Source organism: Hypanus sabinus, chromosome 29, assembly GCF_030144855.1.
Source record: "Hypanus sabinus isolate sHypSab1 chromosome 29, sHypSab1.hap1, whole genome shotgun sequence".
Lineage (NCBI taxonomy): Eukaryota > Metazoa > Chordata > Chondrichthyes > Myliobatiformes > Dasyatidae > Hypanus > Hypanus sabinus.
The window spans coordinates 1,078,389-1,212,500 of NC_082734.1; the positions used below are offsets into that span (position 1 = coordinate 1,078,389).

Consider the following 134,112-nt stretch of genomic DNA (forward strand, 5'->3'; position numbering starts at 1 on the left):
CTCACTCCCTCGCTACGTGTGACAATCACAAAGTCTCTCACTCCCTCGATACATGTGAGAATCACAAAGTCTCTCATTCCCTCGGCATGTGTAACAATCAAAAAGACTCTCACTCCCTCGGTATGTGTGACAATCACAGTGTCTCTCACCCCCTCGGAATGTTTAACAATCACAAAGTCTCTCCTCTCAGTCGGTACGTGTGACAATCACAATATCTCTAATTCCCTTTGAACGGATGACAATCAGAATGTCTCTCACTCCCTCGGTACGTGTGACAATCACAAAGTCTCTCTCTTCCTCAGTACGTGTGACAATCACAAAGTCTCTCCTCTCCGTCTGTACGTGTGACAATCACAAAGCCTGTCACTCCCTCGGTACATGTGATAATCACAAAGTAACTCACTCCCTCGGTACGTGTGACAATCACAAAGTTTCTCACTCCCTCGGTACGTGTGCCAATCACAAAGTCTCTCACTCCCTCGGTATGTGTGACAATCACAAAGTCTCTCGCTCCCTCGATATGTGTGACAATCACAAAGTCTCTCACTTCCTCAGTATGTGTGACAATCTCAAAGCCTGTCACTTCCTCAGTACGTGTGATAGTGACAAAGTCTCTTACTCCCTCGGTACGTATGACAATCCAAAGTCTCTCACTCCCTCAGTACATGACAATCACAGACAACGTCTCTCACTTCCTCAGTACGTGTGATAGTGACAAAGTCTCTTACTCCCTCGGTACGTATGACAATCCAAAGTCTCTCACTCCCTCGGTATGTGTAACAATCAAATAGACTCACTCCCTCGGTACGTGTGAGAATCACAAAGTCTCTCACTCCCTCGATACGTGTGAGTATCACAAAGTCTCTCACTCACTTCGTACGGATGACAATCACAAAGTCTCTCACTCCCTCGGTACGCGTGACAATCACAAAGCCTGTCACTCCCTCGGTACGTGTGACAATCACAAAGCCTGTCAATCCCTCGGTACGTGTGACAATCACAAAGCCTGTCACTCCGTCGGTACATGTGACAATCACAAAGTCTCTCATCTACGTCGGTACGTGTGACAATCACAAAGTCTCTTACTCTCGGTACGTGTGACAATCACAAAGTCTCTCGCTCCCTCAGTACGTGTCACAATCATAACGTCTCTCACTCCCTCGGTACATGTGATAATCACAAAGTAACTCACTCCCTCGGTACATGTGACAAGCACAGACAAAGTCTCTCACTCCCTCGGTTCCTGTGACAATGACAAAGTCTCTCACTCCCTCGGTACGTGTGCCAATCACAAAGTCTCTCACTCCCTCGATACGTGTGACAATCACAAAGTCTCTCATTTTCTCAGTACGTGTGATAGTCACAAAGTCTCTTACTCCCTCGGTACGCGTTACTATCACAAAGTCTCTCACTTCGGTATGTGTAACAATCACAAAGTCTGTCCTCTCAGTTGGTACGTATGACAATAACAATATCTCAAATTCCCTTTGAACGGATGACAATCAGATTGTCTCTAACTCCCTTGGTACGAGTGACAATCACAGACAAAGTCTCTCACTCCCTCGGTAAGTGTGACAATCACAAAGTCTCTCACTCACTCGGTACGTACGACAATCAAAAAGTCTCTCACTGCCTCGGTACGTGTGATAATCACAAAGTCTCTCATACCCTCAGTACATGTGACAATCACAAAGTCTCTCAGTCGCTCGGTACGTGTGCCAATCACAAAGTCTCTCATTCCCTCGGTACGTGTGATAGTCACAAAGTCTCTCACTCCCTCGGCATGTGTAACAATCAAAAAGACTCTCACTCCCTCGGTACGTATGAAAATCACAGACAAAGTCTCTCACTCCCTCGGTACGTGTGACACTCACAGACAAAGTCTCTCACTCCCTCGGTACGTGTGCGAATCACAAAGTCTCTTACTCCCTCGGTATGTATGACAATTACAAAGTCTCTCACTCCCTCGATACGTTTGACAATCACAAAGTCTCTCACTTCCTCAGTACGTGTGATAGTCACAAAGTCTCTCACTCCCTTGGTACGTGTGACAACCACAAAGTCTCATACTCCCTCGGTACGTGTTACAATCACAAAGTCTCTCACTCCCTCGGCATGTGTAACAATCAGAAAGTCTCCCCTCTCAGTCGGTACGTGTGACAATCATGATATCTCTAATTCCCTTTGAATGGATGACAATCAGTTTGTCTCTAACTCCCTTGGTACGAGTGACAATCACAAAGTCTCTCACTCCCTCGATACATGTGACAATCACAAAGTCTCTCAGACTCTCGGTACATGTGACAATCACAGACAAAGTCTCTCATTCCCTCGGAACCAGTGACAATCACAAAGTCTCTCATTCCCTCGGTACGTGTGATAGTCCCAAAGTCTCTCACTCCCTCGGTACGTGTGACAATCAAAAAGTCTCTCACTCGCTCGGTACGTGTGACAACCACAAAGTCGCTCACTCACTCCGTATGTGTGCCAATGACAAAGTCTCTCACTCCCTCGATACGTGTGACAATCACAAAGTCTCTCATTTCCTCAGTACGTGTGATAGTCACAAAGTCTCTTACTCCCTCGGTACGCGTTACTATCACAAAGTCTCTCACTTCCTCGGTATGTGTAACAATCACAAAGTCTGTCCTCTCAGTTGGTACGTATGACAATAACAATATCTCAAATTCCCTTTGAACGGATGACAATCAGTTTGTCTCTAACTCCCTTGGTACAAGTGACAATCACAGACAAAGTCTCTCACTCCCTCGCTACGTGTGACAATCACAAAGTCTCTCACTCCCTCGCTATGTGTGACAATCACAAAGTCTCTCACTCCCTCGATACATGTGACAATCACAAAGTCTCTCAGACTCTCGGTACATGTGACAATCACAGACAAAGTCTCTCATTCCCTCGGAACCAGTGACAATCACAAAGTCTCTCATTCCCTCGGTATGTGTGATAGTCCCAAAGTCTCTCACTCCCTTGGTACGTGTGACAATCACAAAGTCTCTCAGTCCCTCGGCATGTGTAACAATCAAAAAGACTCTCACTCCCTCGGTATGTGTGACAATCACAGAGTCTCTCACTCCCTCGGAATGTTTAACAATCACAAAGTCTCTCCTCTCAGTCGGTATGTGTGACAATAACAATGTCTCTAACTCCCTCGGTACGCGTTACTATCACAAAGTCTCTCACTTCCTCGGTATGTGTAACAATCACAAAGTCTGTCCTCTCAGTCGGTACGTGTGACAATAACAATGTCTCTAACTCCCTCGGTACGCGTTACTATCACAAAGTCTCTCACTTCCTCGGTATGTGTAACAATCACAAAGTCTGTCCTCTCAGTTGGTACGTATGACAATAACAATATCTCAAATTCCCTTTGAACGGATGACAATCAGATTGTCTCTAACTCCCTTGGTACGAGTGACAATCACAGACAAAGTCTCTCACTCCCTCGGTAAGTGTGACAATCACAAAGTCTCTCACTCACTCGGTACGTATGACAATCAAAAAGTCTCTCACTGCCTCGGTACGTGTGATAATCACAAAGTCTCTCAAACCCTCAGTACGTGTGACAATCACAAAGTCTCTCAGTCGCTCGGTACGTGTGCCAATCACAAAGTCTCTCATTCCCTCGGTACGTGTGATAGTCACAAAGTCTCTCACTCCCTCGGTATGTGTAACAATCAAAAAGACTCTCACTCCCTCGGTACGTGTGACAATCACAGACAAAGTCTCTCACTCCCTCGGTATGTGTGCGAATCACAAAGTCTCTCACTCCCTCGATACGTTTGACAATCACAAAGTCTCTCACTCCCTCGATACGTTTGACAATCACAAAGTCTCTCACTTCCTCAGTACGTGTGATAGCCACAAAGTCTCTCACTCCCTCGCTACGTGTGACAATCACAAAGTCTCTCACTCCCTCGATACATGTGACAATCACAAAGTCTCTCAGACTCTCGGTACATGTGACAATCACAGACAAAGTCTCTCATTCCCTCGGAACCAGTGACAATCACAAAGTCTCTCATTCCCTCGGCATGTGTAACAATCAAAAATACTCTCACTCCCTCGGTATGTGTGACAATCACAGTGTCTCTCACCCCCTCGGAATGTTTAACAATCACAAAGTCTCTCCTCTCAGTCGGTACGTGTGACAATCACAATATCTCTAATTCCCTTTGAACGGATGACAATCAGAATGTCTCTCACTCCCTCGGTACGTGTGACAATCACAAAGTCTCTCTCTTCCTCAGTACGTGTGACAATTACAAAGCCTGTTACTCCCTCGGTACGTGTGACAATCACAAAGTCTCTCCTCTCCGTCTGTACGTGTGACAATCACAAAGCCTGTCACTCCCTCGGTACATGTGATAATCACAAAGTAACTCACTCCCTCGGTACGTGTGACAATCACAAAGTTTCTCACTCCCTCGGTACGTGTGCCAATCACAAAGTCTCTCACTCCCTCGGTATGTGTGACAATCACAAAGTCTCTCGCTCCCTCGATACGTGTGACAATCACAAAGTCTCTCACTTCCTCAGTATGTGTGACAATCTCAAAGCCTGTCACTCCCTCGGTACGTGTGACAATCACAAAGACTCTTACTCCCTCGGTACATGTGACAATCACAGACAACGTCTCTCACTTCCTCAGTATGTGTGATAGTGACAAAGTCTCTTACTCCCTCGGTACGTATGACAATCCAAAGTCTCTCACTCCCTCGGTATGTGTAACAATCAAATAGACTCACTCCCTCGGTACGTGTGAGAATCACAAAGTCTCTCACTCCCTCGATACGTGTGAGTATCACAAAGTCTCTCACTCACTTCGTACGGATGACAATCACAAAGTCTCTCACTCCCTTGGTACGTGTGACAATCACAAAGCCTGTCACTCCCTCGGTACGTGTGACAATCACAAAGCCTGTCACTCCGTCGGTACATGTGACAATAACAAAGTCTCTCATCTACGTCGGTACGTGTGACAATCACAAAGTCTCTTACTCTCGGTACGTGTGACAATCACAAAGTCTCTCGCTCCCTCAGTACGTGTCACAATCATAACGTCTCTCACTCCCTCGGTACATGTGATAATCACAAAGTAACTCACTCCCTCGGTACATGTGACAAGCACAGACAAAGTCTCTCACTCCCTCGGTACCTGTGACAATGACAAAGTCTCTCACTCCCTCGGTACGTGTGCCAATCACAAAGTCTCTCATTCCCTCGGTACGTGTGACAGTCACAAAGTCTCTCACTCCGTCTGTACGTGTGACAATCACAAACTCTCTCACTCCCTCGGTACGTGTGTCAATCACAAAGTCTCTCACCCTCGGTACGGATGACAATCACAAAGTCTCTCACTCCCTCAGCCTGCTTTCAGTCACAAAGTCTCTCACTCCCTTGGTACGTGTGACAGTCACAAAGTCTCTCACTCCATCGGTACGTGTGACAATCACAAAGCCTGTCACTCCCTCGGTACGTGTGATAATCACAAGGCCTGTCACTCCCTCGGTACGTGTGACAATCACAAAGTCTCTCAACTCCGTCTGTACGTGTGACAATCACAAAGTCTCTCATTCACTCAGTACGTGTGACAATCACAAACATATTTACGCTAGCCCAATTGATATTGGTTCTCTCCTTGATCTGTTTCCTTTGTAATCTTATAAACCTCTATCAGGTATTTCCTCACTCTCCTCAGTTTTGTGTTTCCTCAGTCAATTAGTAACTGGTTTAGTGTTGTCATTATAACTGAATTACAATACATGTCTATTTGTGTGCCATTCAAAGGTGACTTTATTGTCAGTTGCGCAGGTCCATGTGTATGTAGACTAATGATACCATCCAGCACACAGCCAAAGATACACAATGCTCTCACTCACCAGCTACACCTCCAGATGCATTTTCTTGTGGGCATTTACAGGAAAAAAGAAATACTTTAGTTTTATGAAAACTATACAAAATGGACAAAAAAGTCAAACAACTAGTGTGTAGAGTTGACAAACTGCAAATAAAAATGTGAAGAACACGAATTATAAAGTGTCCCTCAAAGTGAGTCTGTTAGTTGCAGAATCAGTTTAGAATAACAGCAATTGAAGTTATCCACACCAGTTCAGAAGTCTGATGGGTTTGGGTAATAACTGTTCCTGACCGTGGTGGTGTGGGATCTGAGGTTCCTCCATCTCTTGCCTGCTGGTTGTTGTGAGGAGGATCAGAATCAGGTTTAACGTCACTGGCATACTGACAGCAATGGAATTTGTTTTCTTTGCAGCAGCCGCATAATATTAGAGAAAAAGTGAATTACAGTAACTATGTACGTCAATATATATTGAATAGGTAAATGGACAGTAGAAAAATAGAAATAAAAAAGTAGTGAAGTAATCTTCATGGGTCCATTGTCCATTCAGAAATCAGATTGTAAAGGGAAGAAGCTGTTCCTGAAACACTGAGTGTGTGCCTTCAGGCTTCTGTACCCTCGACCTGATGGTAACAGTGAGAAGAGGGCATGTCCTGGATGCTGGAGGTCCTGAATGATGGATGCCACCTTTTTGAGGCATCACTCCTTGAAGTTGTCCTGGATACTATGGATGGGAGTGCCTATGATGGAGCTGAGTTTACAATTCCACAGCTTACTTTGTCCCTGTATAGTAGCCCCACACCCCACCATACCAGACGGTGATGCAGCCAGTTAGAATGCTCTCCATGGTTCATGATTCTCTGGTGACATGCCAAATCTCCTAATGGAACATAGCCACTGTTTTGCCTTCTTTGCAGCTGCATCGATACGTTGGGTACAGGATGAATCTCCAGGAATCTGCTCACTCTCTCCACTTCTAATCCCTCAATGAGGATTGGTGTGTGTCCCTTTCTTAAGTCCACAATCAGTTCTTTGGTCTTACTAACGTTGAGTGCAAGGTTGTGCTGCGATACCACTCAACTGGTTGACATACCTTGCTCCTGTCCGTCCATTGTCACCACCTGAAATTCCGCCAACAATAGTCATATCATCAACAAATTTATAGGTGGCATTTGAGCTGTGCTAAGCCACACAGTCATGGGTGTAGGGGTCACACAGGATACAGGGTGCGGGAGCCAACTGGATATAGAATTGGCTCAGTGGGGGTAGAGGGAGGTAGATGGTGGAGGATTTTTATTCAGATCGGAGGCTTGTGATAAATGGTCACAGCGATCAGGTCAGGTTCCCTGTTGTCTGCCCTCTGTATTAACAATTCGGTTGACAATGTGGTTATTGGGTTTTCAGACGACACTAACTCTGCTGGTGTGGACAGGGAGACCACACCAACTCTGCTGGTGTGGACTGGGAGACCATCCTAATTCTTCTGGTGTGGACTGGGAGACCACACTAACTCTTCTGGTGTGGACTGGGAGACCATACTAACTCTGCTGGTGTGGACTGGGAGACCACACCAACTCTGCTGGTGTGGACTGGGAGACCATCCTAATTCTTCTGGTGTGGACTGGGAGACCACACTAACTCTTCTGGTGTGGACTGGGAGACCATACTAACTCTGCTGGTGTGGACTGGGAGACCACACTAACTCTGCTGGTGTGGACTGGGAGACCATCCTAACTCTTCTGGTGTGGACTGGGAGACCACACTAACTCTTCTGGTGTGGACTGGGAGACCACACTAACTCTGCTGGTGTGGACTGGGAGACCATCCTAACTCTTCTGGTGTGGACTGGGAGACCACACTAACTCTGCTGGTGTGGACTGGGAGACCACACTAACTCTGCTGGTGTGGACTGGGAGACCATACTAACTCTGCTGGTGTGGACTGGGAGACCATACTAAATCTGCTGGTGTGGACAGGGAGACCACACCAACTCTGCTGGTGTAGTAGACAGGGAGGAAGCTTGTCTCAGAATTTATTGTTGGATGGGGGAGGATCTTATGGATGGTTGTTTCTTTCTACTGGCAGCGCTCCAGGTATATCTGCTCAGAGCTGGCTGTGACCAGTTTCTGTCTGCTCTTCCATTCCTGGGTATTAGTGTTTCCACACCAGGCTGTGCAGCAACCACTCAGGATATGCTCCACTGTGCATCTGCAGAAGTTTGTCAAAGCTTGTGGTGACTTGCTGAATTTACATAAACGTCTCAGAAAGTAGAGACGCTTTCTTTACAATGGAACTTGCAAGCTGGTTCCAGAACAGATTGTCTGATATGACATTCACAGGAAAAACATCATCAATTATGAAGAGTGAGAGGGGAGTGGGAGGGAGAGGCAAAGGGAGAAAAGGTGAGGAGGGAGGGAAGGAAAGAGAAAACTCAAAGTCAGAGGTTTCTTGTCAGATGTTTATGTCCATGTGTACAGAGTGTGAGTGACACAACATTCAGACACAAGTTGTCAGTGACACAATATTGACAGAACACAATTTCATTGTCACAATATTCACGACAGAATGTCAGTGACACAATATTCGCAGACACAGTGCACAGGGAAGGAGCTGGTGTGGGGATGAGAGTGTATGGGAGAGGGTTAGGGGATGGGTGAGGATGGGAGAGCGGAGGGGTGAGAGTTGGAGAGGGTGAGGGATGAGAGAGGGTTAGGGGGTTGGGTGAGGATGGGAGAGCGGAGGGGTGAGAGTTGGAGAGGGTTAGGGGGTTGGGTGAGGATGGGAGAGGGTGAGGGATGAGAGAGGGTTAGGGGGTTGGGTGAGGATGGGAGAGCGGAGGGGTGAGAGTTGGAGAGGGTTAGGGGGTTGGGTGAGGATGGGAGAGGGTGAGGGATGAGAGAGGGTTAAGGGGAGGGGTGAGAATTGGAGAGGGTTAGGGGGATGGCTAGGGATGGGAGAGGGTGAGGGATGAGAGAGGGTTAGGGGGTTGGGTGAGGATGGGAGAGCGGAGGGGTGAGAGTTGGAGAGGGTTAGGGGGTTGGGTGAGGATGGGAGAGGGTGAGGGATGAGAGAGGGTTAAGGGGAGGGGTGAGAATTGGAGAGGGTTAGGGGGATGGGTGAGGATGGGAGAGGGTGAGGGATGAGAGAGGGTTAAGGGGAGGGGTGAGAATTGGAGAGGGTTAGGGGGATGGCTAGGGATGGGAGAGGGTGAGGGGGGATGCCTGAGGAGGGACAGTGTCAGTGAAGAGAGAGTTGGAGTGGACAGGACACTCACTGGACATTGATAGGAATGTCAGCGAGGTCAGTGGGGATGGACAGAGAAGGAAACAACAGTAACTGAAGCATGGGTTTAACAGGAGAGACGAGGCCTGTGGTTCTACTCCAGGGACATGGGCTGGAAAAGCAGCCTGGTGGGCAGCACCTCTGCAGGAATGATCCCATCATGGGAGGGGGCGGAGTATGGGAAGTGTGGAAGCTCTGAAAATGGAGTTTATTGTCAGATGCACATGTCCATGCATGCACAGATAAAGCAGTATCCACAGGAATTAAATAGAAATTATACACAATGTTTACAGGAATTAATACAATTAGAATAAAAAACTGTCTGATATATCACAAAGCGGTCACTGTGCTTCTGGATGGAGATAGTGATTTCGACTGTGCTGGTTGGTTCAACAACTAAATGGCTGAAGAGAAGTCGCTGTTTCAGAATTTGGCCGAGTGGGACTTCAGTCCAACGGGAGATGCGAGAAGGTGGCATGGCTCGGATGGTTGGGGATCTTTGATGGAGGATTTTCCATTACACAAACAGTACATTGTTTAGATTCTACCCACGTGTACTGGGCTGAATCCACTACTGTCTGCCACTTCTTATGCATTCCTGTTCCTGTGCTTTTAAATTGCTCTACCAGACTGTAATGTACAGAGCACAGTGATATTCAGAGTACGGTGAGGCACAGAGTTTTTTGATGAATGGAATGCAGTGATATGCATGGTACAGTGATGAGCACTGTAGTGACGTGCTCAGTACAGGGACATGTAGAGTACAGTGATGTGTACAGTACAGGGACATGTAGAGTACAGTGACGTGCAGAGTATCATGACGTTTAGAGTACAGTGATGTGCACAGTACAGGGACATGTAGAGAACACTGAAGTGCACAGTACAGGGATGTGCACAGCACAGGGACATGCACAGTACAGGGACGTGTAGAATACAGGGATGTGCACAGTGCAGGGACATGTAGAGTACAGGGACGTGTACAGAACAAGGACGTGTAGAGTACAGGGACGTGTAGAGTACAGTAACGTGCACAGTACAGGGATGTGTAGAGTACAGTAACGTGCTCAGTACAGGGACATGTAGAGTACAGTAACGTGCACAGTACAGTGACGTGTAGAGTACAGTAACGTGCACAGTACAGGGATGTGTAGAGTACAGTAACGTGCTCAGTACAGGGACATGTAGAGTACAGTGACGTGCTCAGTACAGGGACATGTAGAGTACAGTAACGTGCACAGTACAGTGACGTGTAGAGTACAGTAACATGCACAGTACAGTGACGTGTAGAGTACAGTAACGTGCACAGTACAGTGACGTGTAGAGTACAGTGACGTGCTCAGTACAGGGACATGTAGAGTACAGGGACGTGCTCAGTACAGGGACGTGTAGAGTACAGTGACGTGCTCAGTACAGGGACATGTAGAGTACAGTGACGTGCTCAGTACAGGGACGTGTAGAGTACAGTGACGTGCTCAGTACAGGGACGTGTAGAGTACAGTGACGTGCTCAGTACAGGGACATGTAGAGTACAGTGACGTGCTCAGTACAGGGACATGTAGAGTACAGTGACGTGCTCAGTATAGTGACATGTAGAGTACAGGGACGTGCTCAGTACAGGGACATGTAGAGTACAGTGACGTGCTCAGTACAGGGACATGTAGAGTACAGGGATGTGCACAGTACAGTGACGTGCTCAGTACAGGGACGTGTTGAGTACAGTGACATGCACAGTACAGGGACGTGTAGAGTACAGGGACGTGCACAGTACAGGGACATGTAGAGTACAGGGACGTGCACAGTACAGTGACGTGTAGAGTACAGTGACGTGCTCAGTACAGGGACATGTAGAGTACAGGGACGTGCACAGTACAGTGACGTGTAGAGTACAGTGACGTGCTCAGTACAGGGACGTGTTGAGTACAGTGACGTGTACAGTACAGGGATGTGCACAGTACAGGGACGTGTAGAGTACAGTGGTGACATTATTCCATAGACTGTAGAAGACTGGGGTGTATAAGCCAATAGGGTGATGGTGCACAGTCTTCTTCCCCAGATTTGGGCAATCAAGAACCAGACGGAACAGGTTTAAGGTGAGAGGGGAGAGATTTTCACGCAGAGGTTGATCTGTAAATAGAATGAGCTGCCAGAATTCTCCAGATACTCAGTAAATCTGCAGTATTCACTGGAACACCATAAACCCCTAAAATCTCCAGATACCCAAACAAATCTTTCAAGGTTCAAGTAAAGTTACTATCAAAGTACATATACGTCACCATATACAACCCTGAGGTTCACTCTCTTGCAGGCATACTCAATAAATCCATAATAGAATAATAACCATTAGAGAATCAGTGAAAGTCCGCACCAGAATGCAAAAGACAACAAATTGTGCACATTCAAAAAGAAATAATAATAATTAATACATAAGCAATAAGTATCAAGAATATGAGATGAAAAGCCCTTGAAAGTGTGTCCATTAGTTGTGGGAACAGTTCTGTGATGGGGCAAATGAAGTTGAGAGAAGTTGGTTCAAGAGCCTGATGGCTGAGGGGCAATAATTTTTCCCAAACCTGGTGGTGGAGTCCTGAGCCTCCTGCACCTTCTACCTGAGATCAGCAGCAAGGAAAGAGCATGTCCTAGGTAATGGGGCCCCCGATGATGGATACTGCTTTCCTGTGACAGTGTATCATGTAGATGTGCTCAATGGTGGGGCAGGCTTCACCCATGATGGACTGGGTCGTATCCACTGCTTTTTGTAGGATTTTCCATTCAAGAACTTTGGTGTTTCCACACCAGACTGTGATGCAGCCAGTCAATATGTTCTCCACTACACATCTATCAAATTTCTCTAAGTTTTAGATGTTATGCCGAATCTTCGCAAACTGAAGGAAGTAGAGCGATTTCTTTGTAATTGCACTTGCATGCTGGGCTCAGGACAGATCCTCTGAAATAATCACACTGAGGAATTTAAAGTTGCTGATCCTCTGATGAGGACTGACTCATGGACCTCTGCTTTCCTCCTCTGGCAGTCAATAATCAGTTCCTCGGTTTTGCTGACATTGAGTGAGAGGTTGTTGTTATGGGGCCACTCAGCCAGATTTTCAGTCTCCCTCCTGAATGCTGATTTGTCATCACCTTTGATTCAGCCCACACCAGTGGTGTCATCAGCAAACTTGAATATTGCATTCTTTGGAGCTGTGCTTAGCCACACAGTCATAGGTGTAAAGCAGGTGGAACAGGGGGCTTAGTGCACAGCCTTGCAGTGCTCCTGTGCTGATGGAGATTATGGAGGAGATGTTGTTGCCAATCCAAACTGACTGTTCTGCAAATGAGGAAACTGAGGATGCAATTGCACAAGGAGGTATTGAGGCCAAGGTCCAAAAGCTTATTGATTAGTTTTGGGAGTGATGGTTTTAAAGGCTGAGTTGTAGTTGATAAAAGGCATATTGATGTATGCATCTTTGTTGTCCAGATGTCCCAGAGTTGAGCGAAGAGCCATTGAAATGGGATCTGCTGTGGACTTTTTGCTCCGGTAGGCAAACAGCAGTGTATCCAAGTCACTTCTCAGGCAGGAGTTGATCTGTTTCATCACAAAACTCTTCATCACTGTGGACATAACTGAGCAATAGTCATTCAGATCAGTCAGATTTATTATCACTGACATATGTTGTGAAATTTGTTGTTTTGCAGTAGTAGAAGAGTGCAATACAAAAAATAATTACGATAGGTTCTAACTGGGTACATTACTGTCTGGTATGCACAAGGTCGAAATAAGCTGCAGAAGATTGTAAACTTAGCTCCATCATGGGCACTAGCCTCTGTAATATCTAGGACATCTTCAGGGAGCAGTGCCTGAAAAAGACGGTGTCCATTATTAAGGACCCATCACCCAGGACATGTCTTGTTATCACTGCTACCATCAGAAAGGAAGTACAGGAGCCTGAAGACACACACTCAATGATTCAGGAACAGCTTTTTCCACTCTGCCATCAGATTTCTGAATGGACATTGCTCCCATGAACACTTCTTCACTATTTCTGTATTTCTATTTTGCACTACTTGTTTCACTATTTATTATGTATATTCAAACTGTACTTCAGATTTCTCTCTATTATGCATTGCAATTATTTGCTGCCACAAAACAACAAATTTCACAACATATACCGATGATATTAATCCCGATTCTGAAGTTACAACAAGAAACAGAAAAATCTGCAAAATGAGAGGGATAGCAGTGTTTATAGGTTCAGAAATCTGACAGTGGAGGACAAAAGGAGAAAACATTGAGACGTACAAAAAAGCTGGATGAACTCAGCAGGTCGGGCAGCATCCGTTGAAAGAAGCTGTTTCGGGTCGAGACCCTTCATCAGGACTAAAGAAGGAGGGGACAAGGGCCCTATAAAGAAGGTGGGGGGAGGGTGGAAAACCAATCAGAGGAAAGATCAAGGGGTGGGGGGAGGGGAAGCAGGGAGGGGTTAGGCAGGAGAGGTGAAGAAGGAATCTAAGGGGAAAGCACTATGGGTAGTAGAAGAAGGCAGAGTCATGAGAGGTGATAGGCAGCTAGAAGAGGAGACAGAGTAGAGGTGGGATGGGGGAAGGGAGAGGGAGGGAATTACCGGAAGTTGGAGAATTCGATGTTCATACCAAGGGGCTGGAGACTACCCAGACGGTATATGAGATGTTGTTCCTCCAGCCGAAGTTTGGTCTCATCATGGCAGTAGAGGAGACCATGTGTGGACATATCTGAATGGGAATGAGAGGCAGAGTTGAAGTGAGTGGCAACCGGGAGATCCTGTCTGCTGTGATGGACGGAGCGTAGGTGCTCGATGAAGCGGTCCCCCAATCTGCATCGGGTCTCGCCGATGTAGAGGAGGCCGCACCGGATGCAATAGATGACCCCCAACAGACTCACGAGAAGTGTTGCCTCACCTGGAAGGACTGTTTGGGGCCCTGAATGGTGGTAAGAGATGAGGTGTAGGGACAGGTGTAGCACTTATGCTTGCAGGGATAAGTGCCAGGTGGGAGATCTGTGGGGAGGGACGTGTGGACCAGGCAGTTGTGGAGGGAACGATCCTTGCGAAAAGCAGAGAAAGGTAGAGAGGGAAAGATGTCCTTAGTGGTGGGGACCTGTTGAAGGTGGCAGAAGTTGTGGAGGATAACATGCTGGATCTGGAGGCTGGTGGGGTGATAGGTGAGGACAAGGGGATCACGGTCCCTGTTGTGGTGATGGGAGGATGGGGTGAGGGCTGAAGTACAGGAAATGGAGGAGATACGGGTGAGGGCATCATTGATGATGGCAGAAGGAAAACCATGATTCTTAAAGAAAGAGGACATTTGGGATGTCCTGGAATGGAAAGCCTCATCCTGGGAGCAGATGTGGTGGAGACGGAGGAACTGGGAATAGGGAATAGAATTTTTGCATTTGGCAGGGTGGGAGGAGCTATAATCAAGGTAGATATGGAAGTCAGTGGGTTTATAGAAGATGTCCGTGGACAATCTATCTCCAGAGATGGAGACTGAGAGATCGAGAAAGGGGAAAGAAGTGTCTGAGATGGACCAAGTGAATTTGAGGGCTGGGTGAAAGAGAAAACATCAAGGGTTGGTCTTCAGGCTCGTGCACTATCTCCCTGACGGCAGTAATGAGAAGAGAGCATCTCCACATGGTGAACTGAACTGACTTTAATTCTTACATCCTTCATATACAGGAGAGTAAAAATCTTCATGTCACGTCTCCATCTAAATGTGCAATGTGCAATTTATAGTAATTTCTAATAAATTGTAAGTACAACAGGATAGTCAATATAACAAAGAAATACAGTTGTGTCAGCGTGAATTAATCAGTCTGACGGCCTGGTGGAAGAAGCTGACCTGCAGCCTGTTGGTCCTGGCTTTTATGCTGCGGTATCGTTTCCGGATGGTAGCAGCTAGAACAGCTTGTGGTTGGGGTCACTCGATTCTTCAATGATCCTTCAGGCCCTTTTTACGCACCTGTCCTTATAAATGTCCAGAATCATAGGAAGTTCATGGGTTGTCCTCACTACTCTCTGCAGAGTCCTGCGATGTGAGGGAAGTCCTTAATGCTGGATGCTGCCTTCCTGTATTCTCAAGATGTTATTGATAATGGGGATGATTTTGTGGGAGGTGGAGCTGGCTGAGCCTGCAGACTCACATAATCCTGTGCATTGGCGCCTCCGTACGGACACTGATGGAATCAGTCAGCATGCTCTCTGCAGTAAATGTGGGGATTTGCTGGAGTGTTTGGTGACTTACACAGGCACAACGTTTGCTGTGCCTCCTTCCTGTGCATCAATGTGCTGGGCCTGGGTGAGATCATAGAACATAGACATCTACAGCACATTTTGGCCCTTTGGCCCACTGTGTTGTGCCGACCTCGTAACCTACTCTAGAAACTGCCTAGAATTTCACTAGCACATAGCCCTCTATTTTTTAAGCTCTGTGTACCTATCTAAGAGTCTCTTAAAAGACCCTATCGTATCTACCTCCACCACCATCGCTGGCAGCCCGTTCCAAACGCTCATCACACTCTGTGTGTAAAACTTACCTCTGACTTCCCCTCTGTACCAATTTCTAAGCACTTTAAAACTGCGTCTCCTCACGTTAGCCATTTCAGCCCTGGGAAAAAGCCTCTGACTATCCACACGATCAATGCCTCTCATTATCTTAACACCTCCATCAGGTCACCTCTCATCCTCTGTTGCTCCAAGGAGAAAAGGCCAAGTTCATTCAATTTATTCTCATTCTTATTTCCAATCCAGGCAACATCCTTGTAAATCTCCTCTGCATTCTCTCTATAGCATCCACATCCTTCCTGTGGAGAGGTGACCAGAACTGAACACAGTACTCTAAGTGGGGTCTGACCAAGGTCTTACATAGCTGTAACATTACTTCACAGCACCTTAACTCAATCCTACGTTTATGAAGACCAACACACCATACACTTTCTTAACAAGCTGTCAACCTGTGCAGCAGCTTTGAGTGTCCTATGGACACGGACCCCAAGATTTCTCAGATCCTCACACTGCCAAGAGTCATACCATTTATATTCTGTCTTCAAATTTGACCTACCAAAATGAACCACTTAACTGGGTTGAACTCCATCTGGCACTTCTCAGCCCAGTTCTGCATCCTATCGATGTCCCACAGTAACATCTGATAACTCTCCAGACTATCCACAACATCACCAACCTTTGTGTCATCAGCAAATTTATTAACCTTCCCTTCTACTTCTTCATCCAGGTCATTCATAAAAATCACAAAGAGGAAGGGTCCCTGTGAAACACCACTGGTCACTGACATCCATGTAGAATACGAACCAACTATAACCACCCTTTACCTTCTGTTGGCAAGCCAGTTCTGGATCCACAAAGCAAAGTCTCCTTGAATCCGATGTCTCCTTCTCTAACAACTTGCCACCACTGAAGTAAGACTCACTGGTCTATAATTTCCTGGGTTATCTCTACTCCCTTCCTTGAACAAGGGAACAACATTTGCAACCTTCCAATTTTCTGGTACTTCTCCCATCCCTATTGATGATGCAAAGATCATCATCTTTGATGAGCAGGTTCAGCAATATCATCTCTCCCTTCCCACAGTAGCCTGGGGTATATCTCACCCGGTCCCAGTGGGTTATCTAACTTAGTGCTTTTCAAAAGCTTCAGCACATCCTCTTTCTTAATGTCTATATGCTCAAGCGTTTCAGTCCACTGTAAGTTAACCTCACAATTACCAAAGTCCTTTTCTGTAGTGGAAACTGAAGTAAAGTATTCAGTAAGAACCTCTGCTACCTCCTCCAACTCTGTGCCCACATTTCCATTATCACAGGTCCTATTCTCACAGGGCTCATCCTCTTGCTCTTCCCAAACTTGCAGAATGCCTTGGGGTTTTCTCTAATCCTGCTCAGCGACATCTTCTCATGGCCCCTTCTGGCTCTCCTAATTCCATTCTTAAGCTCCTTCCAAGCAGGCTTGTACTTTTTTAGAACTCTAATTGTACCCAGTTTCTTGAACCTTCCATAAGCTTTTCTTCTTAACTAGATTTTCTACATACTTTGCATACCATGGTTCTTTAACCCTACCACCCTTTCCCTGCCTCAATGGAACATACCTATGCAGAACTCCATGCAAATGTTCCTGATTCATGCTCCCAAATTCCTGCCTAATAGCATCATATTTCCCCCACCCCAATTAAATGTTTTCCCAAATTGTCTGCTCCTATCCCTCTCCAGTGCTATGGTGAAGCCAATAGAGTTGTGGTCACTACCTCCAAAATGCTCTCCCACTGAGAGATCTGACACCTGACCAGGTTCATTACCCAATATCAGATCAAGTACAGTCTCTCCTCTAGTTGGCTTATCTACATATTGCGTCAGGAAACCTTCCTGAACACACCTAACAAACTCCACCCCATCTAAACTCCTTGCTCGGAGGAGATGCCAGTCAATATTAGGAAAGTTAAAATCACCCATCACAACAACCCTATTATTATTGCACTGTTTCTAGAATCTGCCTCTCTATCTGGTCCTCGATATCCCTGTTACTATTGGGGAGTCTATAAAAACACCTAGTTGAGTAATTACCCCTTTCCTGTTTCTGATTTCCACCCACACTGATTTAGTAGACCATCCCTACATGGCTTCCTCCTTTTCTGCAACCTTCACACTAGCCCTAACAAACAATGCCACTCCCCAGCCTCTTTTGCCTCTCTCCCTGTCCTTTTTGGAATATCTAAAGGCCTGTGCACTCAGCAGCCATTCCTGCTCCCGAGACATCCAAGTCTCTGTAATGGCCACAATGTCATAGTTCCACGTATTGATCCACACTCATCCACCTTGTTTATGATACTCCTTGCATTAAAATAGACACATCTCAAATCATCAGGCCAAAGGCATCTTTCCTCTAACATCTGCCTATCCTTTCTCACAAACTCCCTACAAGCTGTCTCTACTTGTGCTCTAACATCCCCATCCTCTGCTTCTTCACTTCGATTCCCACCCACCTGCAAATCTAGTTTAAACACTCCCCAACAGCCTTAGCATACCTCCCCACCAGCATATTGGTCCCCCTTGGATTCAAGTGTAACCCGTCCTTTTTGTACAGGTCACATCTGCCCCAGGAGAGGTCCCAATGATCCAGAAATCTGAATTCCTGCCCTCTGCTCCAGTACTTCAGCCACACATTTATCCTCCACCTCATTCTATTCCTATACTCACTATCACGTGTCACAGGCAGCAATCCTGAGATTCTCAGCTTCCTTCCTAACTCCTCATATTCTGTTTTCAGGACCTCCCCCTTTTTCTTGCCTATGTTGGTACCAACATGTACCACGACCTCTGGCTGAAAGTCCACTTCAAGGTATCGTGGACGTGCTCAGAAACATCACGAACCCTGGTATCTGGGAGACAAGCTACCATCCTTGTTTCTTTCTTGCGTCCACAGAATTACCTGTCTGACCCCCTAACTATAGAGTCCCTTACTACCACTGACATCCTCTTCCTTTCCCTACCCTTCTGAGCCACAGAGCCAGACTCAGTGCCAGAGGCACGGCCACTGTTGCTTCCCCCAGGTAGGCTGTCCCTCCCAACAGTACTCAAAATGGAGTACTTCTTGTTAAGGGGTACTGCCACAGGGGTGCTCTCCACTACCTGACACCCTCCCTTCCCTCTCCTGACGGTCACCCACTTATCTGTCTCCTATGGCCCCTGGGTGACAACCTGCCTAGTTTCTGTCTATCACATCCTCACTCTCCCAAAGGTCATCGAGCTGCAGCTCCAGCTCTAAGGATCTGTAGCTCGATGCACCTGGTGCAGATGTGGCCATCATGGAGACTGGACATTCCACATCTGGCACTCATAACAGGAAACTGGCCTCACAGTCATACCCACTGGTCTTGTTAGGGGTGGGGGTGGGGCAAAGTAACTTACCTCGCCTCGGCCCATTCATGCCAAAGCCCTACTACTCTGACGTTCGCTCCTTCAACAACCGCACCACCAGACAATGTCTCTCTTTTATTTTGGAGCTTTCTCAGTGTCCTTGTGCGATGACGAGCTACTGTGTCAGTGCATTTCTCCCTGACCTGTGCAAAGCTCACTCTCTCTTCGAATTGACCGGCCTGCCACTAATGCGCCAAGCCCCATAAAATGCCCCTTTTTAAAACCCTTTTCCCCAACCTTTGTGAAGCTCGCTCTCTGATAAGCTCAAGAGCCTTCAAGGAACTTGGAGCTGCTCATCCTTTCCTCTGCTGACCCCTCGATGAGGACTGGTGTGTGTTCCCTCGACTTGCCCTTCCAGAAGTCCACAATCAGTTTCCTGGTCTGGCAGGCATTCAGTGCAAGGTTGTTGTTGCGATACCACTCTCCCAGTTGCATTATCTCACTCCTGCATGCCTCCTCATTAAAATATAAGTGACACTTATCAAGGTATATATGAGGGCAAACGAGACTGGCTCAGGAGGAAATTGGGCTGGCATCGAATAGATGGGCCGAGTATCTGTTTCCGTGCAATCTGGTTGGTGTGTCCTGTAGGAGAAAAACAGTCGAACACTGAGCGCCAAAGATCTCGTGGCAACGGGCTGGCAGAGGTGACCAGGCCGCAACAGTCTCCCCCGATCAGTGGATGGGTGAGTTTGGTCAACCTTGTCCAATCACCGAAGAGGGCAGGGTGGCCTTGTCCAATCACCGAAGAGGGCTGGGTGGCCATGTCCAATCACCGAAGAGGGCTGGGTGGTCTTGTCCAATCACTGAAGAGGGCTGGGTGGCCTTGTCCAATCGGCATATTGCCCACTAATCAGCAAATAATCCTTGGTCATCAATCGAGACTGATGTCTCCGCGCGCTTTTCACTCCGATGCCGGCTGTCAAGCAGGTGCGCATGCGTCCTCCCGCCGCGGTTGGCTCTAACTGCGCGTGCTCCCTGAGGTGTCGCGCCCACCCACCCCAAACTCCACAAGATTTCTCTCGCTTCAAAATGAGCGCCAGGAAAAGGCGACGACGTCGAGAGACTGTCGAAAATGAGGCGCAAAAGCGGTTCAGGAACTGATATGCCGTCACGGGGAAATATTGGGTGGGAGAGGGCACTTGACGTCACTGCGATAGGTTGAATGAGGGGCTGATGTCACGTGCAACAGTTCGGAGGGCGGTGTCACAGAGTAATTTGGACGCGATTACGTCATCGTAGCCTAGGGAATGCGACTTCGAATACGTCATTGTCTCCTCTGGTCACGAAGCAGGGATGCGGTCGCCTTGACGTCACGTGGAGCAGGTGGTTCTGATGTCATCAGGTGAGCCGTTTGCAGCGGCGGGGCAATCGACGTCATCCAGGCAGGAGCGGGTGAGGAAAAGCCTCGGCCACACGGCTCCCCCGGGTGGGGTCTGACCGTTGAAAGCCGCCCCCACCCCGGCAACCATGACGCTGTCACAGGGCTGCCCAGAGCGGTTCGGGTCGAGCCAGGACCTGGATGGCGATGAGGCCCTCCTGCATCTCTGTGCCCGGCGTGGCAGCCGGCGGCAGATGGAGAGGCTGCTGGCTCAAGGTATTCGCGTCCTGACGGGCTTTCAGCATCCCTCACCCTCACCCTGCCCTCTGCTGACTCGGGCACTGAACTCTTCCCAACCCCTGACCCTGGTCACTGGTTTCCCCCACCTCCCCCTGAGCCCAGGCACTGACCTCCCCTTCCCTGATCCCTGAACTATGACACCAACTTCACCCCCACCTCCCCCTGAGCCCAGGCACTGACCATTCCCCTTCCCTGATCCCTGAACTATCACCAACTTCACCCCCACCTCCCCCTGAGCCCAGGCGCGGACCTCCCCTTCCCTAATCCCTGAACTATGACACCAACTTCACCCCCACCTCCCCCTGAGCCCAGGCACTGACCTCCCCTTCCCTGATCCCTGAACTATGACACCAACTTCACCCCCACCTCCCCCTGAGACCAGGCACTGACCTCCCCTTCCCTGATCCCTGAACTATCACCAACTTCACCCCCACCTCCCCCTGAGCCCAGGCACTGACCTCCCCTTCCCTGATCCCTGAACTATGACACCAACTTCACCCCCACCTCCCCCTGAGCCCAGGCGCGGACCTCCCCTTCCCTGATCCCTGAACTATCACCGACTTCACCCCCACCTCCCCCTGACCACTGACCATTCCCCACCCCTGATCCCTGAACTATCACACCGATTTCACCCCCACCTCCCCCTGACCACTGACCTCCCCTTCCCTGATCCCTGAACTATCACCGACTTCACCCCCACCTGCCCCTGAGCCCAGGCACTGACCTCCCCTTCCCTGATCCCTGAACTATGACACCAACTTCACCCCCACCTCCCCCTGAGCCCAGGCACTGACCATTCCCCTTCCCTGATCCCTGAACTATCACCAACTTCACCCCCACCTCCCCCTGAGCCCAGGCGCGGACCTCCCCTTCCCTGATCCCTGAACTATCACCGACTTCACCCCCACCTCCCCCTGACCACTGACCATTCCCCACCCCTGATCCCTGAACTATCACACCGATTTCACCCCCACCTCCCCCTGACCACTGACCTCCCCTTCCCTGATCCCTGAACTATCACACCGACTTCACCCCCACTTCCCCCTGAGCCCAGGCACTGACCATTCACCTTCCCTGATCCCTGAACTATCACACCGACTTCACCCGCACCTCCCCCTGAGCCCAGGAGCTGACCTCCCCTTCCCTGATCCCTGAACTATCACATCGACTTCACCCCCACTTCCTCCACCCCTGATCCCTGAACTATCACACTGACTTCACCCCCACTTCCCCCTGAGCCCAGGCACTGACCATTCCCCTTCCCTGATCCCTGAACTATCACCGACTTCACCCCCACTTCCCCCACCCCTGATCCCTGAACTATCACACCGACTTCACCCCCACTTCCCCCTGAGCCCAGGCACTGACCTCCCCTTCCCTGATCCCTGAACAATCTCACCGACTTCACCCCCACTTCCCCCACCCCTGATCCCTGAACTATCACACCGACTTCACCCCCCACTTCTCCCTGAGCCCAGGTACTGACCTCCCCTTCCCTGATCCCTGAACTATCACACTGACTTCACCCCCACTTCCCCCACCCCTGATCTCTGAACTATCACACCAACTTCACCCCCACCTCCCCCTGACCACTGACCATTCCCCACCCCTGATCCCTGAACTATCACCAACTTCACCCCTACCTCCCCCTGACCACTGACCTCCCCTTCCCTGATCCCTGAACTATCACACCGACTTCACCCCCGGTTACCCTAGCCCAGGCACTGACCATTCCCCTTCCCTGATCCCTGAACTATCACCGACTTCACCCCCACCTCCCCCTGACCCAGGCCACTGACCTCCCCCACCTCTGATCCCTGAACTATCACACCGACTTCACCCCCACTTCCCCCTAATCCTGGCAACTGACCTCACCCACCTCTGATCCCTGAACTATCTCACCGACTTCACCCCCACTTCCACCGATCCCAGGCAGTGATCCCTCTCCTTGACCCAGGACAGTGACAGTGACCTTTTCCCACCTCCTGATCCCAGGGACTGATCTCGCTCCTCTCATTGACCCCTGACCTAGGGCACTGATCTCTCCCCTCACCTGGTGACTGAATGCTCTGGTGTTGCAGGTTGTCCACCGGATGTGAGGAACAGCGCCGGTGAATCCCCCCTCTACGTCGCTGCCACTCGGGGGCATTCGGACCTGGTCCATCTGCTGCTGAGTAGTGGGGCCAATCCCAACCTGTGAGTGGCCTCGCTCTGCTGGAGCTGCGTGTTGTCTTGAGGCAAATTAGGGTGGATAAATCCCCAGGGCCTGATGAGGTGTTCGATGGGAGTAGACGAAGACCAGGTTGGAATGGACTAGATGGGTGAAGGGCCTGTTGCTGTGGGAGGCAAGTCCTGCTGCAGGAGTGCCAGTGGAGATATTTAAATTGTCCTGAGCTACAAGACAGAGATATTCTAAGGGACTGGTTATGTTTATAAATATTTGGATGGACAAAGACTGGTTAGGGATTGTCAACATGGCTTTGTGTGTGGTAGATTGTGTCTAACCAATCTTACAGAGTTCTTTGAGGAAGTTACCATGAATGGTGACGAAGGCAAGGCAGTGGATGCTTCCACATGGACTTTAGCTCAGCATTTGACAAGGGAGGCTGCTCAGGAAGGTTCAGTCACTTGGCAGTAGTAAACTGGATTAGTCATTGGGTTTGCGGAAGAAGCCGGAGAGCGTTGCCTCTCTGACTGGACACCTACAACTAGTGGAGTGCCGCAGGGTTGGTGGGGTGGGATACGTTGTTTGTCATTTATATCACCGATCTGGATAATAATGTGGTGAACTGGATCAGTAAATTTGTGGATGACTCCAAGACTGGGGGTGTAGTGAACAGCGAGGAAAACTATCGTGGCTTACAGAGGGATCTGTATCAGCTGGAAAAATAGCAGATGGAATTTAATGCAGACAAGTGTGAGGTTTAGCACCTTGGTAGGACCAACCAACGTAGGTCTTGCAGGTTGGGCACTGAGGAGTGTAGTGGAAGCAAGGAATCAGGGAATACAGGCACATAATTCATAATTCATAGGCTGGCTGGTGGCGTAGTGGTATCAGTGCTGGACTTCAGAGTGAAGGCTCCCGAGTTCGAATCCAGCCGGCTCCAGAAAACCTGGAGAGGGATGGGCTCTGCCAGGTTTCAGATGCCGGAGGTGCGCCGTACGATGAGCAATCACCGAAAAGATCGGTGCAAAAAGCTTGTCATGAAGGCGCCCCAACGACTCCACCAGGAGTTAAGGGTACGCGCGGACACACACACACACACACACACACACACACACACACACACACACACACACACACACACACACACACACACACACACACACAATCATTGAAAGTTGCATCACAGATAGACAGGGTCATAAGGAAAGCTTTTGTCACATTGGCTTTCATAAATCCATGTACTGAGTACACGAGATGGGATGTTGTGTTGAAGTTCTATAAGATAGTGGGACCACATTTGGAGGATTGTATGCAGTCCTGGTTACTGACTTAGAAGAAGATTGAAAGAATGCAGAGAAAATGTACAAGGACGTTGCTGGAACTTGACAACCTGAGCTAGGCAAAAGTTTAATAGAATAAGGTTATTCCCTGAAGCATAGGAGATAGACAGAGATTAGATAAAAGTAAACAAAATTATGAGAGAGATAGATTAGGTAAATATATAAAGGCTCTTTTCATTGATGTTGGGTGAGATTAGAACATAATGTTTAAGGGGAATCTTCGTCAGTCAGAGGGTACTGAGAGTATGGAACAAGCTACCAGCAGAAATACTGGGTGTGAGCTTGATTAAGAGAAGTTTGAATAGGGACATGGATGGGAGGGGTAATGGAGGCTGTGGTCCGGGTGTAGGTCAATGGGAATAGGCAGAAGACTGGGTTGGAATGGACTAGATGGGCTGAAGGGCCTGTTGCTTTCTATGACTATATTGCGTAGGTAGAAAGAACTACTTCAGGTGGAATATCAGTTGGTTCATCATTGTCACAGGTACCAAGGTACTCATTGTTCAGATAGACCAGATCGTTACACAGTGCATTGAGGTAGAACAGAGTAAAACGGTAATAGAATTCAGAGTGAAATGTTACATTTACAGAGAAAGGGCAGTGCAGGCAGACAGTAATGTACATGGGCCATGACGAGGTAGATGGTGAGATCTAGGGAACGGGTGAAGCTGTCCTTGAACCTGATGGTATGTTTTTTCAGGCTTTTGCGTTCTCTGCCAGATTGAAGTGGGGAGAAGAGAGAATGTTGGGTGGGTGAGGGTCTTTGCTGCTTTACTGAGGCAGTGTGAAGTGTAGACAGAGTCCATGGAGGGTCAGGTAGATTCTATGACGTGCTGAGCCATGTCCACAACTCTGCGGTTTCTTGCGGTCATAGAAAGAGCAGCTGCCGGACTGAACTGGGGCACTGATAAAAACGAAGGAAGGCCGACTGGGATGAGCTGCCTGAGTAAGTAGAGGCTTTCTTGTCTGTGGTTGGACCAGGACCAGGACAGGCTATGGCTGATGCTCACATTTAAACTCGCAGTTTAGCACAGCGTGCTGGATTTGTGTTTGGTGGCGTGGGTGGGTGCTCTTAACGCGTGTCCCGCTGACCTGTTTCCCCTCCCGCACTACAGTCGCTGCCACAGCGGGAGCACGCCTGTCCACGCTGCGACCTTCTCCTGCCTCCCTGACGCATTGGCCACTCTCCTGGACACTGGAGGGGATCTCCGGTTACATGACAGCCTGGGGCGATCACCCGAGGACTGGGCTCGTGCCGCTGGCTCTCCGAAAAACCGCAAGGTAGGGTGAGGGAGTGAGGAAGGAATGGAGTGTCGCATCCCTGAACACCTGACCCATCTGTGTCCCCCATTGCTTCACACTCCCATGGACTCTTCACCTCATCTGCCACTCACTCTTGCCCCTCTCTCCCCTCTGCACTCCTCACTCTCTCCATTCCCTCTCTGACCCTCCCAATCCCTCACTGATCTCCACTCTTTTTTTGCATAGTAGGGGAATTAAGGATTATGGGGAAAAGGCAGGGAGTTGGAGCTGAGTCCATGGCCAGATCAGCTATGATCTTAATGAATGGCGGAGCAGATTCGAAAGGCCAGATGGCCGACCCCTGCTTCTATTTCTTATGTTCTATCTATCTCTCATCCTATCTCTCTGAATCCACCTCTCTCTATCCCTTACTGTTTCTGTCACGCACTGGTTTTCTCTATACCTACCCCCTCTCCCCCTTTCTGTTTCCTCAAACTCAATTCCTCTACCCCTCTCCACCCACCCTCCTACCCCTACTGACTCCTCCCCTACCCCCTCCCCATCCAGAACACCCCTCTCCATTACAAACCTTCCCCTCCCCATCCGGACCACCTCCTACCCTCCAGATCCCCCTATCCGTCCTCTTCCCTCTTACCTGTCCCCTCCCCCTACCAGTCCTCCCTAACCCCCCTGACCCTCCCTCTACCTCCCATAGTTAGTGCAGGCTGCCACTCAAACTGACTGTCCCTTCTCTCCCCCCCCCCCCCCCAGGTGCTGGAGCTACTGAGCCGGTACCGGGCGCGAATGAGTCGGCTGATACGACAGAGTGAGTCGGTCAGGGGACCGACACTGCTACGCTCCTGCAGTTCAGCTCCTCTCCTCCAGTACCCCAGCTGCCCACGGCTGCCTCTGCCCCATCTCAGGTAGGTTCACACCGGCCTCTGTTTACCTTTGGCCCATATCCCTCCAGAGCTTTCCTATCCTTCAAAAGTACCTGCCTCAACTGCTTCTGGCAGTTCATTCCATATACAGACCATCTTCTGGGGAAGAAAAGTTTTTTTTTGGGGTTCCTCTTAAATCTCTCCCCTCTCAACTTAACCCTGTGCGCTCTGGGTCTTGATTCCCCACTCCTGGGGTAAAAAACTCTGCGCACTCACCCTATCTGTGCCCCTTGTGGGTTTATAGATGTCTGTAAGGTCACCCCTCAGTCTCCTTTGCTCCAGGGAATGAAGTCCCAACCAGTCCACCCTCTCTCCATAATTCATTCCATACATAGACCACTCTCCAGGTGGAAAATAGCCTCTAAATATCTTCCCTTGTGTAAAACTATGCCTTCTAGTCCTTGCTTCTGGTGTTAGTGCCCCCACCTGGGAACACAGCCTGCACACCACCATCTTCAGTGTTCCCTGTTGTTTGAGAACCATTCTCCCTGCAAGCCAATTACCACAGTTCAAGTCCATTTCTAGCCCCTCCCCTTGTGGTATTCCATTCCCCCCCACCCATTCAGTAATTAGCCCTTGCACCTCATCCAGTCCATGCCAGCCAGATTTCTATCTGAGCTAGTCTTAATTACTCACGTTTGGCCCATATCCCTCCCAACCTTTCCCATCCTTGTACCTGTCCGAGTCTCTTTTAACTATTTTTAAAGTCTCTGCCTGCCTCAACCACTATCATTGGCAGCCTGGTCTGTAAATTAACCAAACTCTGGTGGAAAAAGTTGACCTGTGGGTCCCCTGTAAATTTTTCCCATCTCACCTTAAACCTGTGTCTTTTTGTTGTAGAATCTACTCTGGGGAAAAAAATGTAACCACTCACCTTATTTAGCCCTCATGATGTTTTAAAACTCTGCAAGGTCCCCTTCAGCCTCCCACAGTCCATAGAAAACTGTCCCAGTCTCCTTATAACTCGAGCCCTCCAATCCCAGCAACATTCCTCTGAATCTTTTCTGCATCCTTTCCAGCTGAATCACATCCTTCCTATAGCAGGGCGACCGGAACTGAATACAGTACTCCAAGTGTGACCTTACCAACGTCTTGTACAACAGCATCATAATGTCCCAACTCCTGTACTCAGTCTCCTGACTGATGAAAGCAACATGCCAAATGTCTTCTTCACCACCCAGTCTACTTGCGATTCTACTTTCAGAGAACAATGTACCCCTCTACAACACAGCTACAAACTCCTGCCCTGATTTGACTCCCTAACCTGCATTACTTCACCGTTCTCTGGGTTCAATTTCCTCTGTGTTTCTTGCCCATTATCCCCAAATAATCCAGGTCCTGTTGTAACCTTATGTTAGGGTCTCCATCAGGGAGGAGATACAGGAGCCTGAAGACCCACACTCTGATTTAGGAACAGCTTCTTCCCCTCTGCCATCAGATTTCTGAATGGCAAATGAACACATGACCACAGTCTTGCTATTCCTCTTTTGTAGTACCTATCTGTCTCGTTATTGTAACTAACCGTTGTGTCTTGCACTATACTGCTGCCTTGAAACAACAAATTTCACAAAATATGACAGTGATATTGAACTTGATTCTGAGACAACTTTCCAACCCTGTCCACCACACCAGCAGAGTTAGTGTGGTCTCCCTGTCCACCACACCGGCAGAGTTAGCGCGGTCTCCCTGTCCACACCGGCAGAGTTAGCGCGGTCTCCCTGTCCACCGCACCAGCAGAGTTAGCGCGGTCTCCCTGTCCACCGCACCAGCAGAGTTAGCGCGGTCTCCCTGTCCACACCGGCAGAGTTAGCGCGGTCTTCCTGTCCACTGCACCGGCAGAGTTAGCGCGGTCTCCCTGTCCACCGCACCAGCAGAGTTAGCGCGGTCTCCCTGTCCACACCGGCAGAGTTAGCGCGGTCTCCCTGTCCACCGCACCAGCAGAGTTAGCGCGGTCTCCCTGTCCACCGCACCGGCAGAGTTAGCGCGGTCTCCCTGTCCACACCGGCAGAGTTAGCGCGGTCTCCCTGTCCACACCGGCAGAGTTAGCGCGGTCTCCCTGTCCACTACACCGGCAGAGTTAGCGCGGTCTCCCTGTCCACCACACCTGCAGAGTTAGCGCGGTCTCCCTGTCCACCACACCGGCAGAGTTAGCGCGGTCTCCCTGTCCACACCGGCAGAGTCAGCGCGGTCTCCCTGTCCACCGCACCAGCGGAGTTAGCGGGGTCTCCCTGTCCACCACACCGGCGGAGTTAGCAGGGTCTCCCTGTCCACCACACCGGCAGAGTTAGCGCGGTCTCCCTGTCCACACCGGCAGAGTTAGCGCGGTCTCCCTGTCCACACCGGCAGAGTTAGCGCGGTCTCCCTGTCCACACCGGCAGAGTTAGCGCGGTCTCCCTGTCCACACCGGCAGAGTTAGCGCGGTCTCCCTGTCCACACCGGCAGAGTTAGCGCGGTCTCCCTGTCCACACCGGCAGAGTTAGCGCGGTCCCCCTGTCCACCGCACCGGCAGAGTTAGCGCGGTCTCCCTGTCCACCGCACCAGCAGAGTTAGCGCGGTCTCCCTGTCCACCGCACCGGCAGAGTTGGCGCGGTCTCCCTGTCCGCACCGGCAGAGATAGCAGGGTCTCCCTGTCCGCACCGGCAGAGTTAGCGCGGTCTCCCTGTCCACCACACCGGCAGAGTTAGCGCGGTCTCCCTGTCCACACCGGCAGAGATAGCAGGGTCTCCCTGTCCACCGCACCAGCAGAGTTAGCGCGGTCTCCCTGTCCACACCGGGAGAGTTAGCGGGGTCTCCCTGTCCACACCGGCAGAGTTAGCGCGGTCCCCCTGTCCATACCGGCAGAGTTAGCGCGGTCTCCCTGTCCACCGCACCAGCAGAGTTAGCGCGGTCTCCCTGTCCACACCGGCAGAGTTAGCAGGGTCTCCCTGTCCACCGCACCAGCAGAGTTAGCGCGGTCTCCCTGTCCACACCGGGAGAGTTAGCGGGGTCTCCCTGTCCACACCGGGAGAGTTAGCGGGGTATCCCTGTCCACACCGGCAGAGTTAGCGCGGTCTCCCTGTCCACCGCACCGGCAGAGTTAGCGCGGTCTCCCTGTCCACCGCACCGGCAGAGTTAGCGCGGTCTCCCTGTCCACAACACCAGCAGAGATAGCGCGGTCTCCCTGTCCACACCGGCAGAGTTAGCGCGGTCTCCCTGTCCACCGCACCGGCAGAGTTAGCGCGGTCTCCCTGTCCACCGCACCGGCAGAGTTAGCGCGGTCTCCCTGTCCACACCGGCAGAGTTAGCGCGGTCTCCCTGTCCACACCGGCAGAGTTAGCGCGGTCTCCCTGTCCACACCGGCAGAGTTAGCGCGGTCTCCCTGTCCACACCGGCAGATTTAGCGCGGTCTCCCTGTCCACACCGGCAGAGTTAGCGCGGTCTCCCTGTCCACACCGGCAGAGTTAGTGCGGTCCCCTTGTCCACCGCACCGGCAGAGTTAGCGCGGTCTCCCTGTCCACACCGGCAGAGTTAGCGCGGTCTCCCTGTCCACCACACCGGCAGAGTTAGCGCGGTCTCCCTGTCCACTACACCGGCAGAGTTAGCGCGGTCTCCCTGTCCACTACACCGGCAGAGTTAGCGCGGTCTCCCTGTCCACCACACCGGCAGAGTTAGCGCGGTCTCCCTGTCCACACCGGCAGAGTTAGCGCGGTCTCCCTGTCCACACCGGCAGAGTTAGCGCGGTCTCCCTGTCCACACCGGCAGAGTTAGCGCGGTCTCCCTGTCCACCACACCGGCAGAGTTAGCGGGGTCTCCCTGTCCACACCGGCAGAGTTAGCAGGGTCCCCCTGTCCACCGCACCAGCAGAGTTAGCGGGGTCTACCTGTCCACACCGGGAAAGTTAGCAGGGTCTCCCTGTCCACACCGGCAGAGTTAGCGCGGTCTCCCTGTCCACCGCACCGGCAGAGTTAGCAGGGTCTCCCTGTCCACCGCACCAGCAGAGTTAGCGCGGTCTCCCTGTCCACACCGGGAGAGTTAGCGCGGTCTCCCTGTCCACCGCACCGGCAGAGTTAGCAGGGTCTCCCTGTCCACCGCACCAGCAGAGTTAGCGCGGTCTCCCTGTCCACACCGGGAGAGTTAGCGCGGTCTCCCTGTCCACCGCACCGGCAGAGTTAGTGCGGTCTCCCTGTCCACACCGGCAGAGTTAGCGCGGTCTCCCTGTCCACCGCACCAGCAGCGTTAGCGCGGTCTCCCTGTCCGCACCGGCAGAGTTAGCGCGGTCTCCCTGTCCACACCGGCAGAGTTAGCGCGGTCTCCCTGTCCACACCGGCAGAGTTAGCAGGGTCTCCCTGTCCACCACACCGGCAGAGTTAGCGCGGTCTCCCTGTCCACACCGGCAGAGTTAGCGCGGTCTCCCTGTCCACACCGGCAGAGTTAGCAGGGTCTCCCTGTCCACCACACCGGCAGAGTTAGCGCGGTCTCCCTGTCCACCACACCGGCAGAGTTAGCGCGGTCTCCCTGTCCGCACCGGCAGAGTTAGCGCGGTCTCCCTGTCCGCACCGGCAGAGTTAGCGCGGTTTCCCTGTCCACTGCACCGGCAGAGTTAGCGCGGTCTCCCTGTCCACACCGGCAGAGTTAGCGCGGTCTCCCTGTCCGCACCGGCAGAGTTAGCGCGGTCTCCCTGTCCACCACACCGGCAGAGTTAGCGCGGTCTCCCTGTCCACCACACCGGCAGAGTTAGCGCGGTCTCCCTGTCCACCACACCGGCAGAGTTAGCGCGGTCTCCCTGTCCACACCGGCAGAGATAGCAGGGTCTCCCTGTCCACACCGGCAGAGTTAGCGCGGTCTCCCTGTCCACACCGGCAGAGTTAGCGCGGTCTCCCTGTCCACACCGGCAGAGTTAGCGCGGTCTCCCTGTCCACACCGGCAGAGTTAGCGCGGTCTCCCTGTCCACACCGGCAGAGTTAGCGCGGTCTCCCTGTCCACACCGGCAGAGTTAGCGCGGTCTCCCTGTCCACACCGGCAGAGTTAGCGCGGTCTCCCTGTCCACACCGGCAGAGTTAGCGCGGTCTCCCTGTCCACACCGGCAGAGTTAGCGCGGTCCCCCTGTCCACCGCACCGGCAGAGTTAGCGCGGGTTCCCTGTCCACACCGGCAGAGTTAGCGCGGTCTCCCTGTCCACCACACCGGCAGAGTTAGCAGGGTCTCCCTGTCCACACCGGCAGAGTTAGCGCGGTCTCCCTGTCCACACCGGCAGAGTTAGCGCGGTCTCCCTGTCCACACCGGCAGAGTTAGCGCGGTCTCCCTGTCCACACCGGCAGAGTTAGCGCAGTCTCCCTGTCCACCAAACCGGCAGAGTTAGCGCGGTCTCCCTGTCCACATCGGCAGAGTTAGCGCGGTCTCCCTGTCCACACCGGCAGAGTTAGTGTGGTCCCCCTGTCCACCGCACCGGCAGAGTTAGCGCGGGTTCCCTGTCCACACCGGCAGAGTTAGCGCGGTCTCCCTGTCCACTACACCGGCAGAGTTAGCGCGGTCTCCCTGTCCACCACACCTGCAGAGTTAGCGCGGTCTCCCTGTCCACCACACCGGCAGAGTTAGCGCGGTCTCCCTGTCCACACCGGCAGAGTCAGCGCGGTCTCCCTGTCCACCGCACCAGCGGAGTCAGCGGGGTCTCCCTGTCCACCACACCGGCGGAGTTAGCAGGGTCTCCCTGTCCACCACACCGGCAGAGTTAGCGCGGTCTCCCTGTCCACACCGGCAGAGTTAGCGCGGTCTCCCTGTCCACACCGGCAGAGTTAGCGCGGTCTCCCTGTCCACACCGGCAGAGTTAGCGCGGTCTCCCTGTCCACACCGGCAGAGTTAGCGCGGTCTCCCTGTCCACACCGGCAGAGTTAGCGCGGTCTCCCTGTCCACACCGGCAGAGTTAGCGCGGTCCCCCTGTCCACCGCACCGGCAGAGTTAGCGCGGTCTCCCTGTCCACCGCACCGGCAGAGTTAGCGCGGTCTCCCTGTCCACCGCACCGGCAGAGTTGGCGCGGTCTCCCTGTCCGCACCGGCAGAGATAGCAGGGTCTCCCTGTCCGCACCGGCAGAGTTAGCGCGGTCTCCCTGTCCACCACACCGGCAGAGTTAGCGCGGTCTCCCTGTCCACACCGGCAGAGATAGCAGGGTCTCCCTGTCCACCGCACCAGCAGAGTTAGCGCGGTCTCCCTGTCCACACCGGGAGAGTTAGCGGGGTCTCCCTGTCCACACCGGCAGAGTTAGCGCGGTCCCCCTGTCCATACCAGCAGAGTTAGCGCGGTCTCCCTGTCCACCGCACCAGCAGAGTTAGCGCGGTCTCCCTGTCCACACCGGCAGAGTTAGCAGGGTCTCCCTGTCCACCGCACCAGCAGAGTTAGCGCGGTCTCCCTGTCCACACCGGGAGAGTTAGCGGGGTCTCCCTGTCCACACCGGGAGAGTTAGCGGGGTATCCCTGTCCACACCGGCAGAGTTAGCGCGGTCTCCCTGTCCACCGCACCGGCAGAGTTAGCGCGGTCTCCCTGTCCACAACACCAGCAGAGATAGCGCGGTCTCCCTGTCCACACCGGCAGAGTTAGCGCGGTCTCCCTGTCCACCGCACCGGCAGAGTTAGCGCGGTCTCCCTGTCCACCGCACCGGCAGAGTTAGCGCGGTCTCCCTGTCCACCGCACCGGCAGAGTTGGCGCGGTCTCCCTGTCCACACCGGCAGAGTTAGCGCGGTCTCCCTGTCTACCGCACCGGCAGAGTTAGCGCGGTCTCCCTGTCCACCGCACCGGCAGAGTTGGCGCGGTCTCCCTGTCCACCGCACCGGCAGAGTTGGCGCGGTCTCCCTGTCCACACCGGGAGAGTTAGCGCGGTCTCCCTGTCCACACCGGGAGAGTTAGCGCGGTCTCCCTGTCCACACCGGCAGAGTTAGCGCGGTCTTCCTGTCCACACCGGCAGAGTTAGCGGGGTCTCCCTGTCCACACCGGCAGAGTTAACGGGGTCTCCCTGTCCACCACACCGGCAGAGTTAGCGCGGTCTCCCTGTCCACCGCACCGGCAGAGTTAGCGCGGTCTCCCTGTCCACCGCATCGGCAGAGTTAGCGCGGTCTCCCTGTCCACCGCACCGGCAGAGTTAGCGCGGTCTCCCTGTCCACCGCACCGGCAGAGTTTGCGCGGTCTCCCTGTCCACACCGGCAGAGTTAGCGCGGTCTTCCTGTCCACACCGGCAGAGTTAGCGGGGTCTTCCTGTCCACACCGGCAGAGTTAACGGGGTCTCCCTCTCCACCACACCGGCAGAGTTAGCGCCGTCTCCCTGTCCACACCGGCAGAGTTAGCGCGGTCTCCCTGTCCACACCGGCAGAGTTAGCGCGGTCTCCCTGTCCACACCGGCAGAGTTAGCGCGGTCTCCCTGTCCACACCGGCAGAGTTAGCGCGGTCTCCCTGTCCACACCGGCAGATTTAGCGCGGTCTCCCTGTCCACACCGGCAGAGTTAGCGCGGTCTCCCTGTCCACACCGGCAGAGTTAGTGCGGTCCCCTTGTCCACCGCACCGGCAGAGTTAGCGCGGTCTCCCTGTCCACACCGGCAGAGTTAGCGCGGTCTCCCTGTCCACCACACCGGCAGAGTTAGCGCGGTCTCACTGTCCACTACACCGGCAGAGTTAGCGCGGTCTCCCTGTCCACTACACCGGCAGAGTTAGCGCGGTCTCCCTGTCCACCACACCGGCAGAGTTAGCGCGGTCTCCCTGTCCACCACACCGGCAGAGTTAGCGCGGTCTCCCTGTCCACACCGGCAGAGTTAGCGCGGTCTCCCTGTCCACACCGGCAGAGTTAGCGCGGTCTCCCTGTCCACACTGGCAGAGTTAGCGCGGTCTCCCTGTCCACACCGGCAGAGTTAGCGCGGACTCCCTGTCCACCACACCGGCAGAGTTAGCGCAGTCTCCCTGTCCACCACACCGGCAGAGTTAGCGCGGTCTCCCTGTCCACACCGGCAGAGTTAGCGCGGTCTCCCTGTCCACACCGGCAGAGTTAGCGCGGTCTCCCTGTCCACACCGGCAGAGTTAGCGCGGTCTCCCTGTCCACACTGGCAGAGTTAGCGCGGTCTCCCTGTCCACACCGGCAGAGTTAGCGCGGACTCCCTGTCCACCACACCGGCAGAGTTAGCGCAGTCTCCCTGTCCACCACACCGGCAGAGTTAGCGCGGTCTCCCTGTCCACCGCACCGGCAGAGTTAGCGCGGTCTCCCTGTCCACCGCACCGGCAGAGTTGGCGCGGTCTCCCTGTCCGCACCGGCAGAGATAGCAGGGTCTCCCTGTCGACACCGGCAGAGTTAGCGCGGTCTCCCTGTCCACCACACCGGCAGAGTTAGCGCGGTCTCCCTGTCCACACCGGCAGAGATAGCAGGGTCTCCCTGTCCACCGCACCAGCAGAGTTAGCGCGGTCTCCCTGTCCACAACGGGAGAGTTAGCGGGGTCTCCCTGTCCACACCGGCAGAGTTAGCGCGGTCCCCCTGTCCACACCGGCAGAGTTAGCGCGGTCTCCCTGTCCACCGCACCAGCAGAGTTAGCGCGGTCTCCCTGTCCACACCGGCAGAGTTAGCAGGGTCTCCCTGTCCACCGCACCAGCAGAGTTAGCGCGGTCTCCCTGTCCACACCGGCAGAGTTAGCGCGGTCTTCCTGTCCACACCGGCAGAGTTAGCGGGGTCTCCCTGTCCACACCGGCAGAGTTAACGGGGTCTCCCTCTCCACCACACCGGCAGAGTTAGCGCCGTCTCCCTGTCCACACCGGCAGAGTTAGCGCGGTCTCCCTGTCCACACCGGCAGAGTTAGCGCGGTCTCCCTGTCCACACCGGCAGAGTTAGCGCGGTCTCCCTGTCCACACCGGCAGATTTAGCGCGGTCTCCCTGTCCACACCGGCAGAGTTAGCGCGGTCTCCCTGTCCACACCGGCAGAGTTAGTGCGGTCCCCCTGTCCACCGCACCGGCAGAGTTAGCGCGGTCTCCCTGTCCACACCGGCAGAGTTAGCGCGGTCTCCCTGTCCACCACACCGGCAGAGTTAGCGCGGTCTCCCTGTCCACCACACCGGCAGAGTTAGCGCGGTCTCCCTGTCCACCACACCGGCAGAGTTAGCGCGGTCTCCCTGTCCACACCGGCAGAGTTAGCGCGGTCTCCCTGTCCACACCGGCAGAGTTAGCGCGGTCTCCCTGTCCACACCGGCAGAGTTAGCGCAGTCTCCCTGTCCACACCGGCAGAGTTAGCGCGGTCTCCCTGTCCACACCGGCAGAGTTAGCGCGGACTCCCTGTCCACCACACCGGCAGAGTTAGCGCAGTCTCCATGTCCACCGCACCGGCAGAGTTAGCGCGGTCTCCCTGTCCACCGCACCGGCAGAGTTAGCGCGGTCTCCCTGTCCACCGCACCGGCAGAGTTGGCGCGGTCTCCCTGTCCGCACCGGCAGAGATAGCAGGGTCTCCCTGTCCACACCGGCAGAGTTAGCGCGGTCTCCCTGTCCACACCGGCAGAGTTAGCGCGGTCTCCCTGTCCACACCGGCAGAGTTAGCGCGGTCTCCCTGTCCACCACACCTGCAGAGTTAGCGCGGTCTCCCTGTCCACCACACCTGCAGAGTTAGCGCGGTCTCCCTGTCCACACCGGCAGAGTCAGCGCGGTCTCCCTGTCCACCGCACCAGCGGAGTTAGCGGGGTCTCCCTGTCCACCACACCGGCAGAGTTAGCGCGGTCTCCCTGTCCACCGCACCGGCAGAGTTAGCGCGGTCTCCCTGTCCACCACACCGGCAGAGTTAGCGCGGTCTCCCTGTCCACACTGGCAGAGTTAGCGCGGTCTCCCTGTCCACCGCACCGGCAGAGTTAGCGCGGTCTCCCTGTCCACCGCAACAGCAGAGTTAGCGCGGTCTCCCTGTCCACCGCACCGGCAGAGTTGGCGCGGTCTCCCTGTCCACACCGGCAGAGTCAGCGCGGTCTCCCTGTCCACCGCACCAGCGGAGTTAGCGGGGTCTCCCTGTCCACCGCACCGGCAGAGTTAGCGCGGTCTCCCTGTCCACCGCACCGGCAGAGTTAGCGCGGTCTCCCTGTCCACCGCACCGGCAGAGTTAGCGCGGTCTCCCTGTCCACACTGGCAGAGTTAGCGCGGTCTCCCTGTCCACCGCACCGGCAGAGTTAGCGCGGTCTCCCTGTCCACCGCAACAGCAGAGTTAGCGCGGTCTCCCTGTCCACCGCACCGGCAGAGTTGGCGCGGTCTCCCTGTCCACCGCACCAGCAGAGTTAGCGCGGTCTCCCTGTCCACACCGGGAGAGTTAGCGCGGTCTCCCTGTCCACCGCACCGGCAGAGTTAGTGCAGTCTCCCTGTCCACACCGGCAGAGTTAGCGCGGTCTCCCTGTCCACCGCACCAGCAGCGTTAGCGCGGTCTCCCTGTCCGCACCGGCAGAGTTAGCGCGGTCTCCCTGTCCACACCGGCAGAGTTAGCGCGGTCTCCCTGTCCACACCGGCAGAGTTAGCAGGGTCTCCCTGTCCACCACACCGGCAGAGTTAGCGCGGTCTCCCTGTCCACACCGGCAGAGTTAGCGCGGTCTCCCTGTCCACACCGGTAGAGTTAGCAGGGTCTCCCTGTCCACCACACCGGCAGAGTTAGCGCGGTCTCCCTGTCCACCACACCGGCAGAGTTAGCGCGGTCTCCCTGTCCGCACCGGCAGAGTTAGCGCGGTCTCCCTGTCCGCACCGGCAGAGTTAGCGCGGTCTCCCTGTCCACTGCACCGGCAGAGTTAGCGCGGACTCCCTGTCCACACCGGCAGAGTTAGCGCGGTCTCCCTGTCCGCACCGGCAGAGTTAGCGCGGTCTCCCTGTCCACCACACCGGCAGAGTTAGCGCGGTCTCCCTGTCCACCACACCGGCAGAGTTAGCGCGGTCTCCCTGTCCACACCGGCAGAGATAGCAGGGTCTCCCTGTCCACACCGGCAGAGTTAGCGCGGTCTCCCTGTCCACACCGGCAGAGTTAGCGCGGTCTCCCTGTCCACACCGGCAGAGTTAGCGCGGTCTCCCTGTCCACACCGGCAGAGTTAGCGCGGTCTCCCTGTCCACACCGGCAGAGTTAGCGCGGTCTCCCTGTCCACACCGGCAGAGTTAGCGCGGTCTCCCTGTCCACACCGGCAGAGTTAGCGCGGTCTCCCTGTCCACACCGGCAGAGTTAGCGCGGTCTCCCTGTCCACACCGGCAGAGTTAGCGCGGTCCCCCTGTCCACCGCACCGGCAGAGTTAGCGCGGGTTCCCTGTCCACACCGGCAGAGTTAGCGCGGTCTCCCTGTCCACCACACCGGCAGAGTTAGCAGGGTCTCCCTGTCCACACCGGCAGAGTTAGCGCGGTCTCCCTGTCCACACCGGCAGAGTTAGCGCGGTCTCCCTGTCCACACCGGCAGAGTTAGCGCGGTCTCCCTGTCCACCAAACCGGCAGAGTTAGCGCGGTCTCCCTGTCCACATCGGCAGAGTTAGCGCGGTCTCCCTGTCCACACCGGCAGAGTTAGTGTGGTCCCCCTGTCCACCGCACCGGCAGAGTTAGCGCGGGTTCCCTGTCCACACCGGCAGAGTTAGCGCGGTCTCCCTGTCCACCACACCGGCAGAGTTAGCGCGGTCTCCCTGTCCACCACACCTGCAGAGTTAGCGCGGTCTCCCTGTCCACCACACCGGCAGAGTTAGCGCGGTCTCCCTGTCCACACCGGCAGAGTCAGCGCGGTCTCCCTGTCCACCGCACCAGCGGAGTTAGCGGGGTCTCCCTGTCCACCACACCGGCGGAGTTAGCATGGTCTCCCTGTCCACCACACCGGCAGAGTTAGCGCGGTCTCCCTGTCCACACCGGCAGAGTTAGCGCGGTCTCCCTGTCCACACCGGCAGAGTTAGCGCGGTCTCCCTGTCCACACCGGCAGAGTTAGCGCGGTCTCCCTGTCCACACCGGCAGAGTTAGCGCGGTCTCCCTGTCCACACCGGCAGAGTTAGCGCGGTCCCCCTGTCCACACCGGCAGAGTTAGCGCGGTCCCCCTGTCCACCGCACCGGCAGTGTTAGCGCGGTCTCCCTGTCCACCGCACCGGCAGAGTTAGCGCGGTCTCCCTGTCCACCGCACCGGCAGAGTTGGCGCGGTCTCCCTGTCCACACCGGCAGAGATAGCAGGGTCTCCCTGTCCGCACCGGCAGAGTTAGCGCGGTCTCCCTGTCCACCACACCGGCAGAGTTAGCGCGGTCTCCCTGTCCACACCGGCAGAGATAGCAGGGTCTCCCTGTCCACCGCACCAGCAGAGTTAGCGCGGTCTCCCTGTCCACACCGGGAGAGTTAGCGGGGTCTCCCTGTCCACACCGGCAGAGTTAGCGCGGTCCCCCTGTCCATACCGGCAGAGTTAGCGCGGTCTCCCTGTCCACCGCACCAGCAGAGTTAGCGCGGTCTCCCTGTCCACACCGGCAGAGTTAGCAGGGTCTCCCTGTCCACCGCACCAGCAGAGTTAGCGCGGTCTCCCTGTCCACACCGGGAGAGTTAGCGGGGTCTCCCTGTCCACACCGGGAGAGTTAGCGGGGTATCCCTGTCCACACCGGCAGAGTTAGCGCGGTCTCCCTGTCCACCGCACCGGCAGAGTTAGCGCGGTCTCCCTGTCCACCGCACCGGCAGAGTTAGCGCGGTCTCCCTGTCCACAACACCAGCAGAGATAGCGCGGTCTCCCTGTCCACACCGGCAGAGTTAGCGCGGTCTCCCTGTCCACCGCACCGGCAGAGTTAGCGCGGTCTCCCTGTCCACCGCACCGGCAGAGTTAGCGCGGTCTCCCTGTCCACCGCACCGGCAGAGTTGGCGCGGTCTCCCTGTCCACACCGGCAGAGTTAGCGCGGTCTCCCTGTCTACCGCACCGGCAGAGTTAGCGCGGTCTCCCTGTCCACCGCACCGGCAGAGTTGGCGCGGTCTCCCTGTCCACCGCACCGGCAGAGTTGGCGCGGTCTCCCTGTCCACCGCACCGGCAGAGTTGGCGCGGTCTCCCTGTCCACACCGGGAGAGTTAGCGCGGTCTCCCTGTCCACACCGGGAGAGTTAGCGCGGTCTCCCTGTCCACACCGGCAGAGTTAGCGCGGTCTTCCTGTCCACACCGGCAGAGTTAGCGGGGTCTCCCTGTCCACACCGGCAGAGTTAACGGGGTCTCCCTGTCCACCACACCGGCAGAGTTAGCGCGGTCTCCCTGTCCACCGCACCGGCAGAGTTAGCGCGGTCTCCCTGTCCACCGCATCGGCAGAGTTAGCGCGGTCTCCCTGTCCACCGCACCGGCAGAGTTAGCGCGGTCTCCCTGTCCACCGCACCGGCAGAGTTTGCGCGGTCTCACTGTCCACACCGGCAGAGTTAGCGCGGTCTTCCTGTCCACACCGGCAGAGTTAGCGGGGTCTCCCTGTCCACACCGGCAGAGTTAACGGGGTCTCCCTCTCCACCACACCGGCAGAGTTAGCGCCGTCTCCCTGTCCACACCGGCAGAGTTAGCGCGGTCTCCCTGTCCACACCGGCAGAGTTAGCGCGGTCTCCCTGTCCACACCGGCAGAGTTAGCGCGGTCTCCCTGTCCACACCGGCAGATTTAGCGCGGTCTCCCTGTCCACACCGGCAGAGTTAGCGCGGTCTCCCTGTCCACACCGGCAGAGTTAGTGCGGTCCCCTTGTCCACCGCACCGGCAGAGTTAGCGCGGTCTCCCTGTCCACACCGGCAGAGTTAGCGCGGTCTCCCTGTCCACCACACCGGCAGAGTTAGCGCGGTCTCCCTGTCCACACCGGCAGAGTTAGCGCGGTCTCCCTGTCCACACCGGCAGAGTTAGCGCGGTCTCCCTGTCCACACCGGCAGAGTTAGCGCGGTCTCCCTGTCCACACCGGCAGAGTTAGCGCGGTCTCCCTGTCCACACCGGCAGAGTTAGCGCGGTCCCCCTGTCCACCGCACCGGCAGAGTTAGCGCGGTCTCCCTGTCCACTACACCGGCAGAGTTAGCGCGGTCTCCCTGTCCACACCGGCAGAGTTAGCAGGGTCTCCCTGTCCACACCGGCAGAGTTAACGGGGTCTCCCTCTCCACCACACCGGCAGAGTTAGCGCCGTCTCCCTGTCCACACCGGCAGAGTTAGCGCGGTCTCCCTGTCCACTACACCGGCAGAGTTAGCGCGGTCTCCCTGTCCACCACACCTGCAGAGTTAGCGCGGTCTCCCTGTCCACCACACCGGCAGAGTTAGCGCGGTCTCCCTGTCCACACCGGCAGAGTTAGCGCGGTCTCCCTGTCCACACCGGCAGAGTTAGCGCGGTCTCCCTGTCCACACCGGCAGAGTTAGCGCGGTCTCCCTGTCCACACCGGCAGAGTTAGCGCGGTCTCCCTGTCCACACCGGCAGAGTTAGCGCGGTCCCCCTGTCCACCGCACCGGCAGAGTTAGCGCGGTCTCCCTGTCCACCGCACCGGCAGAGTTAGCGCGGTCTCCCTGTCCACCGCACCGGCAGAGTTGGCGCGGTCTCCCTGTCCGCACCGGCAGAGATAGCAGGGTCTCCCTGTCCGCACCGGCAGAGTTAGCGCGGTCTCCCTGTCCACCACACCGGCAGAGTTAGCGCGGTCTCCCTGTCCACACCGGCAGAGATAGCAGGGTCTCCCTGTCCACCGCACCAGCAGAGTTAGCGCGGTCTCCCTGTCCACACCGGGAGAGTTAGCGGGGTCTCCCTGTCCACACCGGCAGAGTTAGCGCGGTCCCCCTGTCCATACCGGCAGAGTTAGCGCGGTCTCCCTGTCCACCGCACCTGCAGAGTTAGCGCGGTCTCCCTGTCCACACCGGGAGAGTTAGCGCGGTCTCCCTGTCCACACCGGGAGAGTTAGCGCGGTCTCCCTGTCCACACCGGCAGAGTTAGCGGGGTCTCCCTGTCCACACCGGCAGAGTTAACGGGGTCTCCCTGTCCACCACACCGGCAGAGTTAGCGCGGTCTCCCTGTCCACCGCACCGGCAGAGTTAGCGCGGTCTCCCTGTCCACCGCATCGGCAGAGTTAGAGCGGTCTCCCTGTCCACCGCACCGGCAGAGTTAGCGCGGTCTCCCTGTCCACCGCACCGGCAGAGTTTGCGCGGTCTCCCTGTCCACACCGGCAGAGTTAGCGCGGTCTTCCTGTCCACACCGGCAGAGTTAGCGGGGTCTCCCTGTCCACACCGGCAGAGTTAACGGGGTCTCCCTCTCCACCACACCGGCAGAGTTAGCGCCGTCTCCCTGTCCACACCGGCAGAGTTAGCGCGGTCTCCCTGTCCACACCGGCAGAGTTAGCGCGGTCTCCCTGTCCACACCGGCAGAGTTAGCGCGGTCTCCCTGTCCACACCGGCAGATTTAGCGCGGTCTCCCTGTCCACACCGGCAGAGTTAGCGCGGTCTCCCTGTCCACACCGGCAGAGTTAGTGCGGTCCCCTTGTCCACCGCACCGGCAGAGTTAGCGCGGTCTCCCTGTCCACACCGGCAGAGTTAGCGCGGTCTCCCTGTCCACCACACCGGCAGAGTTAGCGCGGTCTCCCTGTCCACTACACCGGCAGAGTTAGCGCGGTCTCCCTGTCCACTACACCGGCAGAGTTAGCGCGGTCTCCCTGTCCACCACACCGGCAGAGTTAGCGCGGTCTCCCTGTCCACACCGGCAGAGTTAGCGCGGTCTCCCTGTCCACACCGGCAGAGTTAGCGCGGTCTCCCTGTCCACACCGGCAGAGTTAGCGCGGTCTCCCTGTCCACACTGGCAGAGTTAGCGCGGCCTCCCTGTCCACACCGGCAGAGTTAGCGCGGACTCCCTGTCCACCACACCGGCAGAGTTAGCGCGGTCTCCCTGTCCACCACACCGGCAGAGTTAGCGCGGTCTCCCTGTCCACACCGGCAGAGTTAGCGCGGTCTCCCTGTCCACACCGGCAGAGTTAGCGCGGTCTCCCTGTCCACACCGGCAGAGTTAGCGCGGTCTCCCTGTCCACACTGGCAGAGTTAGCGCGGTCTCCCTGTCCACACCGGCAGAGTTAGCGCGGACTCCCTGTCCACCACACCGGCAGAGTTAGCGCAGTCTCCCTGTCCACCACACCGGCAGAGTTAGCGCGGTCTCCCTGTCCACCGCACCGGCAGAGTTAGCGCGGTCTCCCTGTCCACCGCACCGGCAGAGTTGGCGCGGTCTCCCTGTCCGCACCGGCAGAGATAGCAGGGTCTCCCTTTCGACACCGGCAGAGTTAGCGCGGTCTCCCTGTCCACCGCAACGGCAGAGTTAGCGCGGTCTCCCTGTCCACACCGGCAGATTTAGCGCGGTCTCCCTGTCCACACCGGCAGAGTTAGCGCGGTCTCCCTGTCCACACCGGCAGAGTTAGTGCGGTCCCCTTGTCCACCGCACCGGCAGAGTTAGCGCGGTCTCCCTGTCCACACCGGCAGAGTTAGCGCGGTCTCCCTGTCCACCACACCGGCAGAGTTAGCGCGGTCTCCCTGTCCACTACACCGGCAGAGTTAGCGCGGTCTCCCTGTCCACTACACCGGCAGAGTTAGCGCGGTCTCCCTGTCCACCACACCGGCAGAGTTAGCGCGGTCTCCCTGTCCACACCGGCAGAGTTAGCGCGGTCTCCCTGTCCACACCGGCAGAGTTAGCGCGGTCTCCCTGTCCACACCGGCAGAGTTAGCGCGGTCTCCCTGTCCACACTGGCAGAGTTAGCGCGGCCTCCCTGTCCACACCGGCAGAGTTAGCGCGGACTCCCTGTCCACCACACCGGCAGAGTTAGCGCGGTCTCCCTGTCCACCACACCGGCAGAGTTAGCGCGGTCTCCCTGTCCACACCGGCAGAGTTAGCGCGGTCTCCCTGTCCACACCGGCAGAGTTAGCGCGGTCTCCCTGTCCACACCGGCAGAGTTAGCGCGGTCTCCCTGTCCACACTGGCAGAGTTAGCGCGGTCTCCCTGTCCACACCGGCAGAGTTAGCGCGGACTCCCTGTCCACCACACCGGCAGAGTTAGCGCAGTCTCCCTGTCCACCACACCGGCAGAGTTAGCGCGGTCTCCCTGTCCACCGCACCGGCAGAGTTAGCGCGGTCTCCCTGTCCACCGCACCGGCAGAGTTGGCGCGGTCTCCCTGTCCGCACCGGCAGAGATAGCAGGGTCTCCCTGTCGACACCGGCAGAGTTAGCGCGGTCTCCCTGTCCACCACACCGGCAGAGTTAGCGCGGTCTCCCTGTCCACACCGGCAGAGATAGCAGGGTCTCCCTGTCCACCGCACCAGCAGAGTTAGCGCGGTCTCCCTGTCCACAACGGGAGAGTTAGCGGGGTCTCCCTGTCCACACCGGCAGAGTTAGCGCGGTCCCCCTGTCCACACCGGCAGAGTTAGCGCGGTCTCCCTGTCCACCGCACCAGCAGAGTTAGCGCGGTCTCCCTGTCCACACCGGCAGAGTTAGCAGGGTCTCCCTGTCCACCGCACCAGCAGAGTTAGCGCGGTCTCCCTGTCCACACCGGCAGAGTTAGCGCGGTCTTCCTGTCCACACCGGCAGAGTTAGCGGGGTCTCCCTGTCCACACCGGCAGAGTTAACGGGGTCTCCCTCTCCACCACACCGGCAGAGTTAGCGCCGTCTCCCTGTCCACACCGGCAGAGTTAGCGCGGTCTCCCTGTCCACACCGGCAGAGTTAGCGCGGTCTCCCTGTCCACACCGGCAGAGTTAGCGCGGTCTCCCTGTCCACACCGGCAGATTTAGCGCGGTCTCCCTGTCCACACCGGCAGAGTTAGCGCGGTCTCCCTGTCCACACCGGCAGAGTTAGTGCGGTCCCCTTGTCCACCGCACCGGCAGAGTTATCGCGGTCTCCGTGTCCACACCGGCAGAGTTAGCGCGGTCTCCCTGTCCACCACACCGGCAGAGTTAGCGCGGTCTCCCTGTCCACTACACCGGCAGAGTTAGCGCGGTCTCCCTGTCCACCACACCGGCAGAGTTAGCGCGGTCTCCCTGTCCACACCGGCAGAGTTAGCGCGGTCTCCCTGTCCACACCGGCAGAGTTAGCGCGGTCTCCCTGTCCACACCGGCAGAGTTAGCGCGGTCTCCCTGTCCACACCGGCAGAGTTAGCGCGGTCTCTCTGTCCACACCGGCAGAGTTAGCGCGGACTCCCTGTCCACCACACCGGCAGAGTTAGCGCAGTCTCCCTGTCCACCGCACCGGCAGAGTTAGCGCGGTCTCCCTGTCCACACCGGCAGAGTTAGTGCGGTCTCCCTGTCCACCACACCGGCAGAGTTAGCGCGGTCTCCCTGTCCACACCGGCAGAGTTAGCGCGGTCTCCTAGTCCACCGCACTGGCAGAGTTTGCGCGGTCTCCCTGTCCAACGCACCGGCAGAGTTAGCGCGGTCTCCCTGTCCACCGCACCGGCAGAGTTAGCGCGGTCTCCCTGTCCACACCGGCAGAGTTAGCGTGGTCCCCCTGTCCACCGCACCGGCAGAGTTAGCGCGGTCTCCCTGTCCACACCGGCAGAGTTAGCGCGGTCTCCCTGTCCACCACACCGGCAGAGTTAGCGCGGTCTCCCTGTCCACTACACCGGCAGAGTTAGCGCGGTCTCCCTGTCACACCGGCAGAGTTAGCGCGGTCTCCCTGTCCACACCGGCAGAGTTAGCGCGGTCTCCCTGTCCACCACACCGGCAGAGTTAGCGCGGTCTCCCTGTCCACCAGACCGGCAGAGTTAGCTCGGTCTCCCTGTCCACACTGGCAGAGTTAGCGCGGCCTCCCTGTCCACACCGGCAGAGTTAGCGCGGTCTCCCTGTCCACCGCACCGGCAGAGTTAGCGCGGTCTCCCTGTCCACCGCACCGGCAGAGTTGGCGCGGTCTCCCTGTCCACACCGGCAGAGTTAGCGCAGTCTCCCTGTCCACCACACCGGCAGAGTTAGCGCGGTCTCCCTGTCCACTACACCGGCAGAGTTAGCGCGGTCTCCCTGTCACACCGGCAGAGTTAGCGCGGTCTCCCTGTCCACCACTCCGGCAGAGTTAGCGCGGTCTCCCTGTCCACCAGACCGGCAGAGTTAGCGCGGTCTCCCTGTCCACACTGGCAGAGTTAGCGCGGTCTCCCTGTCCACACCGGCAGAGTTAGCGCGGTCTCCCTGTCCACCGCACCGGCAGAGTTAGCGCGGTCTCCCTGTCCACCGCACCGGCAGAGTTGGCGCGGTCTCCCTGTCCACACCGGCAGAGTTAGCGCGGTCTCCCTGTCCACCGCACCGGCAGAGTTAGCGCGGTCTCCCTGTCCACCGCACCGGCAGAGTTAGCGCGGTCTCCCTGTCCACCGCACCGGCAGAGACTGCGCGGTCTCCCTGTCCACCGCACCGGCAGAGTTAGCGCGGTCTCCCTGTCCACCGCACCGGCAGAGTTAGCGCGGTCTCCCTGTCCACCGCACTGGCAGAGTTAGCGCGGTCTCCCTGTCCACCGCACCGGCAGAGTTAGCGCGGTCTCCCTGTCCACCGCACCGGCAGAGTTAGCGCGGTCTCCCTGTCCACCGCACCAGCAGAGTTAGCGCGGTCTCCCTGTCCACACCGGCAGAGTTAGTGCGGTCTCCCTGTCCACCGCACCGGCAGAGTTACCGCGGTCTCCCTGTCACACCGGCAGAGTTAGCGCGGTCTCCCTGTCCACCGCACCGGCAGAGTTAGCGCGGTCTCCCTGTCCACCGCACCGGCAGAGTTAGCGCAGTCTCCCTGTCCACCGCACCGGCAGAGTTGGCGCGGTCTCCCTGTCCACACCGGCAGAGTTAGCGCGGTCTCCCTGTCCACCGCACCGGCAGAGTTGGCGCGGTCTCCCTGTCCACACCGGCAGAGTTAGCGCGGTCTCCCTGTCCACCGCACCGGCAGAGTTAGCGCGGTCTCCCTGTCCACCGCACCGGCAGAGTTAGCGCGGTCTCCCTGTCCACCGCACCGGCAGAGTTGGCGCGGTCTCCCTGTCCACCTCACCGGCAGAGTTGGCGCGGTCTCCCTGTCCACCGCACCGGCAGAGTTGGCGCGGTCTCCCTGTCCACACCGGGAGAGTTAGCGCGGTCTCCCTGTCCACACCGGCAGAGTTAGCGCGGTCTTCCTGTCCACACCGGCAGAGTTAGCGGGGTCTCCCTGTCCACACCGGCAGAGTTAACGGGGTCTCCCTGTCCACCACACCGGCAGAGTTAGCGCGGTCTCCCTGTCCACCGCACCGGCAGAGTTAGCGCGGTCTCCCTGTCCACCGCATCGGCAGAGTTAGCGCGGTCTCCCTGTCCACCGCACCGGCAGAGTTAGCGCGGTCTCCCTGTCCACCGCACCGGCAGAGTTTGCGCGGTCTCCCTGTCCACACCGGCAGAGTTTGCGCGGTCTTCCTGTCCACACCGGCAGAGTTAGCGGGGTCTCCCTGTCCACACCGGCAGAGTTAGCGCGGTCTCCCTGTCCACACCGGCAGAGTTAGCGCGGACTCCCTGTCCACCACACCGGCAGAGTTAGCGCATTCTCCCTGTCCACCACACCGGCAGAGTTAGCGCGGTCTCCCTGTCCACCGCACCGGCAGAGTTAGCGCGGTCTCCCTGTCCACCGCACCGGCAGAGTTAGCGCGGTCTCCCTGTCCACCGCACCGGCAGAGTTGGCGCGGTCTCCCTGTCCGCACCGGCAGAGATAGCAGGGTCTCCCTGTCCACACCGGCAGAGTTAGCGCGGTCTCCCTGTCCACCACACCGGCAGAGTTAGCGCGGTCTCCCTGTCCACACCGGCAGAGATAGCAGGGTCTCCCTGTCCACCGCACCAGCAGAGTTAGCGCGGTCTCCCTGTCCACTCCGGGAGAGTTAGCGGGGTCTCCCTGTCCACACCGGCAGAGTTAGCGCGGTCCCCCTGTCCACACCGGCAGAGTTAGCGCGGTCTCCCTGTCCACCGCACCAGCAGAGTTAGCGCGGTCTCCCTGTCCACACCGGCAGAGTTAGCAGGGTCTCCCTGTCCACCGCACCAGCAGAGTTAGCGCGGTCTCCCTGTCCACACCGGCAGAGTTAGCGCGGTCTTCCTGTCCACACCGGCAGAGTTAGCGGGGTCTCCCTGTCCACACCGGCAGAGTTAACGGGGTCTCCCTCTCCACCACACCGGCAGAGTTAGCGCCGTCTCCCTGTCCACACCGGCAGAGTTAGCGCGGTCTCCCTGTCCACACCGGCAGAGTTAGCGCGGTCTCCCTGTCGACACCGGCAGAGTTAGCGCGGTCTCCCTGTCCACACCGGCAGATTTAGCGCGGTCTCCCTGTACACACCGGCAGAGTTAGCGCGGTCTCCCTGTCCACACCGGCAGAGTTAGCGCGGTCTCCCTGTCCACCGCATCGGCAGAGTTAGCGCGGTCTCCCTGTCCACCGCACCGGCAGAGTTGTCGCGGTCTCCCTGTCCACCGCACCGGCAGAGTTTGCGCGGTCTCCCTGTCCACACCGGCAGAGTTAGCGCGGTCTTCCTGTCCACACCGGCAGAGTTAGCGGGGTCTCCCTGTCCACACCGGCAGAGTTAACGGGGTCTCCCTCTCCACCACACCGGCAGAGTTAGCGCCGTCTCCCTGTCCACACCGGCAGAGTTAGCGCGTTCTCCCTGTCCACACCGGCAGAGTTAGCGCGGTCTCCCTGTCCACACCGGCAGAGTTAGCGCGGTCTCCCTGTCCACACCGGCAGAGTTAGCGCGGTCTCCCTGTCCACACCGGCAGATTTAGCGCGGTCTCCCTGTCCACACCGGCAGAGTTAGCGCGGTCTCCCTGTCCACACCGGCAGAGTTAGCGCGGTCTCCCTGTCCACACCGGCAGAGTTAGCGCGGTCTCCCTGTCCACACCGGCAGAGTTAGCGCGGTCTCCCTGTCCACTACACCGGCAGAGTTAGCGCGGTCTCCCTGTCCACCACACCGGCAGAGTTAGCGCAGTCTCCCTGTCCACCACACCGGCAGAGTTAGCGCGGTCTCCCTGTCCACACCGGCAGAGTTAGCGCGGTCTCCCTGTCCACCGCACCGGCAGAGTTAGCGCGGTCTCCCTGTCCACCACACCGGCAGAGTTAGCGCGGTCTCCCTGTCCACCGCACCGGCAGAGTTAGCGCGGTCTCCCTGTCCACCGCACCGGCAGAGTTAGCGCGGTCTCCCTGTCCACACCGGCAGAGTTAGCGCGGTCTCCCTGTCCACACCGGCAGAGTTAGCGCGGTCTCCCTGTCCACACCAGCAGAGTTAGCGCGGTCTCCCTGTCCACACCGGCAGAGTTAGCAGGGTCTCCCTGTCCACCGCACCAGCAGAGTTAGCGCGGTCTCCCTGTCCACACCGGGAGAGTTAGCAGGGTCTCCCTGTCCACCGCACCAGCAGAGTTAGCGCGGTCTCCCTGTCCACACCGGGAGAATTAGCGGGGTCTCCCTGTCCACACCGGCAGAGTTAGCGCGGTCTCCCTGTCCACCGCACCGGCAGAGTTAGCGCGGTCTCCCTGTCCACCACACCAGCAGAGTTAGCGCGGTCTCCCTGTCACACCGGCAGAGTTAGCGCGGTCTCCCTATCAACCGCACCGGCAGAGTTAGCGCGGTCTCCCTGTCGACCGCACCGGCAGAGTTAGCGCGGTCTCCCTGTCCACCGCACCGGCAGAGTTGGCGCGGTCTCCCTGTCCACACCGGCAGAGTTAGCGCGGTCTCCCTGTCCACCGCACCGGCAGAGTTAGCGCGGTCTCCCTGTCCACCGCACCGGCAGAGTTAGCGCGGTCTCCCTGTCCACCGCACCGGCAGAGTTGGCGCGGTCTCCCTGTCCACCGCACCGGCAGAGTTGGCGCGGTCTCCCTGTCCACCGCATCGGCAGAGTTGGCGCGGTCTCCCTGTCCACACCGGGAGAGTTAGCGCGGTCTCCCTGTCCACACCGGCAGAGTTAGCGCGGTCTTCCTGTCCACACCGGCAGAGTTAGCGGGTTCTCCCTGTCCACCACACCGGCAGAGTTAGCGCGGTCTCCCTGTCCACCACACCGGCAGAGTTAGCAGGGTCTCCCTGTCCACACCGGCAGAGTTAGCGCGGTCTCCCTGTCCACACCGGCAGAGTTAGCGCGGTCTCCCTGTCCACACCGGCAGAGTTAGCGCGGTCTCCCTGTCCACACCGGCAGAGTTAGCGCGGACTCCCTGTCCACCACACCGGCAGAGTTAGCGCAGTCTCCCTGTCCACCACACCGGCAGAGTTAGCGCGGTCTCCCTGTCCACCGCACCGGCAGAGTTAGCGTTGTCTCCCTGTCCACCACACCGGCAGAGTTAGCGCGGTCTCCCTGTCCACCGCACCGGCAGTGTTAGCGCGGTCTCCCTGTCCACACCGGCAGAGTTAGTGCGGTCTCCCTGTCCACCACACCAGCAGAGTTAGCGCGGTCTCCCTGTCCACACCGGCAGAGTTAGCGCGGTCTCCCTGTCCACCGCACCGGCAGAGTTAGCGCGGTCTCCCTGTCCACCGCACCGGCAGAGTTAGCGCGGTCTCCCTGTCCACCGCACCGGCAGAGTTAGCGCGGTCTTCCTGTCCACACCGGCAGAGTTGGCGCGGTCTCCCTGTCCACACCGGGAGAGTTAGCGCGGTCTCCCTGTCCACACCGGCAGAGTTAGCGCGGTCTTCCTGTCCACACCGGCAGAGTTAGCGGGGTCTCCCTGTCCACACCGGCAGAGTTAACGGGGTCTCCCTGTCCACCACACCGGCAGAGTTAGCGCGGTCTCCCTGTCCACCGCACCGGCAGAGTTAGCGCGGTCTCCCTGTCCACCGCATCGGCAGAGTTAGCGCGGTCTCCCTGTCCACCGCACCGGCAGAGTTAGCGCGGTCTCCCTGTCCACCGCACCGGCAGAGTTTGCGCGGTCTCCCTGTCCACACCGGCAGAGTTTGCGCGGTCTTTCTGTCCACACCGGCAGAGTTAGCGGGGTCTCCCTGTCCACACCGGCAGAGTTAACGGGGTCTCCCTCTCCACCACACCGGCAGAGTTAGCGCCGTCTCCCTGTCCACACCGGCAGAGTTAGCGCCGTCTCCCTGTCCACACCGGCAGAGTTAGCGCGGTCTCCCTGTCCACACCGGCAGAGTTAACGCGGTCTCCCTGTCCACACCGGCAGATTTAGCGCGGTCTCCCTGTCCACACCGGCAGAGTTAGCGCGGTCTCCCTGTCCACACCGGCAGAGTTAGTGCGGTCCCCTTGTCCACCGCACCGGCAGAGTTAGCGCGGTCTCCCTGTCCACACCGGCAGAGTTAGCGCGGTCTCCCTGTCCACCACACCGGCAGAGTTAGCGCGGTCTCCCTGTCCACTACACCGGCAGAGTTAGCGCGGTCTCCCTGTCCACCACACCGGCAGAGTTAGCGCCGTCTCCCTGTCCACACCGGCAGAGTTAGCGCGGTCTCCCTGTCCACACCGGCAGAGTTAGCGCGGTCTCCCTGTCCACACCGGCAGAGTTAGCGCGGTCTCCCTGTCCACACCGGCAGAGTTAGCGCGGTCTCCCTGTCCACACCGGCAGAGTTAGCGCGGACTCCCTGTCCACCACACCGGCAGAGTTAGCGCAGTCTCCCTGTCCACCACACCGGCAGAGTTAGCGCGGTCTCCCTGTCCACCGCACCGGCAGAGTTAGCGCGGTCTCCCTGTCCACCGCACCGGCAGAGTTGGCGCGGTCTCCCTGTCCGCACCGGCAGAGATAGCAGGGTCTCCCTGTCCACACCGGCAGAGTTAGCGCGGTCTCCCTGTCCACACCGGCAGAGTTAGCAGGGTCTCCCTGTCCACCACACCGGCAGAGTTAGCGCGGTCTCCCTGTCCACCACACCGGCAGAGTTAGCGCGGTCTCCCTGTCCACACCGGCAGAGATAGCGGGGTCTCCCTGTCCACACCGGCAGAGTTAGCGCGGTCCCCCTGTCCACACCGGCAGAGTTAGCGCGGTCTCCCTGTCCACCGCACCAGCAGAGTTAGCGCGGTCTCCCTGTCCACACCGGCAGAGTTAGCAGGGTCTCCCTGTCCACCGCACCAGCAGAGTTAGCGCGGTCTCCCTGTCCACACCGGCAGAGTTAGCGCGGTCTTCCTGTCCACACCGGCAGAGTTAGCGGGGTCTCCCTGTCCACACCGGCAGAGTTAACGGGGTCTCCCTCTCCACCACACCGGCAGAGTTAGCGCCGTCTCCCTGTCCACACCGGCAGAGTTAGCGCGGTCTCCCTGTCCACACCGGCAGAGTTAGCGCGGTCTCCCTGTCCACACCGGCAGAGTTAGCGCGGTCTCCCTGTCCACACCGGCAGATTTAGCGCGGTCTCCCTGTCCACACCGGCAGAGTTAGCGCGGTCTCCCTGTCCACACCGGCAGAGTTAGTGCGGTCCCCTTGTCCACCGCACCGGCAGAGTTAGCGCGGTCTCCCTGTCCACACCGGCAGAGTTAGCGCGGTCTCCCTGTCCACCACACCGGCAGAGTTAGCGCGGTCTCCCTGTCCACCACACCGGCAGAGTTAGCGCGGTCTCCCTGTCCACCACACCGGCAGAGTTAGCGCGGTCTCCCTGTCCACACCGGCAGAGTTAGCGCGGTCTCCCTGTCCACACCGGCAGAGTTAGCGCGGTCTCCCTGTCCACACCGGCAGAGTTAGCGCGGTCTCCCTGTCCACACCGGCAGAGTTAGCGCGGTCTCCCTGTCCACACCGGCAGAGTTAGCGCGGACTCCCTGTCCACCACACCGGCAGAGTTAGCGCAGTCTCCCTGTCCACCACACTGGCAGAGTTAGCGCAGTCTCCCTGTCCACCGCACCGGCAGAGTTAGCGCGGTCTCCCTGTCCACCGCACCGGCAGAGTTGGCGCGGTCTCCCTGTCCGCACCGGCAGATATAGCAGGGTCTCCCTGTCCACACCGGCAGAGTTAGCGCGGTCTCCCTGTCCACCACACCGGCAGAGTTAGCGCGGTCTCCCTGTCCACACCGGCAGAGATAGCAGGGTCTCCCTGTCCACTGCACCAGCAGAGTTAGCGCGGTCTCCCTGTCCACACCGGCAGAGTTAGCGCGGTCTCCCTGTCCACCGCACCAGCAGAGTTAGCGCGGTCTCCCTGTCCACACCGGCAGAGTTAGCAGGGTCTCCCTGTCCACCGCACCAGCAGAGTTAGCGCGGTCTCCCTGTCCACACCGGGAGAGTTAGCGGGGTCTCCCTGTCCACACCGGCAGAGTTAGCGGGGTCTCCCTGTCCACACCGGCAGAGTTAGCGCGGTCTCCCTGTCCACACCGGCAGAGTTAGCGCGGTCTCCCTGTCCACAACACCAGCAGAGATAGCGCGGTCTCCCTGTCCACACCGGCAGAGTTAGCGCGGTCTCCCTGTCACACCGGCAGAGTTAGCGCGGTCTCCCTGTCCACCGCATCGGCAGAGTTAGCGCGGTCTCCCTGTCCACCGCACCGGCAGAGTTAGCGCGGTCTCCCTGTCCACCGCACCGGCAGAGTTTGCGCGGTCTCCCTGTCCACACCGGCAGAGTTAGCGCGGTCTTCCTGTCCACACCGGCAGAGTTAGCGGGGTCTCCCTGTCCACACCGGCAGAGTTAACGGGGTCTCCCTCTGCACCACACCGGCAGAGTTAGCGCCGTCACCCTGTCCACACCGGCAGAGTTAGCGCGGTCTCCCTGTCCACACCGGCAGAGTTAGCGCGGTCTCCCTGTCCACACCGGCAGAGTTAGCGCGGTCTCCCTGTCCACACCGGCAGATTTAGCGCGGTCTCCCTGTCCACACCGGCAGAGTTAGCGCGGTCTCCCTGTCCACACCGGCAGAGTTAGTGCGGTCTCCCTGTCCACACCGGCAGAGTTAGCGCGGTCTCCCTGTCCACACCGGCAGAGTTAGCGCGGTCTCCCTGTCCACTACACCGGCAGAGTTAGCGCGGTCTCCCTGTCCACTACACCGGCAGAGTTAGCGCGGTCTCCCTGTCCACCACACCGGCAGAGTTAGCGCGGTCTCCCTGTCCACTACACCGGCAGAGTTAGCGCGGTCTCCCTGTCCACCACACCGGCAGAGTTAGCGCAGTCTCCCTGTCCACCACACCGGCAGAGTTAGCGCGGTCTCCCTGTCCACCGCACCGGCAGAGTTAGCGCGGTCTCCCTGTCCACCGCACCGGCAGAGTTAGCGCGGTCTCCCTGTCCACACCGGCAGAGTTAGCGCGGTCTCCCTGTCCACACCGGCAGAGTTAGCGCGGTCTCCCTGTCCACACCGGCAGAGTTAGCGCGGTCTCCCTGTCCACACCGGCAGAGTTAGCAGGGTCTCCCTGTCCACCGCACCAGCAGAGTTAGCGCGGTCTCCCTGTCCACACCGGGAGAGTTAGCAGGGTCTCCCTGTCCACCGCACCAGCAGAGTTAGCGCGGTCTCCCTGTCCACACCGGGAGAATTAGCGGGGTCTCCCTGTCCACACCGGCAGAGTTAGCGCGGGTTCCCTGTCCACACCGGCAGAGTTAGCGCGGTCTCCCTGTTCACTACACCGGCAGAGTAAGCGCGGTCTCCCTGTCCACCGCACCGGCAGAGTTAGCGCGGTCTCCCTGTCCACCGCACCGGCAGAGTTGGCGCGGTCTCCCTGTCCACACCGGCAGAGTTAGCGCGGTCTCCCTGTCCACCGCACCGGCAGAGTTAGCGCGGTCTCCCTGTCCACCGCACCGGCAGAGACTGCGCGGTCTCCCTGTCCACCGCACCGGCAGAGACTGCGCGGTCTCCCTGTCCACCACTCCGGCAGATTTAGCGCGGTCTCCCTGTCCACCGCACCGGCAGTGTTAGCGCGGTCTCCCTGTCCACACCGGCAGAGTTAGTGCGGTCTCCCTGTCCACCACACCAGCAGAGTTAGCGCGGTCTCCCTGTCCACACCGGCAGAGTTAGCGCGGTCTCCCTGTCCACCGCACTGGCAGAGTTAGCGCGGTCTCCCTGTCCACCGCACCGGCAGAGTTAGCGCGGTCTCCCTGTCCACCGCACCGGCAGAGTTAGCGCGGTCTCCCTGTCCACACCGGCAGAGTTAGCGCGTTCTCCCTGTCCACCACACCGGCAGAGTTAGCGCGGTCTCCCTGTCCACACCGGCAGAGTTACCGCGGTCTCCCTGTCATACCGGCAGAGTTAGCGCGGTCTCCCTGTCCACCGCACCGGCAGAGTTAGCGCGGTCTCCCTGTCCACCGCACCGGCAGAGTTAGCGCAGTCTCCCTGTCCACCGCACCGGCAGAGTTGGCGCGGTCTCCCTGTCCACACCGGCAGAGTTAGCGCGGTCTCCCTGTCCACCGCACCGGCAGAGTTAGCGCGGTCTCCCTGTCCACCGCACCGGCAGAGTTAGCGCGGTCTCCCTGTCCACCGCACCGGCAGAGTTGGCGCGGTCTCCCTGTCCACCGCACCGGCAGAGTTGGCGCGGTCTCCCTGTCCACCGCACCGGCAGAGTTGGCGCGGTCTCCCTGTCCACACCGGGAGAGTTAGCGCGGTCTCCCTGTCCACACCGGCAGAGTTAGCGCGGTCTTCCTGTCCACACCGGCAGAGTTAGCGGGGTCTCCCTGTCCACACCGGCAGAGTTAACGGGGTCTCCCTGTCCACCACACCGGCAGAGTTAGCGCGGTCTCCCTGTCCACCGCACCGGCAGAGTTAGCGCGGTCTCCCTGTCCACCGCATCGGCAGAGTTAGCGCGGTCTCCCTGTCCACCGCACCGGCAGAGTTAGCGCGGTCTCCCTGTCCACCGCACCGGCAGAGTTTGCGCGGTCTCCCTGTCCACACCGGCAGAGTTTGCGCGGTCTTTCTGTCCACACCGGCAGAGTTAGCGGGGTCTCCCTGTCCACACCGGCAGAGTTAACGGGGTCTCCCTCTCCACCACACCGGCAGAGTTAGCGCCGTCTCCCTGTCCACACCGGCAGAGTTAGCGCCGTCTCCCTGTCCACACCGGCAGAGTTAGCGCGGTCTCCCTGTCCACACCGGCAGAGTTAACGCGGTCTCCCTGTCCACACCGGCAGATTTAGCGCGGTCTCCCTGTCCACACCGGCAGAGTTAGCGCGGTCTCCCTGTCCACACCGGCAGAGTTAGTGCGGTCCCCTTGTCCACCGCACCGGCAGAGTTAGCGCGGTCTCCCTGTCCACACCGGCAGAGTTAGCGCGGTCTCCCTGTCCACACCGGCAGAGTTAGCGCGGTCTCCCTGTCCACACCGGCAGAGTTAGCGCGGACTCCCTGTCCACCACACCGGCAGAGTTAGCGCAGTCTCCCTGTCCACCACACCGGCAGAGTTAGCGCGGTCTCCCTGTCCACCGCACCGGCAGAGTTAGCGCGGTCTCCCTGTCCACCGCACCGGCAGAGTTGGCGCGGTCTCCCTGTCCGCACCGGCAGAGATAGCAGGGTCTCCCTGTCCACACCGGCAGAGTTAGCGCGGTCTCCCTGTCCACACCGGCAGAGTTAGCGCGGTCCCCCTGTCCACACCGGCAGAGTTAGCGCGGTCTCCCTGTCCACCGCACCAGCAGAGTTAGCGCGGTCTCCCTGTCCACACCGGCAGAGTTAGCGCGGTCTTCCTGTCCACACCGGCAGAGTTAGCGGGGTCTCCCTGTCCACACCGGCAGAGTTAACGGGGTCTCCCTCTCCACCACACCGGCAGAGTTAGCGCCGTCTCCCTGTCCACACCGGCAGAGTTAGCGCGGTCTCCCTGTCCACACCGGCAGAGTTAGCGCGGTCTCCCTGTCCACACCGGCAGATTTAGCGCGGTCTCCCTGTCCACACCGGCAGAGTTAGCGCGGTCTCCCTGTCCACACCGGCAGAGTTAGTGCGGTCCCCTTGTCCACCGCACCGGCAGAGTTAGCGCGGTCTCCCTGTCCACACCGGCAGAGTTAGCGCGGTCTCCCTGTCCACCACACCGGCAGAGTTAGCGCGGTCTCCCTGTCCACCACACCGGCAGAGTTAGCGCGGTCTCCCTGTCCACCACACCGGCAGAGTTAGCGCGGTCTCCCTGTCCACACCGGCAGAGTTAGCGCGGTCTCCCTGTCCACACCGGCAGAGTTAGCGCGGTCTCCCTGTCCACACCGGCAGAGTTAGCGCGGTCTCCCTGTCCACACCGGCAGAGTTAGCGCGGTCTCCCTGTCCACACCGGCAGAGTTAGCGCGGACTCCCTGTCCACCACACCGGCAGAGTTAGCGCAGTCTCCCTGTCCACCACACTGGCAGAGTTAGCGCAGTCTCCCTGTCCACCGCACCGGCAGAGTTAGCGCGGTCTCCCTGTCCACCGCACCGGCAGAGTTGGCGCGGTCTCCCTGTCCGCACCGGCAGAGATAGCGCGGTCTCCCTGTCCACCACACCGGCAGAGTTAGCGCGGTCTCCCTGTCCACACCGGCAGAGATAGCAGGGTCTCCCTGTCCACTGCACCAGCAGAGTTAGCGCGGTCTCCCTGTCCACACCGGCAGAGTTAGCGTGGTCTCCCTGTCCACCGCACCAGCAGAGTTAGCGCGGTCTCCCTGTCCACACCGGCAGAGTTAGCAGGGTCTCCCTGTCCACCGCACCAGCAGAGTTAGCGCGGTCTCCCTGTCCACACCGGGAGAGTTAGCGGGGTCTCCCTGTCCACACCGGCAGAGTTAGCGGGGTCTCCCTGTCCACACCGGCAGAGTTAGCGCGGTCTCCCTGTCCACACCGGCAGAGTTAGCGCGGTCTCCCTGTCCACAACACCAGCAGAGATAGCGCGGTCTCCCTGTCCACACCGGCAGAGTTAGCGCGGTCTCCCTGTCACACCGGCAGAGTTAGCGCGGTCTCCCTGTCCACCGCATCGGCAGAGTTAGCGCGGTCTCCCTGTCCACCGCACCGGCAGAGTTAGCGCGGTCTCCCTGTCCACCGCACCGGCAGAGTTTGCGCGGTCTCCCTGTCCACACCGGCAGAGTTAGCGCGGTCTTCCTGTCCACACCGGCAGAGTTAGCGGGGTCTCCCTGTCCACACCGGCAGAGTTAACGGGGTCTCCCTCTGCACCACACCGGCAGAGTTAGCGCCGTCACCCTGTCCACACCGGCAGAGTTAGCGCGGTCTCCCTGTCCACACCGGCAGAGTTAGCGCGGTCTCCCTGTCCACACCGGCAGAGTTAGCGCGGTCTCCCTGTCCACACCGGCAGATTTAGCGCGGTCTCCCTGTCCACACCGGCAGAGTTAGCGCGGTCTCCCTGTCCACACCGGCAGAGTTAGTGCGGTCTCCCTGTCCACACCGGCAGAGTTAGCGCGGTCTCCCTGTCCACACCGGCAGAGTTAGCGCGGTCTCCCTGTCCACTACACCGGCAGAGTTAGCGCGGTCTCCCTGTCCACTACACCGGCAGAGTTAGCGCGGTCTCCCTGTCCACCACACCGGCAGAGTTAGCGCGGTCTCCCTGTCCACTACACCGGCAGAGTTAGCGCGGTCTCCCTGTCCACCACACCGGCAGAGTTAGCGCAGTCTCCCTGTCCACCACACCGGCAGAGTTAGCGCGGTCTCCCTGTCCACCGCACCGGCAGAGTTAGCGCGGTCTCCCTGTCCACCGCACCGGCAGAGTTAGCGCGGTCTCCCTGTCCACACCGGCAGAGTTAGCGCGGTCTCCCTGTCCACACCGGCAGAGTTAGCGCGGTCTCCCTGTCCACACCGGCAGAGTTAGCGCGGTCTCCCTGTCCACACCGGCAGAGTTAGCAGGGTCTCCCTGTCCACCGCACCAGCAGAGTTAGCGCGGTCTCCCTGTCCACACCGGGAGAGTTAGCAGGGTCTCCCTGTCCACCGCACCAGCAGAGTTAGCGCGGTCTCCCTGTCCACACCGGGAGAATTAGCGGGGTCTCCCTGTCCACACCGGCAGAGTTAGCGCGGTCTCCCTGTCCACCGCACCGGCAGAGTTAGCGCGGTCTCCCTGTCCACCACACCAGCAGAGTTAGCGCGGTCTCCCTGTCACACCGGCAGAGTTAGCGGGGTCTCCCTGTCGACCGCACCGGCAGAGTTAGCGCGGTCTCCCTGTCGACCGCACCGGCAGAGTTAGCGCGGTCTCCCTGTCCACCGCACCGGCAGAGTTGGCGCGGTCTCCCTGTCCACACCGGCAGAGTTAGCGCGGTCTCCCTGTCCACCGCACCGGCAGAGTTAGCGCGGTCTCCCTGTCCACCGCACCGGCAGAGTTAGCGCGGTCTCCCTGTCCACCGCACCGGCAGAGTTGGCGCGGTCTCCCTGTCCACCGCACCGGCAGAGTTGGCGCGGTCTCCCTGTCCACCGCACCGGCAGAGTTGGCGCGGTCTCCCTGTCCACACCGGGAGAGTTAGCGCGGTCTCCCTGTCCACACCGGCAGAGTTAGCGCGGTCTTCCTGTCCACACCGGCAGAGTTAGCGGGTTCTCCCTGTCCACCACACCGGCAGAGTTAGCGCGGTCTCCCTGTCCACCACTCCGGCAGAGTTAGCAGGGTCTCCCTGTCCACACCGGCAGAGTTAGCGCGGTCTCCCTGTCCACACCGGCAGAGTTAGCGCGGTCTCCCTGTCCACACCGGCAGAGTTAGCGCGGTCTCCCTGTCCACACCGGCAGAGTTAGCGCGGACTCCCTGTCCACACCGGCAGAGTTAGCGCGGTCTCTCTGTTCACTACACCGGCAGAGTTAGCGCGGTCTCCCTGTCCACCGCACCGGCAGAGTTAGCGCGGTCTCCCTGTCCACCGCACCGGCAGAGTTGGCGCGGTCTCCCTGTCCACACCGGCAGAGTTGGCGCGGTCTCCCTGTCCACCGCACCGGCAGAGTTAGCGCGGTCTCCCTGTCCACCGCACCGGCAGAGACTGCGCGGTCTCCCTGTCCACCGCACCGGCAGAGACTGCGCGGTCTCCCTGTCCACCACACCGGCAGAGTTAGCGCGGTCTCCCTGTCCACCGCACCGGCAGTGTTAGCGCGGTCTCCCTGTCCACACCGGCAGAGTTAGTGCGGTCTCCCTGTCCACCACACCAGCAGAGTTAGCGCGGTCTCCCTGTCCACACCGGCAGAGTTAGCGCGGTCTCCCTGTCCACCGCACTGGCAGAGTTAGCGCGGTCTCCCTGTCCACCGCACCGGCAGAGTTAGCGCGGTCTCCCTGTCCACCGCACCGGCAGAGTTAGCGCGGTCTCCCTGTCCACACCGGCAGAGTTAGCGCGTTCTCCCTGTCCGCCACACCGGCAGAGTTAGCGCGGTCTCCCTGTCCACACCGGCAGAGTTAGCGCGGTCTCCCTGTCCACACCGGCAGAGTTAGTGTGGTCTCCCTGTCCACACCGGCAGAGTTAGCGTGGTCCCCCTGTCCACCGCACCGGCAGAGTTAGCGCGGGTTCCCTGTCCACACCGGCAGAGTTAGCGCGGTCTCCCTGTCCACCACACCGGCAGAGTTAGCGCGGTCTCCCTGTCCACTACACCGGCAGAGGTAGCGCGGTCTCCCTGTCACACCGGCAGAGTTAGCGCGGTCTCCCTGTCCACACCGGCAGAGTTAGCGCGGTCTCCCTGTCCACACCGGCAGAGTTAGCGCGGTCTCCCTGTCCACCACACCGGCAGAGTTAGCGCGGTCTCCCTGTCCACCAGACCGGCAGAGTTAGCGCGGTCTCCCTGTCCACACTGGCAGAGTTAGCGCGGTCTCCCTGTCCACACCGGCAGAGTTAGCGCGGTCTCCCTGTCCACCGCACCGGCAGAGTTAGCGCGGTCTCCCTGTCCACCGCACCGGCAGAGTTGGCGCGGTCTCCCTGTCCACACCGGCAGATTTAGCGCGGTCTCCCTGTCCACCACACCGGCAGAGTTAGCGCGGTCTCCCTGTCCACTACACCGGCAGAGTTAGCGCGGTCTCCCTGTCACACCGGCAGAGTTAGCGCGGTCTCCCTGTCCACACCGGCAGAGTTAGCGCGGTCTCCCTGTCCACCACACCGGCAGAGTTAGCGCGGTCTTCCTGTCCACACCGGCAGAGTTAGCGGGGTCTCCCTGTCCACCACACCGGCAGAGTTAGCGCGGTCTCCCTGTCCACCACACCGGCAGAGTTAGCGCGGTCTCCCTGTCCACACCGGCAGAGTTAGCGCGGTCTCCCTGTCCACACCGGCAGAGTTAGCGCGGTCTCCCTGTCCACACCGGCAGAGTTAGCGCGGTCTCCCTGTCCACACCGGCAGAGTTAGCGCGGACTCCCTGTCCACCACACCGGCAGAGTTAGCGCAGTCTCCCTGTCCACCACACCGGCAGAGTTAGCGCGGTCTCCCTGTCCACCGCACCGGCAGAGTTAGCGCGGTCTCCCTGTCCACCACACCGGCAGAGTTAGCGCAGTCTCCCTGTCCACCGCACCGGCAGAGTTAGCGCGGTCTCCCTGTCCACCGCACCGGCAGAGTTGGCGCGGTCTCCCTGTCCACACCGGCAGAGTTAGCGCGGTCTCCCTGTCCACCGCACCGGCAGAGTTAGCGCGGTCTCCCTGTCCACCGCACCGGCAGAGTTAGCGCGGTCTCCCTGTCCACCGCACCGGCAGAGTTAGCGCGGTCTCCCTGTCCACCACACCGGCAGAGTTAGCGCCGTCTCCCTGTCCACCGCACCGGCAGAGTTAGCGCGGTCTCCCTGTCCACACCGGCAGAGTTAGCAGGGTATCCCTGTCCACCACACCGGCAGAGTTAGTGTGGTCCCCCTGTCCACCGCACCAGCAGAGTTAGCGCGGGTTCCCTGTCCACACCGGCAGAGTTAGCGCGGTCTCCCTGTTCACTACACCGGCAGAGTTAGCGCGGTCTCCCTGTCCACCGCACCGGCAGAGTTAGCGCGGTCTCCCTGTCCACCGCACCGGCAGAGTTGGCGCGGTCTCCCTTCCACACCGGCAGAGTTAGCGCGGTCTCCCTGTCCACCGCACCGGCAGAGTTAGCGCGGTCTCCCTGTCCACCGCACCGGCAGAGACTGCGCGGTCTCCCTGTCCACACCGGCAGAGTTAGCGCGGTCTCCCTGTCCACTACACCGGCAGAGTTAGCGCGGTCTCCCTGTCCACTACACCGGCAGAGTTAGCGCGGTCTCCCTGTCCACCACACCGGCAGAGTTAGCGCGGTCTCCCTGTCCACTACACCGGCAGAGTTAGCGCGGTCTCCCTGTCCACCACACCGGCAGAGTTAGCGCAGTCTCCCTGTCCACCACACCGGCAGAGTTAGCGCGGTCTCCCTGTCCACCGCACCGGCAGAGTTAGCGCGGTCTCCCTGTCCACCGCACCGGCAGAGTTAGCGCGGTCTCCCTGTCCACACCGGCAGAGTTAGCGCGGTCTCCCTGTCCACACCGGCAGAGTTAGCGCGGTCTCCCTGTCCACACCGGCAGAGTTAGCGCGGTCTCCCTGTCCACACCGGCAGAGTTAGCAGGGTCTCCCTGTCCACCGCACCAGCAGAGTTAGCGCGGTCTCCCTGTCCACACCGGGAGAGTTAGCAGGGTCTCCCTGTCCACCGCACCAGCAGAGTTAGCGCGGTCTCCCTGTCCACACCGGGAGAATTAGCGGGGTCTCCCTGTCCACACCGGCAGAGTTAGCGCGGTCTCCCTGTCCACCGCACCGGCAGAGTTAGCGCGGTCTCCCTGTCCACCACACCAGCAGAGTTAGCGCGGTCTCCCTGTCACACCGGCAGAGTTAGCGTGGTCTCCCTGTCGACCGCACCGGCAGAGTTAGCGCGGTCTCCCTGTCGACCGCACCGGCAGAGTTAGCGCGGTCTCCCTGTCCACCGCACCGGCAGAGTTGGCGCGGTCTCCCTGTCCACACCGGCAGAGTTAGCGCGGTCTCCCTGTCCACCGCACCGGCAGAGTTAGCGCGGTCTCCCTGTCCACCGCACCGGCAGAGTTAGCGCGGTCTCCCTGTCCACCGCACCGGCAGAGTTGGCGCGGTCTCCCTGTCCACCGCACCGGCAGAGTTGGCGCGGTCTCCCTGTCCACCGCACCGGCAGAGTTGGCGCGGTCTCCCTGTCCACACCGGGAGAGTTAGCGCGGTCTCCCTGTCCACACCGGCAGAGTTAGCGCGGTCTTCCTGTCCACACCGGCAGAGTTAGCGGGTTCTCCCTGTCCACCACACCGGCAGAGTTAGCGCGGTCTCCCTGTCCACCACTCCGGCAGAGTTAGCAGGGTCTCCCTGTCCACACCGGCAGAGTTAGCGCGGTCTCCCTGTCCACACCGGCAGAGTTAGCGCGGTCTCCCTGTCCACACCGGCAGAGTTAGCGCGGTCTCCCTGTCCACACCGGCAGAGTTAGCGCGGACTCCCTGTCCACACCGGCAGAGTTAGCGCGGTCTCTCTGTTCACTACACCGGCAGAGTTAGCGCGGTCTCCCTGTCCACCGCACCGGCAGAGTTAGCGCGGTCTCCCTGTCCACCGCACCGGCAGAGTTGGCGCGGTCTCCCTGTCCACACCGGCAGAGTTGGCGCGGTCTCCCTGTCCACCGCACCGGCAGAGTTAGCGCGGTCTCCCTGTCCACCGCACCGGCAGAGACTGCGCGGTCTCCCTGTCCACCGCACCGGCAGAGACTGCGCGGTCTCCCTGTCCACCACACCGGCAGAGTTAGCGCGGTCTCCCTGTCCACCGCACCGGCAGTGTTAGCGCGGTCTCCCTGTCCACACCGGCAGAGTTAGTGCGGTCTCCCTGTCCACCACACCAGCAGAGTTAGCGCGGTCTCCCTGTCCACACCGGCAGAGTTAGCGCGGTCTCCCTGTCCACCGCACTGGCAGAGTTAGCGCGGTCTCCCTGTCCACCGCACCGGCAGAGTTAGCGCGGTCTCCCTGTCCACCGCACCGGCAGAGTTAGCGCGGTCTCCCTGTCCACACCGGCAGAGTTAGCGCGTTCTCCCTGTCCGCCACACCGGCAGAGTTAGCGCGGTCTCCCTGTCCACACCGGCAGAGTTAGCGCGGTCTCCCTGTCCACACCGGCAGAGTTAGTGTGGTCTCCCTGTCCACACCGGCAGAGTTAGCGTGGTCCCCCTGTCCACCGCACCGGCAGAGTTAGCGCGGGTTCCCTGTCCACACCGGCAGAGTTAGCGCGGTCTCCCTGTCCACCACACCGGCAGAGTTAGCGCGGTCTCCCTGTCCACTACACCGGCAGAGGTAGCGCGGTCTCCCTGTCACACCGGCAGAGTTAGCGCGGTCTCCCTGTCCACACCGGCAGAGTTAGCGCGGTCTCCCTGTCCACACCGGCAGAGTTAGCGCGGTCTCCCTGTCCACCACACCGGCAGAGTTAGCGCGGTCTCCCTGTCCACCAGACCGGCAGAGTTAGCGCGGTCTCCCTGTCCACACTGGCAGAGTTAGCGCGGTCTCCCTGTCCACACCGGCAGAGTTAGCGCGGTCTCCCTGTCCACCGCACCGGCAGAGTTAGCGCGGTCTCCCTGTCCACCGCACCGGCAGAGTTGGCGCGGTCTCCCTGTCCACACCGGCAGATTTAGCGCGGTCTCCCTGTCCACCACACCGGCAGAGTTAGCGCGGTCTCCCTGTCCACTACACCGGCAGAGTTAGCGCGGTCTCCCTGTCACACCGGCAGAGTTAGCGCGGTCTCCCTGTCCACACCGGCAGAGTTAGCGCGGTCTCCCTGTCCACCACACCGGCAGAGTTAGCGCGGTCTTCCTGTCCACACCGGCAGAGTTAGCGGGGTCTCCCTGTCCACCACACCGGCAGAGTTAGCGCGGTCTCCCTGTCCACCACACCGGCAGAGTTAGCGCGGTCTCCCTGTCCACACCGGCAGAGTTAGCGCGGTCTCCCTGTCCACACCGGCAGAGTTAGCGCGGTCTCCCTGTCCACACCGGCAGAGTTAGCGCGGTCTCCCTGTCCACACCGGCAGAGTTAGCGCGGACTCCCTGTCCACCACACCGGCAGAGTTAGCGCAGTCTCCCTGTCCACCACACCGGCAGAGTTAGCGCGGTCTCCCTGTCCACCGCACCGGCAGAGTTAGCGCGGTCTCCCTGTCCACCACACCGGCAGAGTTAGCGCAGTCTCCCTGTCCACCGCACCGGCAGAGTTAGCGCGGTCTCCCTGTCCACCGCACCGGCAGAGTTGGCGCGGTCTCCCTGTCCACACCGGCAGAGTTAGCGCGGTCTCCCTGTCCACCGCACCGGCAGAGTTAGCGCGGTCTCCCTGTCCACCGCACCGGCAGAGTTAGCGCGGTCTCCCTGTCCACCGCACCGGCAGAGTTAGCGCGGTCTCCCTGTCCACCACACCGGCAGAGTTAGCGCCGTCTCCCTGTCCACCGCACCGGCAGAGTTAGCGCGGTCTCCCTGTCCACACCGGCAGAGTTAGCAGGGTATCCCTGTCCACCACACCGGCAGAGTTAGTGTGGTCCCCCTGTCCACCGCACCAGCAGAGTTAGCGCGGGTTCCCTGTCCACACCGGCAGAGTTAGCGCGGTCTCCCTGTTCACTACACCGGCAGAGTTAGCGCGGTCTCCCTGTCCACCGCACCGGCAGAGTTAGCGCGGTCTCCCTGTCCACCGCACCGGCAGAGTTGGCGCGGTCTCCCTTCCACACCGGCAGAGTTAGCGCGGTCTCCCTGTCCACCGCACCGGCAGAGTTAGCGCGGTCTCCCTGTCCACCGCACCGGCAGAGACTGCGCGGTCTCCCTGTCCACCGCACCGGCAGAGACTGCGCGGTCTCCCTGTCCACCGCACCGGCAGAGTTAGCGCGGTCTCCCTGTCCACCGCACCGGCAGTGTTAGCGCGGTCTCCCTGTCCACACCTGCAGAGTTAGTGCGGTCTCCCTGTCCACCACACCGGCAGAGTTAGCGCGGTCTCCCTGTCCACACCGGCAGAGTTAGCGCGGTCTCCCTGTCCACCGCACTGGCAGAGTTAGCGCGGTCTCCCTGTCCACCGCACCGGCAGAGTTAGCGCGGTCTCCCTGTCCACCGCACCGGCAGAGTTAGCGCGGTCTCCCTGTCCACACCGGCAGAGTTAGTGTGGTCCCCCTGTCCACCGCACCGGCAGAGTTAGCGCGTTCTCCCTGTCCACACCGGCAGAGTTAGCGCGGTCTCCCTGTCCACCACACCGGCAGAGTTAGCGCGGTCTCCCTGTCCACTACACCGGCAGAGTTAGCGCGGTCTGCCTGTCACACCGGCAGAGTTAGCGCGGTCTCCCTGTCCACCACACCGGCAGAGTTAGCGCGGTCTCCCTGTCCACCAGACCGGCAGAGTTAGCGCGGTCTCCCTGTCCACACTGGCAGAGTTAGCGCGGTCTCCCTGTCCACACCGGCAGAGTTAGCGCGGTCTCCCTGTCCACCGCACCGGCAGAGTTAGCGCGGTCTCCCTGTCCACCGCACCGGCAGAGTTGGCGCGGTCTCCCTGTCCACACCGGCAGAGTTAGCGCAGTCTCCCTGTCCACCACACCGGCAGAGTTAGCGCGGTCTCCCTGTCCACTACACCGGCAGAGTTAGCGCGGTCTCCCTGTCACACCGGCAGAGTTAGCACGGTCTCCCTGTCCACACCGGCAGAGTTAGCGCGGTCTCCCTGTCCACCACTCCGGCAGAGTTAGCGCGGTCTCCCTGTCCACCAGACCGGCAGAGTTAGCGCGGTCTCCCTGTCCACACTGGCAGAGTTAGCGCGGTCTCCCTGTCCACACCGGCAGAGTTAGCGCGGTCTCCCTGTCCACCGCACCGGCAGAGTTAGCGCGGTCTCCCTGTCCACCGCACCGGCAGAGTTGGCGCGGTCTCCCTGTCCACACCGGCAGAGTTAGCGCGGTCTCCCTGTCCACCGCACCGGCAGAGTTAGCGCGGTCTCCCTGTCCACCGCACCGGCAGAGTTAGCGCGGTCTCCCTGTCCACCGCACTGGCAGAGTTAGCGCGGTCTCCCTGTCCACCGCACCGGCAGAGTTAGCGCGGTCTCCCTGTCCACCGCACCGGCAGAGTTAGCGCGGTCTCCCTGTCCACCGCACCGGCAGAGTTAGCGCGGTCTCCCTGTCCACACCGGCAGAGTTAGTGCGGTCTCCCTGTCCACCACACCGGCAGAGTTAGCGCGGTCTCCCTGTCCACACCGGCAGAGTTAGCGCGGTCTCCCTGTCCACACCGGCAGAGTTAGCGCGGTCTCCCTGTCCACCACACTGGCCGAGTTAGTGCTGTCTCCCTGACCACCGCACCGGCAGAGTTAGTGCGGTCAGGAGCAAGTTACAACTTGTGATTCAGCTGGGAGCTCAGAGAATTCGACCGTGTAGGTAGGATTTAAGCCTACCTGGTCAATACCTGTGGAGGAGGGGGAACTGCGCAGGCGCACTTTAAAAGGCGGGACTTCTTTTCAGAGCGGGCAGCGGAGTCCGTGGAAGCAGAGTCCTGGGATTTGGCTAAGTGGGCTTCGGCGTAAGGGGACTTCGGTAAGCCTGTGTGATTGCTCGCTGAGGGGAGGAAGGTAAGGTCGCTAGGTGCTTTTTAGACTTATTCTATTAATCCAGTTCAGCTATGGGGGAGACAGTCAGAGCAGTGGTGTGCTCCGTATGCAGTATGTGGGAGGTCAGGGTCAACACAGTTGTCCCTGATGACTACCTGCAAGAGGTGCGTCCAGCTGCAGCTCCTATCAGCCCAAGTTAGGGAGTTGGAGCAGGAGCTGGATGAACTACGGATCATTCGGGAGGCAGAAGCAGAGATAGATAGGAGTTATCAGGAGGTAGTCACACCAAAAATCCAAGAAGTAGGCAGATGGGTGACGGTCCAGAGAGGCAGGGGGAGCAGGCAGAGAGAGCAGAGCACCCCTGCGGCTATTCCCATTAACAATAAGTATACCGTACTGGATACTGTTGATGGGGATGACCTACCAGGAATGAGTTTTAGTGGTCCTGCCTCTGGCACAGAGGTTGAACCCTCAACTAGAAAGGGGAGGAGGGAAGAGAAGAGAGCGATAGTTTTAGGGGATTCTATAGTTAGGGGGGCAGATAGGAGATTTTGTGGGGCAGATCGGGAGTCTCGGATGGTATGTTGCCTCCCTGGTGCCAGGGTCCGGGACATCTCAGATCGGGTGCAGGCTATTCTTGAGAGTGAGGGCATGAACCCAGATGTAGTGGTCCATGTAGGGACCAACGATGTAGGTAAGGTGAGTGAGGGGGTCCTGCTCAGAGAGTTCAGGGAGTTAGGAGTGAAGCTGAAAGGTAGGACCTCCAGGGTGACAATCTCGGGATTGCTACCTGTGCCACGTGCGAGTGAGGCGAAGAATAGAATGATTATGCACATTAATACGAGGCTGAGAGCATGGTGCAGGAAGGAAGGGTTCAGGTTTTTGGATAATTGGTCTTGGTTCCAGGGACATTGGGATTTGTTTCGAAGGGACGGTCTACATCTGAACCGGAGGGGTACTAACACTCTTGCAGGAGTGTTTGCCAGTGCTGCTCGGGGGGGTTTAAACTAGATGTGCAGGGGGCAGGGATCCAGATCCAGAGGGTTGGTCAGAAGAAGCATGGGGTTAAATGTGTACAAGGTTTGGGTGATCTTGAGAAGGTCATCAAAATTCAGGGTGCAATTAGCCCGATGGAAGTTCAAGGAGCTGGGTTAGGTACAGTAGACAGTGTTTTTGGCAAAGAGAGGAGGAATGGGCTAAGAATTCTATACTTGAATGCGCGTAGTGTCAGAAAGACATGCGCGTAAGACAGATGAGCTTGAAGCTCAGATGAAAATGGGGAACTACGATATTGTTGGGATAACGGAGACATGGCTGCAAGGGGATCAGGCCTGGGAATTGAGTGTACCAGGGTATACGTGCTATCGTAGAGACAGAAATATGGGAAGAGGGGGTGGGGTGGCCCTGTTGGTGAGGAATGAGATTCAGTCCTTAGCAAGAGGTGACTTGGGAACAGGGGAAGTAGAGTCTGTGTGGATTGAGCTGAGGAACAGTAAGGGTAAAAAGACCCTAATGGGTGTTGTGTACAGGCCCCCAAACAGTAGCGTGGATATTGGGTACAAGTTGATTAGGGAGTTAACATTGGCATGTGCTAAAGGTAATGCAGTCGTTATGGGAGATTTCAACATGCAGGTGAACTGGGAGAATCAGGTAGGTGCTGGACCCCAGGATAGGGAGTTTGTGGAGTGTCTAAGGGATGTATTTTTGGATCAGCTTGTGCTTGAGCCAACCAGGAACGAGGCTATTTTGGACTTGGTGATGTGTAATGAACAGGAATTGATAAGTGATCTTGAAGAAAAGGAGCCATTAGGAAGTAGTGATCATAACATGATAAGTTTTTATCTACAATTTGAGAGGGATAAGGGCAGATCAGAGGTGTCAGTGTTGAAATTAAATAAAGGAGACTACGGAGCCATGAGGGAAGAGCTGGCCAAAGTTAAAAGGGCGGATGCCCTGGCAGGAAAGACAGTGGATCAGCAGTGGCAGATATTCTTGGGCATAATACAAAAGATGCAAAAGCAGTTCATTCCAATGAGGAGGAAGGATTCAAAGAGGGGGAAGGGGCCACAGTGGTTGACAAAGGAAGTCAGAGATTGTATAGCATTAAAGAAAAAGAAGTATGACAGGGCTAAGATTAGTGGGAATACAGATGATTGGGAAAGTTTTAAGGAACAGCAGATCTTAACTAAAAAAGCAATACGGAGAGAAAAAATCAGGTATGAGCTCAGTCTAGCCAGGAATATAAAAGGGGATAGCAAAAGCTTTTTTAGCTATGTGAAGAGAAAGAAGATAGTTAAGAACAATGTTGGCCCCTTGAAGAATGAATTGGGAGAAATTGTTATGGGAAACAGGGAAATGGCAACAGAATTTAATGCGTACTTTAGATCTGTCTTCACCAGGGAGGACACAAGCAATCTCCCAGATGTATGGATGGGCCAGGGTCATAAGATATCAGAGGAATTGAGACAGATTGACATTAGGAAAGAAACTGTGATGAGTAGACTGGTAGGACTGAAGGCTAATAAATCCCCGGGTCCAGATGGTCTGCATCCGAGGGTTCTAAAAGAGGTGGCTCAGGAAATTGGGGATGCATTGGTAATCATTTTCCAATGTTCCTTAGATTCAGGATCAGTTCCTGAAGATTGGAGAGTGGCTAATGTTATCCCACTTTTCAAGAAGGGAGGGAAGGAGAAAACGGAGAACTATCGCCCTGTTAGCCTAATGTCAGTCGTGGGGAAGATGCTTGAGTCCATTATTAAGGACGAAATAGTGGCACATCTTGATGGCAGAAATAGGATTAGGCCGAGCCAGCATGGATTTACCCAGGGCAAATCATGCTTGACTAATCTGTTGGAGTTTTTTGAGGGGTGTAACAAGGATGGTAGACGAGGGTAAGCCAGTGGATGTTGTGTACCTAGATTTTCAGAAGGCATTCGATAAGGTGCCACATAGGAGATTGGTGAGTAAAGTCAGAGCTCATGGCATTGGGGGCAGGGTTTCAACATGGATAGAAAACTGGTTGGCAGATAGAAAGCAAAGGGTAGCAGTGAATGGGTGTTTCTCGGACTGGCTGGAGGTGACTAGTGGGGTACCACAGGGCTCTGTATTGGGACCACAGCTCTTTACGATTTATGTCAGTGATTTAGATGAGAGCATTGAAAACTATATCAGCAAGTTTGCTGACGATACTAAACTGGGTGGCAGTGTGACATGCGAAGAGGACATTAGGAGAATACAGGGAGACTTGGATAGGCTGGGTGAGTGGGCAGATATTGGCAGATGTCATTCAATGTGAATAAATGTGAAGTTATCCACTTTGGAAGCAGGAACAAGAGGGCAGAGTATTGTCTGAATGGTGTAGAGTTAGGTAAGGGAGAAACGCAAAGAGACCTAGGAGTCCTAGTTCACTAGTCAATGAAGGTGAATGAACAAGTGCAACAGGCAGTGAAGAGGGCAAATGGAATGTTGGCCTTTGTTACAAGGGGAATTGAGTACAAGAGCAAGGATGTCCTTATGCATTTATACAGGGCCCTGGTGAGACCACACCTGGAATATTGTGTACAGTTTTGGTCTCCAGGTTTAAGGAAGGACATACTGGCAATTGAGGAAGTGCAGCGTAGATTCACTAGGTTGATTCCTGGGATGGCAGGGCTGTCTTACGCAGAGAGATTGGTGAGATTGGGCTTGTACACGCTGGAATTGAGGAGATTTGAGAGGGGGTCTGATTGAAACGTTTAAGATAATTAAAGGATTTGATAGGATTGAGGCAGGAAATATGTTCCAGATGTTGGGAGAGTCCAGTACCAGAGGGCATGGATTGAGAATAAGAGGTCAGTTATTTAAAACAGAGTTGAGGAAGAGCTTCTTCTCCCAGAGAGTTGTGGAGGTGTGGAATGTATTGCCTCGGAAGATGGTGGAGGCCAATTCTCTGGATGCTTTCAAGAAGGAGCTAGATAGATATCTGATGGATAGGGGAATCAAGGGATATGGGGACAAGGCAGGGACTGGGTATTGATAGTGAATGATCAGCCATGATCTCAAAATGGCGGTGCAGACTCAAGGGTCCGAATGGTCTACTTCTGCACCTATTGTCTATTGTCTATTGTCTCCCTGTCCACACCGGCAGAGTTAGCGCAGTCTCCCTGTCCACACCGGCAGAGTTAGCGCGGTCTCCCGGTCCGCACCGGCAGAGTTAGCGCGGTCTCCCTGTCCACACCGGCAGAGTTAGCGCAGACTCCCTGTCCGCACCGGCAGAGTTAGCGCGGTCTCCCTGTCCACCGCACCGGCAGAGTTAGCGCGGTCTCCCTGTCCACACCGGCAGAGTTAGCGCGGTCTCCCCGTCCACACCGGCAGAGTTAGCGCGGTCTCCCCGTCCGCACCGGCAGAGTTAGCGCGGTCTCCCCGTCCGCACCGGCAGAGTTAGCGCGGTCTCCCCGTCCGCACCGGCAGAGTTAGCGCGGTCTCCCCGTCCGCACCGGCAGAGTTAGCGCGGTCTCCCCGTCCGCACCGGCAGAGTTAGCGCGGTCTCCCCGTCCGCACCGGCAGAGTTAGCGCGGTCTCCCCGTCCGCACCGGCAGAGTTAGCGCGGTCTCCCCGTCCGCACCGGCAGAGTTAGCGCGGTCTCCCCGTCCGCACCGGCAGAGTTAGCGCGGTCTCCCCGTCCGCACCGGCAGAGTTGGTGCGGTCTCCCCGTCCGCACCGGCAGAGTTGGTGCGGTCCCCCCCGTCCGCACCGGCAGAGTTGGTGCGGTCTCCCAGTCCGCACCGGCAGAGTTGGTGCGGTCTCCCCGTCCGCACCGGCAGAGTTGGTGCGGTCTCCCCGTCCGCACCGGCAGAGTTGGTGCGGTCTCCTGTCCGCACCGGCAGAGTTGGTGTGGTCTCCTGTCCGCACCGGCAGAGTTGGTGTGGTCTCCTGTCCGCACCGGCAGAGTTGGTGTGGTCTCCTGTCCGCACCGGCAGAGTTGGTGTGGTCTCCTGTCCGCACCGGCAGAGTTGGTGTGGTCTCCTGTCCGCACCGGCAGAGTTGGTGTGGTCTCCCAGTCCACACCAGTAGAGTTAGTGTTGTCTCCCAGTCCACACCAGCAGGTAGCAAACATAACTACTAACAGTTCTGCTAAATCTACTCTTTTGGGACAATGATCACTGCAGTGCAAAGCCTGTAATTTCCCACTTTTGAACTTTCTGTGTGAGTGTGATTTTGTGGTATATATTTGACGAGCTGGACTCTGAAAAGTACAGGTAAGGCCACTGTGGCCTTTACTGGAGAGGACTTGGGGCCAGACTGACTTGTGGGGCCCAAACCTGAGAGCAGATAACGAACAGATGTTTAACCCATTTAAGACACCGAGCCAGATTAAAAGAGATTAAGGCGTCGAGACTGATGGTGAAGGACAAACCAGTGTTCAGCTCACTACTCAGGAGGGTTTACTCACCTGGCTTCACAGCCATGATGTGTAACTGTCTTTGTGGTTTGTGCTTGTTTTTGTGAATTCATTGTGATTCTTTGTTTTGCGGTTTTCTGTGAGGAGATGAATCTCCAAATTGTACCTTATATGGTATGGTATATCTACTTTGAACTTTGAACTGTGAACTAATAATGTACTCCACCAGCAATCTAACCCTTCCCTGCCACGTCGCCCTCCTTTTTTCTATCCATCCTGTGCCTATCTCAGAGTCTTAAATATCTGTAATTTATCTGCCACTACTACCACCTCTGGTTCTACACAACCAGCACTCTTTTGTGTCAAAAACAAATGTAACTGAATCTCCCCCACAAACTTTCTTCCAATCACCTTAAAAGGATTCCTCTGGTATTGGCCATTGCCACCCTGGGAAATTGTCTCTGGCTGTCCACTCGATCTAGACCAGGGGTTCCCAATCTGGGGTGCCTGCACCCCCAGGAGAGTGGCTTGTGTGCTTGAGTGACAAGTCACGAGTCGTCACTCAGCCAGCTGCCAGTGTGCCTTGAGAAGTAGTAGTGACAAATTATTTCATATTCCGCTGGTAAAAGAAAACAAAGATATTCAGATATAGCTTTATTGGTGGATAAAATTAAAGAAATTGATAAGATTTATTCCGTTACTCCTACCAAAGAACTTTATAAGAAGAGAGTTGAGCTTCAAATGGAACATAGTTTATTATTATCTTCTTCAACTGAGAATCAATTAATTAAGACTAGGGCTCAATTTTATATTCATAGTGATCGAACTGGTAAATTGTTAGCTAATCAATTAAAAGCTATTTCGACTAAGCGACAAATTATTAAAATTCGTAAACAAGACGGTAATTTAACTACTGATTATAAAGAAATCAATAACACTTTTCAAGATTTTTATAAATCTTTATATCAATCAGAATTTGACGGTGACCGGTTTACGATGGATAATTTTTTTAATAACTTGAATATTCCTAAACTGATAGATGAAGATTGTAGCTTGCTTGATGCTCCTATTTCTATGGATGAAATAAGAGAGGTTATCTCATCAATGAATTCAGGGAAAGCTCCTGGTCCCGATGGTTTTATTGTAGAATTTTTTAAAACTTTTTCTTTATTGCTTTCTCCTTGGCTATGTGAAATCTTTAATGATGCGTTTGTTAAGAAGAGACTACCTCAATCGTTTTATGAAGCTACTATCTCTCTAATTCTTAAAAAAGATAAAGATCCTACTTTATGTGCATCTTATCGCCCTATTTCATTATTAAATGTAGACTCTAAGATTCTTACAAAAATTTTAGCCATTAGATTAGAAAAGGTATTACCACAGATTATTTCAGAAGATCAAACTGGTTTTATTAGGAATCGGTATTCCTTTTTTAATATTAGAAAATTGATTAATATAATTTATACTTCATCACCTACAACCCCAGAATGTGTTATTTCATTAGATGCTGAAAAAGCCTTTGATAGAGTGGAATGGACATATTTATTTAATGCATTGAGAAATTTTAATTTTAGTCCTAATTTTATATCATGGATTAAATTAATATATTATAAACCTGTTGCTTCTGTTCTTACAAATAATTATAGATCCTCTTTTTTTCAATTATCTCGTGGTACGAGACAAGGTTGTCCTTTAAGTCCTTTATTATTTAATATTGCATTAGAACCTTTAGCTATTGCTATTCGTGAGTCTCCTAATATTTTTGGTATTACCCGTAATGAGAAGTTATACAAATTATCGCTTTATGCTGATGATTTGTTGTTATATATTTCTAATCCTAGTAGGTCTATTCCTGCTATTTTATCCTTGTTGGCTCAATTTGGTAGCTTTTCTGGTTATAAGCTAAACTTAGATAAGAGTGAGTTATTCCCTTTAAACGCGCAAACCTTATTGAGTGATAGGATGCCATTTAAAGTTGTTACTGATAACTTTATCTATTTAGGTATAAAAATCACCAAGAAATATAAAGATTTATTTGGACTGAATTTTTTACCTATGCTTCATCAAATTCAACAACTTACTATAAGATGGTCTCCCTTATTTTTATCATTAGTTGGTCGGATTAATGCTATTAAAATGATGATTTTACCGAAATTTTTATATTTATTCCAAGCTTTACCAATTTTTATTCCTAAATCTTTTTTTGATAATATTGATTCAAAAATTTCCTCATTTGTGTGGCAAAATAAAAATCCTAGGTTAAGCAAACGGCAATTACAAAAGTCTAAAAAAGATGGTGGTCTAGCTTTACCTAACTTTAGATTTTATTATTGGGCGAATAATATTCGTAACCTAATGTACTGGAAACTAGATTTGGATTCACCTGTGTGCCCACAGTGGGTAAATTTGGAATGTAGTGAGGTTAAGGGATATTCTATATTTTCCGTTCTTGGTTCTTTTCTTCCTATTGATTTAGCCAAATTCAATAAACAGATATCTAACCCTGTTGTTAAACATACACTACGAATTTGGTTTCAATTTCGCAAATTCTTTAATCTGAAAAACTTTGCTTTGGACAGCCCTATTTTATGTAATTTTTTTTTCAAACCTTCATTGACAGATCAAGCTTTTAGTATATGGAAAAGGAAAGGTATAAAATGTTTTCGTGATCTTTTTTTTGAAGGTATTTTGATGTCTTTTGATCAACTATCCAACAAATTTGAATTACCTAAATCTAATTTTTTTAGATACTTACAAATTAGAAATTTCTTACATAAAATTCTTCCGTCTTTTCCTAATTCAACTCCATCGGATTTTTCAGATTTGATTTTTACTTTTAATCCTTGTCAGAAGGGATTAGTAGCTTTTATTTATAACATGATTATGAAGATACAGCCAGAAATATCGGATAGAATTAGACAAGAATGGGAAAAAGAACTTCGATGTAATATATCAACAGATAAATGGGAAAAAATTTTACAAATGGTTAATTCCTCTTCTATTTGTGCTAAACATGCTTTAATACAATTTAAAATTGTACATAGAGCTTATATGTCTAAAGATAAGCTTGCCCGATTTTACTCGCATATTAATCCTCAATGTGACAGATGTCACTTAGAAGTGGCTTCATTGACTCACATGTTTTGGACATGTCCCATTTTACATAACTATTGGAAGGACATTTTTGATGTCATTTCCTCAGTATGGAATATCGATTTACAACCCCATTTTATTACTGCAATTTTCGGTATACCAAATGAAGATGGCAATCAGCTTTCCCCTTCAATCAGACGAATGATTGCCTTTGTAACATTAATTGCCAGAAGGTCTATATTACAAAACTGGAAAGAAGTAAATCCTCCTACTACATTTCAGTGGTTCTCTCAAACCATTTCTTATTTGAGTTTGGAAAAAATCAGAAGCACTATCTTTGATTCTTCAATTAAATTTGAAGAAACCTGGGGACCATTTATTCGACACTTTCATATGAATTAATTTGGCCTATTTCAGATCCTTTTCTCTACTTATCCTTGTTCAGGTATGGAGTTCCGGAGTTCTTTTCTTGACACCTTTATATATTTATAAAGTGCTATTATTGCCCATGTTAGTTTAGTTTAGTATTTTTTTTTCAATATATATTTTTTCTCATATATAATTTCAATTTTTTTTTTCGATGATTATTTTTGTTTTTTTTTTCATATATATTTATAAAGACTTGATTGATTTATGTACCTTTTGTCGATTGATGTTTAATAGGATATTATTACCCTATTACTAATGTAATTTCAAGTTTATTGAATTTGTAATCTGTTCATTATTATGTGTTGTTTTTTTTTTATATATGAAATTTAATAAAGAGATTGAAAAAGAAAGAAAGAGAAGTAGTAGTAACATTTGTTCCAAGCACACTCCAGTCTCCCACTGCCCGAGTCAGCATTGAGGATTCTTACACCTCAGAGTTGAGGAGTGTCATCAATTTACTGTTTACAATTTTTTCTGAATAAATTAGAATCTAATTGCTCAATTTATATTTGCATTTTATGCACTGAGTTAAAAGCTTATTTTTTAAAGTTAATTTGTTCACCCGCAGTATTGTATGTGGTTCAAAAATTAGAAATTAGACTTCTTCATATTCAAATGTGATATTACTTTTGTAGGGGGTGCGAACATTAATCAAACATTTCCTAGGGGTGTGGGGCATAGAAAAGGTTGGGAACCACTGATCTGGACTCTCATCATCTTATACACCTCTGTCAAATTACCTCTCTGTGGTGACATGACGGAGTGTGGTCTGACCAGGGTTTTATAGAGCTGCAACATTACCTTGTGGCTTTTGAACTCAAACCCCCCACCGACTAAAGAAGATCAACACTCTGTACACCTTCTCAACAATTCTGTCAATTGCCCTCTAACTTTCGAGGGATCTGTGGTTGTGAACCCCAGGATTTCTCTGTTCCTCCACACTGTGGAATCCTGCCATTAAGCTTGTATTCTGCCTTGATGTTCGACCTTCTAAAGTGAATCACTTACACGTTTCTGGATTGAACTCCACCTGCCATTCCTCAGCCCAGCTGACTTGACAGTGAGGGACCCCCATTCACATCCCCCCAGGAAAGGGATTTGTGCAGACCATGATAACCCCATCCCAGCCAAACAGCTTAGAGGTTGAGAGAGAGTGAGAAAGTAAGTGTGTCTGTCTGTGGGGGGGGGGGGGGGGGCGGTAATCGATGAGATGTTTTGGATAGTGGGGCTGTGAGGTGATACAGCTGGGATTCTCTGTCAGACAGTCACCACCCACTGTTTACTCTTCAGGACATCCAGGTCTGACGTTGGCAGTTCGGCTGGGACACACAGCTTTGGCTTTGGGAAGGTAAGTGTGTTGTGGATCCCCATGGTCTCCAAACCATCCCTGGGACCAACCCCGTGGGATTCTATGCTCCCTGGGTTCACTGGGGTCCAACCCTGTGGGGCTCCACACTCTCGCAGGGCCCTGCCGCCCTGGGACTTGACTCACATGTCCCCTGAGACCCTCTCCACAGTGTGATTCTGGTATATGTATTTAGATCTGTCTGTTTCTCTTCCCCCTCCCCGGTCTGTAGCTGTGCCAGTGTGGTCGCCGAGGTGTAGGTGTGTTGGGATCGGTGCCGGTTCTGGGTGACAGGGATCTGCACCATACAGACAGCGAGCCCGATATCAGCTACCCCAATGGGCCCTTCACCCGCATGTGCAAGTGGGTACAGCTGGGCATTCCGTCTTCGGGGAGTGGCACTGAGGGAGCTGGGACTGGGAGGGGTGAGTGGGAGAGGGATGGGGAAGGCGAAGTGGAAACAGTGAGGGGGAGGAGGGAGGGAATCAGATGAGGGAGCAGTGAGGGGAAGAGGAATCAGATGAGGGAACAGTGAGGGGAGGAGGAAGGGACAATCAGATGAGGGAGCAGTGAGGGGAGGAGGAAACAGATGTGGGAGCAGTGAGGGGAGGAGGAATCAGATGAGGGAGCAGTGAGGGGAAGAGGAATCAGATGAGGGAACAGTGAAGGGAGGAGGAAGGGACAATCAGATGAGGGAGCAGTGAGGGGAGGAGGAAACAGATGTGGGAGCAGTGAGGGGAGGAGGAATCAGATGAGGGAGCAGTGAGGGGAGGAGGGAGGGAATCAGATGAGAGAGCAGTGAGGGGAGGAGGAATCAGATGAGGGAGCAGTGAGGGGAGGAGGAATCAGATGAGGGAGCAGTGAGGGGAGGAGGGAGGGAATCAGATGAGAGAGCAGTGAGGGGAGGAGGAATCAGATGAGGGAGCAGTGAGGGGAGGAGGGAGGGACAATCAGATGAGGGAGTGAGGGGGAATCAGATGAGGGAGCAATGATAGGGAATGGGGAGGGTTGAAGGAAAAGAGTCTGGGGTGAGAGTGCATATAGGCTGTGGGAGCTGGGAGGGTTTGTGAAGGAGGTCCTACAGGAGGGATGGTGTACATGGTACTGACAGACTGTTCTGTCCCACAGCTGGATGTGGGAGGGGCAGCGAGTGACGGTGAGGGAGTTGAAGCCTCCTCGACTCTCCCACTCACACTCCCAGAAGGGGCTGTGCACCTCTGACCTCCTCGTCACTGAACTGGAGCACTGCAGGTATGGAAGCAGGACCTTGTCTGTCCTCCCCTTGCCTTGCCGATGACCCCTCTCCCTCCCCTCCTACCCCCAACCCCCCACTCCCCACCCCCTTGCCTTGTGGATGACTCCCCTCCTCTTGCCTTGCTGATGACCCCACCCCTTGTCTTGCTGACCACCCTCCCCTCTTCTCCTTCTTGACACCTCTCCTCCTCTCCCTAACCTCAGCCTCGTCCCATCACCCCCACCCCCCAGCACCCAGTTTTGGTCACTGAGCTGAGGTGTGCTGTTGTTTTCCAGCCATCTATATCACCCCAACCTGCTGCTGCTGATGGCGGTATGTCTGTCAGAGAGTTTGGCCCAGCTGCGGCTGGTGTATCAGCGAGTGGGGCTGGGTTCCCTCTACATCCTCCTTCATCAGCAGGTGAGTGACACACTTCCTCCCCTGCGTGTTCCCCTGACACATGGGACCTCTTTGCGTTTGGGATCTGTGTGCTCTCATTAGCCACAGGTGAGGGCCTGGTCTGGAGGTTAGCCAATGTTGATTTGAACGTAGCCTTGAATCAGAATTGGAATCAAAATCAGATTTTTAATAGCTGACATGTGTTGTGAAATTTGTTGTTTTGTGGCAGCAATACACAAAAAAAGTTAGTGTAAGTTACAAAAGGAAAGTTTTAAAAAAGTGCTAATCTGATGGAGGAGGGGAAGAAGCTGTTTCTGAGTCATTGAGTGTGTCTTCAGGCTCCTGTGCCCCCTCCACGATGGTAGCGATGAGAAGGGGGCGTGTCCTGGGTGATGAGTGACACTTTTCGAAGCATCGCCTTTCGAAGAGGATACCCATGATGGAGCTGGCTGGATTTACAACTTTCTGCAACCTTTTTGATCAACTCCAATGGCGCCGCCATATTAAATGGTGATGGAACCAGTTAGAATGCTCTCCATGGTACCTCTAGAAGTTTGTGAGAGTCCTTGATAACATATCTCCTCAAATTCCTAATGAAATGTAGCGGCTGATGTGCCTTCTTTGTAATTGATCCATGTGTTACACCCAGGATAGATCCTCAGATGTTGCCACCTAGGAACTTGAAACTGCTCAGGCTTTCCACTGCTGACCTCTCGATGGGAACTGTTCTGTGTTCCCTTAACATCTCCCTTCTGAAGGGGATCCCACAATCAGTTCCTTACTCTTACTGATGTAGAGTGCAAGGTTGTTGCTGTGACACCACTCAACAAGCTGATCTGTCTTGCTCCTGTACGCCCCCTCATCACCATCTGTGATTCTGCCGACAGCAGTGATGGCATTTGCTCTGTGTCGCCACAGTTGTGGGTGTAGAGAGGGTTGAACAGTGGGATAAGCATGCTTCCTTGTGGTGCAGCTGGTGGTTTTCAGCATGGATATTTTTTCTGATTTCCTGGTGAGGAACTCAAGCATCCAGCTGCAGAGGGAGGTGCATCGTGCCTGAAAGCAGCCATGCAAGTAGACAGGGCAGTAAAGGAGGTATACAGCTTGCTTGTCTTCATCAGCTGGCGAGTCGAGTATAAGAGATGAGAAGTCACGGTGCAGCTTTGTAAAACTAGCCAGGCTACACTTGCAGTATTGTATGCAGTTCTGGTCACCCCAGTATAGGAAGGATGTTTGGGGGAGGGCGGTTTGGAGAAGGTGCAGATGAGATTCACAGGGTGCCGCCTGGATTTGAGGCATGAGCTGTAAGGAAAGGCTGGACAAACTTGGGTTGCTTTCTCTGCAGCGACAGAGGCTGAGGGACACCTGATACAAGTTTAACGTTGTGTGTTGCCAGGGTTGGTGATAGAAACAGATACGATGGAGGTGATTATGTGGCTGGTAGACAGGCATGTGAAAGTGCAGAGAATGGAGGGATTTGGAATTGGTTTATTATTGTCACGTGTATGGTGATACAGTGAAAAGCTTGTCTCGCATACTCTTCATACAGATCAGATCATTACACTGTATATTGAGATAGAACAAGGGAAAACTATAACAGAATGCAGAATAAAGTGTTACAGTTACAGAGAGTGCAGTGCAGATGAACGATAAGGTGCAAGATCAGGTATAGAGTCTAGATTTAAGAGCAGAATAATTACACTGCACCACCAATTGTTGATGGGGTTCAGTTCCCACTGCTGTCTGTAAAGAGTCTGCACGTTCTCCCCGTGATGCGTGGGTTTTTTTGGGGGCTCTGGTTTCCTCCCACATTCCAAGGACGTAGCGGTTAGAGTTAGTGAGCCGTGGGCACGCAGTGTTGGCACCAGAAGTACAGCAACTCTTGCAGGCTGCCCCCAGCACACCCTCAGACTGTGTTGGTTGTTGATGCAGACGAGGCTTTTCACTCTGTGTTTCAGTGTTTCGACGTACATGTGACAAATAAAGCTGATCTTTAATTTGGAACTGTTGGGCAGACTCTTGCTGAAGGGCTGCATTGAGCTGTGCTCTGTGTCCTGTATAGCGGGCGGCGATGGATGGGCTGGGTGTGCGGGAGGCCATCCCCCTCCTCTCCCAGGTATGTGAAGCTTTGCTATTCCTGCACTCCCGAGGATACCTTCACAGATCTCTCACCTCCCACGCCGTGCAGCTGGTGGGATTGGGCCAGGCCAAGCTGGGCAACCTTGAATATCTACAGGAAAGGTATGATGGGGGGGGGCATGGGGGAAGACAGGGTTGGGCAGTGGGTCCCTGCGGAAAGATACAGAGGAAGGGGGGGAGGGCGGAGACAGGATGGGACTATCTTACCTCCAAGGTATGCACATGTGCACACACACACCTCTTTTGTTGGTGCATGAAGGAATTTAACCTGCGCACACAAGCTTATCACCCTCTACCTCATTGGTATATTAAGTATATTTCACAATGGTACACAATCACATTTCCTTTTCTGGTTTCTGCTGTGGATAGTGTTGACAACGTGGAACTAAGTCCGTAAGATATAGCAGAATTAGGTCATTTGCCCATTTCATCATGACAAATCCAATTTTCCTCTCAGCCCCAACCTCCTGCCTTCTCCTTGTATCCCTTTATTCCCTGACCAATCAAGAATCTATCAACCTCTGCCTTAAATATACATAAAGTCTTGGCCTCCACAGATACACTACTCTCTGGCTAGATAAATTCCTCCTCATCTTCATTCTAAAAGGCTAACCCTCTATTTTGAGGCTGTGTCCTCTGAACTTAAGACTCTCCCACTATAGGAAACATCCTCTCCACATCCACTCTGTCAAGGCCTTTCACCATTCCATAGCTTTCAATGAGGTCACCCCTTATTCTTATGAATACAGGCCCAGAGCCATCAGATGCTCTTCATAAGACAAGCCATTCAGTCATTTTCACGAACCTCATTTGAACCCTCTCCAGTTTCAGCATATCCTTTCTAAGATAAGGGGCCTAAAACTGCTTACGATGCTCTGTGAGGCCTCATCGGTTTCAACATTACATACTTGCTTGAGGTTGCAATGATTTGTCTGCAGATTTTATAACTGGCTAACTGATACAGTTTTTACTGAAGAAATTATTAATACGCTATGTCAAATTCCAAAGAAACAAAGGGTGTGAAGTTCAAAAGAACTGCTGGTGCATTTAAAGCGGAATGGCTCAATGAAACAGTAGAAACTGCGACACTGAAAGCTCATGAGGTCAGGAATGTGCGGCTTCAAGAAATATTTGTATACAATGCAGAAACTGGTGTGACCTGCGTGTATTGTCATGATGCTAAAGTTGCTGGAGAATTTGCAAGTGGGAAGAATGGAGTGATGTTTGGAAATTTACTTTTTAAAGTGTCATTTAGCAAGCAAATCACAAATGGATGGTGTTTAAAAGCTCTGGTGAGGACCTACTGCAGGCCCGCTACATATGTTTTGCGAGAGTGCAGATGAGCTAAAACAAAAATGATCAAACCCAAAGGAGACTAAAGTTCTTATTGACAGTGTTTTGCTGGCTGTTAAATGAATACCTCTATGTTTAAAATTCAGTGAGCAAATGTTAATGTCACTGGGCAAAAAATTGCACAGCACAAGATTTTTGTGCACACTGATCATTACAAATTAGAAGGAACATTGGGTGGGGGAGCTGGAGTCCCTATTGAAGAGGGAGGGAGACAGGGTGGGGGAGCTGGTGGCTGTAAGACAAAAAAATGTTCGGTCCTTTGATTCACAACTGTGGCACACCACTCAGCTGAAAAACATACCCTTTAGATTTTCCTCCTCATATCAAACCTGTGCCCTCTAATCCTTGATTCTGGTGTCAGTCCCCACACCCTTCTCCCTCCTGGAAACACAGCTTGCACACCACCACCATAAATGTTTTCTGTAGTTTAAGAACCATTTCCCTACCAGTTAGTTACCCCAGGTCAAATCCAATCCCATAAGACATAGGAGAGAATCACACTATTCGTCCTATTGCGTCTGCTCTGTCATTCCATTATGGCTGACTTATTAACCACTCTATTCTCCTGCCTTCTCCCCATATTCAAATTTTACGCCACATGCCGATGATAATAAACCTGATTCTGATTCTGATAATCTTTGATGCTCTTACTAATCAATGTTAAAAGGTTCATTTATTATCAAAGTATACAACCCTGAAATACTTCAATTCCCTGGGTAGCCATGAAACCAAGAAAGAAAAGAAAGGTAGCACAATCATATCACCCAGAGCCCACCTCCTTACAAAAAAAACCAATCAAAAATGGAACAGGCATATCAACCCCTAAATCCTTCCCGCACAAAGCCCAAACAAAAGGCAACCCTTAAATCTCTCTTCCCGCACAAAAAAGAAAAAACAAAATGGATCAGGCACATTGACCCCCAAATTTCTGTCCCCACACAAAGAAACAAACAAAATGGATCAGGCAAATCGACCCCTAAATTTCCTCTGCACAAAAATAAATGAGATCTGGTGAAAAAACACAAAATAAAAACTATAAAATGAAGAAAAAATAGTCTATAGTCCAAAGTCCACATCCAAAATGCAGAAAAAGACCTGGACACATTCTCCGGGTGCAGTGGCAGACTCTCCTCTCTCTGGTACAGATCAACCAATCAAATGGCAAACAGCTGGCGCTCACCATCTGCACTCGCTTCGATGCTTCAACCTCCCTCGTCGCTTTAATTGGTGAAATGGAGCCAAACGTCAGCTTGTGTCCTGTCCTGAAGCCTGCCTGCTATGAGGTTTGTGCTCACTGCCTCTGCCTTCTGGAATCCTCTCTGAGACTGCCAAACACTGAAGCACCCAAACCTTCTCCAGTCAACAAAACACAGGCTCGACAGTTCAGTAATCACATCAAAGATGAGAAACAAATGAACAAGTCATAAAAGAAGTTGCAAAGATGGTTTCATGATCTATCCAGAAGATGTCAACCAAAGGAGTGTTGTATGCAGGTGCCATTTTGACCAGAAATCAAGAACTTGTCAGCCTCCACTTTAAATGTACCCAGTGATTTGGCCTCCACAGCCATCTGTGGCAATGAATTCCACAGATTCACCACCTCTGGCTGAAGAAATTCCTCCTCAGCTCTGTTCTAAATGGATGTCCCTCTATTCTGAGACTGTGTCCTCTGGTCTTAGACTCCCCCACTTATAACTTGTTTTTAACTGACATGTGGCTGTTGTGTTTTAAGATTTATTGTTATGTTTATTATTTGGTGTTGCGTTTGTTATGTTATGATTGCACTGCTCCTGGGAAATGCTGTCTCATTCTGCCCTGCAGAGCTGATGTATGGTTAGAATGACAGTGAAGTTTTTGAATCTATAGGAAATTCTAGACCTTTCAATATTTGATAGGTTTCAATGAGATCTCCCCTCATTTTTCTTAACTTCAGTGCGCACAGCCATCATACGTTAATCTTTTCATTCCTGAAATCTTTCTCCTGAACCTCTTCTGGGCTCTCTCCAATGCCAGCACATCTTTTTCTTAGGTAAGGAGCTCAAAACTGCTCAAAACACTACAAATGTGGTTTGACCAATGCCTAATAAAGTCTCAGCATTACATCCTTGTTTTTATATTCTGGTCCTCTCAAAATGAATGATAATATTGCATTTGCTTTCCTCTCCACCCATTCCACCTGCAAGTTAATCGTTAGGGAATCCTGCACCTCTGATTTCTAAATTTACTAAGCAAACACGAGGAAATCTGCAGATGCTGGAAATTCAAATAACACACACAAAATGCTGGTGGAACATAGCAGGCCAGGCAGCATCTATAAGGAGAAGCACTGTCGATGTTTCAGGCCGAGACCCTGTTTATCAGAGTGCAGAGGGGCTAGGGGAGGGAGGGAGGAGGGGACCTGGAGTCCTGGCCAGAGAGAGACAGAGGGGGGAGGGAGAACAGAAACTTAGAACAGTATGGCACAATACAGCCTCTTTGGCCCACAATGTTATGCAAACTTTATAACTTGTTCCAAGATTAACCCAACCCTTCTTCTTAGACCTCTAATTTTCTTTCATTCACGTGCCTATGAATCTCTTAAATGTCCCGAATGTACCTGCATCCAGCATTACCCTTGACACTGTATTTCACACAGCCTCCGCTCTGTGTATAGAACATACATCCCTCTGATATTCCTCCCACAGTGATGAAGTGCTTTGAGCTGGAATTCACTCCGTTCTCACCAAGGACCTGGACCCACTGCAATTTGCCTATTGCCACAACAGGTCTATTTTGGAGTTTCATTGGCTCTTCACACAGCCTTGTCTCACTTAGACAGTACAAATATCTATGTCAGGATGCTGTTTATTGACTATAGCTCAGCATTTAACAACATCATTCGTACAGATCTCTGTACCTCCCTCTGCAGTTGGATCCTTGACTTCCTAACTGGCAGACCACTGTCTGTGTGGATTCCTACCTCACTGACGATCAACACTCACGGATGGGTGCTTAGCCCACTGCTCTACTCTCTCTCTACATCCATGACTGTGTGGCTAGGCACAGCTCAAATGTCACCTATAATTTGCTTATGATATAACCATTGGCAAAATCTGAGATGGTGATGAGGGGGCATACAGGAGTGAGATATACCAGCTAGTTGAGTGATACTGTAGCAACATCAGTATGACCAAAGAGCTGATTGTGGACTTTCGAGAAGATAAGATGAGGGAACATATACCAGTCCTCATAGAGGGATCAGAAGTGTAGAGAGTGAGAAATTTCAAGTTTCTGGGTGTCAGCATCTCTGAGGATCTCGTCTGGGCCCAGCATATCGATGCAGCTACAAAGAACACTCAACACCGGCTATAATTCATTAGGAGTTTCAGGATATTTGGTACGTCACCAAAAACACTTGCAAACTGGGCCGAACCACTACATTTTGAAGGACTTTCCGCTCAGAGGCATTGGTGTTCCCATACCAGGTCATAATACACCCTTTCCACTACACATCTAGAGAAATTTGTCAAGGTTTTTGATGACATGCTGAATCTCTGCAGACTCCTGAGGAAGTAGAGGCACTGTCCTGCTTTCTTTGCAATTGTATTTATGTGATGGGACCAGGACAGGCCTTCTGAAATAGTGACACCCAGGAATTTAAAGTTACTGACCCTCTCCACCTATGATCCTCCTAAGAGTACTGGCTCACAGACCTCTAGTTTCCCTCTCCTGAAGTCTACAATCAGTTCCTTGGTCTTACGGACCAAGGTTGTTGCTATTACACCACTCAGCCACGTTTTCCACCTCCCTCCTGTATGCTGATTCATCACCACCTTTGATGCAGCCCTCAACAGGGTGTCATCAGCAAACGTGTATGGTGTTGGAGCTGCCTTAGCCACAGGGTCATAGGTGTAAAGTGAGTAGAGCAGGGGCTACACACACATCCCTGTGGTGCTCCTGTGCTGATGGAGATTGTGGGGGAGATGTTTTTTACCGGTCAACACTGACTGGGGTCTAAATGAGCAAATCCAGGATCCAATTGCACAAGGGGGTATTGGGGCCCAGGTCTTGGAGTTTACTGATTAGTTTTGAGGGAATGATGCTATTAAATGCTGAGCTGTAATCGATAAAGAGTATCCTGATGTATGCATCTTTGCTGTCCAGATGTTCCAGGGTTGTGTGAAGAGCCAAAGAGATGATATCTGCTGTGGACCTGTTGCTCCGGTAGACAAACTGGAACAACTCCAAGGTGCCACTCAGACAGGAACTGATATGCTTCAACACCAGCCTCTCAAAACACTTCATCATTGTGGATATAAACGTCTCTGGATGATAGTTATCAAGACAGGTTACCATGCAGTTCTTGGGCACAGGTACGATTGAAGCAGGTGAGTACCACAAACTGCTGGGATGAGAGGCTGAAGATATCCGTGGATACACCAGCTAGTTGATCATCACAAGTGTATGGTACTTGGCCAGGTACTCCGACTAGACCCGATGCTTTCCTTAGATTCACTCTCGAAGGCAGCCCGCACGTCATCTTCAAATAATGCGACCAAAGGATCATTTAGAGACAAGTGCATGAGCGATGGTTCCTCCCTGTTTTAGGGGTTAAAGCAAAAGCATAGAAGGCGTTCAGCTCATCTGGAAACAAAACTCTGCTGTCCTCTATGTCACAAGGTTTAACTTTCTTGGAGGTTACGCATTCAAACCCTGCCACAGCTGTCGAGCGTCCCTCACTGATTCCGGTCTAATCCTTTCAGATGGCTTTCCAGATATCACACCTGCACTTCATGTAGCATTCTTGATCTCCAGGCTCACACCAGGTTCCAGATTTCACTGTTCATCCTCATCCATGATTGGGGGAAATCCTGAACAATTTTTTGGGGGGACACTCATCCACATCTGTTTTAGTAAGGTCTGTAATGACCCTGGTGTAGTCATTCAGGTCCTCAGATGAGTTCTTGAATACGACCCAGTCCAGTGACCCAAGGCAATCCTATTCCTCGGCCTCTCGTGACCACCTCTTAGTTGTCTTGATTTCTGGAGCTTGACCTCTGGAATACAGGGGAGAGCTGAAAGACAAGCTTGGGTAGAATAGCGGACGGGAGGTATGGAGAGGCATGAAGAACATCACTGGCCTCAACCAGTATAGCTATAGAGCCTTGGAATGCAGCTGTGAATGGGCTAATGAGTTTGACAGTTTGCCCTCCTGTTCACCACCCCCCCCCCCCCCCCCAGCGCACCAGTGCCTGAGCAGAGGAGCACTTTTAGTAATAGACTGGGACAACTGCGCTGCTCCAAAGAGTGCTATATGAGGTCATTCTTACCCTCGGCCATTAGGCTCCATAATGAGTCAACCTATAGCCGGGGAAGTGATGACCCCCTCCTGTTAGCGGGAATTTATTTTTTATTCTCTCTACTTCTCTTCTAATGTTTATATCTTGTGATGCTACTGTGGCACCGTAGTTTCCTTTGGGATCAATGAAGGATTGATTGATCTATCTGTCTGTATGCAGTTAGTAGGGGTAGGCATTCCTGATTGCAGTGTAGCAGTCTAGTGTGTTGGGACCTCTGGTACAACAGGTTACATACTGGTGATAATTGGGCAAGGCTTTCTTCAAATGGACCTGATTGAAGTCACCAGCTATAATTTCAGAAGTGTTAGGATGGGCTGTTTCTTTCCTACAGACGACATTGTGCAGTTTTGCAAGTGTTTGCTTATAATCGGCCATGGGTGCTCTATAAACTGTGGTCAGGATCACGGATGGGAACTCCTGAGGTAAATAGAATGGTCTGCATTCTATACTCTAGTATCCAAGACATCTTCAAGGAGCGATGCCTCAAAAACGTGGCATCCATCACGAAGAAATCCCCCCATCACCCAGGACAAGCCTTTTTCTCACTGTTACCATTAGGGAGGACGTACAGAAGCCTGAAACCGCGCATTCAGCGATTCAGGAGCAGCGTCTTCCCCTCTGCCATCAATTTCTGAATGAACAATACTTACTTACATTTTTATTTTTGCATTACTTATTTAATTTAATCATTTAATATCTATACTATTTACTATCAATATCTTTACTGCAATTCACATTTTTTGTTTTCTATTATGACGTATTAATTGTACTGCTGCTGCAAAGACAATAAATTTCACGGCATATGACAGTGATATTAAACCTGATTCTGATTCATATACTTTCCTCCGATCACCTTAAAATTCGGTGATCCTACCACCAAACATATCTTTATCTCTACCACAGCTGCACCCCTCCACAGAGGTAGAGGTAGGTCTCTCCATGCTTCCCTTGTCCATTTGTTCTCCCCTCCCCCCCCGTCCTTATCCTTGCAAGTGACCAAAGTGCTACACCTGCCCATTCACCTCCTCCCTCATGTCCGTTCAGGGTCTCAAACAGTCCTTCCAGGTGAGGCAACACTTCACCTGTGAATCTGGGTTGTCTGTTGGGTCTCCTGCTCCCAATGTGGCCTTTACATTGATGATGCCTGTTGTAAATCGGGGAACAGCTTTGTCAAGCACATCTGCTCCATCCACCAAAATGGGACCTCCCGGTGGCCAAACATTTCAATTCCCATTCCCATTCTGACACGTTGGTTCATGGCCTCCTCTTGTACCACAATAAGACCACCTTCAGGGTGAAGGAGCAACACTTCATAACCTGATGGCATAATAATCATAATCAGTTTCTCCTTCCAGTAAAAATTTTTCCCTCCCCTCTTCTTCTGTTCCCCACTCTGGCCTCTTACCTCTTCTCATCTGCCTATCACTTGCCTCTGGGATCCCTCCTCCTTCCCTCTTTCCTATGGTCCACTCTCCTCTCCTATCGGATTCCTTCCTCACTAGCCCTTTACCTTTCCCACCCACCTGGCTTCACCTATCCCTTTGCTGTCCTCTTTCCCTTCCCCCACCTTTTTACTTTGCCATCTTCCTTTCCAGTTCTGAAGAAGGGTCTGGGCCTGAAACATTGACTGTTTATTCCATAGATGCCTGACTTGCTGAGTTTCTCCAACATTTTTTGTGTGTTATGACATTGTCACCCTGGAAACAAGTCTCTGGCTATCCACTCTGTCAATGCCTCTTATCATCTTGTACACCTCTGTCAAGTCACCTCTCACCCTCCGTCACTCCAAAGAGAAAAGCCCCAGCTTGCTCAACCTAAGGCATACTGTCTATTCTGAGCCGCATCCTAATAAATCTCCTGTACACCCTCTCTAAAGCTTCCACATCCTTCCTATAGTGAGGCGGCCAGAGCTGAACACAGTATTCGGAGTGTGGGAGGGGGTGGGGGGGGTGAGAAGTGGAGGAGAGGAATTGAAGGTCACGGGTCATGAGGGCAGATGGCTTAGAAGGGATGAGAGTGATTGGAGGGGCAAAGGTGTTGGGAGGATGAGGAGGACAGAAGGAGGGTGGAGAGTTGAGGGATTGGAAGGGGAAGATTCTGGGGGAGGTTTGGAGGGCAATGGGGTCAGAAGAAGGAGAGATTGGAGGATAGGGGTCAGAGGAGACAAGCCTCAGATTGAGGAGGCCAGGAGTGGGGTTGAGGAGGATGGGAATGGTTCCCCGGGTGGGTCTCGGCGATCTGCGTGCTGGGGATCCTGTGAGAAAAGACTGTTCTGACTCTTGACTGTCTGCAACACCCACCCAGGGCTGAGGACGAGCACGGTGCTAGGAGCCGACGTGCCACGGCACCCCCTGCACCGCACCAGCTCTACAACTGGCTGCCCCCCGAGATCATCAGTGGCCTGGTGGGCTCTGAGCGCTCTGACCTCTACAGCTTCTGCGCCCTGACCCAGGAGGTGTTCACAGGTGGGGTCCCCTCTGGGAGGGGAGAGTGGGAGTGAGGGAGAGAGAAAGAAAGGGGAGTGTTGGAGTTGGTGATGCAACACCAGAGATTCCAGGCGCAGGGTCTGGGGAAATGTGAAAGAGGATGGAGGAGCGGCTGAGAGTGGGAGACAGGATCAATTGTTCCAGTCTGGAATGAAACCAGGGAAGTGGATGCAAAGCCCCTCAGTATATGGGGAGAGATGGTGGTTCCGGTCTGGAACTCTCTGAACCCTCTGACAGGGCAAGAACAGTGAGCTAACAGATTGTGTGTAGGTTTCCTGGGGGAGGGGGCAGAGAGAGAGAGTCTCTGATTGGGGGGGGTGGGGAGAGAGTCTTTTGGGGGAATAAATTATTGTGGGGTAAAGTTGGAATACGATCATTTTGTTCTTGAGAGGGTTGATGGGTTGTTGGGGGGAGGAGGAGTGAGGAGGGGAGGGTTTTGGGGGGAAGGTAGGGTGGCTGAAGAAGAGGAGGAGGAGGTGTGAGAATTGATGTGGACGGTCTGGAGGGAGTGAGGAACAGTCAGTGACCTTGGTCTCTTCTACAGGCACGGTTCCCTGGGCCGGGGCAGGAGGCAAGACGGTGAGACAGATGATGGCCAGTGGTCGCTCCCTCTCCCTGGACCCCCACCTCTCCCCATCCCTCCGCTTTGCCCTGAGGCTGGGCACCTCACCCAAGCCCCAACACCGGACCCTCACCCTCCGGGACATGCACCATACTCTGCACTGGGAACTCCAGGTAGGATCCCACCCTCAGCTTCCTTTCACTCCACTGCTAGACTATGACCCCTGCTTCATCTTACCTCCTTCCTTCCCTCCTCTGCCAGGAAGGAAGACCCTCCCCTGAAGCTCAGAAAGGCCAGGGTGAGCGATGGGACTGCAGGGACCCTTTGGGTAAGCTGGAAGCCCAGGATGGAGCAGAGTGGGAATCGGTGAGATTGTGGATGGCGCAAAGCGAGGGAGGTGAGTGGGGCAGGTCCATATCCCCGGCCCAGCCCATCCTTCCCTCCACCTCTCCTTCCCCTCTTCCCCAACCCCTATCCTCCCCACCACTCCTAACAGCTCCCTTCCCCAGAGCTCCTCCTCACACCCTCTATGCTCACCTGTAACTGCTGGCACTCTGCAGGGATGTGAAACGGTGAGGCATGGGTGATAACTGGGGTGGAGTGGAGTAGGGGGAAGTTGTGGTGGGACCCCAGTGTACTGACCAAGATACTGGCCAGCATCAGACACAGCACCCAGTGTCAGGGCAGGAAGCCCTGGTATTGCTTCACCTAGGGGTGCCCAAAATCCATTCCCAGTACTGGGTGCAGGTGTAGCCCCCTCACTACAGCAGGACAGGTTGCCTAAAAGTCCTCACCTGGGATGAAGGTCTCACAGAGTAAGGAGGGTCAAGACAGGGAGAGGAGCAGGGATGGGATGGATGGAGAGAAACCTCCCTCAGAGAAGGAGGAAGAACATAAAGCACAACAGCACAGTTCAGATGGCACAGTTCAGGGTGTCACAGTACAAGGTGTCATAGTACAGATGGCACAGTTGAGATGGCACAGTTCAGGGTGTCACAGTACAAGGTGTCATAGTACAGATGGCACAGTTCAGGGTGTCACAGTTCAGGTGTCACAGTTCAGGGTGTCACAGTACAGAAGTCACAGCTCAGGGTGTCACGGTACAGAAGTCACAGTTCAGGGTGTCACGGTACAGAAGTCACAGTTCAGGGTGTCACGGTACAGAAGTCACAGTTCAGGGTGTCACAGTACAGATGTCACAGTTCAGGGTGTCACAGTTCGGGGTGTCACAGTTCAGGGTGTCACAGTACAGAAGTCACAGTTCAGGGTGTCACGGTACAGATATCACAGTTCAGGGTGTCACAGTACAGATGTCACAGTTCAGGGTGTCACAGTTTGGGGTGTCACAGTACAGATGGCACAGTACGGGGTGTCACAGTACGGGGTGTCACAAAACAGCGTGGCACAGTACAGGGTGTGACAGTTCAGGGTGTCACAGTTCATGGTGTCACAGTACAGATGTCACAGTTCAGGGTGTCACAGTTCAGGTGTCACAGTACGGGGTGTCACAGTTCAGAATATCACAGTTCAGGGTGTCACAATACAGATGTCACAGTTCAGGTGTCGCAGTTCAGGGTGGCACAGTTCAGCTGTCACAGTTCAGAGTGTCACAGTACAAATGTCACAGTTCAGGTGTCACAGTATGGGGGTGTCACAGTTCAGAATATCACAGTACAAGGTGTCACAGTTCAGGGTGTCACAGTACAGATGTCACAGTTCAGAGTGTCACAGTACAAATGTCACAGTTCAGGTGTCACAGTATGGGGGTGTCACAGTTCAGAATATCACAGTACAAGGTGTCACAGTTCAGGGTGTCACAGTACAGATGTCACAGTTCAGGGTGTCACAGTACAGATGTCACAGTTCAGGGTGTCACAGTACGGGGTGTCACAGATCAGGGTGTCACAGTACGGGGTGGCACAGTACAGGGTGTCACAGTACGGGGTGGCACAGTACAGGGTGTCACAGTACGGGGTGGCACAGTACAATGTGTCACAGTATAGATGGCATAGTTCAGGTGGTACAATGTTGTGCCAACTTTTTGGTCTATTCCCTGATCAAGCTAACCTTTCCCGTCCACATAACCCTCCAATTTTCTTTCATCTGTGAGCCTATTTCAGAGTCTGTTAATTGTCTCTAATGTATCTGCCACTACTAGCCTTGGCAGGGTATTCGACACAGTCACCACTCTCTGTGTAAAAACAAAAACCTATCTCTCACATTCCCCCTCTCACCTTAAAATGATAGCTGCTCCTATAAGCCACTTTGAAACTTCCACGTCATCCTTTTGACGAGGTGACTAGAACTGAGCACCGTACATCAAGTGTAGTCTATCCAGAGTCCGAACATTGCCTCACAGCTCTTGAACTAAATCCACTGACTAATGAAGGCCAACACCTTAACGACTGATGGATCTATGTGGACCCCAAGATCCCTGTTTATTCACACTGCTGAGAATCTGGGCTGCAAATTCAACCCTTCAAAATGTGCATAAAGAGAGAATAAAACTGCAAGTGAATCCCTGCAACATCTGGCAACTTGGTCATATCTGTCCCAAAGACTCGCGTCAGAACATCTTTCAAGAGGATGAACCCTTGCAAGGTGTCAGGCCCTGATGGTGTAAGTGGCATGGCACTGGAAACCAACTGGTAATTGGGACGTGAGCTTAAATGGGGCAAAATGAACTGGTCCTGATGTGTCCCAATTTTGTGTGTGTGTGTATTATAGTATATCTTATGTATTGCACTCTAAAATAACAAATTTCACCAGAAATGTCCGTGATAATAAAATGGATTCTGAGCTCTGCATCCTGTCAGCCTCTCTCCACAACACCACCAAAATTGTGTCAGCTACAAACTTCCTAACTCACCTCTGCCCTTCCTCATCCAAGCCATTGATAAAACTCACAAAGATCACATCCCTGCAGCCCACCATTGGTCACTAACCACCAGGCAGAACATTCTCCATCTGCTACCGGCCTCTAGTTTCTGTGGGCAAGTCAATGTGAATTCACACAGCCAGGTTTCCCTGACATTCTGAATGAGACCCCGACCCAACATGAGGAACCTTACTAAAATCCATATACATCCCATCCACTGCTCCTGCTTCATCAATGTGATTTGTCACATCTCAAAAGAATTCATTCAGGTTTTGTGAGACATGACCTGCTCATAACAAAGCCGTGTTGATGATCCCGAATCAGACTATGTTTCTCCAAATTCCCATCAATCATGTCTCTATGAATCCTATCCAGTAATTTTCTCACCACTGAGGGATTCTCACTGATTTATGATTCCCAGAGTTATCCCTACTGACTTCCCTCAACAAACATTTACGACCTCACAAACATCTGCTCCTCCTCCTGTGTCTATGACGGTGCAAAGATCGTATATCCCATCCAGTCCGAAGAACTTATCTATCCTAATGTTTTCACAGCATCCTCTGAATGTGACGAAAAGAAACCTCCCTCAGAGAGGGGAGAGGGACATGAGAGAGGAGAAGCAGGGACACGATGGAGGGAGGGGGCCATTCCTCAGAGAGGGGAGGGAGACCTGACGCAGGGAGAAGGGCAGGGATGGGATCGTGTGGAGGGAGGGGCCCATCCCTCAGAGAGGGGAGGGAGACCTGACGCAGGGAGAAGGGCAGGGATGGGATGGTGTGGAGGGAGGGGCCTATCCCTCAGAGAGGGGAGGGAGACCTGACGCAGGGAGAAGGGCAGGGATGGGATGGTGTGGAGGGAGGGGCCCATCCCTCAGAGAGGGGAGGGAGACCTGACGCAGGGAGAAGGGCAGGGATGGGATGGTGTGGAGGGAGGGGCCCATCCCTCAGAGAGGGGAGGGATACCTGACGCAGGGAGAAGGGCAGGGATGGGATGGTGTGGAGGGAGGGGCCCATCCCTCAGAGAGGGGAGGGAGACCTGACGCAGGGAGAAGGGCAGGGATGGGATGGTGTGGAGGGAGGGGCCCATCCCTCAGAGAGGGGAGGGAGACCTGACGCAGGGAGAAGGGCAGGGATGGGATGGTGTGGAGGGAGGGGCCCATCCCTCAGAGAGGGGAGGGAGACCTGACGCAGGGAGAAGGGCAGGGATGGGATGGTGTGGAGGGAGGGGCCTATCCCTCAGAGAGGGGAGGGAGACCTGACGCAGGGAGAAGGGCAGGGATGGGATGGTGTGGAGGGAGGGGCCCATCCCTCAGAGAGGGGAGGGAGACCTGATGCAGGGAGAAGGGCAGGGATGGGATGGTGTGGAGGGAGGGGCCCATCCCTCAGAGAGGGGAGGGATACCTGACGCAGGGAGAAGGGCAGGGATGGGATGGTGTGGAGGGAGGGGCCCATCCCTCAGAGAGGGGAGGGATACCTGACGCAGGGAGAAGGGCAGGGATGGGATGGTGTGGAGGGAGGGGCCCATCCCTCAGAGAGGGGAGGGAGACCTGACGCAGGGAGAAGGGCAGGGATGGGATGGTGTGGAGGGAGGGGCCCATCCCTCAGAGAGGGGAGGGAGACCTGACGCAGGGAGAAGGGCAGGGATGGGATGGTGTGGAGGGAGGGGCCCATCCCTCAGAGAGGGGAGGGAGACCTGACGCAGGGAGAAGGGCAGGGATGGGATGGTGTGGAGGGAGGGGCCTATCCCTCAGAGAGGGGAGGGAGACCTGACGCAGGGAGAAGGGCAGGGATGGGATGGTGTGGAGGGAGGGGCCCATCCCTCAGAGAGGGGAGGGAGACCTGACGCAGGGAGAAGGGCAGGGATGGGATGGTGTGGAGGGAGGGGCCTATCCCTCAGAGAGGGGAGGGAGACCTGACGCAGGGAGAAGGGCAGGGATGGGATGGTGTGGAGGGAGGGGCCCATCCCTCAGAGAGGGGAGGGAGACCTGACGCAGGGAGAAGGGCAGGGATGGGATGGTGTGGAGGGAGGGGCCCATCCCTCAGAGAGGGGAGGGAGACCTGACGCAGGGAGAAGGGCAGGGATGGGATGGTGTGGAGGGAGGGGCCCATCCCTCAGAGAGGGGAGGGAGACCTGACGCAGGGAGAAGGGCAGGGATGGGATGGTGTGGAGGGAGGGGCCCATCCCTCAGAGAGGGGAGGGAGACCTGACGCAGGGAGAAGGGCAGGGATGGGATGGTGTGGAGGGAGGGGCCCATCCCTCAGAGAGGGGAGGGAGACCTGACGCAGGGAGAAGGGCAGGGATGGGATGGAGGAAAGGATTCCTCCCCACTCACTGACCCTACCTCCTCAAACCCCACTTGCCCTCTGACATGAGTGCTGTTTTTCCTTCCCTCCCAGGCCTGTCCTATTGCGAGGTAGAGCGAGACACCAGCAGCCAGACCAAGAGCCACCCCTATGACCGGGGACTGGCAGCCGAGGGTGGAGAGCCAAGCCGAGGAATCATGCAACTGAAGGGGAGAGGAGGCTCAGTGGGGGAGGAGGGATCACTCAAAGTGAGGAGCTGTGTATGATACGGAGAGAAGTGAGACAGTGAGAATCCCTGATGGCAGGCAGAGAGAGGGATGGGGCAGGAAAACACCAGGGAATGGGAGAGGGGAGGAAGGGGAGAGAGAAGGAGAGATGGTGAGGAAGGGGGAGGGTGGAGTTGGGGGGGGCAAAGGGAGAGGGAGTAGAAGAGGGTGGAGATGGGGAGGGAGTTGAGGGTGGAGACGGAAAGTGGAGGGGGTGTGATGAGGCAGGGATCCTGGGGAAGGTAAAGAGACAATGAGGAGATGGATGGATAGGAGGGAGTGGAAGGGTGTCAGGGAACCTGAGAGGATGGGCTTGCAGAGTGTGGGTGTCTGTGTCAGATATCAGAGATACCCTGGGGAAGTCGGACAGACTCTCCCTCTGTTCCCCTTCAGATAAAACTGATCTCTGCTTCCCCCACACCCCCAGGACACTGCCAACCGTGGCCACCGGCGTCTTGATCACTGGCCCAGTCCCTCCCACCCTGGGCTGAGAGTGTACAGTGTGCGCAGGGGACGGGAGCTGGACCCAATCACTGACGGCAGCCTGCCCTTCCTCTGGGATAGCGAGAGCTCTCTGTGGGAGATGGAGACTGAGGAATCCCCGCCTCCTGGATACACACAGCAGGTGAGGTGGGAGGAAGGGAGGTGATCAGGTAGTGCAGAGAGGTTAGCAATGGGGGAGGGAGAGAGAGTGGAGAGGGGGATGGTGGGGTGGTGCATTCAGATCTGACCTCAGTACCAACCCAGCTGGTGTGCCTCGGCTCCCACAGCCCCCCATCAGTCAGGACGCAGCTCACCCTGCACCCATCCACCTGCGGGACAGCAGGCTCCTCAGCTGTGCCAGCAGCATCTGCGAGTCAGCCGGTCTGCTCGGTTGTTTCAACTCATCCCTCGAGCGCCTCGAGCAGAGGTTCCTCAGTGGGATCCAGGCGCTGGAGCAGGTCACCAACCGGCAGTGGGAGGAAGAACAGGAAACACATCACATCCAACCCCGCACAGGTAATGCAGCTGAAAATACTTCCCCTCCTCACCGTCCCATCACACACTCCTGGGGTCAGACACAGAGTGCAGCTCCCTCCACACCGTCACATCACACACTCCCGGGGTCAGACACAGAGTGAAGCTCCCTCCACACCGTCACATCACACACTCCCGGGGTCAGACACAGAGTGAAGCTCCCTCCACACCGTCACATCACACACTCCCGGGGTCAGACACAGAGTCAATCTCCCTCCACACTGTCCCATCACACACTCCCGGGGTCAGACAGAGAGTGAATCTCCATCCACACTGTCCCATCGCACACTCCCGGGGTCAGACACAGATTGAACCTCCCTCCACACCCTCCCATCACACACTCCTGGGGTCAGACACAGAGTGAAACTCCTTCCACACTGTCCCATCCCACACTCCCGGGGTCAGACATATAGTGAAGCTCCCTCCACACCGTCCCATCACACACTCCCGGGGTCAGACACAGAGTGCAGCTCCCTCCACACCGTCACATCACACACTCCCGGGGTCAGACACAGAGTGAAACTCACTCCACACCGTCACATCACACACTCCCGGGGTCAGACACAGAGTGAATCTCCCTCCCCACCGTCCCATCACACACTCCCGGGGTCACACACAGAGTGAATCTCCCTCCACACTGTCCCATCGCACACTCCCGGGGTCAGACACAGAGTTAATCTCCCTCCACACCCTCCCATCACACACTCCCGGGGTCAGACACAGAGTGAAACTCCTTCCACACTGTCCCATCCCACACTCCCGGGGTCAGACATAGAGTGAAGCTCCCTCCACACCGTCCTGTCACACACTCCCGGGGTCAGACACAGAGTGCATCTCCCTCCCCACCGTCCCATCACACACTCCCGGGGTCAGACACAGAGTGAATCTCCATCCACACTGTCCCATCGGACACTCCCGGGGTCAGACACAGAGTGAAGCTCCCTCCACACCCTCCCATCACACACTCTTGGGGTCAGACACAGAGTGAAACTCCCTCCACACCGTCACATCACACACTCCCGGGGTCAGACACAGAGTGAATCTCCCTCCCCACCATCCCATCACATACTCACGGGGTCAGACAGAGTGAATCTCCCCCACACCGTCCCATCACACACTCCCGGGGTCAGACAGAGAGTGAATCTCCCTCCACACTGTCCCATCGCACACTCCCGGGGTCAGACACAGAGTGAAGCTCCCTCCACACCCTCCCATCACACACTCCTGGGGTCAGACACAGAGTGAAACTCCTTCCACACTGTCCCATCCCACACTCCCGGGGTCAGACACAGAGTGAATTTCCCTCCACACCGTCCCATCACACACTCCCGGGGTCAGACTGAGAGTGAAACTTCCTCCACACCGTCCTATCACACACTCCCGGGGTCAGACACAGAGTGAAGCTCCCTCCACACCCTCCCATCACACACTCTTGGGATCAGACACAGAGTGAAACTCCATCCACACTGTCCCATCGCACACTCCCGGGGTCAGACACAGAGTGCATCTCCCTCCCCACCGTCCCATCACACACTCCCGGGGTCAGACATAGTGAATCTCCCCCCACACTGTCCCATCTCACACTCCCGGGGTCAGACTGAGAGTGAAACTTCCTCCACACCGTCCCATCACACACTCCCGGGGTCAGACACAGAGTGAAACTCCCTCCACACCGTCCTACCACACACTCCCGGGGTCAGACACAGAGTGAATCTCCCTCCACACCGTCCTATCACACACTCCCGGGGTCAGACACAGAGTGAATCTTCCTCCACACTGTCCCATCGCACACTCCCGGGGTCAGACACAGAGTGAATCTCCCTCCACATTGTCCCATCGCACATTCCCGGGGTCAGACACAGATTGAAGCTCCCTCCACACCCTCCCATCACACACTCCTGGGGTCAGACACAGAGTGAAACTCCTTTCACACTGTCCCATCCCACACTCCCGGGGTCAGACACAGAGTGAAGCTCCCTCCACACCGTCCTGTCACACACTCCCGGGGTCAGACACAGAGTGAATCTCCCTCCCCACCGTCCCATCACACACTCCCGGGGTCAGACAGAGTGAATCTCCCCCCACACCGTCCCATCACACACTCCCGGGGTCAGACTGAGAGTGAAACTTCCTCCACACCGTCCTATCACACACTCCCGGGGTCAGACACAGAGTGAATCTCCCTCCACACCGTCCCATCGCACACTCCCGGGGTCAGACACAGAGTGAATCTCCATCCACACTGTCCCATCGGACACTCCCAGGGTCAGACACAGAGTGAAGCTCCCTCCACACCCTCCCATCACACACTCTTGGGGTCAGACACAGAGTGAAACTCCTTCCACACTGTCCCATCCCACACTCCCGGGGTCAGACATTGAGTGAAGCTCCCTCCACACCGTCCCATCACACACTCCCGGGGTCAGACACAGAGTGCAGCTCCCTCCACACCGTCACATCACACACTCCCGGGGTCAGACACAGAGTGCAGCTCCCTCCACACCGTCACATCACACACTCCCGGGGTCAGACACAGAGTGAAACTCCCTCCACACCGTCACATCACACACTCCCGGGGTCAGACACAGAGTGAATCTCCCTCCCCACCGTCCCATCACATACTCACGGGGTCAGACAGAGTGAATCTCCCCCCACACCGTCCCATCACACACTCCCGGGGTCAGACAGAGAGTGAATCTCCCTCCACACTGTCCCATCACACACTCCTGGGGTCACACACAGAGTGAATCTCCTTCCACACTGTCCCATCCCACACTCCCGGGGTCAGACATAGAGTGAAGCTCCCTCCATGCCGTCCCATCACACACTCCCGGGGTCAGACACAGAGTGAAGCTCCCTCCACACCCTCCCATCACACGCTCCTGGGATCAGACACAGAGTGAAACTCCTTCCACACTGTCCCATCCCACACTCCCGGGGTCAGACATAGAGTGAAGCTCCCTCCACACCGTCCTGTCACACACTCCCGGGGTCAGACACAGAGTGAATCTCCCCCCACACCGTCCCATCGCACACTCCTGGGGTCAGACACAGAGTGAAGCTCCCTCCACACCTTCCCATCACACACTCCTGGGGTCAGACACAGAGTGAATCTCCCTCCACACCGTCCCATCACACACTCCCGGGGTCAGACAGAGAGTGAATCTTGCTCCACACTGTCCCATCACACACTCCCGGGGTCAGACAGAGTGAATCTCCCCCCACACCGTCCCATCACACACTCCCGGGGTCAGACTGAGAGTGAAACTCCCTCCACACCGTCCCACCACCCACTCCCAGGGTCAGACACAGAGTGAAGCTCCCTCCACACCCTCCCATCACACACTCCAGGGGTCAGACACAGGGTGAAGCTCCCTCCACACCCTCCCATCACACACTCCTGGGATCAGAGTGAAACTCCTTCCACACTGTCCCATCCCACACTCCCGGGGTCAGACATAGAATGAAGCTCCCTCCACACCGTCCTGTCACACACTTTCGGGGTCAGACACAGAGTGCATCTCCCTCCCCACCGTCCCATCACACATTCCCGGGGTCAGACAAAGTGAATCTCCCCCCACACCGTCCCATCACACACTCCCAGGGTCAGACACAGAGTGAAACTCCCTCCACACCGTCCCACCACACACTCCCGGGATCAGACACAGAGTGAATCTCCCTCCACACCGTCCCATCACACATTTCCGGGGTCAGACAGAGAGTGAATCTCCCTCCACACCGTCCCATCACACACTTCTGGGGTCAGACAGAGAGTGAATCTCCCTCCACACTGTCCCATCGCACACTCCCGGGGTCAGACTGAGAGTGAAACTTCCTCCACACCATCCTATCACACACTCCCGGGGTCAGACACAGAGTGAAACTCCCTCCACACCGTCCCACCACACACTCCCGGGGTCAGACACAGAGTGAATCTCCCTCCACACCGTCCTATCACACACTCCCGGGGTCAGACACAGAGTGTATCTCCATCACACTGTCCCATCGCACACTCCCGGGGTCAGACTGAGAGTGAAACTTCCTCCACACCATCCTATCACACACTCCCGGGGTCAGACACAGAGTGAAACTCCCTCCACACCGTCCCACCACACACTCCCGGGCTCAGACACAGAGTGAATCTCCCTCCACGCTGTCCCATCACACACTCCCGGGGTCAGACACAGTGAATCTCCCTCCACACCCTCCCATCACAGACTCCAGGGGTCAGACACAGAGTGAAGCTCCCTCCACACCCTCCCATCACACACTCCTGGGATCAGAGTGAAACTCCTTCCACACTGTCCCATCCCACACTCCCGGGGTCAGACATAGAATGAAGCTCCCTCCACACCGTCCTGTCACACACTTTCGGGGTCAGACACAGAGTGCATCTCCCTCCCCACCGTCCCATCACACATTCCCGGGGTCAGACAAAGTGAATCTCCCCCCACACCGTCCCATCACACACTCCCAGGGTCAGACACAGAGTGAAACTCCCTCCACACCGTCCCACCACACACTCCCGTGATCAGACACAGAGTGAATCTCCCTCCACACCGTCCCATCACACATTTCCGGGGTCAGACAGAGAGTGAATCTCCCTCCACACCGTCCCATCACACACTTCTGGGGTCAGACAGAGAGTGAATCTCCCTCCACACTGTCCCATCGCACACTCCCGGGGTCAGACTGAGAGTGAAACTTCCTCCACACCATCCTATCACACACTCCCGGGGTCAGACACAGAGTGAAACTCCCTCCACACCGTCCCACCACACACTCCCGGGGTCAGACACAGAGTGAATCTCCCTCCACACCGTCCTATCACACACTCCCGGGGTCAGACACAGAGTGTATCTCCATCCACACTGTCCCATCGCACACTCCCGGGGTCAGACTGAGAGTGAAACTTCCTCCACACCATCCTATCACACACTCCCGGGGTCAGACACAGAGTGAAACTCCCTCCACACCGTCCTGTCACACACTCCCGGGGTCAGACACAGAGTGAATCTCCCTCCCCACCGTCCCATCACACACTCCCGGGGTCAGACAGAGTGAATCACCCCCCACACCGTCCCATCACACACTCCCGGGGTCAGACTGAGAGTGAAACTTCCTCCACACCGTCCTATCACACACTCCCGGGGTCAGACACAGAGTGAATCTCCCTCCACACCGTCCCATCGCACACTCCCGGGGTCAGACACAGAGTGAAACTCCCTCCACACCGTCCCATCACACACTCCCGGGGTCAGACTGAGAGTGAAACTTCCTCCACACCGTCCTATCACACACTCCCGGGGTCAGACACAGAGTGAAGCTCCCTCCACACCCTCCCATCACACACTCTTGGGATCAGACACAGAGTGAAACTCCATCCACACTGTCCCATCGCACACTCCCGGGGTCAGACACAGAGTGCATCTCCCTCCCCACCGTCCCATCACACACTCCCGGGGTCAGACATAGTGAATCTCCCCCCACACTGTCCCATCTCACACTCCCGGGGTCAGACTGAGAGTGAAACTTCCTCCACACCGTCCCATCACACACTCCCGGGGTCAGACACAGAGTGAAACTCCCTCCACACCGTCCTACCACACACTCCCGGGGTCAGACACAGAGTGAATCTCCCTCCACACCGTCCTATCACACACTCCCGGGGTCAGACACAGAGTGAATCTTCCTCCACACTGTCCCATCGCACACTCCCGGGGTCAGACACAGAGTGAATCTCCCTCCACATTGTCCCATCGCACATTCCCGGGGTCAGACACAGATTGAAGCTCCCTCCACACCCTCCCATCACACACTCCTGGGGTCAGACACAGAGTGAAACTCCTTTCACACTGTCCCATCCCACACTCCCGGGGTCAGACACAGAGTGAAGCTCCCTCCACACCGTCCTGTCACACACTCCCGGGGTCAGACACAGAGTGAATCTCCCTCCCCACCGTCCCATCACACACTCCCGGGGTCAGACAGAGTGAATCTCCCCCCACACCGTCCCATCACACACTCCCGGGGTCAGACTGAGAGTGAAACTTCCTCCACACCGTCCTATCACACACTCCCGGGGTCAGACACAGAGTGAATCTCCCTCCACACCGTCCCATCGCACACTCCCGGGGTCAGACACAGAGTGAATCTCCATCCACACTGTCCCATCGGACACTCCCAGGGTCAGACACAGAGTGAAGCTCCCTCCACACCCTCCCATCACACACTCTTGGGGTCAGACACAGAGTGAAACTCCTTCCACACTGTCCCATCCCACACTCCCGGGGTCAGACATTGAGTGAAGCTCCCTCCACACCGTCCCATCACACACTCCCGGGGTCAGACACAGAGTGCAGCTCCCTCCACACCGTCACATCACACACTCCCGGGGTCAGACACAGAGTGAAACTCCCTCCACACCGTCACATCACACACTCCCGGGGTCAGACACAGAGTGAATCTCCCTCCCCACCGTCCCATCACATACTCACGGGGTCAGACAGAGTGAATCTCCCCCCACACCGTCCCATCACACACTCCCGGGGTCAGACAGAGAGTGAATCTCCCTCCACACTGTCCCATCACACACTCCTGGGGTCACACACAGAGTGAATCTCCTTCCACACTGTCCCATCCCACACTCCCGGGGTCAGACATAGAGTGAAGCTCCCTCCATGCCGTCCCATCACACACTCCCGGGGTCAGACAGAGTGAAGCTCCCTCCACACCCTCCCATCACACGCTCCTGGGATCAGACACAGAGTGAAACTCCTTCCACACTGTCCCATCCCACACTCCCGGGGTCAGACATAGAGTGAAGCTCCCTCCACACCGTCCTGTCACACACTCCCGGGGTCAGACACAGAGTGAATCTCCCCCCACACCGTCCCATCGCACACTCCTGGGGTCAGACACAGAGTGAAGCTCCCTCCACACCTTCCCATCACACACTCCTGGGGTCAGACACAGAGTGAATCTCCCTCCACACCGTCCCATCACACACTCCCGGGGTCAGACAGAGAGTGAATCTTGCTCCACACTGTCCCATCACACACTCCCGGGGTCAGACAGAGTGAATCTCCCCCCACACCGTCCCATCACACACTCCCGGGGTCAGACTGAGAGTGAAACTCCCTCCACACCGTCCCACCACCCACTCCCAGGGTCAGACACAGAGTGAAGCTCCCTCCACACCCTCCCATCACACACTCCAGGGGTCAGACACAGAGTGAAGCTCCCTCCACACCCTCCCATCACACACTCCTGGGATCAGAGTGAAACTCCTTCCACACTGTCCCATCCCACACTCCCGGGGTCAGACATAGAATGAAGCTCCCTCCACACCGTCCTGTCACACACTTTCGGGGTCAGACACAGAGTGCATCTCCCTCCCCACCGTCCCATCACACATTCCCGGGGTCAGACAAAGTGAATCTCCCCCCACACCGTCCCATCACACACTCCCAGGGTCAGACACAGAGTGAAACTCCCTCCACACCGTCCCACCACACACTCCCGGGATCAGACACAGAGTGAATCTCCCTCCACACCGTCCCATCACACATTTCCGGGGTCAGACAGAGAGTGAATCTCCCTCCACACCGTCCCATCACACACTTCTGGGGTCAGACAGAGAGTGAATCTCCCTCCACACTGTCCCATCGCACACTCCCGGGGTCAGACTGAGAGTGAAACTTCCTCCACACCATCCTATCACACACTCCCGGGGTCAGACACAGAGTGAAACTCCCTCCACACCGTCCCACCACACACTCCCGGGGTCAGACACAGAGTGAATCTCCCTCCACACCGTCCTATCACACACTCCCGGGGTCAGACACAGAGTGTATCTCCATCACACTGTCCCATCGCACACTCCCGGGGTCAGACTGAGAGTGAAACTTCCTCCACACCATCCTATCACACACTCCCGGGGTCAGACACAGAGTGAAACTCCCTCCACACCGTCCCACCACACACTCCCGGGCTCAGACACAGAGTGAATCTCCCTCCACGCTGTCCCATCACACACTCCCGGGGTCAGACACAGTGAATCTCCCTCCACACCCTCCCATCACAGACTCCAGGGGTCAGACACAGAGTGAAGCTCCCTCCACACCCTCCCATCACACACTCCTGGGATCAGAGTGAAACTCCTTCCACACTGTCCCATCCCACACTCCCGGGGTCAGACATAGAATGAAGCTCCCTCCACACCGTCCTGTCACACACTTTCGGGGTCAGACACAGAGTGCATCTCCCTCCCCACCGTCCCATCACACATTCCCGGGGTCAGACAAAGTGAATCTCCCCCCACACCGTCCCATCACACACTCCCAGGGTCAGACACAGAGTGAAACTCCCTCCACACCGTCCCACCACACACTCCCGTGATCAGACACAGAGTGAATCTCCCTCCACACCGTCCCATCACACATTTCCGGGGTCAGACAGAGAGTGAATCTCCCTCCACACCGTCCCATCACACACTTCTGGGGTCAGACAGAGAGTGAATCTCCCTCCACACTGTCCCATCGCACACTCCCGGGGTCAGACTGAGAGTGAAACTTCCTCCACACCATCCTATCACACACTCCCGGGGTCAGACACAGAGTGAAACTCCCTCCACACCGTCCCACCACACACTCCCGGGGTCAGACACAGAGTGAATCTCCCTCCACACCGTCCTATCACACACTCCCGGGGTCAGACACAGAGTGTATCTCCATCCACACTGTCCCATCGCACACTCCCGGGGTCAGACTGAGAGTGAAACTTCCTCCACACCATCCTATCACACACTCCCGGGGTCAGACACAGAGTGAAACTCCCTCCACACCGTCCTGTCACACACTCCCGGGGTCAGACACAGAGTGAATCTCCCTCCCCACCGTCCCATCACACACTCCCGGGGTCAGACAGAGTGAATCACCCCCCACACCGTCCCATCACACACTCCCGGGGTCAGACTGAGAGTGAAACTTCCTCCACACCGTCCTATCACACACTCCCGGGGTCAGACACAGAGTGAATCTCCCTCCACACCGTCCCATCGCACACTCCCGGGGTCAGACACAGAGTGAAACTCCCTCCACACCGTCCCATCACACACTCCCGGGGTCAGACTGAGAGTGAAACTTCCTCCACACCGTCCTATCACACACTCCCGGGGTCAGACACAGAGTGAAACTCCCTCCACACCGTCCCACCACACACTCCCGGGGTCAGACACAGAGTGAAACTCCTTCCACACTGTCCCATCCCACACTCCCGGGGTCAGACATAGAGTGAAGCTTCCTCCACACCGTCCTGTCACACACTCCCGGGGTCAGACACAGAGTGCATCTCCCTCCCCACCGTCCCATCACACACTCCCGGGGTCAGACACAGAGTGAATCTCCATCCACACTGTCCCATCGGACACTCCCGGGGTCAGACACAGAGTGAAGCTCCCTCCACACCCTCCCATCACACACTCTTGGGGTCAGACACAGAGTGAAACTCCTTCCACACTGTCCCATCCCACACTCCCGGGGTCAGACATAGAGTGAAGCTCCCTCCATGCCGTCCCATCACACACTCCCGGGGTCAGACACAGAGTGAAGCTCCCTCCACACCCTCCCATCACACGCTCCTGGGATCAGACACAGAGTGAAACTCCTTCCACACTGTCCCATCCCACACTCCCGGGGTCAGACATAGAGTGAAGCTCCCTCCACACCGTCCTGTCACACACTCCCGGGGTCAGACACAGAGTGAATCTCCCCCCACACCGTCCCATCGCACACTCCTGGGGTCAGACACAGAGTGAAGCTCCCTCCACACCTTCCCATCACACACTCCTGGGGTCAGACACAGAGTGAATCTCCCTCCACACCGTCCCATCACACACTCCCGGGGTCAGACAGAGAGTGAATCTTGCTCCACACTGTCCCATCACACACTCCCGGGGTCAGACAGAGTGAATCTCCCCCCACACCGTCCCATCACACACTCCCGGGGTCAGACTGAGAGTGAAACTCCCTCCACACCGTCCCACCACCCACTCCCAGGGTCAGACACAGAGTGAAGCTCCCTCCACACCCTCCCATCACACACTCCAGGGGTCAGACACAGGGTGAAGCTCCCTCCACACCCTCCCATCACACACTCCTGGGATCAGAGTGAAACTCCTTCCACACTGTCCCATCCCACACTCCCGGGGTCAGACATAGAATGAAGCTCCCTCCACACCGTCCTGTCACACACTTTCGGGGTCAGACACAGAGTGCATCTCCCTCCCCACCGTCCCATCACACATTCCCGGGGTCAGACAAAGTGAATCTCCCCCCACACCGTCCCATCACACACTCCCAGGGTCAGACACAGAGTGAAACTCCCTCCACACCGTCCCACCACACACTCCCGGGATCAGACACAGAGTGAATCTCCCTCCACACCGTCCCATCACACATTTCCGGGGTCAGACAGAGAGTGAATCTCCCTCCACACCGTCCCATCACACACTTCTGGGGTCAGACAGAGAGTGAATCTCCCTCCACACTGTCCCATCGCACACTCCCGGGGTCAGACTGAGAGTGAAACTTCCTCCACACCATCCTATCACACACTCCCGGGGTCAGACACAGAGTGAAACTCCCTCCACACCGTCCCACCACACACTCCCGGGGTCAGACACAGAGTGAATCTCCCTCCACACCGTCCTATCACACACTCCCGGGGTCAGACACAGAGTGTATCTCCATCACACTGTCCCATCGCACACTCCCGGGGTCAGACTGAGAGTGAAACTTCCTCCACACCATCCTATCACACACTCCCGGGGTCAGACACAGAGTGAAACTCCCTCCACACCGTCCCACCACACACTCCCGGGCTCAGACACAGAGTGAATCTCCCTCCACGCTGTCCCATCACACACTCCCGGGGTCAGACACAGTGAATCTCCCTCCACACCCTCCCATCACAGACTCCAGGGGTCAGACACAGAGTGAAGCTCCCTCCACACCCTCCCATCACACACTCCTGGGATCAGAGTGAAACTCCTTCCACACTGTCCCATCCCACACTCCCGGGGTCAGACATAGAATGAAGCTCCCTCCACACCGTCCTGTCACACACTTTCGGGGTCAGACACAGAGTGCATCTCCCTCCCCACCGTCCCATCACACATTCCCGGGGTCAGACAAAGTGAATCTCCCCCCACACCGTCCCATCACACACTCCCAGGGTCAGACACAGAGTGAAACTCCCTCCACACCGTCCCACCACACACTCCCGTGATCAGACACAGAGTGAATCTCCCTCCACACCGTCCCATCACACATTTCCGGGGTCAGACAGAGAGTGAATCTCCCTCCACACCGTCCCATCACACACTTCTGGGGTCAGACAGAGAGTGAATCTCCCTCCACACTGTCCCATCGCACACTCCCGGGGTCAGACTGAGAGTGAAACTTCCTCCACACCATCCTATCACACACTCCCGGGGTCAGACACAGAGTGAAACTCCCTCCACACCGTCCCACCACACACTCCCGGGGTCAGACACAGAGTGAATCTCCCTCCACACCGTCCTATCACACACTCCCGGGGTCAGACACAGAGTGTATCTCCATCCACACTGTCCCATCGCACACTCCCGGGGTCAGACTGAGAGTGAAACTTCCTCCACACCATCCTATCACACACTCCCGGGGTCAGACACAGAGTGAAACTCCCTCCACACCGTCCTGTCACACACTCCCGGGGTCAGACACAGAGTGAATCTCCCTCCCCACCGTCCCATCACACACTCCCGGGGTCAGACAGAGTGAATCACCCCCCACACCGTCCCATCACACACTCCCGGGGTCAGACTGAGAGTGAAACTTCCTCCACACCGTCCTATCACACACTCCCAGGGTCAGACACAGAGTGAATCTCCCTCCACACCGTCCCATCGCACACTCCCGGGGTCAGACACAGAGTGAAACTCCCTCCACACCGTCCCATCACACACTCCCGGGGTCAGACTGAGAGTGAAACTTCCTCCACACCGTCCTATCACACACTCCCGGGGTCAGACACAGAGTGAAACTCCCTCCACACCGTCCCACCACACACTCCCGGGGTCAGACACAGAGTGAAACTCCTTCCACACTGTCCCATCCCACACTCCCGGGGTCAGACATAGAGTGAAGCTTCCTCCACACCGTCCTGTCACACACTCCCGGGGTCAGACACAGAGTGCATCTCCCTCCCCACCGTCCCATCACACACTCCCGGGGTCAGACACAGAGTGAATCTCCATCCACACTGTCCCATCGGACACTCCCGGGGTCAGACACAGAGTGAAGCTCCCTCCACACCCTCCCATCACACACTCTTGGGGTCAGACACAGAGTGAAACTCCTTCCACACTGTCCCATCCCACACTCCCGGGGTCAGACATAGAGTGAAGCTCCCTCCACACCGTCCCATCACACACTCCCGGGGTCAGACACAGAGTGCAGCTCCCTCCACACCGTCACATCACACACTCCCGGGGTCAGACACAGAGTGAAACTCCCTCCACACCGTCAGATCACACACTCCCGGGGTCAGACACAGAGTGAATCTCCCTCCCCACCGTCCCATCACATACTCACGGGGTCAGACAGAGTGAATCTCCCCCCACACCGTCCCATCACACACTCCCGGGGTCAGACAGAGAGTGAATCTCCCTCCACACTGTCCCATCACACACTCCTGGGGTCACACACAGAGTGAATCTCCATCCACACTGTCCCATCGCACACTCCCGGGGTCAGACACAGAGTGAAGCTCCCTCCACACCCTCCCATCACACACTCCTGGGGTCAGACACAGAGTGAAACTCCTTCCACACTGTCCCATCCCACACTCCCGGGGTCAGACATAGAGGGAAGCTCCCTCCATGCCGTCCCATCACACACTCCCGGGGTCAGACACAGAGTGAAGCTCCCTCCACACCCTCCCATCACACGCTCCTGGGATCAGACACAGAGTGAAACTCCTTCCACACTGTCCCATCCCACACTCCCGGGGTCAGACATAGAGTGAAGCTCCCTCCACACCGTCCTGTCACACACTCCCGGGGTCAGACACAGAGTGAATCTCCCTCCACACCGTCCCACCACACACTCCCGGGGTCAGACACAGAGTGAAACTCCTTCCACACTGTCCCATCCCACACTCCCGGGGTCAGACATAGAGTGAAGCTTCCTCCACACCGTCCTGTCACACACTCCCGTGGTCAGACACAGAGTGCATCTCCCTCCCCACCGTCCCATCACACACTCCCGGGGTCAGACACAGAGTGAATCTCCATCCACACTGTCCCATCGGACACTCCCGGGGTCAGACACAGAGTGAAGCTCCCTCCACACCCTCCCATCACACACTCTTGGGGTCAGACACAGAGTGAAACTCCTTCCACACTGTCCCATCCCACACTCCCGGGGTCAGACATAGAGTGAAGCTCCCTCCACACCGTCCCATCACACACTCCCGGGGTCAGACACAGAGTGCAGCTCCCTCCACACCGTCACATCACACACTCCCGGGGTCAGACACAGAGTGAAACTCCCTCCACACCGTCAGATCACACACTCCCGGGGTCAGACACAGAGTGAATCTCCCTCCCCACCGTCCCATCGCACACTCCCGGGGTCAGACACAGAGTGAAGCTCCCTCCACACCCTCCCATCACACACTCCTGGGGTCAGACACAGAGTGAAACTCCTTCCACACTGTCCCATCCCACACTCCCGGGGTCAGACATAGAGTGAAGCTCCCTCCATGCCATCCCATCACACACTCCCGGGGTCAGACACAGAGTGAAGCTCCCTCCACACCCTCCCATCACACGCTCCTGGGATCAGACACAGAGTGAAACTCCTTCCACACTGTCCCATCCCACACTCCCGGGGTCAGACATAGAGTGAAGCTCCCTCCACACCGTCCTGTCACACACTCCCGGGGTCAGACACAGAGTGAATCTCCATCCACACTGTCCCATCGGACACTCCTGGGGTCAGACACAGAGTGAAGCTCCCTCCACACCCTCCCATCACACACTCCTGGGGTCAGACAAAGAATGAAACTCCCTCCACACTGTCCCATCCCTCACTCCCGGGGTCAGACATAGAGTGAAGCTTCCTCCACACCGTCCCATCACACACTCCTGGGGTCAGACACAGAGTGAATCTCCCTCCACACCGTCCCATCACACACTCCTGGGGTCAGACAAAGAATGAAACTCCCTCCACACTGTCCCATCCCACACTCCCGGGGTCAGACATAGAGTGAATCTCCCCCCACACTGTCCCATCACACACTCCCGGGGTCAGACAGAGTGAATCTCCCCCCACACCGTCCCATCACACACTCCCTGGGTCAGACAGAGTGAATCTCCCCCCACACCGTCCCATCACACACTCCCGGGGTCAGACTGAGAGTGAAACTCCCTCCACACCGTCCCACCACACACTCCCAGGGTCAGACACAGAGTGAATCTCCCTCCACACCCTCCCATCACACACTCCAGGGGTCAGACACAGAGTGAAGCTCCCTCCACACCCTCCCATCACACACTCCTGGGATCAGAGTGAAACTCCTTCCACACTGTCCCATCCCACACTCCCGGGGTCAGACATAGAATGAAGCTCCCTCCACACCGTCCTGTCACACACTTTCGGGGTCAGACACAGAGTGTATCTCCCTCCCCACCGTCCCATCACACATTCCCGGGGTCAGACAAAGTGAATCTCCCCCCACACCGTCCCATCACACACTCCCAGGGTCAGACACAGAGTGAAACTCCCTCCACACCGTCCCACCACACACTCCCGGGATCAGACACAGAGTGAATCTCCCTCCACACCGTCCCATCACACATTTCCGGGGTCAGACAGAGGGTGAATCTCCCTCCACACCGTCCCATCACACACTTCTGGGGTCAGACAGAGAGTGAATCTCCCTCCACACTGTCCCATCGCACACTCCCGGGGTCAGACTGAGAGTGAAACTTCCTCCACACCATCCTATCACACACTCCCGGGGTCAGACACAGAGTGAAACTCCCTCCACACCGTCCCACCACACACTCCCGGGGTCAGACACAGAGTGAATCTCCCTCCACACCGTCCTATCACACACTCCCGGGGTCAGACACAGAGTGTATCTCCATCCACACTGTCCCATCGCACACTCCCGGGGTCAGACTGAGAGTGAAACTTCCTCCACACCATCCTATCACACACTCCCGGGGTCAGACACAGAGTGAAACTCCCTCCACACCGTCCCACCACACACTCCCGGGGTCAGACACAGAGTGAATCTCCCTCCACACCGTCCTATCACACACTCCCGGGGTCAGACACAGAGTGTATCTCCATCCACACTGTCCCATCGCACACTCCCGGGGTCAGACTGAGAGTGAAACTTCCTCCACACCATCCTATCACACACTCCCGGGGTCAGACACAGAGTGAAACTCCCTCCACACCGTCCCACCACACACTCCCGGGGTCAGACATAGAGTGAAACTCCTTCCACACTGTCCCATCCCACACTCCCGGGGTCAGACACAGAGTGTATCTCCATCCACACTGTCCCATCGCACACTCCCGGGGTCAGACACAGAGTGCATCTCCCTCCCCACCGTCCCATCACACACTCCCGGGGTCAGACATAGTGAATCTCCCCCCACACTGTCCCATCTCACACTCCCGGGGTCAGACTGAGAGTGAAACTTCCTCCACACCGTCCCATCACACACTCCCGGGGTCAGACACAGAGTGAAACTCCCTCCACACCGTCCTACCACACACTCTCGGGGTCAGACACAGAGTGAATCTCCCTCCACACCGTCCTATCACACACTCCCGGGGTCAGACACAGAGTGAATCTTCCTCCACACTGTCCCATCGCACACTCCCGGGGTCAGACACAGAGTGAATCTCCCTCCACATTGTCCCATCGCACATTCCCGGGGTCAGACACAGATTGAAGCTCCCTCCACACCCTCCCATCACACACTCCTGGGGTCAGACACAGAGTGAAACTCCTTCCACACTGTCCCATCCCACACTCCCGGGGTCAGACACAGAGTGAAGCTCCCTCCACACCGTCCTGTCACACACTCCCGGGGTCAGACTGAGAGTGAAACTTCCTCCACACCGTCCTATCACACACTCCCGGGGTCAGACACAGAGTGAATCTCCCTCCATACCGTCCCATCGCACACTCCCGGGGTCAGACACAGAGTGAATCTCCATCCACACTGTCCCATCGGACACTCCCGGGGTCAGACACAGAGTGAAGCTCCCTCCACACCATCCCATCACACACTCCCGGGGTCAGACAGAGTGGAACTCCCTCCACACCGTCCCATCACACACTCCCGAGGTCAGACACAGAGTGAAGCTCCCTCCACACCGTCCCATCACACACTCCCGGGCTCAGACACAGAGTGAAGCTCCCTCCACACCGTCCCCTCACACACTCCCGGCATCGGACACAGTGAAGTTCCGTCAGCACCAGCCTGTAATTATTCCCACATGGATTTCTGACATGTGCTACCTTTGTGTTTGGATCACACAGGAACTCACAAGGGAACGAGCTCTGTGGAATTTCAACAAAGTGCAGATAATACTGATAGTTTGTCGACCATTCTTGAGGATGGGGCGCTGGTGACAGCAGGAGACGGCGAGTCTCAGAGCAGTTCCCAGAAGGAAACCACCCAGGTACTGGGTATAGTCTGTAGGCCACAACCAGGTGTCCATACCGATTCCCTGGGCCAGAGTGACCCTTACCTCAGGTGCCGTAGGTTCTCACCTCTCCTCTCACACTGTCCGCTACCCCTCCCCACCCCCCACATCTGCGTAGGCTCTCTCCCCCTGCCCTCTCCAGCCCTACTCACTCCTCCCCCACCACCCTCATAGTTTCTTGACCATTTCTCCTCTCCTCCTGGGATCCTCCAATGCGCATTGCAGCTCGGTCTTAGTGTCAGGGCTCTGTGGATGTATTGATGTCTCCAGCTCCCTCCCTATCCCTCCTCACCCTGCTCTGTTTCCAATTGCAGGCGACCCCTTTGGCTCTGACCGCCTTGGCCCTGCTGGAACGCTGGAATCTCTGCCACTCCACCTCGTCCTCATCATCCAGTGATGATCAGCAGTCAGGGTGAGTGCTCTCCCATCCGGGGTATCCGGGACGTGTCTGTGCCACCTGTCACTGTGTCCTCCTGCTCCGCATCTCACCTTCCGATGTCTATCAGCCTCCGCTGCTCGAGAGGGAACAACCCAAGTTTGTCCAACCTTCTCATTACAGCTCAGGCCCTCTAATCCAGGCAGCATCCTGGTGAACCTTTCTGCACCCTCCCCAATGCCCCCACACCCTTCAGTGATGGGCTAACCAGGACTATGTAAAATTCTCCAGATGGTTATAAAGCTTCAGCATAACTTCCTGACTCTTGAACTCTATGCCTTGAGTAATAAAGGCATCACCTTCTTTCCCTCCCTGTCAGCCTGTGCGTCCAACTTCAGGGAGAAGCAGTCTCCTTCTCACTGACAATTGACACAAACGCACCTCAAGAATGTGCTTCTACTCCACTGGTCTCCCTCTATGCTCAGGACTGTCCAACTAAATCTCCAATGGCTACAAGGAGTCGCAAAGGAGTGAGAAAACATTGCACTACATTGTAGTAATTTTATCTCCTTGCACCAAACTGCCACAACAAAATATCACATCCTCTCCCCACACCTTTTTACTCTGGCTTCTGCTCCACACCAACCTTCTCATCTCTGATGGTCAGAATTGTCAGCTGCTTTATCCTCCTGCAGAGATGCTGCCTGACCCGCTGAGTTCCTCCAGCATTGTGTATGAGTTGCTCAGGATTTCCAGCGTCTGCAGAATTTCACGTCCTCGTGACCAGGGTTACCATTGTTGATTCTGACTGGAGTTGTGCCCTGGTCCCTACAACAGCTGAGTTCTGCCTCGCTGCTCTTGGCCCTCAGCCTCACCCCGCCCTTCCTCTCTACCTCATTCTGCCATTCCGCCTCACCCTGGCCTGCCCCTCAACTCACATCTCCGGCTTCCTGCTTCCCCGCAGCTTCGATCTGATGCAGGAAATGATCGACGAACTCAAGCAGCAGCCCACCACGGCCGGGATCTCAGAACAAAGCCTGACTCAGGTACTCGGCCTGACTCTCACCCCACCCCTGTCTCCCTCCGTCATGCCTTCCCTCACACCTCCCTTCCTGTCCCCCTCTGTTCCACTTGTTCATTCTGGCTCCCCCTCCCACTCCTGTAGCGCATTCTTTATTTCACCCCTTCCCTGAGACAGGACCCTTGGCTGCCATTTTAAACAAAGCAGATAGCCCCTCCCCCTCAAATCAGCTCCCACCGTGCTGCAGATCACCCTCGATCTCTGTGTGGGTGGTTGTCTCAGGGTGGACAGCTGATTTTGAGGTGCCCCAGCTCTCTGTGGTGGGAGTGGGAGGGGGAACAGAACTGGTGGGAGATGTGGTGACTCCCCTACGGCTCTCTGTGAAGGGGTGGGGAGCTGGGTGATGGGGTGGGTGGAGGATAAGTCTCTCTCTCTCTCTCTCTCTCTCTCTCTCTCTCTCTCTCTCTCTCTCTCTCTCTCTCTCTCCCTCCCCCCTCCCCCCCTCCCCCCTCCCCCTCTCCCCCTCTCCCCCTCTCCCCCTCTCCTCCTCTCCCCCTCTCCATCTCCCTCCCCTCTCTCTCTCTTTCACTATCTCTCTCGTTCTTTCTCTCTGTCTCTATCTTTCTCTACCTGTCTCTCTCACTCTGTGCTTTTTTTCTCTTTCTCGCTCTCTTTCACCCTGTCTCTCTCTCTCCTCTCTCTTCCCTCCCCTCTCTCTCTCTCTCTCACTATCTCTCGTTCTTTGTGTCTCTCTCTTACTCTCTCTATCTCCCTCTCTCTCTCACTGCTTTTTTTCTCCCTGTCTCTCTTTCTCGCTCTCTTTCACCCTGTCTCTCTCTCTCACACTCCGCCCTCTCACTCTCTCACACACACTCCGCCCTCTCTCTCTCTCTCTCTCTCTCTCTCTCTCTCTCTCTCTCTCTCTCTCTCTCTCTCTCTCTCTCCTCATTTCTGCCTACACCATCTCTATCTCTCTGAATGTTCATATGTCTGTTCCCCTACACCCTTCCTGTAGCGGGGCAACCAGAACTAGATGCAGCTGGACCAGAGGTTTATAAAGCTGCAACATAACTTCCTGACTTTTGAACTCAGTGCCTCGACTAATAAAGGCAAACATGCTGCACACCTCCCTTAGCACCCTGTCAACCTGTGTGGCCACCTTCGGGGAGCTCTGGGCATTGTCCCAGGATCCCTCCGTAGGTCAACACAGTTAAGGGTCCTGCCATTAACTGTGCCCTGTCCTGTTACATTTGACCTCCCAAAGTGTAACACCTCATTCCTGGCCGGATTAAACTCCATTGGCCATTTCTCTGCCGTATCTGTAACTGATCTCTATCCCGCTGTGTCCTCCGTCATCTTTGCTGCCCACGGGTCCAACTGACTGCTGACAAACATGATGATTGTACTGAGCCAGGAGAGGGGTTGGTGTCTGTAGAAACTCCATTGGGAATTTCTCTGCTGTATCTGTAACTGATCTCTATGTGATCTTTGGCAACTGTCTACACTGTCCATACCAGCACCAGTCCCTGTTGCAGTGTTGTCTGCAAGCATACAAATCCACCTCCTCATGTTGTCAGCCAGGTCATTTCCATTTGTGACAGACAGCAGAGGTCCGAGTCCAGATCCCAGTCTACAGCTTGTCACAGTGTTGGTGAGACCGGAGTCCGAGTGCTGTGTGCAGTTCTGCTTGAAGCTACAGGAAGTGTCTCATTAAGCTGGTGGGGGGGGGGGGCTGCAGAGAAGATTCCCCAGAACCAGAGGTCTTCTGTTATAAAGAGAGACTGAACAGGTTGGGGAATCGGGAACCGAAGGGCACAGGTGAGAGGGAAGAAGTTTAATAGAGACCCGAGGGGCAACTTTTTCATGTAGAGGCTGGCCCATAAATGGAATGAGCACCCAGAGGAAGGATGGAGGGGAAAGGCTCAGTGGGATGTAGGCCGGGTGCAGGCTGATAGACTGATCTGGACTGGGTAAGATAGGCTGTTTCTCTGTTGTGTGATTGAATATTTCAGGACCCTTGGCACTGGACCCACCCTCCCACCTCTCGCATAACAGGTGCTCCCAGTGTGCCACCCTCTACGTAAAAAAGTTGCCCCTTAGGTCCCTATTAGGTCGCTTCTCATCTTAAAAAGCCTGTGCCCTTTGGTTCTGGAGGGGAGGGAGGCGGCCACCTGCCTAATGGGTCTCCCCCTCCTGTTGCAGACAGAGGGCAGGGACTCACTGCCCTTCCAGGGGTATCAAGACAGTGGAGCGGGAGCACAAATGGACGGCCAGGAGCAAGAAAGCGGGTTGGACTCCACACCTCACTGTCACCCTGAGCCACAGCCCCAGGCACAGACACTGGGATGTCACAAGGAGGGGTTGCGCCAAGCCGACCACCAAGACGCTCAGACATTAGCGGGAAAACTGTCCACCAGGGAGCCAGGAGGGCACAGTTCTAGTGAATAGTGCTGTCACCTTGTTCTCCCCATTGCTGTTACTGTTGAATGATATACCAATAAACGAACGATCAGATACCTTCCCTCTATTGTCATGGTTATTATCCAGCAGGATAAGGTTACTCCACACACTCCCGGGGCTCCACACTGTTCCATCATTCACTCTCATCTATTTGATATCTGCATGAATTAAGAAAGGGAAAGTTGAGGGAGCACACATCAATCCTCATCGAAGGGTCAGTGGTGGAAAGGGTGTTCATTTTCAAGATCCTGGGCATCAACATCTCTGAGGATCTGTTCTAGGCCCAGCACATTGATGCAATGACGAAGAAAGCTTGACAGCAGCTCCACTTCATTAGGAGTTTCTTGTAATTTGGTATATCAGCAAAAATTCTAATTTCTACAGATGTACAGTGGAGAGCATTCCAACCGACTGCTCTGGAGGCTCCAATGCCACAGCGTCACAAAATGCTGCGGTGAGAGCCAGCTTCATCATGGGTGTGAGGAATCTTTAAAGGTGCTATATCACAAAGAGGCATCCATCACTAAGGACCCCCATTGCCCAGGACATGCCCTCTTTGCACTGCCTGCATCAGGGAGGAGATACACGAGCCTGAAGACCCACACTGAACGATTCTGGAAAAGCTTTTTCCATTCTGCTACCAGATTTTTGAATGGTCCTTGAAGCGTGTAAATGACCTCAATATTATTTGTCTTCAGCATTTTGTCTACAGCACGGGACAGACCCTTCTGCGCTTGGAGCCACAGTGCCCAGCAAGTCCAGATATAATCCGAGCCTAAGCACAGAACAATTTACAATGACCAACTAACCTACCAGTTGGGACGTGTTTGGACTGTGGGAGGAGACCGTAGCACCTGGAGGACACCCCCATGGTCACAGGAGAACGTACAAACCCCTTAGAGACAGCAGCAGGATGACAGACATTTAAAGATGGCATCACGTTGTAGTCTTTGTCAAGATCACTGCTCAGATATTTTCTTTTTTGGTTCATAGGGATGGTTTTGGGGACAGAGATTCAAGGTAGGATTCAGGTTACTGTTTAAGGACAGGAATGTGGAGTAATTGTAGGACAGGCCAGATTCTTAAGTCCAACTGTAAACCTCCACTCTGCTTTGGAAGGCCAGTGATGAGGGCATACCCAGACTTCGAGGGCGAGTTTTTGGGCCATTATTCAAGTCCTGGAGTTAGACAAAGGAGCGGAATTAGGCCAATTGGTTCATCTAAATTCCAGCAAGTACAGACCCAGAATAATCGAATGTTCCTCGTATGATAACCCTTTCATTCCCAGAATCATCCTTGTGAACCTCCTCTGGACCCTCCCCAATGCCAGCACATCTTTTCTTAGATGAGGACTCACCAGTGCCTTATAAATCCTCAGCGTCACATCCCTGTTGTTGAATTTTGTACTTCTTGAAATGAATGCCAACATTGCATTTGCCTTCCTCACCATTGACTCTAACTGCAAGTTAACCTTCAGGAAGTTCTGCACAAAGACTCCCAAGTAAATTTGCATCTCAGATTTTTGGATTTTGTCCTCATTTAGAAAATAGTCTGCATATTTGTTCTACCAAAGTGCATGACCATGCATGTTCCAAAATTGTGTTTCATTTGCCACTTTCTTGCCCATTCTCCTAATCTGTCTGTCCTTCTGCAGCCTATCTGTTTCCTCAACACTACCTGCCCCTCCACCAATCTTCATATCATCTGCAAACTTGGCAACAAAGCCATTTATTCCATAATCTAAATCATTTATATATAGCATAAAAAGAAGTGGTCCCAACACAGACCCCTGCGGAACACTAGTCACTGACAGCCAACCAGAAAAGGATCCTTTTATTCCCACTCACTGCCTCCTACCAATCAGCCAATGTTCTAACCATGCCAGTAATTTTCCTGTAACACCATGGGCTCAATTTGGTAAGCAGCCTCATATGTGGCACCTTGTCAAATGTTTTCTGAAAGTCCAAATATACAACATCCACTACATCCCCTTTATTTATCCTACTTGTAATCTCCTCAAATATTCCAACAGGTTCGTCAGGCAGGATTTTCACTGAAGGAAACCATGCTAACTCTGTCCCATTCTGTCCTATGTCACCAAGTACTCCATCACCTCCAGCGTCTTCCCAAACATTGAGGTCAGGCTAACCGATCTATAATTACTTTTCTGCTGCCATCCTCCTTTCTTAAAGAGTGGAGTGACATTTGCAATTTTCCAGTCCTGTGACACCATGCCAAGGTACAGTGATTTTTGAAAGATCATTTCTAATGCCTACACAATCTCTACTGCTACCTCTTTCAGAACCCTAGGGTGCAGTTCACCTAATCCTGGTGACTTGTAACCTTTGATCTTATAAGTCATGAGTTTGGACCTCACTCATCAACATCTAGGAGTCTTGGCTACTGGGATCCTCAATAGCGAAGATCAAAGCAGGTTATCAGAGGTTCAACTGAGGCCCAGTGGCCGGAGCACAAATCTGAGAGAGTCTCCGAGTCTGCCAGGAAAATCTGTCTGAATCCACTGTGGAAATCTGTCCAAGTCCGCTGAGGAAGTGTTTCTGAGCCGCTGGTGAAATCTGTCTGAGGCTGCTGGGAACATTTCACAGAACCCGCTGGGGAGGTCTGTCTGAGGCCACTGAGGTAGTCAAAGTCCCAGTTTCTGTGAGTTCACAGTGCACTAAAGGCTGAAGAATTGCTCTAACCCCTGGACTGAGTATGTTTGTGGTGGGTGGGAGGGGAGACAGGATTGTTCTATGCTGAATGTGCTCTTGGCACAAGATTGTGTGGTGACACTTGCGGGCTGTCCCCAGCACATCCTTCGTTGCGTTGGCTCTTAACGCAAATGGCACATTTCATTTTTGTTTCAAAGTAGGTGATTGAAGATTGTTTCATGTCATTTCCTGAGCATGTGTAACTGAGAACAAAATAATTGTTACTCCAGATCTGATGCAGCACAAAAAAAAAACACAATAAGATTAAGTATAGATGAATAAAAAAACCACAATAAACATAAAATCATGAGATGACGTACACATCAATTGATTGTAGAGATAACTTGTATACATCGATTGATTGTGTGTCCATAAAGCGACACTGGGCTCAGGAGTGTCAGTACAAAATGCAACTCTGACTGGAAATGATAAAGTCATGGTGGTTGGGGGTGTAGAGGGCTGAGTTAGTGGGTGCAGGTGTTGTTCGGTCTTACAGCTTGAGTCTGATGCTTGTAAGAGTGGGACAAACTGTCCATGGCTAGGGTAGGCAGGGGCCCTTGTCTGATATGTTTTTGTGATGGTGAGTCGGCAGGTGCTGGTGATACCGACTAGGCAAGCTCTGGGTTGTCAGAATTGCCCACTGACCAGTTTGACTGTCCGTTGTAGATCCTGCTGTGCAGATGAAGTGATAAAGAAACCTGAATCTGTACCATTTACAGTAGATATCTTTCAATGTTGTACTTAAACAATAAATTTTACAATTATGTCAATGATAATAAACCTGGTTCTCATCTCAAGATTTATTGGGTATCTGGGGATTTTACCCAGATTTCTGTTGGTACATCTTTGGACTGGTTGCAGTGGACAGCAAATGTTTCTGAATGTGCTGCTTCCTCAGAATTAGTTTTTGGTTATGATGGACTGCATAAAGCTGAACACAAATATAATGTCAGACTACTTGTATCATGGAGGAACTTGGAGAACCAAGAAATTAACTTTTATTGAATAAAATGCGTTTAATTGCATAACAATGCTGACACTTTGCAATAATTCAACTGAGCTAAAAATGTTTTGTTGATGACTTTCATTTGTACTCAGTGTCTGAGGCTTCTCACTTAAGTGTCGAACAATAATCAGCCTTGATACCATTTGTCCCAGTGAAACCCCATGCTTGTCACTGACAGCACCAAGATTTGCAGGGAAGAAATCTGAATGAGTGCAGAAAATGAATCTTTAGTGACATGTTGCACTTCATGGTTTTGTATGCTTGAAAAATGTTAGTTGCACGTAGTTTGGTTCTCTGTAGTTGCCATGAAAATTTTCAACAACATCCTTGAAGGCCCTCTATGCGATTTTCTCCGGTCCCACTAGAAGTTTTTAGAATTTGCCTGTCATTGATGACCTGTTTGATTTGTGGACCAACAAAAATACCTTAGAACTATAGAACACTACAGCACAGAAAACAGGCCATTTGACTCTTATAGTCTGTGCTGAAACTTAATTCTGCTGGTCCTATTGACCTGCACCCAGTCAGTCCATAACCCTCCAGACCTCTCCCGTCCATGTATCTATCCAATCTATTCTTAAAACTTAAGAGTGAGTCCACATTTACCACGTCAGGTGGCAGCTCGTTCCACATTCCACCGCTCTCTGAGTGAAGAAGCTCCCCCTAATGTTCCCCTAAACCTTTCCCCTTTCACCCTAAAGCCATGTCCTCTCGTACTTATCTCTCCTAATCTAAGTGGAAAGAACCTACTCACATTTACTCTGTCTATACCCCTCATAATTTGGTAAATCTTTATCAAATCCCCCCCTCATTCTTCTACACCCCAAGGAATAAAGTCCTAACCTGTTCAATCTTTCCCCGTAACTCAACTCCTGAAGACCTGGCAACATCCTAGTAGATCTTCTCTGCACTCTTTCAATCTTACTGATATCCTTCCTATAGTTAGGTGACCAGAACTGCACACAATACTCCAAATTTGGCCTCATCAATGTCTTATACAACCTCACCATAACATCCCAGCTCCTATACTCAATACTTGATTTATGAATGCAAGGATACCAGAAGCCTTCTTTACAACCCTGTCTACCTGTGACGCCACTTTCTGGGAGTTATGTATCTGAACTCCCAGATCTCTTTGTTCCTCCGCAATCCTCAATGCCCTGCTGTGTATGTCCTACCTTGATATGTCCATCCAAAATGCAACACATCTCGCTTGTCTGCATTAAATTCCATCTGCTATTTTCTGGCCCATTTTTTCAGTTGGTCCAGATCCCTCTGCAAGCTTTGAAAGCCTTCCCTGCTGTCCACAACGCCTCCAATCTTAGTGTCCTCAGCAAACTTGCTGATCCAATTTACCACTCTGTCATCTAGATCATTGATACAGACAACAAACAACAATGGTCCCACCACAGATCCCTGAGGTACACCACTAGTCACAGGCCTCCAGTCTGAAAAGCAAACATCCACTACCACTCTGTCTTCTCCCACAGCCAATTTTGAATCCAGTTTACAACCTCTTATCTGAACCTTCTGAACTAACCTCCCATGTGGGACCTTGTCAAAGTCCTTACTACTTTATTACTTTATTGTGGCCAAACAATTGATACTAGAGCATACAATCATCACAGCGATATTTGATTCTGTGCATTGCGCTCCCTGGAGTACAAATCAATAGTAAATATAATAAAAATTTAAATTATAAATCATAAATAGAGAAGGGAAAGTAAGGTGGTGCAAACAAAAACAACCAAGAGACAGGTCTGGATATTTGGAAGGCACAGCCCGAATCTGGGCCGTACTAAAGACAACGTAGACAACATCCACAGCCTTTCCTTCATTTACTTTCTTGGTAATTTCCTCAAAAAACTCTACAAGATCCGTTAAACAAGATCTACCACACACAAAGCCATGCTGACTATTCTTAATCAGCCCTTGGCTGTCCAAGTACTTGTATATCCGATCTCTCAGAACACCTTCCAATAATTTACCTACTACTGATGTCAGGATCACCGGCCTGTAATTACCTTCCTTAACCTTAGCATCAATTATTCTGGGAAACAACCATCTCAAATATTAAAATCCATTCACTAAATTTTTGTGCCTGGCGATAGCAAATTCCATCATTGCAGTCTTGAACCCAGTAATTCTGCTTTTGCCTTTGACAAAGCCAAGTCTCTGACCAGATCATTTAACTCAGATTGAGTTATCAGATGAGGCCCACTCGACATAAAGGGTGGAAATCTGTATCAGTATCGGTGTCGTTTTCTATTCCTGTCTCGTGCACCATGGCGTCTTCGTCTGTCTCCTCTAGACTCCATCCCTCTGGTGGCTTCAGTACTGGAAGACTTCTCATGTGACAAAGATCTGCTTGCTGAAGGGAGATTGGGGTATTCAATGGATTTCTTGTTCTTGGCAGAGAAACGAGACACACAGGTCAGCCAGAAGTAGCTGTCTATCACATCGCCCTTCTGCTCTCATCATATCATCAGGACAATAAACGGCATTAACTACTGAGTACCTCTGAGCCCAGCTCAAAGATCAACATTTTATCTCGCCAACTTTACACCCAAAGTAGAGTTCATGCTCAGTCTTTTGAGATAGAGGCGCCTACTTGCCGCAAATATAACAAAGTATCATGGTCATTGCAGTATTGGCAAGACAGTTTGCTATCACAAATACTCCTGAAAATACAATTACTTTGTTAGAACGGGCACACACAACATGCTGTGAATGTAAAGCACATGACACAAACCGATACACACATAAACACAATCCGTACATAGACCGGTGTGTGCGATCTCCCCTGCCCAAGATAGAAAACTTTTCAGCTTACATTGTGGGCAACATTTTAATTCCCTTGAATTGACAAATATCGGCGATTTTTTTTTTAAAAAATGGTGCGTGATAGTGAAGTTCATGGTGATTTTCATGATCAGCAGCCCAAAATTCATAAAATACACCCATAAATATACAGGAAGCAAAATCTTTGTTGTCCAGTGTTAACTGATGTGTTTTGGGGATTTATTGGTGACTTATGGGGAATCTATGGTTTTTTTCGGGGATATATTAGGGATCGGATAATTTATGGGGATCTGGGGGTTTTCTGGGGGTCTGTTGGCGTTCCCCGGGGCAACACCACCCCGTTCAGTCTATAGACCGTATTCCCATGCGACGGAACTGAGGACGCGTCCTTCAACGAGTCGCGACCCCTACTGATGACGCCTGACGGCTGCGCATTTGCACCACCGTAGTGGGGCGAAGATTACGTCAACGGGCGGAAGTGACAGATCGGCGCACCGGTTGACTTCCTGTTTCCGGGAGGAGAGGGAGAAGATGGTGCTGATCAAAGAGTAGTGAGTGGGGGTCGGGGGGTGCAAGATGGAACAGTGGGAGGTCGGGGCTCCGCGATCGGGAGGACCAGACCTGGCAGGTGGGAGGACCGAACCCAAAGGGCAGGGCGAGAGAGCTTTCCATTGGCTATCGGGTGCCCCCTTGTGACCCCTCCTCGTCCTCCTTCCCCCCTCAATCAAATCCCTCTCTCCATCCATCCACCTTCAAACTTCCTCCACATCCTCTGTCCTCTTCACATCGATCTTCAAACTCCCTCCTCACTCCCTTTCCCTCTCTTTCATCCCACCACCCTCAAGCTCCCTCGTCACTCTCCCTCATGATTCCCTCTGTCCTTTTCTCTGATCCCTCCTACTTCCAATGAATTCCTTCCTCCTCCATCCCTCAACCTCAGATCTTCCTCAACTTGCAATTCCCCCTTCCTCATCTAATCCTCCTCCCTCACCCCCTGCCTTCAACCAATCTCCCTCGCCAACACTCACCCCTACCCGGCTCCATCTTGTCCCTCCCATATCCGCCCTCCCCTCTCAACACCTCAAACCTCCCTCCTTCATCAACCACATCTTGTTCCTCTCTCCTCACCTCCCTCCTGTGCAAGAGGATTTGCAGAGACGGTGAGGAAGGAGAGTGTCTATGGGTGGGGGTGGGTGTTGCTGTGTTCTCATTGTGATGGGTCTCTACTCTCCACAGCCGAATCGTGCTCCCCTGTTCTGTTGAAGAGGTGAGTCTCAGTATCTTAAATTAATTGATAAATTGGTTTATTTTTGTCACAGAGATATGGTGAAAAACTTATCTCACACACTGTTCATACAATTCATACAAATCATCGTTACACTGAGCACTGAGGCAGAAAAAAGCAAAACAATTACAGAATGCAGAAAGAATAAAGTGTTACAGTTATAGAGAGAGGGCAGTGCAGGCAGAAAATAAGGTGCAAGATCATTATGAGGTGGAGTCTATATTTTCATGCTGGTGGTCCATTCGGTAGTCTGACTACATCAGAGTAGAACTTGTTGTTGAACCTGCTCAGCTCTCAAGTATTACATTCAATTCTGGTCACCTCATTTCAGTAAGGGTGTGGGGGCATTGGAGAGGGTTCAGCAGGATGCTGCTTGGGCTACATTGAGGGGTTGGACACATTTGGGTTGTTTCCTCTGGACCGGCGGTGGCTGAGGGGAGACCTGATAGACACTTGTGGGCTGCCCCCAGCATATCCTCAAGCTGTGGTTATTGATGCAAACACATTTCACTCTCTGTTTCAGTGTCCTTGTGATATTCAAAGCCATTGTTTAGTCTTTAGAAGAGGTCCTTCTGGATTACAGGGCCTGAGAGGTTGGACACATTTCAGTTGTTTCTTTGGAGCGACAGAGGCTCAGGGGAGATTTCAGGGCCTGAGCTGGAAGGAGAGGTCAGACAAACTTGTTTTCTGTGGTGCGACAGAGGCTGAGGGGAGACCTGATCGAGGTTTACAGGATTACGAGAGACACAGACAGAGCAGACAGCCGGGATAGCCGGTATCTTGGTGAATATCTCAAATACTGAAGGGTGTGCAGTTGAGGTGAGAGGGGGTAAGCTCGAAGGTGTGCAGCACACATGAGGAAATCTGCAGCTGCTAGAAATTCAAGCAACACACACAAAATGATGGTGGAACGTAGCAGGCCAGGCAGCGTCTGTAGGCAGAAGTACAGTCGATGTTTCGGGCCGAGACCCTTCATCAGGACTAACTGAAAGAAGAGATAGTAAGAGATTTGAAAGTGGGAGTGGAAGATCTGAGTTTTACACAGGGAGCAGAATCATATGGATAACAGGAGGGACATAGAATTGCATTGTGTATGGATCATGAAATATGGGCGTAAAAATCTCATTCTGTCTGAACTGTGTGGAGGAAGCTTCACTCTGTGTCTGACCCCGGGATTGTGTGATGGGATGGTGTGGTGGGAGCTTCACTCTGTGTCTGACCCCGGGAGTGTGTGATGGAACGGTGTGGAGGGAGATTCACTCTGTGTCTGACCCCGGGAGTGTGTGATGGGACGGTGTGGAGGGAGCTTCACTCTGTGTCTGACCCTGGGAGTGTGTGATGGGACAGTGTGGAGGGAGATTCACTCTGTGTCTGACCCTGGGAGTGTGTGAGGGGACGGTGTGGTGGGAGCTTCACTCTGTCTGACCCCGGGAATGTGTGACGGGACGGTGTGGAGGGAGATTCACTCTGTTTCTGACCCCGGGAGTGTGTGATGGGACGGTGTGGAGGGAGATTCACTCTGTGTCTGACCCTGGGAGTGTGTGATGGGACGGTGTGGAGGGAGATTCACTCTGTGTCTGACCCTGGGAGCTTGTGATGGGACGGTGTGGAGGGAGTTTCACTCTGCGTCTGACCCCAGGAGTGTGTGATGGGATGGTGTGGAGGGAGATTCACTCTTGTGTCTGACCCCGGGAGTGTGTGATGGGACGGTGTGGAGGGAGATTCACTCTGTGTCTGACCCGGGGAGTGTGTGATGGGACGGTGTGGAGGGAGTTTCACTCTGTGTCTGACCCTGGGAGTGTGTGATGGGGTGGTGTGAAGGGAGATTCACTCTGTGTCTGATCCCGGGAGTATGTGATGGGACAGTGTGGAGGAAGCTTCACTCTGTGTCTGACCCCGGGAGTGTGTGATGGGACGGTGTGGAGGGAGATTCCCTCTGTGTCTGACCCGGGGAGTGTGTGGAGGGAGTTTCACTCTGTGTCTGACCCCGGGAGTGTGTGATGGGACAGTACAGAGAAAGCTTCACTCTCTGTCTGATCCCGGGAGTGTGTGATGGGACGGTGTGGAGGGAGCTTCACTCTGTGTCTGACCCTGGGAGTGTGTGATGGGACGGTGTAGAGTGAGATTCACTCTGTCTGACCCCGGGAGTATGTGATGGGACGGTGCAGAGGGAGCTTCACTCTGTGTCTGACCCGGGGAGTGTGTGGAGGGAGTTTCACTCTGTCTGACCCCAGGAGTGTGTGATGGGACAGTGTGGAAGAAGCTTCACTCTGTGTCTGACCCTGGGAGTGTGTGATGGGACGGTGTAGAGTGAGTTTCACTCTGTGTCTGACCCCGGGAGTGTGTGATGGGACGGTGTGGAGGGAGATTCACTCTGTGTCTGACCCGGGGAGTGTGTGATGGGACGGTGTGGAGGGAGTTTCACTCTGTGTCTGACCCCAGGAGTGTGTGATGGGACAGTGTGGAAGAAGCTTCACTCTGTGTCTGACCCCGGGAGTGTATGATGGGACGGTGTGGAGGGAGATTCCCTCTGTGTCTGACCCGGGGAGTGTGTGATGGGACGGTGTGGAGGGAGTTTCACTCTGTGTCTGACCCCAGGAGTGTGTGATGGGACTGTGTGGAGGGAGCTTCATTCTGTGTCTGACCCCGGGAGTGTGTGATGGGACGGTGTGGAGGGAGCTTCACTCTGTGTCTGACCCCGGGAGTGTGTGATGGGACGATGTGGAGGGAGTTTCACTCTGTGTCTGACCCCGGGAGTGTGTGATGGGACGATGTGGAGGGAGTTTCACTCTGTGTCTGACCCTGGGAGTGTGTGATGGGACGGTGTAGAGTGAGTTTCACTCTGTGTCTGACCCCGGGAGTGTGTGATGGGACAGTACAGAGAAAGCTTCACTCTGTGTCTGACCCCGGGAGTGTGTGATGGGACGGTGTGGAGGGAGATTCACTCTGTGTCTGACCCCTTTTTTTTATTACAAAATCCTTTATTACAAATTTCGGTGCTATACAATATATACAAAACAGTGGCAAACACAATTACTGCACTACAAATAGACAATAGACATTATACCAGAATGTTGCCATCTCTATCCACGATGGCATTTACACCCCGCGGAGCCCAACGGTCTCGAAACTCCTCCAAGGCCACTGTGGACTGCGCGTGTTCCTTTTCAATAGTTACCCGAGCACGAACATACCCCCTAAACATTGCCAGGCAGTCTGCCCGGGGAGATCCTCCCGCCACCCGTTTCCAAGACCCTCGGATGGCGGATTTTGCCAGCCCCAGGAGCAAGTTGACTAGGACATCCTCATCCCTCCATGCCCCCTTCCTTACTGGATGACCATATATAAACAGGGTGGGACTAAAATGCAGCCAGAAGGCGAGAAGCAGCCCACGCAAATATGCAAAAAGAGGCTGCAGCCTCACACACTCCATGTACATGTGGTACACGGTCTCCTCCAGCCCGCAGAAGTGGCATGCGGGTGGGAAGTCCATGTACAAACTGAAAAACTTATTGCAGGGCACTGCCCTATGCAGTACCCTCCAGCCGAGATCCCCCAGGTGCATGGGAAGAACCCCGGCGTAAAGGGACTTCCAGTGGGGACCCTCCTCACCTCTGGGTGGAAGGACCGACCGCCATGGCGTGTCGGGACGGTGTACAAGGGCAAGGAAGTGGAGGATGTGGAGTAGCAGCCCATACAGATACCTCCTACTTGCATCCCTGAATGGGACTGTGGGTATCGATGAGAGACGGCTCAAGTTGTGCGGACACGGCTCCCGGAGAAGATTGCGGGGTCTGGGCCTGACCAGCAGCTCGGCCTGAGTCGGTCCACACAACTGAGCCGCACCGACAGCCACTGAGGTAGGGCAAGGGCCGGCCAGGACCCCGCCCTCCGCCTGAGGAGGGGATTCCCGGCCTGAAGTAACCATGTTCCAGACTCTCAGTAGGTCCTGATAGAAGCCGGGCAGACTCCGCAAAGCAGTACGGCTGACACCCGCCAGTGGTAGCCGCATGTCTTCATGAAGACAGCCCAACACGTGCCACCTGGGAGGGTGCTCGGAGTACAGTAATTTCTGCAGAGTCCTGAGGCGGAGAGCCGCCAGCTGCGTTCGGACGCACACCAGCGACTGTCCGCCCTCTCCCACTGGGAGACTCAAGACCGCTGCAGAGACCCAGTGTTTCCTGTTGCCCCAGAAGAAGTCCACTAATTTCCTCTGCAGTCTTGCAACAAACGGGGCAGGAGGGGCCAAGGTGACCATCCGATACCACAACATGGAGGCCACCAGCTGGTTTATGACCACCACCCTGCCTCGATAGGAAAGCACCCTGAGAAGGCCTGACCAGCGCCCCAGCTGGGCCATGACTTTCATCTCCAGGTCCTGCCAGTTCGCCAGCCAGGTCTCCCCAGAAGGACTCAGGTAGACTCCCAGATAGAGGAGACGCCGAGTACTCCACTCAAAAGCTCTCATCTCCTCCGGCAGGGAGTCCACCTGCCACTGACCCACTAAGAGTCCGGAACATTTCGCCCAGTTGATCCTGGCGGAGGATGCTGCCGAGAAAATGTCTTGGCACTCGCGCATCCTCCGCAGGTCATTGGGATCTGTCATCATGAGGAGTACATCATCGGCGTAGGCCGAGAGGACGACCTCCATGTCCGGTTCACGCAGAACCAGACCTGTCAGCCTTCGCCGTAGGAGGCTCAGGAATGGCTCGACACAGATCGCGTACAATTGACCGGACATGGGGCATCCCTGACGTACTCCTCTCCTGAAGGGAATGGTTGCTGCCAGTGATCCATTGACCTTAACAAGGCACTCTGCGGCAGAGTAGAGGAGCCGAACTCGGGCCACAAAGTGTGGTCCGAGCCCAAAGGCCTGCAGAGTGCCCACCAGGAAACTGTGGTCTACCCGGTCAAACGCCTTCTCCTGGTCAAGAGAAAGAAACGCTGCCGGGGTCCCAGTCTCCTGGTACAGGTGGATCAGGTCCCGTACTAGGTGGACATTGTCCTGGATGGAGCGGCCCGAGACTGTGTAAGATTGGTCAGGATGAATCACCTATCTCAGTACTGAACCAAGACGGTTGGCCATTGCCCAGGCGAAGATCTTGTAGTCCGCACACAAGAGGGAGACAGGGCGCCAGTTCTTTAGCAGGCGAAGGTCTCCCTTCTTGGGCAGCAGGACCACGACAGGTCTCCGCCATGAGAGGGGCAATTCCCCGGTGGCTAGGCTCTCCCCTAGAACAAGGCTGTAATCGACCCCCAGGACATCCCAAAAAGCCTGATAAAACTCCACACTCAGACCATCTAAGCCAGGGGATTTACCCCTCCGGAGTTGCCGAAGGGCAGCAGACAGCTCCTCCCCAGTCAGGGAGGCGTCCAGACGCGCTGCGTCATCAGGGCTGACCTTTGGCAAATCTTCCCAGACCTCACTGCACGCCCCCGCATTTGACGGATCCGGTGAGAATAAGGACCGATAGAAAGTGCGGACTTCTTCGATAATTTCGTCAGGATCCGTGATGGAGGAGCCATCAGCAGCCAATAGCTCCACCAGCTGCTTTTGAACTCCCCGCCACTTCTCCAACGAGTAGAAGAAGGGTGAGCCGCGGTCCAAATCTTGCAGCATTTGGATCCGCGACCTCACATACGCACCTCGGGACTGCTGAAGCTGCAGATTCCTGAGTGCGTCCTTCTTCTCCTGGTATTCCTGCCACGTTTGATGGTCTCCACCGGTCGAACCAAGACGGGTCTCCAGGTCAAGCAACGCTCTCTCAAGCCGCTCAATCTCAGAGTCCCACCTCTTTGTCGACCCCCTAGTGTACTCCCGACATAAAAACCGGATGTGGGCCTTGCCCACATCCCACCACAGCCGTAGGGAGCAGAACTCTCTCCGTCTCTCTCTCCAGGCGGCCCAGAACGCTCGGAATGAATCATGGAATCGGCTGTCCTCCAGCAGCCGGTTGTTAAAGTGCCAATACCCGGATCCCACCCGAGGGTGCAGAGGAGTAAATTCCATCCACACGAGGTGATGATCCGAGCACGACACCGGCCGCATGGAGGAAGCCGACACGCGGGAGACATAAGCCCGAGAGATATACAGGCGGTCTATCCGGGAACCCCCCTCTCTCGATCTTCTGGAGAAGGCGCTAGAGTCGGGGTGAAGATTCCGCCAGCTGTCCACCAAGTCAAAGGAGCCGACTAGCTCCTTTAACTTTTTCGCTGATGCCGGGTCGCGTTGGAGGCCCAAGCGGTCCTCCACCTCGAGGGTACAGTTGAAGTCTCCCCCGAGGACGACGCAGTCCCCTGGGTCGATGGAACTCAGCAAGGTGGACAGCTGACAGAATAGGCGCGTCTGCATCACCCCGCGCCTCGGAGCGTACACGTTGATAAAATGTAACGGTACACCATCCAGGCGCACAGCCAGGTGGAGCAGACGGCCGGGCACAACATCTTGGACTCCTACGATTTCTGGCCGGAAGGTTGGGGCCAACAGGATCGCCACCCCACTAGAGTTGGAGCTAAGGTGACTCATGTAGACCCCGCCCTGCCACTCCAGGAGCCAAGCGGACTCGTCCCCCGGGGTGGTATGGGTTTCCTGCAGGAAACTCACAGCGTATCTCCCGTCCCTGAGGACTGAGAGATTGTTATATCTGCGGAGAGAGCCCCTGCTACCATTTACATTGAGACTAGCTATGGTAAGCTTCATGTCGGAAGCACACTAGGCCTCAGCACCAGTCCCCTTCCCACTGAGAGCGATTGCGCCCTCAGCCGCACTCTCCCGAAGAAAACCGAGAATATCCTTTGCTTTCCGGGCCCGACTGCTGCCATCGCTACCCTGTGACCCACCATCTCCCGAAGGAGCGAGGCTGCTTTTCATCCTGATGTCCCGCACCAGGTCATCCAGGAAGGATTTCAGCTGCCGCCTGTCATTCCCTGACTCAGCATTCCTCTTCCCCTTCCCCTTCCGTCTGAGGATGACCCTCAGGGACTTCACCAGCCTCGGCATGCTAGGCCAGCGAAGCGAGGCTAGTTTAGGCCGATGCTTTGCACCAACGGAGGAGTGAATAAACTCTCTGATCTCCTCCACAGGTATCAATGGGGATTTCTCTGGAGGGGTGAGGATGTCCATTGTCTCGCTGTCAAATGAATCCCCCTCCAACCCCTCACTGCAGACAGATCCCCCACCGTCCTCCTCAGGTGGCGTATAAGGTGGCTGCCCCTGTAACCTACACTGCACAGTGGGTACCTCCCCCATACCTTCCCGCTCCACCGTCGCAGCAGTCTTACCCACAGTTGCGACGATGGAGGGAAAATCCCAAGGGACTCCCTGCAGGCCACTAGTTGATGGGGTCGGCATGCAGGTTACATCACTCTCCCCAGGAGACAGGCATGAAGGGGACCCCAGCAGCTCTGGCCCAATGGATTCACTGGCAGCCTGATGCTGACTGTGAGAGAGCCTGGTCTCCTCTCCACCTGTACTACTTAATACATTTGCCTCCAGGGAGGCGCTGACTGCCAAGTCCTGGGTGGAGGGCTCCAGGTCTGTTTTAGGCGTGCAAACAGGCCCAGCACTAGCTTCATGCATAACCACACCACCCACCCCAGGACTGGTGTCTACATCTGGGGATTCAGGGTTAGACACAACTCCCACCTGGATCCCCACCCCTTTCTGGGACTCCCCCTCATCTACATTCTCTGCTCTCTTGGGGGAACAATCCCATCTCCTCTTCAAGCCGGAGGAGCACACAGGTGCGGAATTCACCGACAGCGCGGTACTCTCCGCTCCTATTGCCCCGTCCAACCGTACGCTTCCCCGAGTCTCCCCCTCCACCTCAGGGCAAATGGGCGTGAGCTCTGCGGTCTCGGGGGCCGACTTCTTCACGTGTTTCGACTTCTTCCTCGCTTTCTTGCCCCGCCCGGACTCCACCCCGTCCCTCGCCTGAACCTCCCCACACGTAGCCCCAGGATCACCCGCCTGAACCACAGGGGTAGGAGCAGACGTAGGAATAGGGGCAGGGTTAGAGACAGGGTCAGGGGCAGGAGCAGGGGTCGGCACAGGTGTTGGAGCAGGGATGGGATCAGGGGCAGAGGTAGCTGGGGCACTGGTTCCCGAAGTGGACTCTCTGGGTTTTCGGGTGCTAGGACAGTCCCTCCGAAAGTGCCCCACCTCCCCGCACGCATGGCACCGTGGGCGCTCAGAGCTCCAATACACCTGATAATCTACCCCCCCGTGCCGGACAGTAAACCGGCCCTCAACTTCATCCTCCCGTTCCAGTTTCATGAATACCTGTCGCCGGAAAGAGATTACGGTACGGAGGGTGCGTCTCTTAAATTTGTGCCTGATGGCAGTTATCTCTGACCGTACTTGCCCCAAGCGGGCCAATGCGGGAAGCAGGTCCTCGTTGGGGATGAAAGGCTGTACGTGACCGAGGACGATGCGTTGTGTGGGAGCTGTCACTAGCTCCACCTGTAAAAAGATGTTCTCCACCGTGATCCCCCTACTGAGGGCCCGATGCACCAACTCATCATTCCTCAGGTAAAACACCGCCTTCCCGAACTCCTTCTCAGCGGCCAAAACACCATCTCTCCCCAACAAGTCCTCCATGGCCTCCGCGCACTTTTCCAGGGTAGTTCCAGTTCGCAAAATACATTGCACCCCGCGTTCAACTTTCACCGTCCGAAACAGGGCGTTGTCCGAGGCCGGAGAGGCAGCCGCCTTTGCATAACTCCCCGCAGGCCTGTGACTCCCTGTAGACTGGTCCGGCATGTTCCTTGTGTGTCCGAACCGAGAATGATACGGTGGTGCAGGTCATAAAGTCTCGGAGTGAGTTGAGTAACTGGCGGGAAAAGTTTGTACTCGACGGTACCTTGCTGGCTGCGTGCCAGAAATTCCAACGCCAGGAAAGGCT

At 55.0% G+C, this 134,112-nt stretch overlaps 3 protein-coding genes and 1 long non-coding RNA gene across 7 annotated transcripts in view; 3 read left to right on the plus strand and 1 right to left on the minus strand.

The window, feature by feature from the left end:
* Positions 1-11,445: 11,445 nt before the first annotated feature.
* On the minus strand, positions 11,446-19,967 carry LOC132382858 (uncharacterized). The gene is made up of 3 exons (XR_009508483.1): positions 15,026-19,967; positions 13,774-13,900; positions 11,446-12,775 (listed from the first exon to the last, which is right to left on the minus strand). It is a non-coding gene; the product is annotated as an uncharacterized LOC132382858 (long non-coding RNA).
* A 130-nt stretch (positions 19,968-20,097) lies between these two features.
* LOC132382856 (inactive serine/threonine-protein kinase TEX14-like) lies at positions 20,098-121,065 on the plus strand. Of its 4 annotated transcripts, none has more exons than XM_059953330.1 (19): positions 20,098-20,703; positions 22,809-22,923; positions 25,350-25,515; positions 26,248-26,399; positions 76,737-76,794; positions 77,024-77,154; positions 77,920-78,042; positions 78,322-78,445; positions 80,487-80,665; positions 89,560-89,720; positions 90,286-90,476; positions 90,565-90,700; positions 95,581-95,735; positions 96,181-96,378; positions 96,524-96,752; positions 113,382-113,524; positions 113,863-113,960; positions 114,889-114,970; positions 117,790-121,065. In XM_059953330.1, the coding sequence occupies exons 1-19, from the start codon at positions 20,577-20,579 to the stop codon at positions 118,066-118,068; spliced, it is 2,847 nt and encodes a 948-aa protein (XP_059809313.1). In that variant the 5' UTR covers positions 20,098-20,576; the 3' UTR covers positions 118,069-121,065. The 4 variants fall into 4 exon arrangements, with proteins under 4 accessions (XP_059809313.1, XP_059809315.1, XP_059809314.1 ...); XM_059953332.1 differs by having other exon boundaries at positions 20,098-20,451; XM_059953331.1 differs by lacking the exon at positions 117,790-121,065 and adding an exon at positions 117,148-117,780.
* On the plus strand, positions 90,707-93,882 carry LOC132382857 (uncharacterized). The gene is made up of 2 exons (XM_059953334.1): positions 90,707-92,053; positions 92,143-93,882. Exons 1-2 carry the CDS (start codon positions 91,323-91,325, stop codon positions 92,441-92,443), a joined length of 1,032 nt encoding a protein of 343 aa, XP_059809317.1. The 5' UTR covers positions 90,707-91,322; the 3' UTR covers positions 92,444-93,882.
* A 3,375-nt stretch (positions 121,066-124,440) lies between the features above and the next one.
* The window catches only part of pitpnbl (phosphatidylinositol transfer protein, beta, like), a 44,162-nt gene continuing 34,490 nt past the window's right edge, over positions 124,441-134,112 (plus strand). The window contains 2 exon segments of the mRNA XM_059953335.1: positions 124,441-124,475; positions 125,161-125,191. Coding sequence (XP_059809318.1) covers positions 124,456-124,475; positions 125,161-125,191 — 51 coding nt within the window. The 5' untranslated portion in view covers positions 124,441-124,455.

Excerpts from the sequence above, each read along its gene's own strand:
- LOC132382856 (XM_059953330.1), top strand. The coding sequence starts at position 20,577 with ATGACGCTGTCACAGGGCTGCCCAGAGCGGTTCGGGTCGAGCCAGGAC. Across the intron at positions 26,400-76,736 it reads CTGCCTCTGCCCCATCTCAG|GACATCCAGGTCTGACGTTG; the intron begins GTAGGTTCACAC and ends TTTACTCTTCAG. Across the intron at positions 96,753-113,381 it reads TCACATCCAACCCCGCACAG|GAACTCACAAGGGAACGAGC; the intron begins GTAATGCAGCTG and ends TGGATCACACAG.
- LOC132382857 (XM_059953334.1), top strand. The coding sequence starts at position 91,323 with ATGGCACAGTTCAGGGTGTCACAGTTCAGGTGTCACAGTTCAGGGTGT. Across the intron at positions 92,054-92,142 it reads GTACAAATGTCACAGTTCAG|GGTGTCACAGTACAGATGTC; the intron begins GTGTCACAGTAT and ends GTCACAGTTCAG.